We start from the raw sequence: 144179 nt of genomic DNA, 5'->3' as shown, positions 1-144179 counted from the left end.
GGTGTAGGCGGTCAAAATGGTAGTCCTCCCGAGTTTCCTTTTTGTGTTTCAGTGCCTCCCGGTGATGGTCACAAAGGCTTTTTTCAAGAAAATCGAGAAAAGTGTCATGAGTTTTGTGTGGGCTGGGAAGACCCCGAGAGTGAGGAGGGGATTTTTGCAGCGTAGCAGGGATAGAGGGGGACTGGCACTACCGAGCTTAAGTGAGTACTATTGGGCCGCCAATATCTCAATGGTGTGTAGGTGGATGGGAGAAGGGGAGGGAGCGGCGTGGAAGAGATTGGAGATGGCGTCCTGCAAAGGAACCAGCCTACAAGCACTGGCGACGGCGCCGTTGCCGTTCTCCCCGAAGAAATACACCACAAATCCAGTGGTGGTGGCAACACTGAAAATTTGGGGGCAGTGGAGACGGCATAAGGGAATGACGGGAGCCTCGGTGCAGTCCCCGATAAGAAATAATCATAGGTTTGTCCCGGGGAGAATAGATGGGGGATTTAGAGCATGGCAGAGAGCTGGGATTGTGCAACTGAGGGATCTATTCTTAGACGGGGCATTTGCGAGTCTGGGAGCGCTGACGGAAAAATATGGGTTGCCCCAAGGGAATGCATTTCGGTATATGCAACTGAGGGCTTTTGCGAGGCAACAGGGGAGGGAATTCCCGCAGCTCCCGACGCAGGAGATTCAGGATAGAGTGATCTCAGGGACATGGGTGGGGGATGGTAGGGTGTCGGATATATACCGTTAAATGAGAGACGAGGGGGAGATCATGGTGGATGAGCTGAAGGGAAAATGGGAAGAAGAGCTGGGGAAGAGATTGAAGAGGGGCTGTGGGCAGATGCCCTACGTAGGGTAAACTCTTGGTCCTCGTGCGCCAGGCTTAGCCTGATACAATTCAAGGTTTTGCACAGGGCGCATATGACCGGAGCAAGGCTCAGTAAATTTTTTGGGGTGGAGGATAGGTGTGGGAGATGCTCGAGGAGCCCAGCAAACCACACCCACATGTTTTGGTCATGCCCGGCACTGTAGGGGTTCTGGGTGGGGGTGGCGAATGTGCTTTCGAAGGTGGTGGGGGTCCGGGTTGAGCCAAGCTGGGGGTTGGCTATATTTGGGGTTGTAGAAGAGCCGGGAGTGCAGGAGGCGAGAGAGGCTGATGTTTTGGCCTTTGCGTCCCTAGTAGCCCGGCGAAGGATATTGCATATGTGGAAGGAAGCCAAACCCCCGGGCGTGGAGACCTGGATAAACAACATGGCAGGGTTTATAAAACTAGAACGGATAAAGTTTGCACTAAGGGGTTCGGCTCAAGGGTTCACCAGGCGGTGGCGACCGTTCATTAACTACCTCGCAGAACGATAAAGGAAATGGGAAGGTAACAGCAGCAACCCGGGGGGGGGGGGGAGGGCTCGGGTGGGTCCTCAGGGGTGTTTTTGTATAGATATTTGTACTTGGTTATGTATATTGGATTGCTTGATTTTATTATTTGGGCGAGCTATTATTTTTGTTATGGCAGTTGCCATTTAGTTTATATATTATTTATTTATTTGTTAAAAACGGTCACTGTTATTTATATTGTTTTATTGTTGTAAAAAGGGAAAAACCTTTGTACTGTTTTGTTTGGCCGAAAAATTTGAAAAAAGTATATATTTTTTTAAAAAAGATGCGGAGAATTCCGCACCTTTGGGGCGGCGCGATACCGGACTGATTTGCGCCGTTTTTGGCGCCAGTCGGTGGACATCGCGCCGATTGCAGAGAATCCCGCCCCTAATTCCAGATTTTTAGTGCGTTCAAGTTTCACCATGGTGGGATTCGAACCCAGGTCCCCAGGGAATGACTGTGGGTCTCTGGATTACTAGTCCACTGACAATGCCACTATGCCACTGCCTCCCCCATGGCCATGATCCATACATAATGTGTTTCCTGATATTGTTCCAACAACATAATTGTAGAATCATAGAATGACGGAGCACAGAAGGAGGCCATTCAGCCCATTGTGCTCTGTACTGGCTCTTTGGTAGAGTTATTAAATCAGTCCCACATCCCCATGTCTTTCCCCATAAATCCAAGACTTCCGTTTGCATCCAAATATAGCCAAATCATCGATAGCAATGAAGCAATCCACGGCTTCCTGTTGCTGCACTTTATCTCAGGAATCCTTCCCAAGGATTCATCCTTTGATCCTGATCTTTCACCTCATCCACGTGGTGCTCCTTGGATACATCATTCAAAGTTAGGAGGTCAACTTCAACACATTGATGACACTCACTATCCACTCCACCAGCACTTTTGCCTCTGCCCTGTTTGTTGTGAAGAGCTGTAACTCACTCTAGCTTTACACTGGGCAAAGTGCAGTACAAGGGTATTTAGCATAGCAAGGGTTAATGTGGGATTGGAGAACAGTACCACCCGCAGTATGATGTTGAGTTACATGACAAGATAGCCGAGACAGCGTAGCGCATGCAGAGACCTGTGTAGAAGCAAGCATGGAATTAGCTCAGTCTGGGCAATGCCTTGTACAAATGTATGTAGTTATGAGTTAGAATCATAAAATCCCTACAGGAGGGCAGCACGGTGGCGCAGTGGGTTAGCCCTGCTGCCTCATGGTGCCGAGGTCCCAGGTTCGATGCCGGCTCTGGGTCACTGTCCGTGTGGAGTTTGCACATTCTCCCCATGTTTGTGTGGGTTTCGCCCCCACAACCCAAAGATGTGCAGGGTAGGTGGATTGGCCACGCTAAATTGCCCCTTAATTGGAAAAAATAAATTGGGTACTCTAAATTCATAAATAAATTAATAAATAGATAAACTCCCTACAGTGCAGAAGGCGTGCATTCAGCCCATCGAGTCTATGCCGACCCTCCAAAAGAGCCTATCTAGGCCCATTCTCCTGTAACCCCACCTAACCTGCACACCTTTGGACACTGAGGGGCAATTTAGCGTGGCCAAACCACCTAATCTGCACATCTTTGGATTGTAGGAGGAAACCGGAGCACCCGGAGGAAACCCACTCAGACACGGGAAGAACGTGCAAATATTTGGGGCAGCACGGTAGCATTGTGGATAGCACAATCGCTTCACAGCTCCAGGGTCCCAGGTTCGATTCTGGCTTGGGTCACTGTCTGTGCGGAGTCTGCACATCCTCCCTGTGTGTGCGTGGGTTTCCTCCGGGTGCTCCGGTTTCCTCCCACAGTCCAAAGATGTGCGGGTTAGGTGAATTGGTCATGATAAATTGCCCTTACTGTCCAAAATTGCCCTTAGTGTTGGGTGGGGTTACTGGGTTATGGGGATAGGGTGGAGGTGCTGAACTTGGGTGGGGTGCTCTTTCCAAGAGCCGGTGCAGACTCGATGGGCCGAATGGCCTCCTACTGCACTGTAAATTCTATGATGATTACACAGACTGTCACCTAAGGTCGCAATTGAAACTAGGCCCCTGGTGCTGTGAGGTAGCACTGTGCCACCTTGTTGTTAATAAACAATTAAAGTTCAACTTTCCAAGTGTCTGAACTACTTCGTGAGGAGACTGGAATGGGCTTGGACGCAGTGTGGTACGTTTCCATAGTAAAGGGGTTCGCCGCCGGACCTAATTAGGAATTAAATGAAAATAGTCTGAAATTGCCTTGGCCAACATTCCTCCCTCAATCATCAGCCCAAAATGAACAATTACCCGACCGTACATTTCATTGCTTATTGTGGAGCCTTCGAAACATCTGGATCTACACTTCAAAAATGATGAATTAGCTGTGCCGAACTTTCCTTCTTGTACACGGACACCTTTCTGACACTATTGCAAATAAGAGTGGCTGAGTTTTCCCTGGTGAGCTGGCCAACATTAAATCCTCAGCCAACATCAGTACAATTGCTCTTTGTGGGATCTTACTGTGCACACCAGTGACTATTCTTCCACGCCACTTCATTGTCCTGAGGTTGCAACTGTATAAATGTCAGTTCCTTCCTACTTATTGTCGAGGGCGCAGCATTTTAGGGGGGCTTGCATAAGCTTTTGCAAATCTTCCTGTTAGCGTTAGATGAATTATGACAAACACAAAAAGCGGCTGACCCTGATTCAGTCCCTCCGCAGCTCGGGTCATGAGCACGAGCAGAGGTCGGATGTGAAACTGTTTGGGGGAAATGATGATGAACGTTGAGAAATTCCTTGTTAAAGTCACTGATGTCATGCACTAGTTACTAGAGGAAGAGAAACCGTCGGATTCTGGACATCTAAATTCAAACTTTTTGGGGGTAAGAATGGCCCCACCAGTAAAATAAAATACATTTCTGACTGACAGTAGGTAACAAATGTCTCACTCTCAGGCAGGGTAATAAATCAATAGAAATAAGAGCGGAGGGGGGATAGGTCATTCAGCCCCTCGAGCCTGTCCCACTATTCAATAAGGTCGTGGTTGATCTGACTGTGGCCTTCACTTTCCTGTCTGCACCCCATAACCTTTAACTTCCTTGTCAATTAAAAATCTGTCCAACTCAACCTTGCCCTAGGGTTCATTGGCAAAGACTAACAACCCTCTAGGAGAAGAAATTCCTAATCTTTGTCTTAATGGGAGACCTCTTATTTTTAAACTGTGCCCCCTAGTTCTAGATTTCCCCCAAGAGAGTAAACGTCCTCTCAGCAGCTACCCTGTCAAACCCCTTCAGAATCTGTTTCATTACGATCATAGGACCGTAAAACATAGGAGCAGAATTAGGCCGTTCGGCCCATCGAGTCTGCTCCGCCATTCAATCATAGCTGATATGTTTTCTCATCCCCATTCTCCTGCCTCCTCCCCATAACCCCTGAATAAGATCACCTCTCATTCTTCTAAACTCCAATGAGTATAGGCCTAATCTGTCAATCATTGCTCATAAGACAAATCCCTCACCCCAGGATTCAATCACATGAACTTTCCCTGAACAGCTTCTGATGCAAGTGAGGAGACCAAACGTGTACACAGAAATCCCTGTGTGGTCTCACCAATGCCCAGTGCAACTGCAGCAAGTCTTCCCTACAGATATACTTGCCTTGCAATAAAGTTGGACTTTCCATTCGCCTTCCTAATTACTTGCTGTACCTGCATACTAATGTTTTATGATTCATGGACACCCAGTGGCGGGATTCTCTCCTACCCGGCGGGGCGGGAGGTCCCGGCGGGACAGCGTAGCGGGAACCACTCCGCGTCGGGCCGCCCCAAAGGTGCGGAACCCTCTGCACCTTCAGGGGCTAAGCCCGCCCCGGAGTGGTTTGCGCCCTACCGGCTGGCGGGGAAGGGGCTTGGCACCACGCCAACCGGCGCCGAAGGGCCTCCGCCGGCCGGCACGAGTTGGCGCATGCGTGGGAGCGCCAGCGTGTGCTGGCGTCATCCCGGCGCATGCGCGGGAGGCTTCGTCTCCGCATCGGCCATGGCGGAGGACCACAGCGGCCGATGCGGAGGAATAGAGTGTCCCCACGCCACAGGCCCGCCCGCGGATCGGTGGGACCCGATCGCGGGCCAGGCCATCGTGGGGGCACCCCCCGGGGCCAGATCGCCCCACGCCACCCCGAGGACCCCGGAGACCGCCCACCAAGCTGGGTCCCGCCGGTCGGGACCAACCTTGATTTACGCCGGCGGGACCCTCGTTAAACGGGCGGGACTTCGGCCCATCGCGGCCTGGAGAATTCGGGCGGCCCCGGGGCCCATTGCGTCGCGCCGGTCCCCGCCAATCTCCGAGGCAGGTGGCGCGATTCACGCAGGGGTGATTTTTTGGGGGGGCCGGAGAATTCGGAGGACGGCGGGGGCGGGATTCACGCCGACCCCCGGCGATTCTCCGACCCGGCAGGTGGTCGGAGAATCCCGCCCCAGGTCCCTCTGTACTGCCACATTCTGGAGTCTCTTTCTATTTAAATAATATTCTGCTTTGCTACCCTTCCTGCTGAAGTGTCAGTCACATTTTCCCACATTGTACGCCATCTGCCAATGTTTCGCTCACTCACTGAACTTATCAACATCCCTTTGCAGACTCATCGTATTCTCCTCGCACTTTGCTTTTCCAACTCTCTTTCTATCTGCAAATTTGGCTACAATGCAGTTTGTCCTTTCATCCAGGTCATTAATACAGGATCGTAAACAGTTTGGATCCCAACACCAATTCCTGGAACATTCCTCTAGTTACTGTTTAACATCCTGAAAATGCCCCATTCATCCCGTCTCAGTTTTCTGCTGAATTTATGTCTTTCTAGTGCTATAATAAATGGAGTCCAAACACGTAAAGGTGCTCCAATAGCCGGCTGTCAATCTTTTTTCGTGCTCCTCACCTCTCCCAGGATGTTAGATGGCTGGTGGGTGGGAACACACGATTAGGAATGGCCCATTCAACCCCTCATAACTCTTCAGCCATTCAGTTAAGTTGTGGACGATCCGTACTTTAACTGCATCGACTCACTTTGGTTTTCCACCTATTAAACCCTCACCTGACATTTGTTAATCTCAGTTTTTGAGATTTACAAGTGACCTGACCTGACCAGCTCTCTTTTTTGGGGCGGGGAGAGGGGGAGCTCCATATTTCCGCCTTACGTACGTAAAGGTATAATCCCCCTAATGATCTGCCTCTAATTGCATCATACCACCGTGTTTTGAACTCACCCACCAGAGGAAATGATTTCTCTTTATCGACACAATCACATTCTTTTCTTGCAAGGTTATGGTGAGTAGAATTTGCACCATGACAACTCAATGGACCAGCCTGTCTATGACAATATAACTCAATGGACCAGGCTGTTGTTACTACACCCAGGGCAAGTGCGCGGTCAATTACGACCCCACTCGTCCCGGAGTCACAACACAAGTGAATGAACCAATAATTCTTATGAAAATCGCCAAAGTTTTTGGCCCTTGTCTACCCAGCAATTACATTCACCAGGTGTGTAAGTTGAAACACGATTATTGTGTATTTCTATAACGAAGAAATATGCAACTGGATTACAAGCAAGCTAACCTACTGCCCATTTTACTGCCCCACCCTCTGCCTCACACACAAGGTAGACAAACACAGAGGGGGGGAAAGGGGGGAAAATAATAAGGATGGACAAAAGATAAGAGTCTTTGCTTTCAATGGTGGTTCTGTAGCAGGGTTTCCTCACAGAACACTGGTTGATAAAAGTCTTTGGTTTGCGGCCTGCAATGGTCTTCGCTGCAGTTTGGAAATGTATTCCTCACAGCTTTTTCATGAGAGGCCCCTTGGCTTCACATCAAACTCTGCTTTCTGATCATGGTTTATTTCCAGGCCTCTGCACTTTCGGGAAAGTGAGTTGATCGGTTCACATCGTCCTTTTCAGCAGAGAGAGTTGGTCCGTTCTTCCCTGCTTGCAGCCTGTAATGGCTCACCTCTTCATAGATACATCCAGACTCCCAGATGAGGGAGCCTGGACATCCCAAATATCACCACGGTTTGTAAACCATGTAAAAATATTTCCATAGGGGTGGCACGGTGGCGCAGTGGTTAGCACTGCTGCCTCACGGGGCCGAGGACCTGGGCTTGATCCTGGCCCTGAGTCATTGTCCGTGTGGAGTTTGCACATTCTCCCCGTGTCTACGTGGGTCTGACCCCCACAACCCAAAGATGTGCAGGGTAGGTGGATTGGCCGCACTACATGCTGCACGAGGGGCTGGTTTAGCACAGTGGGCTAAACAGCTGGCTTGTCATGCAGAACAAGGCAGCAGTGCGTGTTCAATTCCCGTACCGGCCTCCCCGAACAGGCGCCAGAATGTGGCGACTCGGGGCTTTTCACAGTAACTTCATTGAAGCCTACTTGTGACAATAAGCGATTATTATTAAATTGCCCTTTAATTGGAATTTTTAACAAGAAAATTCCATAAAACGGGCAGCAGGGAATTGTATGGATGTCTCACAAAGTTCACACAATATTAGGCCACTGCCCCCACTGGTGTTGCACAGAAATAGAGTTGGAGTTTAGTTTGAAAACTTCCTTTTTGACATTCATGGAAATTCTGAGCACAAAGCCCTTTTTCTGGAATTATTGACTAGCCAGTGCAGTGAATCATCAATAGTTATCCAATATGTTGCACAGCTGAGTCTGTGTTGAAACATTAATGTGGCAACCATGGTGAATAACACATCACGTCTAACCTCATCTTAAATGCTGACATGGTCTCTGCTTCAAATAACCTCGCTCGCAGCATTCCAACCCTGTGTAAAGAAGGGACTCCTGCATTTCGGTTTTTAACCATTAAATTAGTGACATGCATGCTTTACAAATCACCTTCTACAATCAGGGAGCTGGTTCTCCTCCTGGCACTTCCAGCTGAGGTTTCCTGTGGCTGGAGGATTGGTAACCAGAGGGCAGAGATCTAAGGTGGTTGACAAACGGATTCGAGGAGGGAATGAGGATGTTTCTTTCTGTACACAGTGATTTGATACAATTTGGAATGAGCTTCTTGAAAAGGGTGACGGAAACAGATTCAATAGTAACTTTCAAAAGGGAATTGGATAAGTATTCAAAAGAGCAAACATGACAGCACTGTGAGGAAAGAGCAGGGGAGGAGGATTAATCCGACAGCTCTATGAAAGAGCTAGCACAGGCAAGGTGGGCCAAATAGCCTCTTGCGCTCTCTCATTCTAGGGAAAGAGGAGCTGGGAAAGAAGACAACGTAAATCAGGAAGTTGATTGCTCATCAAGTCTGTGTTTTAAACGTTTGTCGCGTTAAGGAATAGTGAGGGAGTTGCTGCCTGATACGTGCATCTTCGTTTTAGACTTCATGGCCCTGACCTTTTCCACGGATGGTGTAAACTGCAACTCGGTGACAATGGACTGGATTCTCCGGCCCCCGAGCTGCGTGTTTCTCGGCAGCGTGCCGTTCGCTGGCAGCGGGATACCCTGCCCCCACTGCTGGTCGATGGGATTTCCCATTGAAGCCCCACCACATCGCCTGGAAAACTGCGGGCGGGAGTGTGCTGCCGGCGGGAACAGGGATCCCAAACGGCCGAAGAATTCCAGACATTATTTCATTTAGCTGTATTTCACTGGCAATGAGCAATAAAATAAAGCCTCGCATTTATGTAGCACTTTTGCAGCCTATGGAGTATTTTGAAAGTGCAACTACCATTGTAGCGTAGGAAAATCAGCACACTATTTGCATACAGCAAACTCCAAATACAGCAATATGACCAAGAGCGTAGCCAAATCACCTGTTTTTGTGATTTTTGTTTAAGGGGTACATATTAACCAGGACATTGGGAGTAACTCCCTTTGCTCGTCTGTGAAATTGTGCCATGGAACCTTTTTACATCCACCCAAGAAAGAGAAGGTTTAATATCTCATCCAAAAGATGGGGTGTCCAGGAGTATAGCAGTCCCTCAGTATTGCACTGGAGTGTCGGCCTTGATCTTAGGCTTAAGTCCTGGAGAGGGACTTGACCTCATAACCACATGACGTAGAAATTTAAAGTACAGCTTTAAAAAAATATATATGTAGGGGATATCGGCATCGCTGGCTAGGCCAACATTTATTGCCCATCCCATGTTGCCCTTGAGAGGGCGGTGGTGAGCTGCCTTCTTGAACCACGGCAGTCCTTGAGGTGTAGGTACTCCCATAGTGCTGTTAGGGAGGGAGTTCCAGGATTCTGACCCAGCGACAGTGAAGGAACGGCGATATATTTTCAAGACAGGATGGTGTGTGACTTGGAGGGGAACCTCCAGGCGGTGGGGTACCCAAGTATCTGCTGCTCTTGTGCTTCTAGATGGCAGTGGTCGTGGGTTTGGAAGGTGCTGGCTAAGGAAGCTTGGTGAGCTCCTGCAGTGCATCTTGCAGATGGTACACACGGCTGCCACTGTTTTCGGTGGTGGAGGGAGATAATGTTTGCGGAAGGGGTGCCATTCAAATGGGCTGCTTTGCCCTGGATGGTGTTGAGCTTTTTTTTTTGATTGATGTTGGAGCTGCACTTGCCATGTAACATTCAGCACAAGCCTGTAATTGTCCAGGAATTGCAGCATTTGAACATGGATTGCTTCGGTATCTGAGGATGGCGAATGGTGTTGAGCATTGTGCAATCATCACTACCAAGCGAGGCTCAGCTGAACAGTAGACATTAGTCACATCAGCAATAAGATATAGGAGTGGAATTTACTGGAGCAGAGCCCCTCACAACATGGCCAGTTGGTTAGACACCTTCCTGAACTCATCAGCTCAAAAATATGTTGCCCTCTAAATTTCTGGAGATGCAAACCAATAATGAACGGTACAGAGAGTGCAACGGCAAAACGTGTAAACAGCGGGACAAACTATTTTGCTGGTTAACCAATGAGGTGTAAGGGACTGAAAACCAATCAGAGAGATGACCGAGAAGGATGTAGAGAAAATTAACATCAAATTATCTCCAAAAAGAAAAATGAGAGTAGAAAGAGGTATTGAATTGAGAAGGACAGAAAAGTTTTTAAAAAAAACTTTAAAATTAAGTTTGACATTGTTATAATCTCCTGAATGAGACTCCACACTTACGATTGGCATTTTTCTGGGCCAGAGAGTCTGACTAAAATATCACATCACTCGGGTCACTGTCTGTGTGGAGTTTGCACACTCTCCCTGTGTGGGTCTCACCCCCACAGCCCAAAGATGTGCAGGGTAGGTGGATTGGCCACGCATTGCCCCTTAATTGGAAATATGTTTTTCAAAATCACATTGCTAAAAGGATACTGGAGTTGATAGGCAGATACCTGGGAACACCACCACCTAAGGTTTTGTAGCAAATTCAAAGAGTAGTCAATGTGAAAATGCGACATTTCATGAACATCATGGAGAGATGAAGGGTGAGATGCTATGTAAGTGAGGCTAATGGTGAAGATACACAAATTGTCAGAAACTCAGTGATTTACAATTCCAGGATATCGTCTCACCCCGATTTGACAACAAATTTTGCGCCATCCAAAACCCATTGTTTTTTCAGCAGATTTGGTCCCATACCCTCACATAGGCAGCGCGGTAGCACAGTGGTCAGCACGGACGCTTCACAGCGCCAGGGTCCCAGGTTCGATTCCCGGCTTGGGTCACTGTCTGTGCCGAGTCTGCACATTCTCCCCGTGTCTGCTCCGGTTTCCTCCCACAAGACCCAAAAGGCGTGCGGTTAGGTAATTTGGACATTCTGAATCCATCCCCGCCCCCCCCCCCCCCCCCGTGTACCCGGACAGACGCCGGAATGTGGCGACTGGGGGCTTTTCACAGCAACTTCATTGCAGTGTTAATGTAAGCCTACTTGTGACACTAATAAAGATTATCATTTTTATACACATAGTTGAAAGATCTTGAAAATCTTGACATTCAATGTGGATATTCAGACAGATCAAACAAAACACCTTGATGCTCATAAATCTGTGGTTTGTGACTTAATCTCAAAGGGCAATTCCAAGAATTGACATCAATCGCAAGTCCAAAACAAGAAACATAACAAGAAGCTAATTCAATCTTTCAGGAGTTCTGGACCAGGTCCAGCTGGAGTCATCAACGTCTTGGACTGTTTTTCTTTCATGTTGTATTGAGTTAAAAAAAAAAATCAAATCCCCAAAATCACAGATAAAATACACTCAACCTACAAGTGCAGGCATGCATTTCAATTCCTGCTGTTTCCACATTGACCTTTACTTACAGGGTACCTCCCATGACTTCAGGACCACGAGTGTTTTATACCCATTGAAGTGTTTTGGAAGTATAGTCATTATTGTATTGTAGGAAAGCAGCAGCTAAGTTCAAGGTTCCACAATGAAATAATTACCAATTTAAAAAAAAATGTTGTTTGAGGGATAAATAACGACATCAGGAATAACTCCCCTGCTGTTCTGTGAAAGTGACATGGGATCCTTTACATTCACTTGAGAGAGCAAATGGGACCCCAGCTTAAAGCCCCATCCAAAAGAGTGCAGCACCCCCTCCATACTGCACTCGGAAGTGCAAATTGAACACAGAATCTCTTGACTTTAAAAAAAATTCATTTCCGGAATGTGGGCGTTGCCGGTTAGACCCAGCATTTATTACCCACCCCTAGTTGCCCTTCAGAAGGTGGTGGTGCGTTGCCTTCTGGAACCGCTGCAGTCTGAGATGTAGGTACACCCAGAGCGCCGTTAGGGATGGAGATCCAGGATTTTGACCCCGCGACAGTGAAGGAACGGCGATATATTTCCAAGTCAGGGTGGTGAGTGACTTGGAGGGGAACCTGCAGGTGGCGGTGTTCCCAGGTATCTGCTGCCCTTGTTCTTCTAGATGGCAGCGGTCGTGGTTTTGGAAGGTGCTGTCTAAGGAACCCTATCTAAGGAGCTCAGAAGGATGGAAGTGTCATTTATGGCCAACATTTCGCCTGCTCTTGTGATGCTCAGAAGCACTATAAAACACATTCGGTGAGGTCGAATCAAGTCATGCATACTGCGGTTTCCGTCACTTCCCAAGCCCAAGCAATTAACTCCAAATACTCCAGGCAGCTTCAATAAAAAATCCATACCATTCTTCAGAATTTTAAAACAGTGCAAATGAAGAGAGACCCAGTATAAAACAAAGCGCATTTCATTCATTGAAGTACTTTGAAGTGTAGCCACCGTTGTATTGTAGAAAAACTGGTACACAACTTGGGTAGAACAGGTAATCTCTTTGAGTAGTGTTGGGTGAAGGATCGAAATTGACCAGGAAACTGGAGAAAAACTACCTTGTTCTTCTTCAAAAGAATGTTATGGGGTCATTTACATTAACTGAAGGGGCATTTATGAGGGGCATAGACAGAGTGGATAGTCAGAGGCTTTTCCCCAGGGTAGAGGGGTCAATTACTAGGGGGCATAGGTTTAAGGTGAGAGGGGCAAGGTTTAGAGTAGATGTACGAGGCAAGTTTTTTACGCAGAGGGTAGTGGGTGCCTGGAACTCGCTACCGGAGGAGGTAGTGGAAGCAGGGACGATAGGGACATTTAAGGGGCATCTTGACAAATATATGAATAGGATGGGAATAGAAGGATACGGACCCAGGAAGTGTAGAAGATTGTAGTTTAGTCGGGCAGTATGGTCGGCGCGGGCTTGGAGGGCCGAAGGGCCTGTTCCTGTGCTGTACATTTCTTTGTTCTTTGTTCTTTGTTCTTTGGGTGGTCAGTGGTCGGTTTAACATCTCATTCAACCTCCATCAGGTAAAGCAGTCCCTCACTGCTGCACCAACATCAGCTACAGTTTTGTGCTCAAGTCTTTGGATTGGACTTGAACCCACAACCTTCTGAGGCAGTGGTGAAAGAGCTACCCACTAAGCCAAGGATGAGGACAATTGGATTGCTGATGCACTGTATCGGGAAGGGGTTAGGTGCTGATCAAAGGGAGCTCTGCAATGAACTTGTGTGTTTACCCAATTTGTGGGACATGAGCTGCCATTAGGGCGGAGGTGTATCTGCAAGAAATGAGGTGGTGGTGATAAAAGTATGCAATCCAATACTGTCTGTCTGTCTTATGTTTGATGTGGTAATGAACATAAAAATGTATAAAGACCATTTTTTAAAGAGCTTCAAAGTGTGTGCTCACCATGACCTAAGAAACATTGGGTGAGATGTAGTCATGGGGGAGGGAAATAATCACTACCTTGACAAGATGATAGAAAAATGAGGTTGTAACCACAAAGACTATATGCCAAGTGACAGCGAGTGTCACACATCCTTAGTTACAGCTGAAAGGGAGGGTCTTTTTTGAGACCAGGAGAGAACAATCTGATCCTTTGATCCTTTAAAGTCTTGACGTGCAATATATTTGTGGTTCTATTTTTATCAACTGCATTTTTCATTTGATGCTGAAATTAAACTCAAAGGCCTATTGTGTTAAAGCAGAATCTGCTGAATGAAAGAGATTCTTTATGAGAAATTGAAGGCAAACAACGAGCATTATAGATTGATAGCATCCACTGCAATAAGGCTTCTCGACTAATTAACGCAAGATGCCCAAAACCACATTCACAGCAAAACGATCAAATGTTGAAAGACAAGTAGATACATCAACAAACATGAATGCAATGATAAAGTAATGCACTTCTAGGCCTACAATACAGGTGACTTCCATATTACCAACTTCTAACATTCCTGTCTCGGGAAAGCAACCGTAACATATATTCATACTAAATTGAGAAGACACGCTGATCTATTTAGTCACCCCCCACCCCCCCAATCACGGTGGGGAGAATATCATGACTAATCTCTCTCTCTCCCTCCTTCCCCAGCCATGTAATCTCCCAGAAGAGGAAAGCCCAGGGTCAATTAAAAACTCTGAACATATCATGTGAAACTAGTCCAGCAGCTCACCTGGACCGAGTATTGTCTCTTAAGGCATATACTTCAATCTTCAGGAGCTGATCCTTGGCTTCACAGAAGTTCTGTGTTCTATTAAATCATACAAACAATTGGGAGTACAAATATGCTCGGCAAATTCGGAAACACCAGACTTAGTCTGGCCCTAAGATGTTGATCCGTCAATAATTTAGAGGCTGGCACTCCTGTCACAGAACGTGGTGTTGTCCGATGTGACATTGTCCAATATCCTAGAAGACATTGAGACAATCTGGTTTCCAGAGTCATACCTGACTGCTTTTTAAGACCCGCCTTGAAGATTTGGACTGCTCGTTCAGCCAGTCCATTGGTGCAGTCTGGATGTGCTTTATACCATTCGTGGAGGTGAAATTCAGCACTGGTGAAGGCCGTACCATGACTAATCTCTCCCTCTCTCACAATGACTTCAGGTATCCCATGGATGGAAAACCCTGATGCAATTTCTCAACTCTGACATGTGATGCCATAGACTTCATTTCTAATACTTCCACCCACTTTGAAAGGGCATCTATCAGGAGCAAAAACATTGTGCCCAGAAATGTCCCTGCATAATCAATGTGGACTTGCACCCATGGCCGACTAGGCCATTCTCAAGGGTGCAAAAGGCAACTTCTGTTCCAACTGGCACTGATAATAATAATAATCTTTATTGTCACAAGTAGGCTTACATTAACACTGCAATGAAGTTACTGTGAAAAGCCCCTAGTCGCCACATTCTGGCGCCTGTTCGGGCACACCAAGGAAGAATTCAGAATGTCCAATTTACCTAACAGCACATCTTACGGGAATTGTGGGAGGAAACCGGAGCACCCGGAGAAAACCCACGCAGACACAGAGAGAACGTGCAGACTCCGCACAGGCAGTGACCCAAGCCGGGAATCGAATCGGGGTCCCTGGATCTGTGAAGCAAGTGCTACCACTGTGCTGCCCCATGATCGCAGTGCTTAACTAACCTCTCAATGTCGGCATCTATGCCAGGCCACCAAACATACATAACACCTGGCGACTATCTTAATTTTTGACACAATTAAGCCAAGAGCAACCCCCTTCCTGGTACAGGGACGACTACTCTTGCTCCCCAAGTATGATGCCGTCCTCACAACGTAGTCTTTCCGAATACAATATGGCTTCATCTCTTTGGACCTTGGCTCGTTGGTCCATCCTGTTAACGCTCGGTGCTTCACTTTGGACAATAGCAGGTCTCTGCTGGCCCCATATGTAATTCGCTGCTCCGAAAACTGACAATGTATCCAGTAGGTTTAGCGCCATCCCAATTTCCTGTGGTACTGGTGTGGGTGCTACACTCTCAGGCAGGGGCAGGCAGCTCAGTGCATCCGCATTTGTCATGCGTTCCAGGCTGATGTTGGAATGTATACTCGTATGCTGATAAGATTAATGCCCATTGCTGAATTCTTGCTGATGCAAGTGGAAAGATAGCCCTGTCTACCTTAAAAGGATCCAAAAGTGCCTGTGGTCTGTTACAATGGTAAAATGCCTTCCAGGGCTTTTCACAGTAACTTCATTGAAGCCTACTTGTGGCAATAAGCGATTATTATACACACGCTGATGGAACTTCTTTACTCCATACATGACAGTCAGCCCTTCATTTTCAATCTGAGAATAGCCTTTTTCGGCCTGAGAGAGGGTTCTGAAGGCATATCCTATGGGTCTGTCAGATCCATCATAGAAGACAAAACTGCACCAACGCTATAAGGAATATTCCATGTTAACACCCAATTTCTGGACGGGTCGAAGTGCGCCAATAAACAAGGTGAATGTAACAACTGCTTTACCTTGCTGAAAGCTTCTCTCAGAGGCGTCCCCCAAAACCAACTCTGCTGCTTCTTTAGTAATGTATGGGGGCAAACATGCCGCGAATTCAGCAGAAAATGTCCATGATAATTCACCATTCCTAAGGACTTAAGCTCAGATGTGTTTTTGGGGTACCGGTGCCGCCTCTATTGTTCTAACCTTGCCTTCCATGAGGTGCAACCCATGGCATCTATCCAGTAACCCAGGTAAGCCACTTTCATTGGTATGAAAAGTACATTTCTCCTTCTTGAGGCAAACTCCAGACTTTTGATCTTCTTAGCACCTCTTCCAAGTTAACTAGGTGCTCGGCTTCCATCGATCGCATTATCAATACATCATCCAGATATACTATTGCATGCGGCAATCTGTGCAACAATCCATCGTTCTCTGGAATATGGCACAAGCTGAAATTGCGTCGAAAGACAGGCGCGTGCTGAAACAACTTCCTGAGTGTGTTAATTGGAACAGAACTTCAGGAAGCATTGCCCAACTCAAGCTGCTGATAAGCATGGCTCATGTCTAACTTCGTATAAGATTGGCCTCCAGCCAGCGTTACATACAAATCTTCTATCTTTAGATGCGGAACGGTAGCACAGTGGTTAGCACTGTTGCTTCACAGAGCCAGGGTCCCAGGTTCGATTCGCGTCTTGGGTCACTGTGCGGAGTCTGCGTGTTCTCCCTGTGTCTGCGTGGGTTTCCTCCCACAAGACGTGCTTGTTGGGGAATTTGGACATTCTGAATTCTCCCTCTGTGTACCGAACAGGCGGCGGAATGTGGCAACTAGGGTATTTTCACAGTAACTTCATTGCAGTGTTAATGTAAGCCTACTTGTGACAATAAAGATTATAATACCAATGATCTTGCTGGCCTCTCCTGTACAGGTCGCCAATTTTGCAGATGTATCCTTAAACCTAAACTCGCAAGTACCTGTAAACACCTGTGTTCCCCCATTGCAATAGTGGACACTCCAGTGTCTATTACCATCTCTATAGGTTTACCATTAACCAAAGGCGGCACTATGATGGAGCCACCTTGCCCACTTTCACATTGTTCAATGAATGAACAATCAAATCCTTTGTAAGGAAATCTTCTCTACTGTGTATTTGCGATGTACTACTGAATTTGGCGCTGCGCAGGCTCTTGCACAAGTGGCATGAATAGCATTCTGCTCCTTAAATCTGCAAGCTTCTGGGAGTGATTACCTCCGCACCGGTAACACAGCTTTGATCCTTTGTGTTGCGTTCACTCTCCTAAATCTCCTAACTCTGCTTGCTGCTACATCGGCTTCCCATTTTAAACCAGCATCTTCACTTTTGGCACCACTGCTGACCGCAGCTTCCTGTCTTAACCACTGAACTGTGTTGCCATTTTGCCTGCACCAAAACTCCTGAGCGCCCTACTCAGTGCTCTCCATTGCTAGGTAGAGTGCTCTTTCGGAGGTTCAATGCAAACTCGATGGGCCAAATGGCCTCCATCTGTACTGTAGAGATTCTACGAACCAATGTTTATTTACAACATACTATCTCACGCTCTTGCATCTTTGTGGCTGCCAGACAGCGTCCAGAATCGATCGGAGGCAAAATCCCACGCTTGCTAGGTTGAGCTCCCACCCTAGTCCCTTGATTAGATGCGGTCATGTGACCCTTTCGGCCAATCGCCCCTCACTAGGGCCAGGCATCAGTGTCTTTTTCCTAATGGCTCGCAGCACAGAGCCACTCTGCTGCCACCTTCCACCCCAGGTGGTCTCGAGTCCAGTTGGCAGACTTAAGGTCTGCCAACTGCAGCCTTATGCTTCTTGGGAGTCTCTTTCTCTATGGTGTTTTCGCACAGGTGGACTGGGCCCACCCTTGGCCCGAAGAACTACAAAATGTCACATTGCGCACGTACCACTTGTGCCCAGTCCATGCAGGCGAGAAACTCCTGATGTTTGCCAGGACTTGAGGAGTTCCTCACTGGCTTGCTGAAGGGGAACCTCATTACAAAAAAATGGTGTTATGTCTATAACAGTTACCCCCTATTTCTTTGTCTATTAAATATTCTTGATAGAAGAGGCGCAGGAAAGAGTGAAAACTGTGGAGGAACTGGCCCTAATTTATTTTACAGTCTTCCTTAGACTTATGGGAGGTGCCAGAGGACCAGAGGGATTGCAAACATTACACCTCAAAAAGAGGTAAACGATAAGCCTAGCAAAACTTGGGTGCCGGGGAAATTTCTAGAAACAATAAATCAGGACAAATAGTCGTATGGACAAATGTGGGAAAATTGAGCAAAATCAGTTCTAACTAGTTTGCTGGACCTTTTAAAGAGATAACAGTGTTGATGAGGGCAATGCCGCTGGAGGATAATGTAGAACTTCATAAGGACATAGCTGGTGAAACAAGACCGTTACGGTACAACTCTAAAGACGGGGCAAGGGCACAGGGAACTGTCTATGTGTATTGAAGCAGTAGGGCAGGTCGGTGCATGGTTAATAAAACATACAATATCCTCGGCTTTATTAAGAGCGGTATAGAGCATACGAGCAAGTTGAACATGTTGAACATATAATGGACACTAGTCCAGCCGCAGCTAGAACATCGCATCCAGTTCTGGGTGCCACACTCGAGGAAAGATGCAAAGGCACTGGAGAGGGTGCAGAAAAGATTCCTGAGACTGGTTTCAGGGATAAGGAAATTTAGGTGTGAAGATCGATTGGAGGAGTTGCGACAATTTTCCTCGAGAGATGAAGTTTGAGGGGGTGTGGACAGAGCAGGTCGGGAGAAACCGTCCCCATTCATGAAAAGATGGGAGTATGAGAAAGTACAGATTTAAAGTAACTGACAAGAAAAGCAAAAGCGACAGGGGGATAAGCATGTTCACGCAGCGAGTAGTAAAGGTGTGGGAGTGCAGCAGACAGATTCAATTCGACATTTAAAAAGGAATTAGACCTCTCAGAAAAGGGAGAATCTGCAGGTTACAGGGAGAAGGCAGGAAAGTGGGACTAGGTGAACTGATCATTTGGAGCCCCAGTTCAGACACGATGGGTTGAATGGCCTCCTCCTGCACCTAAAAATTCATAAGAACATAAGAACTAGGTGCAAGAGTAGGCTATCTGGCCCTTCGAGTCTGCTCCACCATTCAATGACATTATGGCTGATCTTTTGTGGACTCAGCTCCACTTTGCCGCACAAACACCATAACCTTTTATTCTTCAAAAAACTATCTTTATCTTGAAAACATTTAATGAAGGAGCCTCAACTGCTTCACTGGGCAAGGAATTCCATAGATTCACAACCCTTTGGGTGAAGAAGTTCCTCCTAAACTCAGTCCTAAATCTACTTCCCCTTATTTTGAGGCTATGCCCCCTAGTTCTGCTTTCACCCGCCGGTGGAAACAACTCCCCGCATCTATCCTATCTACTCCCTTCATAATTTTATATGCTTCTACAAGATCCCCCTGCGTCCTTTTAAATTCCAACGAGTACAGTCCCAGTCCACTCAACCTTTCCTCGTAATCCAACTCCTTCAGCTCTGGGATTAACCTGGTGAATCTCCTCTGCACACCCTCCAGTGGCAGTACGTCCTTTCTCAGGTTAAGACCAAAACTGAACACAATACTCCAGGTGTGGCCTCACTAACACCTTATACAGTTGCAGCATGACATCCCTAGTCTTAAACTTCATCCCTCTAGCAATGAAGGACAAACCTCCATTCACCTTCTTAAATCACCTGTAAACCAACTTTGTGGCGACTCATGCACTGGGACATCTAAGTCACCTCACCCATTCCGTGAACAATTGTAGTTAGGAAGCTATTTTCGATGATATCTGCCTGGTTATAATTTCAACTTCTTTCATGAAAGTTTATTCATCAAATAATGATTCTCATCAAATGTAAACCTGCCTTTTCAACGAAAACAGTTCCCAATTAGGCCTTCATATTCCATGACCTTTTTAAAAAATATGTTTTTATTAAGAGTTTTTCAACAATATTTTTGACCATATAAACAAACCCCCCCCCCCCAACCCCGTAACAAAGAAAAGAAATAAAGCTCGTGTGGCAAGACATGAACATGGCCAGTCAATACGATACATAACTTTGTACATAGGATTCCTCCCGTACATGTCAGTTTCCGGATCATTCATGTATTTTCTTGCTCAAATGTCCCTCAAAGAAACCCCCCCTTCCCCCTCCCTCCCTCCTCCACCCCCTGGGTTGCTGCTGCTGCTGTCCGACCCTCATCTAGCTATAGATGATAGCTATGGTCTAGAGATGATAGATGATAGAGATGGTCTAGGAACGGTTGCCACCGCCTGTAGAACCCCTGCACAGACCCTCTCAAGGCAAACTTTATCCTCTCCAACTTGATAAACCCAGCCATATCGTTTATGTGGTGGTCAATAGGACTTTAAACTAAAGATTTGGGGGGGGGGGGGGGGGGAGAGTCAGGGAACCAAGAGGTGAAGTAATCAGTGGGAAGCGTAGCTGCTTAGGAATACAAAAAAGCACAAAAAGACAAAACTCAGGAGAGGTTACGATAGTCCCCATCCCACAAAATATGACACAGTGTATGGAAAGGCTCAGTAAACCAAGGTCCACCACACTAAGAAAACAAAAAGGGACGGTCAATAGAGAATTAAAGGTGCTATATTTAAATGCGCGCAGTGTACGGAACAAGGTAGATGAGCTTGTGGCCCAGATTGTGACTGGCAGGTATGATGTGGTAGGCATCACAGAGACATGGTTGCAGGGGATTCAGGACCGGCATTTAAACATCCAGGGATTCACAACCTATCGGAAAGACAGAGAGGTGGGCAGAGGGGGCGGGGTTGCCTTGTTAATTAGGAATGAAATTAAATCAATAGCACTAAACGACATAGGGTCAGATGATGTGGAGTCTGTGTGGGTAGAGTTGAGGAACCACAAAGGCAAAAAAACCATAATGGGAGTTATGTACAGGCCTCCTAACAGTGGTCAGGACCGGGGGCACAAAATGCACCACAAAATAGAAAGTGCATGTCAGAAAGGCAAGGTCACAGTGATCATGGGGGACTTCAATATGCAGGTGGACTGGGTAAATAATGCTGCCAGTGGACCCAAGGAAAGGGAATTCATTGAATGTTTACAGGAGGGCTTTTTGGAACAGCTTGTGATGGAGCCCACGAGGGAACAGGCCATTCTGGACTTAGTGTTATGTAATGAGCCAGACTTGATTAAAGATCTTAAAGTAAGGGAGCACTTAGGAGGCAGTGATCATAATATGGTAGAATTCAATCTCCAATTTGAAAGAAAGAAGGTAGAATCAGATGTAAAGGTGTTACAGTTAAATAAAGATAACTACAGGGGCATGAGGGAGGAACTGATGAAAATCGACTGGGAGCAGAGCCTAGTGGGAAAGACAGTAGAACAGCAATGGCAGGAGTTTCTGGGAGTAATTGAGGACACAGTACAGAGGTTCATCCCAAAGAAAAAAAAGATTATCAGAGGGGGGGATTAGGCAGCCATGGCTGACAAAGGAAGTTAGGGAATGCATCAAAGCAAAAGAGAAAGCCTATAATGTGGCAAAGAGTAGTGTGAAGTCAGAAGATTGGGAAGGCTACAAAAACAAACAGAGGATAACAAAGAGAGAAATAAGGAAAGAGAGGATCAAATATGAAGGTAGGCTAGCCAGTAACATTAGGAATGATAGTAAAAGTTTATTTAAATACATTAAAAACAAATGGGAGGCAAAAGTTGACATTGGGTCGCTCCAAAATGACGCTGGTAATCTAGTGATGGGAGACAAGGAAATAGCTGAGGAACTAAATAAGTACTTTGCGTCAGTCTTCACAGTAGAAGACATGAGTAATATCCCAACAATTCCGGAGAGACAGGGGGCAGAGTTGAATATGGTAGCCATCACAAAGGAGAAAGTGCTAGAGAAACTAAGAGGTCTAAAAATTGATAAATCTCCGGGCCCAGATGGGCTACATCCTAGAGTTCTAAAGGAGATAGTTGAAGAAATAGTGGAGGCATTAGTTATGATCTTTCAAAAGTCACTGGAGTCAGGGAAAGTCCCAGAGGATTGGAAAATTGCTGTTGTAACCCCCCTGTTCAAGAAGGAAACAAGGAAAAAGATGGAAAATTATCGGCCAATTAGCCTAACCTTGGTTGTTGGCAAGATTCTAGAATCCATTGTTAAGGATGAGATTTCGAAATTCTTGGAAGTGCAGGGCCGGATTAGGACAAGTCAGCATGGATTTAGTAAGGGGAGGTCGTGCCTGAGAAACCTGTTAGAGTTCTTTGAAGAGATAACAAATAGGTTAGACCAAGGAGAGCCAATGGATGTTATCCATCTTGACTTCCAAAAGGCCTTTGATAAGGTGCCTCACGGGAGACTGCTGAGTAAAATAAGGGCCCATGGTATTCGAGGCAAGGTGCTAACATGGATTGACGATTGGCTGTCAGGCAGAAGGCAGAGAGTTGGGATAAAAGGTTCTTTTTCGGAATGGCAACCGGTGGCGAGTGGTGTCCCGCAGGGTTCAGTGTTGGGGCCACAGCTGTTCTCTTTATATATTAACGATCTAGATGACGGGACTGGGGGCATTCTGGCTAAGTTTGCCGATGATACAAAGATAGGTGGAGGGGCAGGTAGTATGGAGGAGGTGGGGAGGCTGCAGAAAGATTTAGACAGTTTAGAAGAGTGGTCCAAGAAATGGCTGATGAAATTCAACGTGGGTAAGTGCGAGGTCTTGTACTTAGGAAAAAAGAATAGAGGCATGGACTATTTTCTAAACGGTGACAAAATTCAGAATGCTGAAGTGCAAAGGGACTTGGGGAGTCCTAGTCCAGGATTCTCTAAAGGTAAACTTGCAGGTTGAGTCCGTAATTAAGAAAGCAAATGCAATGTTGTCATTCATCTCAAGAGGCTTGGAATATAAAAGCAGGGATGTACTTCTGAAGCTTTATAAAGCATTAGTTAGGCCCCATTTAGAATACTGTGAGCAATTTTGGGCCCCACACCTCAGGAAGGACATACTGGCACTGGAGCGGGTCCAGCGGAGATTCACACGGATGATCCCAGGAATGGTAGGCCTAACATACGATGAACGTCTGAGGATCCTGGGATTATATTCATTGGAGTTTAGGAGGTTGAGGGGAGATCTAATAGAAACTTACAAGATAATGAATGGCTTAGATAGGGTGGATGTAGGGAAGTTGTTTCCATTAGCAGGGGAGACTAGGACCCAGGGGCACAGCCTTAGAATAAAAGGGAGTCACTTTAGAACAGAGATAAGGAGAAATTTCTTCAGCCAGAGAGTGGTGGGTCTGTAGAATTCATTGCCACAGAGGGCGGTGGAGGCCGGGACGTTGAGTGTCTTTAAGACAGAAGTTGATAAATTCTTGATTTCTCGAGGAATTAAGGGCTATGGAGAGAGAGCGGGTAAATGGAGTTGAAATCAGCCATGATTGAATGGTGGAGTGGACTAGATGGGCCGAATGGCCTTACTTCCACTCCTATGTCTTATGGTCTTATGGTTTATCCAGGCCTCCATGCTGGGGGGCTTCGCCTCCTTCCACATTAGCAAGATCCTTCGCCGGGCTACTAGGGACGCAAAGGCCAGTATGCCGGCCTCTTTCGCCTCCTGCACTCCCGGCTCGTCCACTACTCCAAATAGTGCTTGCCCCCAGTTTGGCTTGACCCGGACTTTCACCACCTTAGATACTATTCCCGCAACTCTCCTCCAGTGCCGGGCATGACCAAAAGATATAGACATGGTTCGCCGGACTTCCTGAACACCTCCCGCATCTGTCCTCCACCCCAAAGAACCTACTCAGCCTCGCCCCCGTCATATGCGCTCTATGAACCACCTTAAATTGTATCAGGCTAAGCCTGACACACGAGGAAGAGGAATTAACCCTATTTAGGGCATCAGCCCACAGCCCCTCCTCAATCTCCTCTTCCCATTTACCCTTCAACTCCTCTTCTTTTATCTCCTGGTATATCGCCGACACCTTGCCCTCCCCGACCCATACGCCCAAAATCACCCTCTCTTGAATCCCCCGTGCCGGGAGTAGCGGAAATTCCCTCACCTGTCGCCTCACAAACGTCCTCACTTGCATGTATCTGAAAGCGTTTCCCGGGGGTAGCCCAAATTTCTCCTCCAGCGCCCTTAAGCTCGCAAACGTCCCATCAATGAACAGGTCCCCCATTCTTCAGATCCCTGCCCGATGCCAGCTCTGAAACACCCCGTCCATCTTTCCTGGGACAAACCGATGGTTGTCTCTAATCGGGGACCATACCGAGGCTCCCGTCGCACCCCTGTGCCGTCTCCACTGCCCCCAGATCTGTAGCGTTGCCGCCACCACCGGGCTCGTGGTGTACTTTGTCGGCGAGAGCGGTAGCGGTGCCGTCACCAGCGCCCCCAGGCTCGTTCCTTTGCAGGACGCCATCTCCAACCTCTTCCACGCTGCCCCCTCTCCCTCCATCACCCATTTACGGATCATTGCCATGTTGGCTGCCCAATAGTAACCACCCAAATTCGGCAGCGCCAGCCCTCCTCTATCCCTGCTACGCTCCAGGAACCCCCTCCTTACCCTCGGGGTCTTACTCGCCCACACAAATCCCATAATGCTCCTACTTACCCTCTTAAAGAAAGCCTTAGTAATCACAATTGGGAGGCATTGGAATACAAAAAGAAACCTCGGGAGGACCACCATTTTAACCGACTGTACCCTACCCGCCAGCGAGAGTGGCAGCATGTCCCACCTTTTAAAGTCCTCCTCCATCTGTTCCACCAGCCGCGTCAAATTAAGCTTGTGCAGTGCCCCCCCAGCTCCTAGCTACCTGAATCCCCAAGTATCGAAAGCTCCCTTCCGCCGTCCTCAACGGTAGGTCATCTATCCCTCTTCCCTGGTCCCCCGGGTGGATCACAAAGAGCTCGCCCTTTCCCACATTGAGCTTATAGCCCGAAAAGTCTCCAAAGTCCTGTAGGATCTGCATTACCTCAACCATCCCCTCCACTGGATCCACCACGTACAGCAACAGGTCGTCTGCGTACAGCGACACTCGATGTTCCTCTCCCCCTCGAACCACCCCCTTCCATTTCCCCGACTCCCTTAACGCCATGGCCAAAGGTTCAATTGCTAATGCAAACAGCAGAGGGGACAGGGGGCACCCCTGCCTCGTCCCTCGATACAACCGGAAATACTCCGACCTCCGCCGGTTCGTTACCACACTCGCCACCGGGGCTTTATACAGGAGCTTAACCCAACTGATAAACCCTCCCCCGAACCCAAACCTCCTCAACACTTCCCAGAGATACTCCCACTCTATCCGAACAAAGGCCTTCTCCACATCCATGGCTGTCACTATCTCCGCTTCTCCCTCCACCGATGGCATCATTATCACATTTAGGAGCCTTTGCACATTAGTATTTAACTGTCTACCCTTTACGAATCCTGTCTGGTCCTCGTGAATCACCCCCGGGACACAGTCCTTAATCCTCATGGCCAACACTTTTGCCAGCAACTTAGCATCCACGTTAAGGAGCGAGATCGGTCTAAAGGACCCACATTGGGTCCTTATCCCGCTTCAAGATCAAAGAGATCGTCGCCTCCGACATTGTCGGGGGCAGGGTCCCCCCCCTCCCCTGCTTCATTGAAGGTCCTTACCAACAACGGGGCTAACTGGTCTACATATTTCCTCTAAAACTCCACCGGGAACCCATCCGGCCCCGGGGCTTTCCCTGCCTGCATGCTCCCCAGTCCTTTAACCAGCTCCTCCACCCCAATTGGCGCCCCCAAACCAACCACCTCCTGCTCCTCCACCCTTGGGAACCTCAATTGGTCCAGAAATCGCTGCATCCCCTTTTCCCCCTGGGGGTTGGGACCTATACAGCTCCTCGTAAAAGGCCTTAAAAGCCTCATTCACTTTCCCCGCACTCCGCACCGTAGTTCCCCTGCCATCTTTGACTCCGCCTATTTCCCTCGCTGCCGTCCTCTTACGGAGCTGCCAGCACCCGACTCACCTTCTCCCCATATTCATATGTCGTCCCGTGCCTTCCTCCACTGTGCCTCTGCCTTCCCTGTGGTCAACAGGTCGAACTCCGTCTGGAGACTTCGTCTCTCCGAGTAGTCCCTCATCAGGAGTCTCTGCATAGCTCCGATCCACCCTTAAAATCTCCCCTACTAACCTCTCCCTTTCCCTGCCCTCCCTCTTTGCCCTATGAGCCCTGATGGAGATTAACTCTCCCCTAACCACCTTCATATTCCATGACTAGTCAGAAGATCAGACAGGTTTGTATTGATATTCTTATTTTCACAGGCAGCTTTTCGTAACTTGTTCCACTTTTTCCAGAATTGGACGTTCTGTTCAGGTCTCTGCTCAATAGTGTAAAAGTGAAGTCTCCGTAATCCCAGATGACCATGGGCGGCTTTCCCCTTTGAGGGGGGAGAGCTGACTGGTGGCGATTTAACCGGAGGGTCATCACACCTCATGAATAATCTTGGGCGGTATGGGAACTGAAACTGCGCTGTTGACCTCACTTTGCATCACAAACCAACCGCCCAGCCAACTGAGCTAAACAAGTTCCCGGTATTTAAAGTAATGTTGCAATGAAGACACTGGAATCGGGGCGTGAATGTTTGTGGGTTCCGCTAGTTCTATTTAGGTCAGTTCAGCTCTAGGTAAATAAACATTCAGGAAGGTTGAAAAACATCCCATTATAAAATGATTGCATTGAAAATACAGTACAGAAACAGATCATCCAATCTAAACTGCATATCAATACGCCCACATTTTAAAGATAATTCACAATTGCTTTGAACCACTCTTGCCCAAAAATGTTAGTGACCACTGATTAACGTAGAAGTCAGTGACCCAATCTTCCAGTTGTTGTAGACCGGGCATACCTCTTTCTCCCCCCCCCCCCCCCCCCCCCAAAGATACCCATTAGGTCCTCACTGAGATCCTGATGCAGACTCCGTGGGAATTGCCCAAGAAGTGTGACCTTTGTCATGAATTTGCCAAGCAACAGCAGAAAACCGAAGTGAACAAAATACAATAGGATGAGAGATGTCCAGCAACAGGTAGAAATTTGCCTAAAGACAGTATTCAAAGGGCACCATTGATAAATGTCTCTCAATAACGCGATTAGAAGGCCGTTTAGATAAGAATCTGGTGTGAATCTCGAGGAGAAACAACTCCTAGACGATTGGAAAGGTCAATGAGGTATACACAAGTTAGTGTATAATCAAGGAAGTTGATGGGGCAGACAGCTGAATAGGTATAATTGGTCCAAAGATCAGAAAGCAAAGGTAGCTAACATCTAGCAGCCTCAGAAAGCACACAGGCCAGTTTCCAGCCACCAAGCCTGAAGGCCAAAGTTTTTCAGCTAGCAACCTAGATTTCAAGTTTACATGAAATAAGCCTCTAAATCTTGGAGTCAAGACAGTGTAGAAAACCTTTGGAAGGGCAGTTTTAAATATCTTTCCTGGACCAGGTAAGGACGCTTCCCAGACTGGAGTATCATCCCTATAATGTGCAGTAACTATGAGCTGGTGATTTAATTTGGATGTTGATTGGGAAACAGTAAAGTCTTGCAGAGTTCAGGTAGCGTAGATGTATTGGAACAAGGAGTACATTCTATATAACTAAGTGTTTACTAATTCATCCATTGTGTATTGTCCTGTTAAGAATATATTTGTTACAAGGTGGGCAGGCTGTTTCTTCTCCCAGGGGTTTCACTTTCTCCTCACACGGAAATTAAATTATACATCTCCCCCAACTGGTGTCCAAATGGAATGTCCTCGCAGATAAGCGTACGTCATGAAAATTTCTATTGGGCAATTACCCTGCTGCTTGAGATTCTCCAAAAAAAGGTCTCCAACTCTCGAGTTAGAGATGGCCGAACTTACTTACTTGGATCATTATTCAGGAAAAGTTAGACAAAGTCTAATACCTGCAGACTTCTATCCTTCTATCTTGCAGACTAACTATACCCTCCATCACAACCATTCCCCTCAGCACAACATTGGTGTGTGGTAAAAGGCAAGCTTATGGTCGAATAACGCAGGCTCCAGATCCTATCTGAAAGGTCATTAACAGGGGGATCACTTTGTGGTTAACAGCAAGCATCTTTATACTCTAATGAACCTATAACATTTCTGTCAATGAGGGACCATGATCAATGGAATTTATAGATCCAAGTACAGTATGTAGGGGTGGGCAGATATGGGGAAGGAATTAAAAATAAAACTCTCAAATCAAACATTGAACAATAAGCAGCAAATTTTATAATTCAGATAATATTACACATTTTGTACAGTTCAGAGGATGTTACACTGCAATCTCTACAGTGAACATTTTACACATCAATCCTTAATAGCTTGGTCATGAGAATTGTTGCAATTTTTCTTAAATGGGATCTCGGCGAAGTTTTACTGCACTCTTGGAAAAGTGCAAATTCCGGAATCTACCGTTCAAGTTGAGGCCCCACCTCGCTTGGGATGAATATACATATTGTGCACAATGCAAATACTTTGCAAACAGCATCACCTAGGGATGGAAATGATTAGTACAGCATCGCAGAACTGAAATCTATCTACCACGATGCAAATTTTCAAAGCACGTAGCAAGAGGGAAGCAGTTCGCTAATTTCAATGGATTGCAGGCTCAGTTAGCACACATCATTAAAATTGCTATATGAAGTTGTGATTACATTTTCAAAATAAAGTTAAGGGTTTTTTACTGGCAGTTTCTATCCCTGATCACTTTGCAATTGATGTGTTTAAAGCCCATTTCCACCTCACATCCCTGCCACTACCATCCCTGTTAAAACCTGTTTTCCTGAATGAGTTTGCACTCTTCGGAGTAATTTTGGCACATTGTTTGAACGTAGTGTTTATCATGCTGATGTTTTATTTTTAAATAACCAACAGCTTCCAGAAGGAACAGGATGGAGCTGGACGTGAAAGGGCACTGTAACCACATATGGCAAACTTATATAAAGTTACAATTATTATTAGTGATAACATGGTTTTCAATCTAGAATTCAAGGATGGCTATATTTTGGTTGACTGAAATGCCCTCTGGAGCGGCCCTCACAAGCAAATTGGTTGCATCAAACCACTCTGCTGCCTTTTCAGAGAAACCTAGTGGAAAATATACGCCAACATTAAAAACATTAAAGCTGCATTACAGTACAATTTTCCTCTATACTCTGTAAAAAAACAAGCTTCACCCTAATAAGTGGTCAAACCACTACCCAGCAGTGCAACAGAAACCTCAGCAGCTCTGGTCAGCCACAAGCCCAGGATTTCAGTCAAATTACCACTCCTATTAAGATCAAACAAGGCCACCGAACAAAGTGTGAAATTTATTCAAAAAAGTTAGTTTAGAATGTTTGTGCCTCCAAAGACTTTCTCCTTTTCCCACAGCCAAATCCGACTTGCCCATTCAAAAGGATGTGAATTCGGCTTATATTAGTGTAATAGTGAACTATGTATAGACCCACAGAGTATTCAAGACTACATCAGAATTGTCCCTACGTTTAAGTCGACTTTTGAGAGCCACCAGAAGAGATGAATTTATAGACACTCCTTATCCTTGCTTCAATTTAGCTTTAACAGGAAATTGGAACAGTTAATTCAACTGACTCAGCTCAAACTGCCAGGAGTTACAATCCTAAACGGACTGACTGAACAAAATTCCAAATTAGATCACTTCCTTAAAATTTCAACTATGGCAAATTATTGAATAATCCCCTTCGCCTTTATAACCCAGGAGTGTAGATGCCCATGGTTGCATTACACACAGAAATAGAAATACAAACTAGAGGAGTAATAGAACCAACCACAGCATTTTCATCGTCAATTCAGCTGAGAGTATCCAACCCAGCAGACGAGGAGTTAATCTAGGGACATTCATTCTTTGCTTTCTTTCTCTGGACTCAATAACTTAACCAAAGTGGAAAACATCAACAAGCTCTTCAAAAAAATTGAAGGGCACAGATTAGCTCAGGTAATTTGCAAGTTACAGTACAAATCCCAAATCAAAGCTGTATTGGCTGTCAAGGTATTAATTCACTTGTTAACCTCCTCTGACATAAGGAATAAGCTGATGCTAGCAAAGATCGATAGCAAAATGAATCGGCACTCCAATAAATTTATATATATATAATATATATGTATAAAAATAAAGAGGTTAAAGTAACACTAATATTATTTATTAGGGGCTGTTTAGCACAGGGCTAAATCGCTGGCTTTGAAAGCAGACCAAGGCAGGCCAGCAGCACGGTTCAATTCCCGTAACAGCCTCCCCGAACAGGCGCCGGAATGTGGCGACTAGGGGCTTTTCACAGTAACTTCATTTGAAGCCTACTTGTGACAATAAGCGATTTTCATTTTATTTTTCATTCATATTATTAATGCAGATCATGAGTATATAACCCTCTTAATTAAGATAGCAATCCTGTCATTCGTGTTGCCGAGATTTGCACAGCCTCAATATTTATTCTGTAAATTATTAGTTTTTACTAGTTATTACTGGTGAATTAACATGCAGCTCAATCAGAGCCTCTCCAGTCAGCCATGTCAAGGTTACCGGTAGTGGGGTGTGGGAAGAAAGAAAGGACTAAAAAAAAAAAAAAAAAAAAAAAAAAATCCTTTTCCATTGCCCCCAACATTATGCTTCAACTCACCATGAAAAAGGTTTCTCACTGAATGGAGTTGTGACATTGGCCATCTTTTGACAACAGCCATTTTACTGGTACTGTTGGAGACACCTGGTTAAACATTGAGCAGGATCTGTTGGAAGCCAGTTAGCCTTATTTCACATTGTCGCTATTAGGGATGCAGATTGTCTTCATCCAAAGATGATGTTGGGTTTGAAGCCAAGTGTCAGATAGGAAGAGACGGTATCTTAATTCACAGCCACGCAACAGTTGCAAGCTATTCTGTGGTTTGATTGGTGAGCTGTGGCAAAGTGAATTTTTTTAAATGAGTTCTGCTTGGCTAAAAGAGGCTCCATAATGGAGATGTTCTAGGAATCTCAGAATTATAGAAATCAACAAAATCAATATGTGGGACATTTCATTGATGCATAAAAACTTATCTTACCACTAATGCATACACTAAGAAAAAATTCACAGCCCACCAGATACTAAAACAATTATTTCTTTCAATTTAGCCATTATAATAGCTTAATCCATCACAAAATAGATTTGATCAAGAGTCCTCCTTTGAGTGGCTCCAGCTTATTTTATACAGAGCATTGAAATGCCAAGAAGCTGGGAAAACTCTTTTTTAACCCACCTACTCCCAATGTGTTAATGTGGTACGAGTGCCCCCCACTCCTCACCCATACTTAAGAGATGGCATCAGGCTCAAAGCAGTTTGTCATTTTTGGAAGCCTCTGGTCAAGCACAGCTCAGTTGAAACTGTAACATTTGGTCTACATGCTGTAAAAGGTCAAAGGAACATATGTGGCACGGGTGGTAGAAATACTCAAAGAGTTGCTGAAAAACGTGCAAAGTCTTGTGCTATGTTTAGAAAGCTTCGGAGTTTAACCTACTGAAGAAGAGACCCAACTTCTGTAAATAAATTAGAACCAAGCTATACTCATCCCTTACCACCCTTCTCAATTAAGAAAAAACACACACTGCGCAGAGAAGAGTGAAGGCGACAAGGCTTGGGCACCACAACTTAATACTTACAGGAAAATGTGACATCAGAAACGGCTGTCATACAGGCTGTTCTCTCAGGACCACCTAGATTTAAATTATACAGCAATGCAGCTTTAAAGTTCTAAACCAAGGGATTTTAAGATGTTTTCCTGTTAGAGGAAAATGCACACTCAGGCAGTCAGGGAACTTCCCACTACCCATTCCTTTTTTTAAAGTTAAGCAAGTCATCCGCCTGCTATGAATGTTTTGCGTGAATGCAATAAATCTTGCTGATCAAGTTGCTTGCTGACTTTATTATGTAAACAGTTAGCCGTAGACACCTTAAGCTCGTGCCCTTTAAAAAAACACACATTAGTCTAACAGCTTCATGTTTTTACTTGCGTCTTACACAAAACCTCCAAACTACATCAAGGGCCAACAAAAACAGTGAGGGGAGCGGGGGTGCAGAAATATTTTAAAGAATCACCAAATCAAAATTAGGTCTTGCATAATTCCTTTAAGCCAGCATTCCTTTTGCCCGTTCTCATTCCAGTCATATTAGTTTGAAAATAATCAGCCATTGAGTATCAGATCTTTCTCTTAAGTGTACATCATTTCTGCCATGTGTGACATTTTCTTCGGGATGTACAGGTAATATTCCATATATCCCGAAAGGTCTTCGATTGTGATGTCTTCGACAAATGTCCTGGCTTCCTCGGAGCAGGAACGCGGGGAACCAGAGACCCCGGAGCCCGTCTGAGTTCTTCTGCGAGGCGTCGTGTGGCGGCTTGCCTCGGCTGTGGCTATTTCGCACTCCGATATGACGCTGCGGAGCCCAGTGAAGGAGTACACCTCAACGTCTTGCCATCGCTTGCAGCAGCACTCTTTCGCCTTCGGTGAGCAGTGGCATGGGTCGGTCTGGTGAAGCTGCGACAGGGATTGGAAATCGGAGGTGTTCTTGGCCACCTGGCTCGACTCCAGGGCTGCTGCCACCGCTAGTTTCGGAGACTCGTGTGGGGAGTTGCTGCGGGAATCAGTGCTACTGCCACCAGCAGACTCTTCTGATGATTCCAGTGAGAAGACGGTAGGAACTTTAGCACCGAACACAGCTTCCGGCTGTCTGGCTTTGCAGCACTCCTTTGGAGGTTGGACGGACAGGCCCTGGTAAGCCTCTGTTTGGTTGCTGTGTTTCACCTGACAACTGGCTGCAGGAGCTGCAGAACTGCAATAGGTAAATTTAGGAGGATGAAGAATTGGTGATTTTGAGCGTCGTCTTCGCTGTGTTCTGATGGCACCCCGTGCTGGTTTTCTGGTAGAACTGTATATTCGGTTTCCCATGTGCAGATGAGAAGATAAAAAGAAAAGAGAAAAAAGGTATTTTAGAACAGCTGGCTCAATTTGACAGTGGGTGAAAATTGCAAAGTCTTAAAATCTCAAATGTCTGCTCTTACTGGGCTAGGAAACATGAAAAACACAACAGCATAGTGGCAAACCTGCACAAGAAAGCTGTATAGAAGGATAAATGTTTCACTTATTTGATGCTATCACTGTTTTGCTACTTTTAACATATCCTTGAACAGGCAGGTGGTACATCAGCGAATTGTCTCATCTGAAGGGTGACATCTGTAACACAGTGAAAGTCAGCCTCCATTATGTGCTCAAGCTCTGAGCTGAAGATTGAACCTATAAACGGTCATGGGCGACAGGACAAAACGTTCCATCAATTAAGGCAGGCTACATTGATGAAGGCATTACCGGTCATTGTTGCTCTGCATTGGCCCGGAGGGTGGCATACATTTTAGAAGATGACTCACCTTCGGTTTTCTTACTCCTTAAAACTCATTGAAAATATTCATTTTACAACAATAATAATCTTTATTAGTGTCACAAGTAGGCTTACATTGCACGAGTTTCCTCCATGTGCTCCGGTTTCCTCCCACAAGTCCCGAAAGACGTGCAGTTAGGTAATTGGGACATTCCGAATTCTCCTGCTGTATACCCGAACAGGTGCCGGAATGTGGCGAGCAGGGGCTTTTCACAGTAACAGTGTTAATGTAAGCCTACTTGTGACAATAAAGATTATTTTAAAAAAAGAGCACCCAGAGGAAACCAACGCAGACACAGAACGTGCAGAGTCCGCACAGACAGTGACACAATCCGGGAGTCGAACCCTGGTCCCTGGCGCTGTGAGGCAACAGCGCTAACCACTGTGCTATCATGTCGCCCTTTTACAGTTCAAACGCTTTCTCCCCCAAACACTAGCCACCCTTCAGTCGACCATGGGGATTTGAAACATTAAAGAACCACAGGTTAGATTGGCCAGTGTCTAGGGTTTTCAGAAACCTCAGGCAGAATGTAGAAGCACTGATTAAGAAAATAATTATCAGCTGCTTACCCGTGCCAGCTTTCTTTGGAAGCACACGTTGTCCTAGGTTTAGCTCCATCGGGACTGCCTCGCACGCATGTCCTTGAAGTTGTCGTTTCGGTATTTATGCGGACTGATGCAGGTGCAGCGCTGATAAGAAACACAGAAAAAGACAATGTTAAAATTCCAGCACATCCAAATGCTTTCTTTTGTGTTCAACACAAACTTCCAAAGGCAAGTCCTGTTCACCAAACACGGAAATAAATCGAGGATCGTGAACTATTAATCCTTTTACTGCTACTGAAAATGATATCCCTGTAGAGAGGAGACTCCGCTGAACTGAAACGTAGGCAGAGTGTACAGTTGGGAATTCAGTGCACAGGAGCAAAGAGATGCTCTTTTCTCTACTTTTTGTCCAGCCTCCAGGTGTTGTTGAGTTTTCTTCCTAGTTTCCAAGCTAAGTGCAACATTTGCTTACTTTATCGGTACAAATTATTGACTAAGAAGACAAATTAAATAAATAAAGTTGAACAGATACGGCAGGGCTGATGGTGTGCTATGGCTGGCAGCATGTGGAAATCTGTGGAATGCACTGCAATCCTGGAACAATCATAACTCCAGTAAGTGTCAGCAGCTTAGGCAACTTTGGCTCAGAATTGTTGAGCTAGAGTCAGAGTTGCAGACATTGCAGGGCATCAGGGAGGGTTAAGACTTTGTACTAGGAGTCAGTCATGCCCCTTGGGTGTTGCTCAATGGTCAGGAACAAAAGCGGGTGATTGTGAATCAGGTAGGTATGGGGAATCAGCATGTAGCGTTGCAGAAAGTCCACTGCTTGCTATCTTCATGGGTGAGAAGGACTGCAAGATGGATGAACAGATTGGCCATGGCATCATGGTGAAGGACGTCATTCAAAGAGGGCGAGTGTGCAAAGAGGAATGTTGCAGTGATTGGAGACGCATAGTTAAGGGGATAGATATGCTCTCTGCAGCTGTGACCAGGAACCCAAAAGGTTGCATTGCTACCCAGTACCAGGGTTAAGGACATCTCGTTGCAGTAAGGAACCGGTTATCGTGGTAACGTGGGAACCAGTAATATAGCAGAACACCATACCTAGTTCTATTCAAGAGAATTTAAGGATATTAGGGACCAAATTAAAACGTACATCAAAGGCAATCATTTCTGGATTGTTATCTGAGCCATAAGCAAACTAACACAGGGTAAAGCAGTTTAGGGAACTAAACACGTGGTTTAATGCAGGGTTTTTCAAAATGCTGGTCGTGACTCGCGGGTGGGTGTCGGGAGGATCGTGGAGTTCCCTTGGGGGCCCCGATCATGTGGTAAGCACTCAACAGCCGTTACAGTATTTAAATTGAGAATGGGGACCACTACTGGCTTTTAAATGAGAACAAAATGAGGCTGTGTACAGTAATAATAATAATAATAATAATAATCGCGTATTGTCACAAGTAGGCTTCAATGAAGTTACTGTGAAAAGCCCCTAGTCGCCACATTCAGGCGCCTGTTCAGGGAGGCTGATACGGGAATTGAACCCGCGCTGCTGGCATTGTTCTGCATTACAAGTTTAGGCCACTGTGCTAAACCAGCCTCTACTCTTCCAACCATAAATGGCAGCAGTGAGCAGGTCACATGCCTTGTACCTATACCGGACAGCAAGCGTGGTTTTGGTGCCAAATCACAGAGGAGAGCTTCTTCCATTTTCTAGCTGTTAGAAAGCAAGGCAAGAGGACTGTGAAGATGGATCGTTTTGTTACAAGAGACAGCCAGAGACACAAATAGCAGTGTGCCTACTGGCCAGGATCTCACATCTGAATCTGGAGAGCGCTGCTCAGGAAAATTCATGGCAGGCCAGAACAGTGTTAGTGTTAGCTCTGTACAGAGCTCAAGGGCCTCTGGTTAACAGCCTACAAAGAAAAAATTTAGCTTGGGAACAAAACAGTATAAAGATTTCTTGAGGTATTGTTTTGTCAATTGTGCCAATCGCTTATTGTCACAAGTAAGCTTCAATGAAGTTACTGTGAAAAGCCCCTAGTCGCCACATTCCGGCGCCAGTTTGGGGAGGCCGGTTGGGGAATTGAACCCGCGCTGCTGGCCTTGTTCTGCATTACAAGCCAGCTGTTTAGCTCACTGTGCTGAACTAGCCCCTGAACTAGTGGCATAAATAGAGATAAATGATTTAATTGCAATTACAAAGACATGGTTACAAGGCGATTAAGGATAGGAAATAAATACTCCAGGATCCACAATATTTTGGAAAAACAGACAGAATGGTAAAGGAGACCCTGATGGTAAAAGATAATAAGGACATTATTGAGAAAGGATCTGGCCTCAGAAGGTCATGAAATAGAATCAGAATGGATGGAAACCTAGGAATAGCAAAGGTTGGAAAACACAGTAGTTTACAGCACTTCCCCAACAGTTGTTATACTGCTGGGCAGAGCATTAAACAATAAATTATTGAAGCTTGTAACAAAGGAAATCCAATCTTTATATGGACTAGAATGATCAAATTAGTAAGAGTGGTCTAGAAGATGAATTTATGGAATGTTTCTGAGACAGTTCCTTGGAGCAATTTGTTGTGGAACTGAGAGATTAAGCTATCATAGATCTAGTATTGTGTAATGAAGCACGTTATTAATGTTGCAGTAAAAGATCCACTGGGCAATAGTGATCATAATACCACTAAATTCCATGTTACGTTTGTTTAATTTAAGTGACATACTCAATCGCAAACAGGAATCTTTAGAAAAACCAATAACAAAGGTATGAGGGAAGAACTGGCCAAAGTTAACTGAATAAATAGATTATAAAGGGTTTGGAGGTAAGTAAACAGCAGGAAACATGTAAATAAACAATTCAAGATCTTCAACAAGAATAATTTCATTGAAAAGCAAAAACTTGGCAAGATAGAGGCATCCATGGCGCACTCAGAAAGTCAAGGATAGTAGTAGATTTAAAGAATAAGCTAACAATGTTGCAAAGAACAGTAGCAAGTCTGAAGACTGGGAGTGTTTTAGGAACCAGCAAAGGGCCACCAAAGGTTGATAAAAGAGAAAAAAATTAAGTAAACTAGCCAGAAATATAAAAGCTCCTAAAATTTAAGTATATGAAGAGGAAGAAAGCAGCTAAAGTAAACATTGGTTCCTTAGAAGCAGAGACAGGAGAAATTATCAATGGGAATGAAGAATTGGCAGAGGCATTGAACAAATATTTTGTGCCTGTCTTCACAGTAAAATATAAAAGTTTCATACCAAAAATAGAAGGCCAGTTAGCCTCAGTTGTTGGGAAAACGCTGAAATCTATCAATAAGGATGTTTTAACAATGCACTTAGAAAAAACATAGTATTATTATAACAAGTCAACATGGTTTTACTGAAGATGTAACTAATAAGGCAGTTAAAGAAACTGTACTGTACTAAACGCACTATACCTGGATTTCCAAATGGCATTTAATAAGATGCTACACAAATGGCAAGATTGGGCTCATGGAGTTGGAGGTGATATTTTAGCATGAATAGAGGATTGGTTAACAAATATAAAGCAGAACGTGGGCATAAATGGGTTTTTTCCAATTTGGCAGGCAGTGAATAGTGGAGTCCTGCAAAGTTCAGTGCTGGGGCCTCAGCTATTTACAAACTATATTAAACGACTTGGATGAAGAGACAGGGAGTAATGTATTAAAACTAGGTGGGAAAATAAGTTGTGGGAGGACTGAGAGACTACAAAGAGATATAGGCAAGTGAGAGATCAACAAGATGCCAGGAAGAGTAAAATGCGGGGAATTGTGAAGTTATTCAGTTTGGTTGTGAAAATAGAAAAGCAAAATTAATAATAATCTTTATTAGTGTCACAATTAGGCATGCATTAACTGCAATGAAGTTACTGTGAAAATCCCCTAGTCACCACACTCTGGCACCTGTTCGAGTGTTGATGTGCAAAGAGACTTGGGTAAGCTCATACAAGTGATACAGAAAGATAGCCTGCAAGTGCAGCAAGTAATTTGGATGGGAAATAACATGTTTGCTTTTATTGCAAGGACACTGAAATAAAAATATAAAGTCTTGCTGCAATTGGGGAGACCATGGGCGGGATCCTCCACTCCCGCGCCCAAGTGCCCACGCCGGCGTGAACGCCGTCTAAGTTCACGACGGCACGAAACGGTCCCTATCCCGACCGATTCAGGGCCTGATAATGGGCTAGGAGCGGGGCCGCGTCATTTACACGCGCCAGGCCTTGTCGCCACGTAAAGATGGAACCGTATACATGACGTGGCCGGCGCCGCATAACTGGCGTCACCCGCGCATGCGCGGTTGCCGTCCTCTCCGAGTCCGACCCGCAAGAAGATGTTAGACGGATCTTGCGGGCTGCGGAAGAAAGGAGGTCCTCCTTCAGAGAGGATGGCCCGACGATCGGTGGGCACCGAACGCGGGCCAGACCCCATTTGAGGCCCCCCCCCCGGTGCAGAATCCCTCCTCCTCCGCCCCCCCCCCCAGCGTTCCCGCCGGCAGCGACCAGGTGTGGACGGCGCCGGGAGAACCCACCGTTTTGGCCTGGCCGCTCAGCCCAACCGGGCCTGAGAATAGCGGGGGTGCTGGAGAATCGCCATTTTGGGTGTCTCGGGCGATTCTCCGGCCTGTGCAGCGGGGAACTCGGCGGGGCCGTTCTCGCCGCTTGGGAGAATCGCGGGAGGGCGTCCGACCGCAGGAAAATTCGGTAACCCAGGCGATTCTCCCAACTGGCGCGGGAGAATCCCGCCCCAGATGTGGAGAATTGTGCGCAGTTTTGGTCTCGATATTTAAGAAAAGGATATACTGACTTCCGGTTGCGGCAGGGATGAGCTAGCCGCACGTTTCGGCGGCTCCAGCTCCGACGGAACTTCGGGCTCTTTTAAGAGCCCCAACGGGGACTTTGCTGGCCGAAAAACCCGGTGCGAGGCGCGAGTCCCCCCCGAACGACGGAGGGAAAAACCGGTGGCGGCGGCTGCAGCCCGAAGAATCTGCAATCAGAAGGTCAGAGGGAGTGGAACAAAATGGCGGCGGAGGGATCGCAGGTGACATGGGGGTCTGAGCAGGACGAGGTTGTGAGACGGTGCGTGGACCTGCTGAAGGAGGTGGTAATGACCCCGTTGTTACAGGCAATTGAGGGGCTTAAGGAGGCTTTAAAGACCCAGGAGACTGAACTTCGCGTGGTGGAGCAGAAGGTCTCAGGTATTGAGGACGAGGTCCTGGGCCTGGCGGTCAAGACTCAGACGCACGAGGCACTTCATAAAAAGTGTGCTGACAGGATTGAGGCCCTTGAAAATGGAGCGCGAAGGAAGAACCTTAGGATACTAGGTCTCCCGGAGGGTGTGGAAGGAGTGGACTGTGGAGCGTACGCAAGTAAGATGCTGAGCTCACTGATGGGTGCCGAGGCCCCTGCGGGCCCCATGGAGGTGGAGTGGGCAAATCGGATCCCGGCGAGAAGACCAAAAGCGGGAGAACCACCGAGGGCGATAATCGTGTGATTCTACCGCCTTAAGGACAGAGAAGAGGTCCTGAGATGGGCTAAAAAGCTGCGGAGTAGCAGATGGGAGAATGCTGTGGTAAGGATCTACCAGGATTGGAGTGCGGAGGTGGCGAGAAGGAGGGCGAGCTTCAACCGAGCCAAAGAGGTTTTGCACAAAAGGAAGGTGAAGTTTGGGATGCTGCAGCCGGCAAGACTATGGGTCACGCATCAGGAGAGACACTATTATTTCGAGACGGCGGAGGAAGCATGGTCCTTCATCAATGAAGAGAAACTGGACCGGAACTGAGGGACTGATGCTGCAGGGAACTGTTACTGTTGTTATTATTGTTTTTGTTAATGGGATGGTGAAAGTTAATCGAGAAGTAAACAGGGAAGGGGGGGGACACTGGGGAAATGTGGGCGCCGGTGAGGGGGGGGGGGGGGGGGGGGGAAGAGGCGGGACATAGTCGGAGAATGGGGAAGGAGAGGGGGAGGGGAAAGGGAGCTGCGCCATAAGAGGCAGGTCAAGTAAAGGGATGTTCCCGCGCCAGAAAGAATAAGGCGGGAAAACAGGCGCAAGGGAGTTCCCTCACACCGGGGGGGTCGAGGAGCGAGCAGGAGTAGCCGGGGTCAGTTGAAGTCAGCTGACTTACTGAAGTGATATGGGGGGAGCAATCAAGCTAGATAGGGATCTAGCCGGGGGGGGGGGGGGGGGGGGGGGGAGGGGACAACTGGGTTGCTGCTGCGGAAATCCAAAAGGAAATGGCTAAAGAGAGGGTGGTCGGGGGCGGAATGCGACGCTGGGGGAGCGAGCGGGAGCGCGGAGGCGGGATATGGGACTGGCCTAGAGAAGGTAATGGCTAGTCGACACGGGAGGGGGGCAGGTAGCCCCCCAGTGAGGCTGATCACGTGGAAGGGCCCGAGCGCTCGCGCATTTGAAAGGACTAAGGGCAGATGTGGTTATGCTCCAAGAGACGCACCTAAAGGTGGCGGACCAAGTTAGGCTAAGGAAAGGATGGGTGGGACAGGTGTTCCACTCAGGACTGGACGCAAAGAACAGAGGGGTGGCCATTTTGGTGGGGAAACGGGTAGCATTTGAAGCAAAGACCATCGTAGCAGATAGTGGAGGTAGATATGTAATGGTGAGTGTAAGGCTGGAGGGAATGGAGGTCGTGTTGGCTAATGTGTATGCCCCAAATTGGGACGATGTGGGGTTCATGAGACGGATGCTGGGGCGTATTCTGGACATGGAGGCAGGAAATTTGATTTTAGGAGGGGACTTCAATACGGTGCTGGACCCGGGGCTAGATAGATCCAGCTCAAGGACTGGAAGAAGGCCGGCAGCGGCCAAGGTACTTAAGGGGTTTATGGACCAAATGGGGGGAGTGGATCCATGGCGATTTCTTAGACCCAGGGCTAGGGAGTATTCCTTCTTCTCCCACGTCCATAAAGTGTACTCCCGGATAGATTTTTTTGTTTTAGGAAGGTCGTTAATCTCTAGGGTGGAAGAAGCTGAATACTCAGCCATAGCGGTTTCGGATCATGCCCCACATTGGGTGGACCTGGAAGTAGGAGAGGACAGGGAGCAGAGAACACTCTGGCAATTAGATGTGGGACTGATGGCGGATGAGGGAGTGTGTGCAAGAGTGAGGGGGTGTATCGAGAGATACCTGGAGGTCAATGACGACGGCGAGGTCCCTGTGGGAGTGGTCTGGGAAGCACTAAAAGCGGTGGTCAGAGGAGAGCTGATTTCTATTGGGGCCCACAAAAGGAAAACAGAGGCCAAGGAAAGGGATAGATTACTGGGGGAGATTTTAAGGGTGGACAGGGAATTTGCAGAGACCCCGGAGGAGGAGCTGTACAGGGAGAGGAGACGACTCCAGACCGAGTTTGACCTTCTGACCACCAGAAAGGCGGAGGTACAGAGGAGGAAGGCACAGGGGGGGAGGTATGAATATGGGGAAAAGGCTAATCGCCTGTTGGCGCACCAACTGCGAAAGAGGGCAGCAGCAAGGGAGATAGGAGGAATTAGGGATGAAAGGGGAGACACTGTGCGAAGGGCAGGAAAGATAAATGAGGTGTTTAAGACTTTTTATGAAGAACTGTATAGGTCTCAGCCCCAGAGGGAGAGGAGGGGATGCGGCAGTTCCTGGACCAATTCAAGGAAAACCCCAAGGCCTTTTACACATATGAGAGAAATATGAGAATGACTAGAGCGAGGGTAGGTCCGATCAAGGACAGTAGCGGGAGATTGTGTATTGAGTCTGAAGAGATAGGAGAGGTCTTGAATGAGTACTTTTCTTCTGTATTTACAAATGAGAGGGGTGATATTGTTGGAGAGGACAGTGTGAAACAGATTGGTAAGCTCGAGGAAATACTTGTTAGGAAGGAAGATGTGTTGGGCATTTTGAAAAACTTGAGGATAGACAAGTCCCCCGGGCCTGACGGGATATATCCAAGGATTCTATGGGAAGCAAGAGATGAAATTGCAGAGCCGTTGGCAATTATCTTTTCGTCCTCACTGTCAACAGGGGTGGTACCAGGGGATTGGAGAGTGGCGAATGTCGTGCCCCTGTTCAAAAAAGGAACTAGGGATAACCCTGGGAATTATAGGCCAGTTAGTCTTACTTCGGTGGTAGGCAAAGTAATGGAAAGGGTACTGAAGGATAGGATTTCTGAGCATCTGGAAAGACACTGCTTGATTAGGGATAGTCAGCACGGATTTGTGAGGGGTAGGTCTTGCCTTACAAATCTTATTGAATTCTTTGAGGAGGTGACCAAGCATGTGGATGAAGGTAAAGCAGTGGATGTAGTGTACATGGATTTTAGTAAGGCATTTGATAAAGTTCCCCATGGTAGGCTTCTGCACAAAGTAAGGAGGCATGGGATAGTGGGAAATTTGGCCAGTTGGATAACGAACTGGCTAACCGATAGAAGTCAGAGAGTGGTGGTGGATGGCAAATATTCAGCCTGGGTCCCAGTTACCAGTGGTGTACCGCAGGGATCAGTTCTGGGTCCTCTGCTGTTTGTGATTTTCATTAATGACTTGGATGAGGGAGTTGAAGGGTGGGTCAGTAAATTTGCAGACGATACGAAGATTGGTGGAGTTGTGGATAGTAAGGAGGGCTGTTGTCGGCTGCAAAGAGACATAGATAGGATGCAGAGCTGGGCTGAGAAGTGGCAGATGGAGTTTAACCCTGAAAAGTGTGAGGTTGTCCATTTTGGAAGGACAAATATGAATGCGGAATACAGGGTTAACGGTAGAGTTCTTGGCATTGTGGAGGAGCAGAGAGACCTTGGGGTCTATGTTCATACATCTTTGAAAGTTGCCACTCAAGTGGATAGAGCTGTGAAGAAGGCCTATGGTGTGCTCGCGTTCGTTAACAGAGGGATTGAATTTAAAAGCCGTGAGGTGATGATGCAGCTGTACAAAACTTTGGTAAGGCCACATTTGGAGTACTGTGTATAGTTCTGGTCGCCTCATTTTAGGAAGGATGTGGAAGCTCTGGAAAAGGTGCAAAGAAGATTTACCAGGATGTTGCCTGGAATGGAGAGTAGGTCTTACGAGGAAAGGTTGAGGGTGCTAGGCCTTTTCTCATTAGAGCGGAGAAGGATGAGGGGCGACTTGATAGAGGTTTATAAGATGATCAGGGGACTAGATAGAGTAGACAGTCAGAGACTTTTTCCCCAGGTGGAACACACCATTACAAGGGGACATAAATTTAAGGTGAAAGGTGGAAGACATAGGAGGGATATCAGAGGTAGGTTCTTTACCCAGAGAGTAGTGGGGGCATGGAATGCACTGCCTGTGGAAGTAGTTGAGTCGGAAACATTAGGGACCTTCAAGCAGCTGTTGGATAGGTACATGGATTACGGGAAAATGATATAGTGTAGATTTATTTGTTCTTAAGGGCAGCACGGTAGCATTGTGGATAGCACAATTGCTTCACAGATCCATGGTCCCAGGTTCGATTCCGGCTTGGGTCATTGTCTGTGCGGAGTCTGCACGTCCTCCCAGTGTCTGCGTGGGTTTCCTCCGGGTGCTCCGGTTTCCTCCCACAGTCCAAAGATGTGTGGGTTAGGTGAATTGGCCAATGATAAATTGCCCTTAATGTCCAAATTGCCCTTGGTGTTGGGTGGAGGTGTTGAGTTTGGGTAGGGTGCTCTTTCCAAGAGCTGGTGCAGACTCAAAGGGCCGAATGGCCTCTTTCTGCACTGTAAATTCAATGATAATCTATGATTAATCTAGGACAAAGGTTCGGCACAACATCGTGGGCCGAAGGGCCTGTTCTGTGCTGTATTTTCTATGTTCTATGTTCTATGTTCCCGAAAGTGGAGGAGCAGGCGGTGGCAGGCCTGGGGGCGCCGATTGAGGTGGACGAGGTTATTAAGGGACTGGGAAGCATGCAAGCAGGGAAGGTCCCGGGGCCGGACGGGTTCCCGGTGGAATTCTACAGAAAATATGTGGACTTGTTGGCCCCGTTGTTGGCGAGGACGTTCAATGAGGCCAGGGAAGGGGGGACACTACCCCGACAATGTCGGAGGCGACGATATCGCTACTTTTGAAGAGGGACAAAGATCCGATGCAGTGTGGGTCTTATAGACCTATTTCACTATTGAACGTGGACGCCAAACTGCTAGCAAAGGTGCTGGCATCGAGGATAGAGGACTGTGTCCCAGGGGTGGTGCACGAAGACCAGACAGGGTTCGTAAAAGGGAGACAATTGAATGTTAACGTGCGACGGCTATTAGGGGTGATAATGATGCCCTCAGTGGAGGGGGAGGCAGAGATAGTGGCGGCAATGGACGCAGAGAAGGCATTTGATAGGGTGGAGTGGGAGTATTTATGGGAAGTGTTAAGGAGGTTTGGGTTTGGGAACGGGTTTATTCGCTGGATTAGACTACTTTATGGGGCACCAACGGCAAGCGTAGTTACAGGTCGACATAGATCAGAGTATTTCCGATTATATAGGGGAACAGGACAGGGATGCCCGCTGCCTCCATTGTTGTTCGCGTTGGCAATTGAACCTCTGGCCATGGCGTTGAGAGACTCCAGGAAATGGAGAGGGGTGACTAGAGGGGGAGAAGAACACCGAGTCTAGTTATACGCGGATGACCTATTGCTATACGTGTCGGACCCAGCGGGGGGGGATGATAGAGGTTATGCGAATCTTGAGGAGGTTCGGGGAATTTTCGGGGTATAGGTTAAACATGGGGAAGAGTGAATTATATGTGATACATCCAGGGGACCAGAGTAATCCAGGGGACCGGAGTAGAGAGATAGAAGGCTTACCGCTAAGGAAAGTGGAAAGAAACTTCCGATACTTGGGGATTCAGATCGCTAGGAGCTGGGGAACCTTGCACAGATTTAATCTGACACGGCTGGTAGAACAAATGGAGGACGACTTTAAGAGGTGGGACATGCAGCCTTTATCGCTGGCGGGCAGGGTGCAAGCAATTAAGATGATGGTCCTCCCGAGGTTCTTATTTGTATTTCAATGTCTCCCTATTTTAATCACCAGGACCTTCTTTAATAAAATAGATAAGAGCATTACGAGCTTTGTGTGGGCAGGGAAAGTTCCGAGAGTAAGGAGGGGGTTCCTTCAGCGCAGTAGGGACAGAGGAGGACTGGCACTACCGAACTTGGGAGATTATTATTGGGCCGCCAATGTGGCAATAATACGTAGATGGATGACGGAGGGTGAGGGAGCGGCGTGGAAATTGCTGGAGAGAAGGTCCTGTAAAGGGACGAGTCTAGAGGCGCTGGTGACGGCGCCGCTACCGTTCTCACCGAAAAAGTACACCACGAACCCGGTGGTGGCGGCAACACTGAACATATGGGGACAGTGGAGGCGACAGAGAGGGGTGCGGGGAGCCCTGGTGGGGTCCCCTATCAGGAACAACCATAGGTTCGCCCCAGGAAGAATGGATGGAGGATTTCAGAGCTGGTACCAGTTGGGAATTAGGAAGGTGGGAGATTTATTCATAGATGGGACTTTTGCGAGCTTGGGAGCACTGGAGGAAAAGTATAAGTTACCCCGGGGGAATTTCTTGAGATATATGCAGGTGAGGGCGTTTACTAGACAACAGGTGAGGGGATTTCCGCGGCTCCCGACACAGGGGATGCAGGACAGGGTGCTTTCAGGGGTGTGGGTCGGCGAGGGCAAGGTGTCAGAGATTTATAGAGAGATGAGGGAAGAGGGGGAGGAGTTGGTGGGCGAACTAAAAAGAAAGTGGGAAGAAGAATTAGGGGAGGAGATAGAGGAGGGTATGTGGGCTGATGCCCTAAGCAGGGTAAATTCCTCTTCCTCATGTGCCAGGCTTAGCCTGATTCAATTTAAGGTGCTACATAGAGCACACATAACGGGGGCAAGATTGAGCAGGTTCTTTGGAGTGGAGGACAAATGTGGGAGGTGTGGCGGGAGCCCGGCAAACCACGCACATATGTTTTGGGCGTGCCCGGCACTGGAAGGGTATTGGAAGGGAGTGACGGGAGTGATTTCGCAGGTGGTGAAGGCCCGGGTCAAACCAGGCTGGGGGTTAGCTCTATTTGGAGTTGCGGAAGAGCCGGGAGTGCAGGAGGCGAAAGAGGCCGATGTCGTGGCCTTTGCGTCCCTCGTAGCCCGGTGCAGGATCCTACTCATGTGGAAGGAGGCGAAACCCCCGGACTGGAGGCCTGGGTAAACGATATGGCGGGGTTTATTAAACTGGAGCAGATAAAGTTTGCCCTGAGAGGATCGGCTCAAGGGTTCACCAGGCGGTGGCAGCCATTTCTCGACTACCTAGGGGAACGTTAGAGGGAAGACAGATGACCAGCAGCAGCAACCCAGGGGGGGGGGGGGGGGGGGGTGAAGGGGCTTAGTTGAGTATAGGTCAATAGAGTACGAGGTTTTGTTACTTGTATATTATTATTATTATTGTTAAAAAGTTAAAAAATTTCTGTTTTGTTATTGTTATCGTTTCGTTTGTTTTGTAAGCAGGAAAAATGTTGCTCAGGGAAAAAAATTTCAATAAAATATATTTTAAAAAAAAGAAAAGGATATACTTGCACTGGAGGTGACAGAGCAAAGGTCCATTAGATTGGTCCCTGGGTTGAAGAGGTCGTCCTGTAATGAGAGACTAAGTAAATTGGGCTAAAATATGCTCTGGAGAATGAGAGGTGATCTAATTCAAAATTCTGAAGGAACTTGATACGGTGGACAGATTGTTTCTGCTGGCTGTGGAGTTTAAAACATGGAGTCACAGTCTCAGGATCAAGGGTTAATCATTTAGAACTGAGATAGGGAGAAATTAGTTCACTCAAAGGGTTGTAAATCTTTAGAATTCTCTACCAGAGGGTTGTGGATGCTCCATAATTAAAACATACATAGAAAACAGAAGCAGGAGGCCATTCAGCCCTTTGAGCTTGCTCCACCATTCATTATGATCATGGCTGATTATCAAGTTCAATACCTTGATCCCTTGAACCCCAAGAGGTATATCTAATTCCTTCACAACGTTTTGGCCTCTACTAATGGAAAAAGGATGCAAAAGACAGATTTTAGTCTCAAAGGAAATTAAGGGATATGGGGAGTGGGCAGGAAAATGGAGTTGAAGCCCAAGATCAGCCACACTCATATTAAATGGTGAGCAGGCTCAATGGGCCATGCGGTCGACTCCTGCTTGTGTCATGTGCTAATGGAGCTTGGGAAAATCAACCAGCCCATTGTGAATTTCTTTGAGAACTTGAGCACTGATATAGCGCAATGGTAGGGCACAGAGATGGCAGGAAGATGACAATGAAATGGATTGGAGTGAAAGCAATGAAATAGCACAGAGGGATGGTATGGAGAAATGAAGGTTATTGTGAGGATAATAAATGAAGGCTCTCTACAGACATATGGATCGCAAGGAAAAGAGTGGGTAGCTTACCGTGGCTGCTCTGCTGAGGTCATTAAACTTTTATCTTGCACTGTAAAGAACTCTAGGATGGAAGAGGGTGGTCAGGAAGCTAGCATAACTAATATGTCCACCTCCCTCAAGTAGGTCTCCAATTCTTCACCTGAAAATAGTTTATCCTTCAGATCACAATCCATAACATTGCACAACCAAGATAGCAGCTAATTTGACTGCTACCTCCAGTGCTGTCATTTAAGCAGGTCTTGTATCCTACTCCGTCTTGGCCTTTCCTCTAGCAACCTGATGATCCCCAATCTGGCACATTTTTAAGACTCAAGAAGCCAAACTCCCCTCTGGCATATATGAAATGTTACACATCACCTGGGTTATCTTGTGATGGGCAGGGAGCAAAGGAATCCTGAAGGTCAGGGAGGCAGTGGTATTGGTATTGTTTCACAACTGATAATCCAGACACCCAGGGCACGGGTAGCACAGTGGTTAGGAATGTTGCTTCACAGCGCCAAGGTCCCAGGTTCGATTCCCGCTTGGGTCACTGTCTGTGTGGAGTCTGCATGTTCTCACCGTGTCTACGCGGGTTTAGAACATAGAAAAATACAGCACAGAACAGGCCCTTCGGCCCACGATGTTGTGCCGAACCTTTGTCCTAGATTAATCATAGATTATCATAGAATTTACAGTGCAGAAGGAGGCCACCCGGCCCATCGAGTCTGCACCGGCTCTTGGAAAGAGCACCCTACCCAAGGTCAACACCTCCACCCTAACCCCACAACCCAGCAACCCCACCCAACACTAAGGGCAATTTTGGACACTAAGGGCAATTTATCACGGCCAACTCACCTAACCTGCACATCTTTGGACTGTGGGAGGAAACCGGAGGAAACCCACGCACACACGGGGAGGACAGACAGTGACCCAAGCCGGAATCGAACCAGGGACCTTGGAGCTGTGAAGCAATTGTGCTATCCACAATGCTACCGTGCTGCCCTTAAGAACAAATTAATCTACACTATATCATTCTACCGTAATCTATGTACCTATCCAATAGCTGCTTGAAGGTCCCTAATGTTTCCGACTCAACTACTTCCACAGGCAGTGCATTCCATGCCCCCACTACTCTCTGGGTAAAGAACCTACCTCTGACATCCCCCCTATATCTTCCACCATTCACCTTAAATTTATGTCCCCTTGTAATGGTTTGTTTCACCCGGGGAAAAAGTCTCTGACTGTCTACTCTATCTATTCCCCTGATCATCTTATAAACCTCTATCAAGTCGCCCCTCATCCTTCTCCGTTCTAATGAGAAAAGGCCTAGCACCCTCAACCTTTCCTCGTAAGACCTACTCTCCATTCCAGTCAACATCCTGGTAAATCTCCTGTGCACCTTTTCCAAAGCTTCCACATCCTTCCTAAAATGAGGCGACCAGAACTGTACACAGTACTCCAAATGTGGCCTTACCAAAGTTTTGTACAGCTGCATCAGCTGTGAGGTTTCTTCCGGGTGAGGCATTCTGAATTCTCCCTCTGTGTACCCGAACAGGCGCCAGAGTGTGGCGACTAGGGGATTTTCACAGCAACTTCATTGCAGTGTTAATGTAAACCTACTTGTGACAATAATGAACATGATTATTATTATGTGCTGGGGACCTGGGCTCGAATCCCACCATTGCAGTTGGTGAAACGGAATTTAAAAGAAATCTGGAATTTAAAGTCTATTGAGGACCATGAAACCATTGTCGATTGTCAAAAAACTCATCTGGTTTACGAACGTCCTTTAGGAAAGGAAATCTTCCATTCCTACCTGGTCTGGCTTATATGCGACTCCAGATCCCCAGCAATGTGGTTGATGCTCGGTTCAAGGGCAATTAGGGATGGGCAACAAATGCTGGCCCAGCCAGTGACACCCCAAATAAAAAAAGACGGCATTCACTACTACAGCCATCTCCCTCCACATGATTTGACTCTCTACTCCAGATAGTTGATTGCTTCTGTATTGCATCTCCATTTCAGAATCCCTGACATTAGCAGACAATGAGATATCTGGCATCACTGCCATTTGTACTTACCGCTCAGAGTCCACTTTAAGTTTTTTGAATGCCATCTGCAGGCTCTCATCATCCTCACCACCTTTGCTCTCTGATTCCATGTTGGGGAAAACAGCTTGGGAGATGCTATCTGGAACAGAGAACACAAGCACACTTTCAATTTTGGAGCAATTCAGACTTTGCTCGAAAAAGGTGTTTTTCATTTTCAACAGACTGCCACAAAACACTTGAAAAAAATGTTACACGGATTCCAACGGTAAATCTATTAATCCCCCACCTAATTAAATTCAAAACACTGAAAATAAATTAAGCTAGTAAAAGTCGAACTTGGCAAAATAGTTATCTTTTCTGCCAAACACATGGAGAGTATGGATGAAGAAGAAATTGATCTCGCAGCCTCGTCCGTGAACTTAAGATTTATTAATTATTGATTTTCAAACCTGATCTGTATGACTGCCTTTCAGATGTTGTGCTGTGTCCCCTTTCCAGCAGCTCAGATCCTCCCCAGGACATTGTGACACAACTCCAATACTTTACCTAGAGTCTATATCAAGAGTTTGGGAACCACAGTTCCCAGTGGGCTTCGGGACTTCTGCACAATTGTCAGCTGGGAAAGGGCTGCACATGCACAGTTTGTCCATTTTCAACTGGTTCCCTGTGCACATGCACAGAATGGAAAAAAGTGCAAAACTAGTCAGGTGACCTGAAAAGAGAAGCGTCATTGCAGAGTTGGTGTCCCAGGGACTAGGAAATGAAGAGGGGGATAGGGAGGAGGTCACAAAAAAGGGAATGAGACAGAGAACGATCCCAGAAGTTAGCCCCAGGTATAGGACAAGGACAGAGATTAGAAACAGATTCAAGGGGACAGAGAGGAGGAGGAGAGGGTGAGAGCACGAGCACGGGCTATGTGAAGCAAAAGGCAAGACTGAAACCCTAGAGATGGATTCTTGTTGAAACCACTTTAGAGAGCGTTCCAAGGAGAGTCTTTTGAACATGGAGATTAGAAACCCTCATGAGAAAGACAGAGTTCCAGTGAGTTCTAGGAAGTGCCCAGAACAAAGATGTCTAACTCTCGTAGTATTTCACAGCCACGTGTGCAATAAGTTTTTGTTCTCCATCCTAAATCTTTTCCATGCAATTGTATATTTATGACCTTTCGTTCTACACACCTCAATCACCGTAAGCAATCCTATTCTATTTACTCTGTCTGACCCTACATGATTTCATGCAGCTCTATCTGATTGTTCCATTCTAATGAACACCAACATTTTCAAGTCTATCTCTGGATATACATTTCATCATTTCTAGCAGCATCCTAGAGAATCTGTGCTGAAACTTTCCCAAAGTGTTATGATGGGGGAAAAAAAAATCATGGAATATATACACGGAAATATTGGTTTTTAAAAAGAGACCAGGGTTTTATATTTTAAAATGGCCACAAACCCAAAGATGGCTGAGAATGTACAATTAGCCACTGACTGGAATGGCTGCAAGGTTGTTCCCTGTATTTCCAGACAAGGTACTTCTAACAGAATCCAAAGAATGATTACCATCCCTAGTAAAAGGAACTTAACAACCTCATCAATCTCATCTCAAAGACCCCAGGTGTAGTTTCTCAATGGACTGGTGTATTCCGAGTTTCAAGTTGGAATATACAAAAAGAGGGGGTTCAAAGTTAGTTGGAAGTTGCCCAGGGCCCGCCTGTCTGCTTCTGCTGTTGGTCTGTGTGTGCATGATGTGAGAAAAGTAGCTGGAAGTCTTCCCACACTGAATTGTATGATTCAGTACCAGAAGCAGTGCCCCTGCAAAAATATCCAAAAGCTCTCGCTGACTGTGGAAGTCAACCGGCCAGCAAACAGGAACACAGTTGGAAAGAGAACAAATATCTCTACCAAACTGAACACCCAAATTGAAGAATCAACTAATTGCCTAAAGAAGTCAACTAACTATACTGGAATAGATGTGTAACGGTTGCACGCTTTATCATCTACACCTCACAACCAAACGACTGTTCTGTATAACTTTTTATTTATATTTACTTATGATGGGTGGCATGGGAGCACAGTAGTTAGAACTGCTGCCTCACAGCGCCAGGGACCCGGGTTCAATTTCAGTCCTGGGTGACAGTCGGTGTGGTGTTTGTACGTTCTCCCCATGGGTGCTCCAGTTTCTCCCCTCAGTCCAAAGATTTGCAAATTAGGTGGATCGGCCATGCTAAAATTGCCCCTTAGTGTCCAAAAGGTTAGATGGAGTTACTGAGTTACAAGGATAGGGTGGGCCTAGAGAGTCGGTGCAGACTCGATGGGTCAAACGGCCTCCTTTTGCACTGTAGGGATTCTATGATTGGACTTCATTCTTACTTCTAATCTGTATGACTGTAGATTCAGGCGTTTCATCATTTCTCCTCAACCTTTTAGTAGTTGGGCAGCACAGTGGCGCAGTGGGTTAGCCCTGCTGTCTCACGGCGCCGAGGTCCCAGGCTCGATCCCGGCTCTGGGTCACTGCCCGTGTGGAGTTTGCATATTCTCCCCGTGTTTGCGTGGGTTTCGCCCCCACAACCCAAAGATGTGCAGGGTAGGTGGATTGGACATGCTAAATTGCCCATTAATTGAAAAAAATCAATTTGGGTACTCTAAATGTATGTTAAAAAACAAAAAAACAACAACTTTTTAGTAGTTAATAAACTTACTCTACATTAACTCTAGAAAGTCTGGTTACATTGGCTCCTTTTAAAAAAAAAATGAACATTGGGTCTGTAAAAGGTAACCAAAGGAAAGAGGGCCTTGTTAGATTAAACCTTATTGCCACCAGCAGAGGGTGTGTTGAGTAAAGACAGGGAGTCAGTCATCCATTCTCACCCGGGTTTGTCATAATTTGGGGGTATCCCAGTGGAGGTACCTCGCCCAGGTCAATAACCAGAGGCCACAATTTAAGGTGACTGGGAAATAGAGGCAGTAGATAGCTTAAACCCCCCTCCACAGCAAATGGATTTGGTTGCAGTGACTGCCTCATAAGAGATTCAATAATAGTCAATCCTTCAAAAAGGAAATTGGATGAAGAGCGGAGGAAAAACATTTGCAGTAAAATGCCAAAAGAGCAGAGAAACAGAACCAACTGTAATCCTTCTCCCAACCAACTGGTGCAGGCTCAATTGATCAAATGGTCTTTTACAAAATTTGTTCAATCGATGTGATAATTAGTGACAAAGCCAGCATTGATTCCCACCCTAATTGCCTTCAAGAAAGTAGTGGTGAGCTGTCCTCAAACTGTTGCAGTCCCCCTGGTGAAGGTACACCCATGGTGCTGTTAATGGGGTGTCCTAGGATGTTGCCCCTTCTGTGCTGTACTATTCTTTGATTCCATAATTACAAGTTGTGAAAATTTGAAAAGAAGAACCTCTGATAGTCTTTGAAGTGTTGGTGCCATCATGTGGTCAATAAAACGTACCACAGTATTTCAGCAGAGTAAAAGCACCCAAGCTGGCTGTTTGCTTCAATCGCAATCATATAAAAGAATAATTCCAGGGCATCTGAAATATCTGTAACTCCTTCCATAAACTTCAAGTGGCCACCAAAGGAATCACAAATATAACTGCTGACAGGTTAAAAAAAATTAAAAATTCAGGCTTATGGAGAAAGAGCACGCGTAGTAGACTGAATCCTTTTGTGCTGTATGTTTCTATGATTCGATTAGTAACGTTCAGGCAATTAGCCACGCTGCCTCAATGCACAGGTAGATTAGATATGAAAAAAAGAGAGATATTCTTGGAGAAAGTGAAAACAGTAATTTTAATTGAAGGCAGTATTTTGTAAAAACACATTGGGCTCATTTTCACAGTCTGTGGACTTTGAAAGATTGCAGCCACGATCCAATTCCATGATTTCTGACCCTATACCCGGGGTTTCCAATTTTCCCCAGGGCCTAAAGGGAGTGAACTGGTTCAGTTCATGAGCTCACACCCCACATTCGCAACCTGGCTGGCTCCATAACAGGGATAGGCAAGTCCTAGTCCACCCCATTTTTCATAGACAGGCCAGCTTTTCAAAGACTCATGGTTCACTGCACCTCAGAGGTACTGTGAGCCAGAATCTGCATGAGGGAACCTTTTAAATGACAAGTTCAAAAAGTCCCCCGCATGCTAAGGAATGCCCATCCAACCCCCGCTCCTCGCCCCTATGCCACGCTATGGTATTTCCATGCCCATTCACCCGTTGAACACAGTAGGAAACCAATGAACCCTCTGGTGACAATAGGCGGTGTAAAATATAAAGTTTTTAAAAAGTTAATGACTGACAACTTTCTACTTTATTAAAAACATTGTTTCTACTATTGGTCTCAATAGTCCAAACCCATTAAATTTCAATATCTGGCAGAACAGTGCTGCAGTGGGTAGCACTGCTGCCTCACAGTGCCAAGAACTCAGGTTCGATTCCGGCCCCGGGTCACTCTCCATGTGGAGTTTGCACATTCTCCCCGTGTCTGCATGGGTCTCGTACAACCGGAGCACCCGGAGGAAACCCACGCAGACAGACGGAGAAAGTGCAAACTCCACAGTTACCCAAGGACGGAATTGAACTTGGGATCCTGGAACTGTGAGACAGCCGCCCCAGAACTAGTGCCGTTAATCAAGCATCTTTTCCCTGGGGCTCAAGTATATCACCACGGAAATTTCCCGGCAACCTTGCCACTCACCTCAAGGATGACAAGCCAGCCCATTCTTTCCATACATTACGTGGCTGTGTTGCAATGTTCATTTCCCATTAAAAGTTACAATCCTCTTCCTCCATTCATTAAATCTTTAACTGCCATTCCTTAAACATTGCAAAGAGCCCCAAGTTGTGTCACAAAGGTTAGGCAGTAGGGTAGATGAGCATAGGAATAAAAGCAGAAAATGCTGGAAAAAGTCAGCAGATCAGGCAGGATCTGGAAACAGAGGAAGAGTTAATATTTCAAGTTAATGAAGACTCTTCATCCACAGATGTTGCCTGACCTGCTGAGTATTTCCAGCATGTTCCATCTGTAGCACAGTATTTGATATTTGTAGATGAATTATTCCAAAAGCACTGTGGGTGTACCTACACCATACTGTGCAGTTCAGTGCGGTTTACCGTCACCTTCTCAAGGGCAATAAGGCTGGCGCAATAGATGTCCCCTGGATAGATATCCAGCAACATTTACATCCCCATAACAAACACATTTAAGCACAGGGATGCAGACTAGAGCAAGGATGGTGGTAAAGGAGGTGAATTTTAAAGTATAGAATGGTGTTGGCTCCAGACTCTCCCATTGATGGTGAAACAGAGAGGGGAAGCTCAGTCACAAAAATGGAAGATGTGAAGTGGGCTATGAGGCTGGAAGGAGTTTCTAAGATGGTTCAATTGAAGAATTTTGGGATAACAGATAGTTGGTGCAGATCAGTCAGGATGATTAGAATGCTAGACAATAGAACATAGAACATAGAAAATACAGCACAGAACAGGCCCTTCGGCCCACGATGTTGTGCCGAACCTTTGTCCTAGATTAATCATAGATTATCATTGAATTTACAGTGCAGAAGGAGGCCATTCGGCCCTTTGAGTCTGCACCGGCTCTTGGAAAGAGCACCCTACCCAAACTCAACACCTCCACCCAACACCAAGGGCAATTTGGACATTAAGGGCAATTTATCATTGGCCAATTCACCTAACCCGCACATCTTTGGACTGTGGGAGGAAACCGGAGCACCCGGAGGAAACCCACGCAGACACGGGGAGGACGTGCAGACTCCGCACAGACAATGACCCAAGCCGGAATCGAACCTGGGACCATGGAGCTGTGAAGCAATTGTGCTATCCACAATGCTACCGTGCTGCCCTTAAGAACAAATAAATCTACACTATCATTTTACCGTAATCCATGTACCTATCCAATAGCTGCTTGAAGGTCCCTAATGTTTCCGACTCAACTACTTCCACAGGCAGTGTATTCCATGCCCCCACTACTCTCTGGGTAAAGAACCAACCTCTGATATCCCTCCTATATCTTCCACCTTTCACCTTAAATTTATGTCCCTTTGTAATGGTGTGTTCCACCCGGGGAAAAAGTCTCTGACTGTCTACTCTATCTATTCCCCTGATCATCTTATAAACCTCTATCAAGTCGCCCCTCATCCTTCTCCGCTCTAATGAGAGAATACAGGATAAGATGAAGTTGTGAATCTGGAGGCAGTTTCATCAACACTTAGGTTGGGGGCAGGGTCAAGGGAAATGCCGATTCGGGGGAACCACAGATTTGAGCCAGGGAGGTGGGATGGAAGTTTTCGGAAATGGGAAGAGAAGGGGATTAAGACGCTAAAAGATTTGTTTCTTCGGGGTCGGTTTGCAGGATTGAGGGAGCTGGAAGCGGGCTGGAGCAGGGAGAAGTGTTTAGATCCATGCAGGTTCGGGATTTTGCCAGGAAGGAGATACAAAGCTTCCCGGAGGAACCGGCCTCCACATTGCTGGAGGAGGTGCTGACGACAAGGGGCCTGGAGAAGGGGGCAGTGTCAGCGATGTACAGAGCTATTCTGGAAGAGGATAAGGCACCACTGGAAGGGATCAAAGCAAAGTGGGAGGAAGAGCTGGGAGAGGTTATAGAGGAGGGGTTCTGGTGTGAGGTGCTCCGGAGAGTGAATGCCTCCACCTCATGTGCAAGATTGGGGCTGATACAGTTGAAGGTGGTATATAGAGCGCACCTCACGAGGGCAAGGATGAGCCGATTTTTTGAAGGAGTAGAAGATGTGTGAGCGTTGCGGGGGGGGGGGGTCACATTCATATGTTTTGGTCCTGTCCAAAGCTAGGGGAGTACTGGAAGGAGACTTTTAGGGTAATTTCCAAGGTGGTGCGTGTGAAACTGGACCCGGGTCCCCGGGAGGCCATATTCGGGGTGCCGGACTAGCCAGGGTTGGAAACGGGTGCGGAGGCAGATATCATAGCCTTCGCCTCGCTGATCGCCCGAAGGCGGATCCTGGTGGGATGGAGAGCAGCCTCTCCACCCTGGCATGGCGGGGGGACCTGTTGGAATACTTGACCCTTGAGAAGGTTAAGTTCGAACTGAGGGGAAGCTCGGAGGGGTTCTACAAGTTATGGGCACTATTTATTATGCACTTTCAAGAACTGGATAACATCGAATATTAGTGGGGGGGGGGGGGGGGGGGGAAGAGGATGGGTGAGAGGGAAGGGAGCTGTGTATATTAAGGATGACTATGGGTAATCCCGGATTCCTTTTTGTCATTTGTTTATGTAAACATGCAGGCTGATGTTTGGGGGTTGGTGGGAGGATGGGATCGTTGTTATTGTTATGGGGATTGACATATCTGTTGCTGATTATTGTTTATTGTTGGTGGGTGTAAATTCGGGAGAAAATGTGAAAAAGGAGAATAAAAATATATTTTTTAAAAAGATGAAGTTGTGGATGTGGACATCCGGTGGTGGCCATGATCTGAGCTGTCACAGGAAAGGTCGTTCCGCCTGGAAACGTCTTTTTGACCCAATGAACGGGCACCAAACCTGTGAAAAAAACAAACCAATCGGTCCCCTAACTCATCAGATTTGGGATGCCGGTAAACCACCATACAGGGTGCAAGGAGAGTAAAAGCAGAGAGAGAAAGACCCCAGCTTCGGAGCCAGGGGACCCGCTTGGCAACGTGGATCTGAACATGGCGGATCCAGCAGAGTCGCTAACGCCGTCCCAGTCATCAAGGAGAGTCTGATGGAGTTCAGCTCGATCGAACTAGAAGTATAGGGAGGCAGTAAAGGTGGTCCGTCCGCAGTTCAAGACCACACTGGGCCCCATATGTGGAAGGATGGACAGGGTGGAACGACAACTGGAGGTCCAAGTATCGACAAGGAAGTGACAAAAGCAGTCTCCAAGCAAGACGAACAAATCGCCTCGTTCGAGGCCGAAATAACGAGGCTGTCGGGGACCCAAAAGACACTGAAGGCCAAGATAGACGACCAAGAGATCCGGTCTCAGCCCCAAAACCTCCGGATTGTCCGACTACTAGAGGGCACAGAAGATAGGAGCCCAATCGAGTTATGTCAAAGGTGGGTAGCTTCACCAAATCCCCAGAGATAAACCGGGCCCACAGGCCGCTCTGCAACAGCCGAGACCAGGGGAACCACTGCAGGCAGAAATCGTAAGACTCCACAAATCCAGAGTTGGCTGAGGAACAGGTAGTTTTGCAAATGGGAAGGGCATATCATTTGTGTCTGCCAGGACATTAGGGGTGCACTGGCCAAGCGCAGACTGGAGTTCAATGGAGCCAATGTGGCACTCTTTAAAAACAAAGTGCAATTCGGCATGCTATACCCTCTATCTCACTGATCCCAAGAAAGACAAAGACCCAGCAGAGTGTGGGTCATATAGACCCATCTCACTCCTGAACACTGAACATCTTCCAGCGAAGGTTCTGGCGAGACGATAGGAGAGTTGCTTGCCAGAGGTGATCGTGGAAGATCAGACCAGGCTTGTCAAGGGCAGACAGCTGATGGCAAACATCAGATGCCTGCTGAATGTGGTCATGTCCCCACCTAGGGACGAGACACCAGAGTGATCATCTCCCTGGATGCAGAGAAAGCCTGGCCGGGTAGAGGGGAAGAACCTCATTGAGGTACTGGAATGGTTTGGGTTTGGGCCAGTGTTCACCTTGTGGGTAAAACTGCTGTCCAGCTCTCCCAGGGTGAGCATACGGATGAACGCCACCAGCTCAAATGATTTCTAGCTGCAGATGCCCGATGTCCCCGCTATTGCTCACTCTGGCAATTGAACCACTATTGCACTCAGCAGAGGGGTGGAGAGGCATTCAGAGAGGAGACAGGGAGCACAACATCTCTCTCTCTATGCAGATGACCTGCTGCTCTACATCTCGAATCCCCTGGCCAGTATGGAAAAGGTAATGTGGGTCAGCACGATAGCACAGTGGTTAGCACAATTGCTTCACAGCTCCAGCGTCCCAGGTTCGATTCCCGGCTGGGTCACTGGCTGTGTGGAGTCTGCACTTGCTCCCTGTGTCTGCGTGGGTTTCCTCCCACAGTCCAAAGATGTGCGGGTTCGGTGGATTGGGCAGGTTAAAATTACCCTTTGCGTCCAAAAAACGTTAAGTGGGGGTTACGTGGATAGGGTAGATAGGTGGGCTGGAGTAGGGCGGTCTTTGTAAGGGCTGGTGCAGACTTGATGGGCTGAATGGCCTCCTTCTGCACTGTAAATTCTATGAAACTCCCGAGGGAGTTTGGAGCCTTTTTGGGATACAAACTAGATCTGAGCAAGAGCAACATCTTCCTGGTGAAGCCCCAGGGGAGGATAAGCAGAATAGGGAATGCTGCTGTTCAAACAGGCCCAAACCAAGCTCAGATACCTGGGAATCCAGGTAGCCCACAACTAAACCTGGGTCCACAAGTAGAACCTGTCTAGCCTGGTGGAGGAGATCAAGGGGGACATGCGAAGGTGGGACTCACTCCCACTCTCCTTGGCGGGGAGTGCAGATGATAAAAATGGTCCCAGGTTCGATTCCCGGCTTGGGACACTGTCTGCGTGTTCTCCATGACTGCGTAGTGTAGCCATCTGGGATGGCCACGTCCCGATTACAAAATGGACACTTGCAAAGAATGCAGGGAAAATTGGACAATACTAAGAAACGAGCAGGTGCAAGGTCTGTCTGTTGATTAGAACCTTAAACTCTCAGACAGGACAGAAACTACCAAACAATCTACATACTAATGAGCCATCTCTGGGGACAAAAGGGAAACATTTAGATACACAATGTTAAGGCAGACACCCCGGCGCCAGAAGAGACTAAAACAAAGCAGACCAACGGTCACTAGGACACGTCCAATCAGGGTACCACCCCTCTATTGGAGGAAAAGCGATACGAATGATTGGGACAAGACCCAATTAAGTGAGGCCAAGTGCAAGGCCCGCCCAAAACACGCGAAGCCCTTTTTAGTATAAAAGGTATTCCCCAAGGGAGAATCTGTCTCCTTTGGCTCTCAGCGAAGAGAGAGACCAGCCTCGCAGCTGCATCAGACCAAGTAAGTTCCAAGTCAACGCACGCTACGAGATAGACGCTCCTAGTTGCTACCCTGTAAACAGCTCAACCCAGCAGCCTCAGAACCGAGCAACGGCCATTGTTCCTCTGACTGAGTGGGCACCCGAAGCTAAGTATAGGCTTTAGTAATAGTGGTAGTTTAGTTTGTAGAGTTTATGCATGAGTAGATTTGACTGTGTGTAAATAAATGAGCATCGCTTTTGAACTTACTAACTGGTGTATCGAGTCATTGATCAGTATTCGGTTCTGAACCTTGTGGCGGTGTCGAAAGATACCTGGCGACTCTTGAGCAAACGTAATTAAACAAAGCCAAATTAACAAACAGCTAAAGTTAGCAACAGTAGGTTTCCTCCGGGTGCTCCAGTTTCCTCCCACAAGTCCCAAAAGACGTATTGTTAGGTGAATTGGACATTCTGAATTCTCCCTCTGTGTACCCGAACAGGTGCCGGAGTGTGGCGACTAGGGGCCTTTCACAGTAACTTAACGTTAATGTAAACTTACGTCTGACAATAATAAAGATTATTATTATTACTAAGGTAGGCAAACTAATCTTGGCCTTCGTGAGGGAGGGAAAGAACCTCAGGGTCTGAAGAACCGTCCTGCAGGGAGGGTAGCACTGCCAAACCTCCTGTTCTACTACTGGCCAGCAAACATAGAAAGAGTGTAGGGTTGGCTGGGGGAGCCAGGGAATGGATGCAGATGGAAGAGGCTTTGGAAGGTCCCTGCGTGCACTGGTCAACACCACACTCCCACTCCCCCCAACCAAGTATTCGGCGAGCCTGGTGATGGTAGCCTCAGAGACTGAAACCAACTTAGGCACCATTTCAAGCTAAATGGCATGTCCGTCGTCGCAGCTCCTATCTGCAAAAACCACAGATTCATCCCGGCCTAATATAGGTGAATTTCTATGTGAAGATGAAGTGTGAAGTTTCGGTTGGGGCGATGGATAATTACAAGGTAGCGAGGAAGGATCTAAAGAGAGAGCTAAGACGAGCAAGGAGGGGACATGAGAAGTATTTGGCAGGAAGGATCAAGGAAAACCCAAAAGCTTTCTATAGGTATGTCAGGAATAAGCGAATGACTAGGGAAAGAGTAGGACCAGTCAAGGACAGGGATGGGAAATTGTGTGTGGAGTCTGAAGAGATAGGCGAGATACTAAATGAATATTTTTCGTCAGTATTCACTCAGGAAAAAGATAATGTTGTGGAGGAGAATGCTGAGCCCCAGGCTAATAGAATAGATGGCATTGAGGTACGTAGGGAAGAGGTGTTGGCAATTCTGGACAGGCTGAAAATAGATAAGTCCCCGGGACCTGATGGGATTTATCCTAGGATTCTATGGGAGGCCAGGGAAGAGATTGCTGGACCTTTGGCTTTGATTTTTATGTCATCATTGGCTACAGGAATAGTGCCAGAGGACTGGAGGACAGCAAATGTGGTCCCTTTGTTCAAAAAGGGGAGCAGAGACAACCCCGGCAACTATAGACCGGTGAGCCTCACGTCTGTAGTGGGTAAAGTCTTGGAGGGGATTATAAGAGACAAGATTTATAATCATCTAGACAGGAATAATATGATCAGGGATAGTCAGCATGGCTTTGTGAAGGGTAGGTCATGCCTCACAAACCTTATTGAGTTCTTTGAGAAGGTGACTGAACAGGTAGACGAGGGTAGAGCAGTTGATGTGGTGTATATGGATTTCAGCAAAGCGTTTGATAAGGTTCCCCACGGTAGGCTATTGCAAAAAATACGGAGGCTGGGGATTGAGGGTGATTTAGAGATGTGGATCAGAAATTGGCTAGCTGAAAGAAGACAGAGGGTGGTGGTTGATGGGAAATGTTCAGAATGGAGTACAGTCACAAGTGGAGTACCACAAGGATCTGTTCTGGGGCCGTTGCTGTTTGTCATTTTTATCAATGACCTAGAGAAAGGCGCAGAAGGGTGGGTGAGTAAATTTGCAGACGATACTAAAGTCGGTGGTGTTGTCGATAGTGTGGAAGGATGTAGCAGGTTACAGAGGGATATAGATAAGCTGCAGAGCTGGGCTGAGAGGTGGCAAATGGAGTTTAATGTAGAGAAGTGTGAGGTGATTCACTTTGGAAGGAATAACAGGAATGCGGAATATTTGGCTAATGGTAAAGTTCTTGAAAGTGTGGATGAGCAGAGGGATCTAGGTGTCCATGTACATAGATCCCTGAAAGTTGCCACCCAGGTTGATAGGGTTGTGAAGAAGGCCTATGGAGTGTTGGCCTTTATTGGTAGAGGGATTGAGTTCCGGAGTCGGGATGTCATGTTGCAGCTGTACAGAACTCTGGTACGGCCGCATTTGGAGTATTGCGTACAGTTCTGGTCACCGCATTATAGGAAGGACGTGGAGGCTTTGGAGCGGGTGCAGAGGAGATTTACCAGGATGTTGCCTGGTATGGAGGGAAAATCTTATGAGGAAAGGCTGATGGACTTGAGGTTGTTTTCGTTGGAGAGAAGAAGGTTAAGAGGAGACTTAATAGAGGCATACAAAATGATCAGGGGGTTGGATAGGGTGGACAGTGAGAGCCTTCTCCCGCGGATGGATATGGCTGGCACGAGGGGACATAACTTTAAACTGAGGGGTAATAGATATAGGACAGAGGTCAGAGGTAGGTTCTTTACGCAAAGAGTAGTGAGGCCGTGGAATGCCCTACCTGCTACAGTAGTGAACTCGCCAACATTGAGGGCATTTAAAAGTTTATTGGATAAACATATGGATGATAATGGTATAGTGTAGGTTAGATGGCTTTTGTTTCGGTGCAACATCGTGGGCCGAAGGGCCTGTACTGCGCTGTATTGTTCTATGTTCTATGTTCTAATTGACGCTATATATAAAACGTGGAGAAGGGAGGAAGGAATATTGAGGGTCAGAAACCTGTACGTTGACGGCAGAGTGGTAACCCCGGGGGAAACTAACAGAAGGTCCACCTCCCAAAAGGGAATGAGCCCCAGTGCCATCAGATACAGGACTTCCTCCGCAAGGAGATCCCATCATTCCCCCAGTTACCCAGGCATACCCTGCTAGACAGACTGAGTGATAGCAGGACGAGTTCGGGGAGGGAATGTGGACAACTGCTTGTGGAGGTATGGGTTCCACTGGACAAAACGAGAGAGGTGAGAGGAAGAACTAGGCCTCGAGCTAGGAGGATGACTCTGGAACGAGATCTTGCAGTGTCAATTCCACCACCCCATCACCTTGATGCACAGGGCACATCTGACCAGGACATGCATGAGTAGGTTTTTCCTGTGAGCGGAACTCAGATGTGAGCAACGTCAGGGAGGGGCCGGCCAACCATTCCCACATAGTCTGGTCCTGCCCAAGACTGATCAGATTCTGGATCACGTTCTTCAAGGTCACGTCCGAGGTCGAGGGGGATAAGGTGGAGCCATGCCCATTAATGGCGGTCTTCGGGGTGTCAGAACCCTTCGAAGGGAGGGGAGCGACACCTTGGCCTTCGCCTCCCCGATAACGCGACTGACTCGGATGGAGATCGGCAGCGTCGCACAAGGCCTCAAGACTAGCTGGTCGAACTGGTGGAATTCCTGAGGCTAGAAAGAAAATCAAATTTTCCATCGGGGGTTGGAGGAAGGGTTCCATTCCAGGTAGAAGCAGTTTACCGCAATCTTTAAAGCCCTGTTTGTGACCAGCAGCTGGGGTAGCATCTATTCTACGACAAAACAAATTGTTCGTATGGGTGCTCACAAGCTGTTTCAGGTGTCCTGCAACTTGTAGAATAATGTATCTATTTTTTTAAAAGATGGAAGTTGCAATATGTACTACTAAATGAACATTTAGCCTGGCAATGGAGGAGGAGATTTAAACACATTGGGTTTGCGGGGGGCGGTTGGGAAATCCGTAAGGATAAGGATTCAGGTGGTATCAGTAATAATAATAATCTTTATCAGTGTCACAAGTAGGCCTACAGTAACACTGCAATGTGGGTACACAGAGGGAGAATAGATCATTTGTACATTCTGAATTCTCCCTCCATGTACCCGAACAGGTGCCGGAGTGTAGCGACTCGGAGCTTTTCACAGTAACTTCATTGCAGTGTTAATGTCAGCCTACTGGTGACAAAGATTATTATTCAGAATGTCCAATTTACCTAACAAGCACGACTTTCGGGTGGGTGGAAACCGGAACACCTGGAGGAAACCCACGCAGACACGGGGAAAACGTGCAGACTTTGCACAGGCAGTAACCCAAGCCGGGAATCGAACTTGGGCCCATGGTGCTGTGAAGCAACAGTGCTAACCACTGTGCCACTCGTGAAGTGTCAGATGATGAACTAAATGCGGAATTTGAAGTTCAGCTCTTTCACTGGATCAAACAAGGAACTCCTGGAGGTTGTGCAGCTTGGATAGTGGAAGAGTTCAGACAAGAGCTCAACAGGATAACTTGAATTTTGTAAATGGTGAATCGCAACATGATCGCGTTCATCCAAGATGGTGACAGCCAGTTTGACAGGACAACACCAATATGGTTAATGGTTGGCAGAGAAAGGTTTAGCTGATCTAAATCTTCTGGTTATACTGGGGCAATTAGGAACAGAAACAGGCAACGGAAATGCTGTGGAACATAGAGGTAGTGTGATGCATGTGGTTGGCTACGAAAGGGATAATTCATCTGCTCTGCTCTGAGGATCACGTGGTCAAGGCCAACTGGGAGATTTGATCATGGAACAACATAGCAGAGGAGGAGGTGCTTATTTGTCCGTGACTGCAATAGGCAGTTGGCAGGGCAGAAAACCAGACTAAAAAGGAAATGAAGGGAGCAACAGACGGTTATTTATAAAACATTGAGGGGCTGGAACTTTACAAAGAACATGGGTTCAAACAGGAAGATCTTCATAAAATTACTTTGGATTTGGCTTTTGTAAAAGGGCAATGAGGTGAAGGTCAGTGAATCATTTAAGATTTATTGGGAGAAAAGGCAAGCGCATAAGTCCACTCATGATTGGGCAAAATAGATGATCTTGTGTTCCGAGATTAAAAATGCAATTCGTTACAAAGCTCATTTGACTGATGCTTTTCCACCTTAAGGATAAACCACCCCTCTTTAATATACCGTGCAGCTACAGTTAGGGTCATAACTACACTCACCTGACAATTACAGAAAAAAGTTAAACTAAACTGCTACTACATCTCACTGATTTATGAAAGTAAGGAAAATAAGGAAATGATACAACCATCGAAACAAACAGTATTTCTTTCCAACTAAATATTTTCTTGTCAAAGGTTAAACGATTGACAATGGAGACAATTGTGTGCAAAGTTGCTCCTTTTCACTGCACATAATTAGTTACGAGCCTGATGAGGTCAGTCCAGGAGCCTTCAAACAAACAGCTGGGCAGAAACAGCTGTCAATCTTTAAAGATCAGCAGGCACCAGAATTTTTTCATCAACTTTGTAGAAACAGATTCAGGAAAGAGGAAAACAAGACAGTCCTGGTCAGAGAAAGCTCAGTACCGTTAACAGTCATGTTTTATTGGAAGCAGTGATTAGGCCCCCATACATGTCTGAAGTCAAACACCATTCTCTATCCGTGACAGCTCAGAGCTCTCTGCTGATCAGCACTGTCAGTTGAATTTGTAATGATAATAATGGTGTGGGTAGGACAGGCAGCGATTTGCCAACATTAAAATGTAATTTTTTTAAATGTGTGCAAGCTGATTTGCTGAGGCAGCCTTGTATTACTTGACCAAATTCACAGAGTTATCAAATCTGCAACCTCACTCCCCAGCTAATATGCTGATGCAGTATAAAAACCACTTGGACCCATACAAAACAGCAGTACAACTAAACACAATTCCACCTCCCAAAAGTGATGCTCTCCCTCTGCTCAGCAGGTCTCTCTACAACTTATTTGCCAAACTAATGAGTTAATGTAAAAGAAAAGTTCTCAGCAACTCAAACACTATTAAATTGAAATAGAAATGGCAGAGATTTTTTTTAAAATAAAATATTCTATTGAAAGAAATGGCAGAGATACCCAGGAAGTCTGGCACCATCTGTGGAGAGAGGAACAAAGCTAATATTTCAGGTCAATGACCCAAACAACAGACCCAAAATTGTTAATTCAGTTCCTCTCCCTCTACGACGGTGGCAGACCCCAGTATTTTCCAGCATTTCCTCCTTTTAGTTTAGATGTCCAACATCATACAGTGAGAAGTTTCACAACACCAGGTTAAATTCCAACAGGTTTATTTGAAATCACAAGCTTTCGGAGCACTGCTCCTGCATTAGGTGAAGGTGACTTTAACCTGCCGTTGTGAGACTTCTTACTATACCCACTCCAGTCCACGCTAGCATCTCCACATCATGGCCATCATACAAACATACATACATACGAACATTCCAATTACAAGCTTGTCAGCTCCAACATTCGATAAGGTCATGGCTGATCTTATTATGGCCTCAACTCAAATTTCCACCTACACTCAAATCAACCTTTGCCTTAAAAATATTCAATTCCCTGGAAAGCGGTGGAGGCAGGGTCAAAGAGTTCCAAAGACCCACAACAATCAAAAATAAATTCTCCACTCAATCTTAAAATGGGAGGGAGGCCTCTTATTTTTAAACTTTGTCCCTGAATGCTCGTCTCTCCTGTAAGGGGAATGCTAGTCTCTCCGACAAGGGGAAACACCCTAAAGTCCTTCAGGACCCAAGGTGTTTCAACAAGATCGCCTCTCATTCTTTTGAACTTCAATGGATACAGTAGCCCAGCCTGTCCAAGGTAGTCCCGTCATGCCAGGTATCAGTCAAGTGAATCTGCTGAGCTGCTTCAAATGCATCACATCCTTTCTGGAATAAAGGCGACCAAACCGTGCACAATACATCAGATGTGGTCCAATTAACAGTGAACAACTGGAGCAAAACATCCCTACTTTTATATTCAATTCCCCTTGCAATAAATAAACGACAACATTCTATTTGTCTCCCTAATCACTTGCTACACAGCATATTAACTTTTGTGATTCATGTACTAGGGCATCCAGATCCCACTGTACCCGAGTTTTGCAACTTGCCCCCATTTAAATAATATGCTGCTTTCCTATCCTTTCGACCAAGTGAAAGAGTCCATATTTTCCCACCCATCTGCCAAATTTTGCCAACTCACTTAACTTACTATATCCATTGAGACTCACAACCTCCTTTCCTAACTATCCTTGGTCTCATCAGCAAATTTAGTGACAATATGCTCGGTCCCTTCATCCAAGTCATTGATATAAGACCATAAGACATAGGAGCGGAAGTAAGGCCATTCGGCCCATCGAGTCCACTCCACCATTCAATCATGGCTGATTGATTGCACTATATAGATTGCAAATAGCTGAGGCCCCCAGCACTAATCCCTGTGGCACTCCACTAGTTACATCTTGCAAATCCAAAAATGATCAACTTTGCCTACTATTTCCCGTTAGCCAACAAATGGTCAATCCATGTTACCCCAAGCACCAGTGTTTTTCAAACTTTTTTTTGGCGACCCACTTTTACCAAATGGCCATCCCTCGTTACCCACAATTATGTATGATATTTGGGAAAAAAATGTTGATCTGCTAAATACTATTTCCTGGTACAGCAGGCACTGAAATGAAGATAGTTAGGTGGGAAAGGTTGCGCGTGTTCAATTGGAATGTCGTACTGCAGCGTTTATGTTTTAATTAGCAATGGGAATGAATGCAGGATTGTTGGAAACATTGGAAATTCACTTGGAGTTGTTACTGAGAGGCCGGGACTCCTGCTTCCCGCATGGCCACGGGAGGAGTTGCATTGAAATTGAATGACCCAAAATCAGGCGGATCCCTCAACAGAGGGAAGAGAGAGAGAGGAGCAACAAGCTAGCCAGAGTTAATTTACAAATCAGTGAAACCTGTTTCCATTGTTTGAGAGAGAAAATGCAGAGCGTTCTGTAGCCACCTGGGATGGCCACTTTCAGCATATAAAATGGACACTCGCAGAGCATACAGGGAAAATGGACAATGCAAAGTAAACAAGCAGGCACAGAGCCTGAATGTGTATTTGTAAGACAGACTGCAGACGGAACCAAAACTCTTGGCCGATTTGCACATTGATGGCCCATCTCCGATGAACAAAGACTAGTGCTCAGGTGGCCGATACTGTCCCAGACATTCCGGTGCCACTACCCCAGCAAGAAGCACAAACAAAGCAAGGCCAACGGCCACTTAGGACACGCCCAGCCATCAAGGCACCCGCCCCTTTATTGGCTCAGATCGATGGTAGTGAGCGAGAAGCTGCCCAATTAATTGGGACCAAGTTTAAGGCCCGCCTAAAAGCACGCAAAGCCCCCAAGTACAAGAAGGAACCCTCGACATGTGTTCCCTCTCTTGGAATTGGCTCTCAACCGGAGAGACTCTTCCAACTGCACCACCAGAAGCAAGTAAGTTCAAGTTCAACGCTCGCTACCAAACGGATGACCTTAGCTGTACTCCTGTTACCTCTTCGACCCCAACAGCCTCAGATCCGAACAACGGCCATTGTTCCTCTGACCTAAGTGGGCACCCGAAGTTACGTATAGGTGTTAGTGATAGACATAGTTTAGCCTGTAGTGTTATTGTGCATGAGTAAATCATAGTGTGTGTAAATAAAGTAGCATTGACTTTTAACTAACTAACTGGTGTATTGGCTCTTTGATCGGTATTCGGTTGAACCTTGTGGCGGTATCAAGAGGTACCTGGTGACTCTGAAAGCACATTCATAATTAAGATTAAGAAAGGAGACCTTATTAATCGCTATATTTATAGCCATTAAAAGATAGCAACAGTTCCTAGGTGAGTTTAAATTCCACAGATTTTGCCACAGCTTGTTTTAATAGGAGCTGGGGTTGGGGTGGGGACAAGCAAGAGAACAGCGGAGACACTCTGAGCCTATCGCCCTTCATCAATTAGCTGCTTTTGCTTTCACAAGAGTAGGAGGAAGGCAGAGTATTGGGCAGAATGCGATGGCGTGTTCAATCGGAGGTGTTGTGCCAGTGGCGACAGCGCTCAGGAAAGATTTGGTTAGTGCAGTATTTTATCATTTAGGGCCCAGGGAGTGGGGAAACATACATTGCAACCTTAGATGTTCAACTGTGTGGGGCAGATCTAAACAGTGACACACGCTGGGGATCATTTTTGGGGACCCATTTTCAACAGCCGGTGACCAACCCCAGGGTCGCGACCTGCACTTTGATAAACATTGCATATAACATGAGCTCTTATTGTGCTTAATAACCCTTAATGTGGCACCTTGCCACATGTCTTCTGAAAATCTAAGTACAACACATCACAGATTTCCTGTTATCTATATTGCTTGTTATTTCACAAGAATCATAACTGTAAAAAGAGGCCCTTCGGCTCATCAAGCATCCAAAAAATCTACAAGAGAGCCTCTCGGGGCTTGTCTCTACCCTCACTGGGTAAGTGAAAAAACAAATGAATTTCAATAAATTAGTCAATGATCTGTATCCACAGTATTTTGCTGTGTACCAGTGATCTGACACAGACTTGGAATACTACAGGTCTGTCAGGCAGAACTTAGTCCACAAGAACGGATCGAAGGTCATTCACTATATTGGTATTCCACAATTGCAACAGTTGAGCCAATTTCAAATACTTCTGTCTTATTGAGAGTCATTGAATAATACAGCACAAAAGGAGGCTATTTGCCCATTATACCTGTGCTTGGAAAATCCATTAATCCCATTCCGCTGCTTCTTCCCCACAGCCTGCAAATTTTTCTCCTTCAAGATTTCCTTTTGCAAATGATTAAGTCTGCCTCCACCAACACTTTCAGACAGTGCATTCTATCTCATAACTCACTGGGTTGTTTTTAAAATATTGCCTTGGATTCTATTACCAATCAAAATTTGCAGATTGTAATGTCTAACTTAATAACATAATACAAAGCCTACTTGTGACAAAAAACGATTATTATTATTATTATTAATAATTGGTGAATCTCTCACTTCTTTGAATTTTGGTAAAGTTCTCATAACTATTGCTAACCCCTCTTCCCTGCCTTCCAAAGTGCTACCTGACTGGTTAAGCATTGAAGAGAAAGGAAAGAAATTGCTATTGAATGTTGTGTAGAATATGGTTGTGTTATAGTGTTATTATTTTGCATCTTCTTATTTAAATTAATTTGATGTCATCGCTAAGTGCTGTGACATCATTAATTATTGTTGTTACTACCATGTACATTCATGTTTAACTGCCGTTAGTTCAAATCCTACTCAGTTACTGTTAATTCGATGTTTAACTAGCTGCTCCCGTTTTGAGTCCAGACTGTATTTTAAATTTTTTTAATGTTTTTTTTAAGAGTACCTCCAATTATTTTTTCTCCAATTAAAGGGCAATTTAGCATGGCCAATTCATTTGGGTTGTGAGGGTGAAACCAGGGACATTTCATTTGCAGAGAATCACCACAATCCTAAGCCCTCAGTTAATATTGTTATGGACCAGGGTTTAGAGAACCCCAAAGTGTATCATGGAACTCACCTGACCCACAACTTTTACTAGATTGTGGTATGGGGAGCACACGGCCACTCTACAGGTGTGGTACAGCAGAAATTGAAAAGTACTTTTTTTTTTAATGCAAAACAATGTTTATTCTATGAACTCTAAGTTAACCTTTTTAAAACATAGTGAACATCTTAGCAACCATCAATTCAAACACAACCCCAAAGAATACAACACTAAGTAATCTTTAATAACTTCCCAAACAACATCCAGAAGACAAAAGAAATACCTTTTAACATAAGCACATCAGGTTTACATTCACTACTGAGAACATTTATAATTCTGAATTCACCAAATGATTAAGAGATAGTCTTTTCATGGCAGAGAGATCAACAGTACACCTGCTTTGTCTGGCTTCAGTTCCAACACTGAAAACGAAACTAAAACACACCCTCAACATGAAAATGAAAGTAAAAAGCTACAATCCAGCTCCACCCACACTCTGACATCACTGATAAACACCCATTTCTTAAAGGTGCATTTCTTAAACACCCATTTCTTAAAGGTACTCTCACATGACAATATACAATGTTTCACATTCCATACTCATTTTCGGAAGATGTGACAGTCTGCAGCTAATTTTGTCGCTGAATACGCCAGTTCTCTGAACATGGAGAGTTTCGGGCAGTTTTGGAAAATATGCTTCGGGACGGACTAATTTGTGGCGTTAACAAGGACAGCATTTACTGGGAGAAGCCACGTTTACTTTTAAGACGCTAGAAATTTCTCAGGGCATGGAAATAGCTGCCAGTAATGCAAAAAATATTCAGAAGGAATATTTCTGACGCAGGCAGGTGAGCTGCGTCAAGTAAAGAAAGAAGCTACAAGTAAAAAGGTGAAAGTGGAGAATCACACTGTGCAATCATTTTAAGTTTATGGATGCTGTCTGTCACAGGTGTAAAAAGATGGGGCATTTAGCGAAGAGGTGCCGAGGTGCTAAGAGAAAGTCAAAGACTGGGCAGGGAATTTCAAATGCAAGGAAGCCTCAGTCAACAGCACAATCGCTTGGAAAGCTCAGACCAGCAGAGGAGCACCATTATGACATGTTTAATAGGGGTATGGTGTGTGCAGAACCTATTTATAATACAGTAGAGATGAATGGACAGAAAATGAAGACGGAGATGAACACAGGAGCCTCACTATCCATAATCAGTGAGGAGTCCTTCAGGAATACTTGGGGCTCTAAGCAGACACCAGCTCTCAGCCAGACTGGAATGAAGCTTCGGACGTAACTGCAGAGACTATACTAATGCTTGGAGCATTAGAGGTAGATATTGAATCTAACAGCCAAGAAGCAAGGTCACGGCTCCCGGTAGTAAAAAGGGTAGGATAGTTCCACCAGAGAGTGACTGGCTCAGGAAAATTCAGTTAAACTGGGATGAGAAAAAGCACACAAAAGAGAGAGAGGATGTCATTCAGAAATATGCTGAGGTCTTCAAAGACGAACTGGGTACATTGCAGGGTAATTAGAGATAAACTGTTCGTAAATATGCTCCCTGGAGAAGGCCAACTTGGGGGTCGTCATGCCCCTAGGACAGCACAGTGGTTAGCATTGTGGCTTCACAGCACCCAGGTCCCAGGTTCGATTCCTGGCTGGGTCACTGTCTGTGTGGATTCTGCACGTTCTCCCTGTGTCTGCGTGGGTTTCCTCCGGGTGCTCCAGTTTCCTCCCACTAGTCCCGAAAGACATGCTGTTAGGTAATTTGGATATTCTGAATTCTCCCTCTGTGTACCCGAACAGGCGCCAGAATGTGGTGACTAGGGGCTTTTCTCACTAGCCTACTTGTGACAAAGATTATTATAAAGGGTGGTTCAAGTATGATCGTTCGATTGTCCTCCAGGCTGGTTTTCTGCCAAAGGACGATGGACAATCTGTTACAAGGTAATCCTCATGTCTCAGGCTACTTAGATAACAGTTTAAGTTTGGGTAAGACTGAAGAAGAGCACTCCTGCAACCTGGGTCCAGTTTTAAAACGGTTTTCAGAGGTGGGACTGCTTCTGAAGCGGAGCAAGTACATTATTCAGGCACCAAGCATGGAGTATCTAGGCCTCAGAATCACTGCACATGGCTTATCTTCTGTGGAAGGGAAAGTTCAAGTAATTAAGGAAGCTCGGGTGCCCAGGAAATGTGGCCGAGCTCAGGTCATTTGTAAGTTTGACACATGTTTTGCCAGACTGGTCTACATGGTTTGTCCCACTGTACCTATATTTGCACAAAGAAATCAAATGGAAGTGGGAGGCTGCACAGAAGGCTTCAAAGACATGAAAGTGCTGCTGCAATTAAAGAATCTGTGAGCCAATTTTGATCCAGGCAAGGAACTTATTCTATCGTGCGATGTCTCGTCCTATGGTGTGGGGGCAGTACTTCCCATGTAATGGAGGACAGATATGAAAACCCATTGGTTTTGCCTCTGGAACACTGGCAAAGGCTGATAAAGGGTATTCAGGTCTTAAGTTTAGTGGCCTAATATGGACCGGGATTTGGAGAACAAAGCTAAATCCTATTCTTCATGTCAATCTAACCAGAAGGTGTCACCACTAGCACCAATACATCCTTGTGACCTGAACGTCCTTGGTCGAGACTTCATGTGGATTGTGCAGGTCCTTTCATTGGTCACATGTTTTTAGTCATCGTGGATGTACATTCTAAGTGGTTAGAAGTATGCATTATGAGCAACGTCACAGCTCCAACTACGATAGATAAGCTATGCCAAGTCTTTGCAACTCATGGATTCTCTCGTTTATGAGTGAGTTGTTCAAAGAGTTTACGTAAAGGAACGGAGTACGCCTTACCGCGCCTTTTCATCCAGCTCCTAATCTCATAGAATTTACAGTGGAGGCCATTCGGCCCATCAAGTCTGCACCGGCCCTTGGAAGGGCACCATACACAAGCCCACACATCCACCCTATCCCCATAATCCAACCCAACCTTTTTGGACACCCAGGGTAATTTAGCAAATCCAATCCACCTAACCTGCACATCTTTGGACTGTGGGAGGAAACCGGAGCACCCGCAGGAAACCCACGCAGACACGGGGAGAACATGCAGACTCCGGACAGACAGTAACCCAGACCGGGAATCGAACCTGGGACCCTGGAGCTGTGAAGCAACTGTGCTAACCATTATGCTACCTTGCTAAAAATGGCTTGGCAGAGCAAACTGTTCAGACATTGAAAGGTTTGAAGAGGATGGCAGGTGATACTTTAGGGACCAAGTTCTCGAGGTTCTTATTTCAATATTGTACCACACCACAAACTACTGCAGGGCTCTCCGCAGCTGAATTATTGATGGGCAGAAGACCGAAGAATCCCCTGAATGTTCTACATCCAGATGTCAAAGCAAAAATGGGTAGGAAACAAGAAAAGCAGGAGGGGCATGATTATCATGCTAAGGAGAGAAGTTTTAACCCAAGAGATTGCATTTATATCAGGAATGTTGGCAGTAACCAGCATTGGCTGCCTGGTGTTATTCTTAACTGAAGTGGTCCAGTTTCTTTGGTAGTGAAATTGAACAATGGAAGGGTAGTCGCAGGCACCTGGATCATATTCATCTATACCATGACTCGGAGACAGCAAGGTGCTTATGGGATAGGGCTGAAAAATAAGAGTTGATGAAGTTTTTTTTGCAAACACTGGTATCAAGATGAAGGGAGTTCTAGACAATGGCGAACATAGGAACTGGGAAAGCAATTATAGGAGATCAGCTAGTATATTAAAATGAATATGACCTTCCCACAACTCTGAAAGTACAGCAGATAATTATACAGCATTATACAATGGTCAATGAATAGTGATAGGATAACATAACGGGCCTTAGTGTCCCTGAGTGATACTATGATTCTAACGAAGATTTCTTTAAAAGGCTATCATTTAATATATGAATCAGGCCTATAAAAATGAGTAAAATGATTCTTCAAGCAATAGGTTTAAAAGTAGCAGCTATGACAATGGGGAATTACTGTCCTTATTTAATCCCACCTCCCAGTATGTAGATGGTACTAAACTGATAGCAGTGTCATGGGGGTGTGCCTTTAAGAAATGTTTGTCTTATCACGTGGCTTCAGTGATGTCATTGTGGGTGGAGCTGGGCTGTGGCTCTGAGTTCTTACTTTTGTTTTGAGTTTGGAGCTGGTTTGTTGCTCTGTGGGTTTTACTTTCTCTTTGAGTTTTGGACTGGGTTTGAACTGCACAAGTTGAAAGAAGAGTTTCTCTAACTTCATTTTAAAAGCTGTTTCCAGTCTACTTGATAACTTAAAATAGATAATTGTTTTCTATTATATAAATAATAGATAATAGGTGTTTGAGAAGGGGGAACAGAGTATCACTAACAAGTCTTATACCAGTAAGAGTGCCGTGTGCTGGGCCATCCTTTGAAAAGGGGTATCTGGTTTTACTTGGAACAGTTAAAAGGGGAATTAATTCAGGGTTATACATAGATTACTGTAGCTGTGTGGCTTTATGTTTGTAGTTGATAGAAATGCTTACTGTGTGTGGTTATACAAATGTTAACTAAAAATGTATTAAGCTTATTTTTTTGATTAAAAGCACCCAAGAACTCTGTTGAATAACATCTGAAAGGCAGGCTCTTGTACTCATTGTAACCAAAATCAATAAACAGTTATAGGTCAGGTGAACTCCATAATATACTTTGGTGTTTTCTAAACCCTGGCCCATAACAGCAGTGTTCCCCCTACCCACAAACACATCACAACACACCCACCCACCCTTCCCAAAAACGCAACACACCCACCCCCAAATACACACAAAAATGCAACCCCCCCCCCCCCCCCCCCCCCCCACACAAAAAAAAATGCAACCCACCTCCACGCACACACACCAATATAAAGGAAAATATACATAAGCGCATTAAAAAAAAAGAACTTAAGCCTAGGAAATAAGCCAGCAGGTGATAGCCATGTTATTGTCTGATATACCTCGAATCATGTGGAAGAGAGTCATTGGGGAGTCCATTAAACATGGAAAGAACCCATTTAAGATAGAAAGAGTTACGATTGATGCCAGTCTTTCATGCAACAGCCAGCTTTGATGATCTAAGCACTCCAAAATCTTGGTGCCAAGACAAAGCTGATTTTTCATTTTGTTCCTTTATAACAGCATTGTACTTATATTCATTACTACTTAACAAGGTCATACGTTTAATGTAACATGTAAAATATTCCAATCTCTGCTCAACCTTTACTCAAAGCAATGATCAAGATGAAAGACTGCCATTAACGGTAAAATACATAAAATCTAATTTGAAGGTTTACCAACAGACAAGCCTGAATCTCACAAAAAAGGTTTCTGTTCCTGATTAGACTCTAAATACAGAGTTCTACAGAGATTGCTGCATCTTTTCATATACATTTATTATTTAACAAATTAAGCTGACCAACTTTTAGCCTATATTTATCCCTCCAATGGCATATTTACTACCTATGGAAGAAATGGCAAAATTGCTCAGGGCATTGGACATAATGAGTGGAGGTTAATGATCATGCCTGGGTAAACAGCCTGCAATGGAGATGGGGACGGTTTGGGCTGCTAATGGGAATGCCCCGAACAATCGGGGCATAAACAGAAATCAAAAGTGTCAAGGAGTTGTCACTGGAGCGCTTCCAAACCTTTTTTTACAAGCTATTTCACTGCAACTGTTATGACCCACTTCGGAAAAGAGGTTTCATTTTTACAGCTCTTATAAATTGCTGCAAACCAAGAAAAACACAAGGGATATTTTGCCTGTTTTGAACTCACGTGGCTTATTCTTATTGGTTTAGACAGTAAACTGGGAGAGTGGATTGTCTGACTGTTATAGAATGCATATAATTTTCATTTCTCTGGTCCCTATACTACAGTAATTAACAGCACTGTATGAAGCATATGGGTCCAGACGTATTTGCATACTGACCGTAGGTTTCATAGGAAACAGACATGCACAGGGGCACACACACAGGCACACCAGTTGGCTGAATGCATTGTATGACTTATCACATCCACCTGTGCATGATCTAGTTAAGTACTGACTAATGAGTATGAAAATGTTATAAAGGAACTAAATGAGAAATCGGCTTTGTTTTGGCATATTGAATTTGTGACCATTGCAGTAATGTGTTCCTGCAGCCTGGGGTGCAATTTAGTTCCTTGTGTAAATGAAAATCAAGCAATTTCATTGACCAAAGCTATGAAGGTGAATTACCACCAGTTAATTCAAGGTGCACAGAGCCCTCACACTACAACTGTTTGCCAGTAATTCAATGAGCAACTGAACTGCTTGCTGCAGGGACACGTTACAGCAATGGTCATACATGCAACAGCCAGCTTTGATGACCTAACCACTCCAAAGTCTTACACCAAGACAAGGCTGATTTTTCATTTTGTTCCTTTATAATGGTTTCATACTTATATTAGTCATTTGGTCATGCAATGCATTCAACCAAATGGCACGTTTGCGTCCCTGTGCACTTGCCTGTACTCTATGTAACCTGTGGTCAGTATGCAAATTCCAAGCCAGGATTCATGCGCTGCACACAGTGCAGTCATCACATGCTGCACACAGATGTCGCAGAAAGACCCGAGAAGTTAAGAAACTGATATCCTCTGCAGCAAAAGAAGTTTAGGTTTATGCCCACTGGATCTCAAAGAAGTGTCAATATAGAACTGTTACATTTTTCAAATGGTGGAATCTTACATTTCTTCCCTTGACCCAAAAATATTTTGTATAAAACAGATTAGGGACATTCCTTCTCTTGACCAATAAGTATTTTGTTTAAAACAGATTAGGGATGTGTCTTTTTAATATCACAATGACATCAATTTATCTTCAAGTAAATGTCCATTTCTTTTTTTCCTCCTCCCCCAATTTCAGTCCTACCTTTACGCAGACGGACAAGCAACTGGAATTTCCCTCATTTAGTTTCTCGAAGTCCCTGATCTTAATCTTGCTCTCATTTTCATTTTCTATGCAGCCTGGTGAAACATTGACTAGTTATCTTTGCAGGTGAAAGAAGTTTAGGTATGAACAACTTGACATTTTTAAATTGTACTCAACAATTTCAGGCACAAGAAATTCTAGATCTCAAACTTCAGCAAATATATACCACCATGGTGTACTTGACACCAAAATCGGAATCCTCTATCAATACGCTTAAAACATGCAGCTTAGATTATCATGTTTCTACAGATTGACCCACATAAGGTACCAAATTAAACAGTAGAGCTATACAATACCTAATAAGACCAGAAAATATAGAGCAAAATTAGGCCATTCATTCAATCGAGTCTGCTCCGCCATTCAATCATGGCTGATATTTTTCTCATCCCCATTCTCCTGCCTTCTCCCCATAACCCCGGATCCCCTTATTAATCAAGAATCCATTGCTAAGAGGTACTAAATGGGAGACCCTACTTTAATTGGTGTCAAAGTTATTTGGAATGCAGTAATTACCTACAGAATTTCACAGATATGATACCAGGTGACTATGCATGAACACAAGAAAAGTGTAGTGTCTGAAATAAGTAGGTGATCAGAAATACTGCCTACATGCTGTCAAGAAAGATGCATTAAATTTCCATATTGAACACCTCGAAAATAGACTTTGATCACTAAAACATGAACATGCACTCATTTGAAAAAAGCAATTTTCTTGGTGGATTCTAATTTGATCCTTTACAAATCTGGCACTTTTCCTCAAATCCTGTCATAGAACCAATTAAAATAATAACTATGAATCCTGAAAATCAGAGTCACTATTTATCGGAAAAGGGAAAGCAGAAGATTGTTGCTTTGGAAGAAAATCCTTCAGCAAATTCCAAAGGTGTTCCTTCCAAAATCTCAATCTGCTGTCTTCCTTTTCAGATCAACAAACATTATGTCTGGTTCCAGCCATTTCCCTCTTTAATTTTATTATAATTGGATTAAGCTCATAGCTCAAAACCAACATGGAATGCTAAAACGTATTTGGACGCGATAACATGCACTTACATAGCAACTAGTGTCATAGGATTGTTAGCAAGCAAAGTTTGACATTGTGCCATGTGATATATACAAGCACAGATAACCAAACATTGGGTCAAAAGAGGTAGATTTCTAAACAGTCTTTTATAGGAGCTACAGAGGACAGTTGCATGGGAAGGGAATTCTAGAGCTCAGGGCCTCACAGCCAAAGGCACGATCGCAAATAGTGGGAAGATAGAAATTAGAATATGCAAGAGGTCACAATTGGAGGAGTGAGGAGTGTAGCCAGTTAAAATGGCTAACTCCGATTTAAAATGGCGAACGGCAAAGGCTGATGGGAAAATCAGCCAACAGGACTAAAACAAGCAGCTACAGGTAGACTGTGTATTCACCTCTGGGAAGGCCAGACAAGACCGATACCAGGAACCATCAGCACAACAAAACACCAGCCATCTGCATACTAATGAGCAAACCCCGGGAACAATGTGCAACAATTTAGACACACAAAGCCAACCCAGACTTTTCAGCGCCAACAGGAGCCTACACAAAGGGAGGTGAACGATCACCTCAAGACCGCCCATCAATCAAGGAATCGTTCCAGCATTGGAGAATATCGAACCAAGTGATTGGGACAAAGTCCAATCACTTGGAACCAGGTACAGGGTCCGCCCCGAAAGGCAGGAAGCCCCTGGGGACTATAAGAATAGAGTCCAAGTTCAAATCGACCCTTCTGCTACCCCTTCTGCATCCGCCTGCACCCTTCTGCTTCTTCTTCTGACCGGGTCACTCAGCAACGCAGACCAACCCTTGACAGTGACTGGTCCAGCCATCGCGAAACATCTCGTAAGTCTTACTTCAACGCTCGCAACGAGATAGGCGCTCCTAGCTATCAATCTGTACCAGCTTCGAATCCCGCAGGCTCAGAACCCGAACGAAAGGCCATTCGTTTCCCTGACCTGGTGGGCCATTTCCAAGTTAAGTATTGGCCTGTTAGCTGTAGGAAGTAGCTTAGACGTAGAATTTATGCATGAGTATTGATTACTGTATATAATAAATGTGCTTTGATTTAACTCTTACTAAGCGGTGTATTGGATTATTGATCATTACTCGGACTTGAACCACGTGGCGGTATCAGAAAGATACCTGGCAACTCAAGAGCAAAGGTGATAGAACAGAGCAATTAAACTAAGGCTAAAGATAGCGACAACAGGAGTTACAGAGTTACAAAGGTAGGGAAAGGCAAAGTCTTTAAGGCATTTGGAAACGAGGCCAATCACCACATGCGTGATGGATAAACAGAATTTGGGACAGGTGAGGAAAAGAACAATTTTTGATGAGCTCTTATTTATGTACGGTGGAGAAGTCGGCCAAGAAAACTACTTGTCACGACATAAGGGAAGGCATGGATGAGGGTTTCAGCAGAACAGCTGAGGCAGGACGGAGACATGCGACATTACAAAAGTTGGCACAGGTTTAGAGGAGATGTACGAGGCAAGTTTTTTTTTTTTTTTATACACAGAGTGGGTGCCTGCAACTCGCTGCCGGAAGAGGTGGTGGAAGCAGGGACGATAGTGACATTGAAGGGGCATCTTGACAAATACATGAATAGGATGGGAATAGAGGGATACGGACCCAGGAAGTGCAGAAGATTGTAGTTTAGTTGAGCAGCATAGTCGGCACGGGCTTGGAGGGCCTGTTCCCGTGCTGTACTTTTCTTTGTTTTGTTCTTTTGTTCTAACCCCTGATCCCGGTTGTGGCAGTATGCAAATTGAATCAAGGCATTCTGGGAATATGGAGTTCATGTGTTTCGTGACCAACCTCTCAAAGCACTTCATAATGATAGATGTCTAGGCCACCGGGTGGTAGTTGTTGAGGCATGTTGGTTCTTCTTTGGCACCAGTATGATGGTGGTCTTCTTGAAGCTGGTGGGAACCTCGGAACAGAGTAGGGAGAGGTTGAAGATGTCCGCGAACACACCCGCCAGTTGGTCCGTGCAGGATCTGAGTTCACGTCCAGGAACTCTGTCAGGACCTTTTGTTTTCCGAGGGTTCACTTTCAAGAAGGCTGATCTGATTTTGGAGGGTGTGATAGTAGGTATGGGTGTGTCCGAGGCTGTTGGGGAAGTTGACAACGGTTTGATGGTTTCCAGCTCGAATCGAGCATAGAATGCATTGAGTTCATCAGGGAGGGGTGCGCTGCTGCCGGAGATTCTACTTGGCTTTGCAGTCCACTATGTTGCTTAAGCCTTGCCACAGCTGACGAGAGTCCATGTAGTAGTCTACTTATACTGTTGTGGGGGGTAGTGGGGAAGGGGGGTCACAGCGTTGGGGCTGGATAGGGGGCCTTTGTGGACAGAAAGACAAAAGGAATGTAAATGAGGTTATTGAAGGCTAAAAGGGTGCTGATAGTGGCACATAAAGAAATTAGAATGTGTGAATGGCAGAACAAAAGGTGAGCAGTGTGTAAAGGGCAACTAGGAACAGTTGGCCCAAGTGGAGTGGGTGGAGGGGAGGGGAACAGTGTTGAAGGAAAAAACAGATCAATGGATTAAAATAAAAATGGGGTGAAAGAGAGAGTTCACAGTCTGAAGTGGTTGAACTCATGTTAAGTCTGGAAGGCTGTAACGGGACTCATCGGAAGAGGTGATGTTGTTCCTCCAGTTTGCGCTGGGCTTCACTGGAACATCGCAGCAGGCCAAAAACGGACATGTGGACGTGAGAGCAGGAAGGCAAGTTGTAATGGCAAGCGACAGGAAGGTCTGGGTCCTGCTTGCGGACGGACATGTTCTGCAAAGCGGTCACCCAGTCTGCGGTCTCTCCAATGTAGAGTAGGCCACATTGGGAGCAGCAAATGCAACAGACCAGATTGAAGGAGGTGCATGAAACGAATGTTTTGGCCATGGGAGGGTGAGCAGAAAGCCGGTAAAGGGGCAGGTGCTACACTGTCTGCGATTGCATCAGAAGGTGCCGTGGAGAAGAGTGTGAGGTGTTGGGGCTGATGGAGGAGTGGACCATGGTATCTCGGAGGGAACGGTCCTTGCAAAATGTTGACAGGGGGGATGATGGGAAGATATGATTGGTGGTGGATTCATGCTGGAGTTGGCAGAAGATGATTCTTTGAACACAGAGACTGGTGGGGTGAAAAGTGAGGACAAGGGGGAATCTATCCTGATTCTGGGAGGGAGGGAATGGGGCGAAAGCAGAGCTGTGAGAGATGGGTTGGACATGGTTGACAGCCCTATCGACCACAGTGGGTGGGAAACTATTATTAAAGGAAGAATGAAGACACGTCAACAGCACCGTTTTGGAAAGTGGCATCATCGGAATAGACGCGGAAGAGGAGTCCTTACAGGATGTGGGATGTGAAGAGCTGCAGTCGAGGTAGCTGTGGGAGTCAGTGGGTTTGTAATGGATATTACTGGACAGTCTATCCCCAGAAATTGAAATAGAAAGGTCAAGAAAGGGAGGGGAAGTGTCGGAGATGGACCGTATGAAGCTGATAAGAGGGGTAGAAATTGGAACAAAATTAATATATTTTTCAGAGCCCAGACGGGAACATGAAGGGGTACAGAAACAGTCAGTGGATCGATTAAAGCGTTGTGGGATGTGGCCAGGGTAGGACTGCAACCAGGAATGTTCCACATACCCCATAAAGATACTGGGAAAGCTGTGACTCATACGGGTACCCACAATTACACCTTTGGTATTGAGGAAATGAGACATGTTAATAGAGAAATTGTTTCGTGAGTGTGCTCTGGGCCAGTGTTTAGAGAACCCCAAAGTGTATTCTGGAGTTCACCTGACCCACAACTTTTAATAGATTGGGGTATGGGGAGCACATGACTTACTCTACAGGTGTGGTACAGCAGAAAATGCACCAGTGGTTTTTAAAACAAAACAATGTTTATTCTATGAACAAGTTAACCTTTTTAAAACAAAGAGTGAATATCTTAGCAACCATTAATTCAAATTCACCCCCCAAAGAATAAAACACTAAGTAATCTGTATGCTGTTCTTTTAACATCCAAAAACTTAACAAACCTCTAAACAGGAGCACATTAGGGTTTACATTCAATACTGAAATCATTTATAATTCTGAATTCACCAAATGATTAAGATAGTCTTTGGATGGCAGACTTCAGATGCAACTACCTGAAAGACACAGACACACCCAAGCTCTTCTCAAACTGAAACTAAAAAGCAGAGGTGGAGCTCAGCTCCACCCACACTCTGACATCACTCCAGTAACATGAGCAGCTCCATTTCTTAAAGGTACATTTCTTAAACACCCATTTCTTAAAGGGTACTCTCACATGACAAGAGGACAAGGTCAGCCAGACGGAGGCGAGTGGTGGTGAATGAGGATTGTTCGGGCCTCTGTTCAAGGAAGAAGCAGCGAGCCCTCAGACCATGCTGGTGGGGAATAGTGATGTAGAGGGATTAGACATCCATGGTAAAGAAGAGGCAGTTAGGGCCGAGGAACTTAAAGTTGTTGATATGATGGAGGGACATTGGAGGAATCGCGGACGTAGGTGGGAAGGCCCTGGACAAGAGGAGGCAGTATGGAGTCAAGATAGGAAGAAATTAGTTCGGTGGGGCCGGAACAGGCTGACCCGATGGGTCTATCGGGTCAGTCCCATTTGTGGATTTTGGGAGGAGGGCATTCCGGTATTGGGAGATGAAGTTGGAAGCTGTGGAGGGAAGATTTCCAGAGGACATGGAGTCAGTGTCAGTCCTGGAAACCATAACATGGAGTACTTGTTGAGCAAATAATTAATCTATGTCAGTTACCTTTCATAAACAGCCAGTTCAATAACAATCTTTATTGGACGACTTGCGGTGGCGGCCATGGAGTGAGTGGCCACACATTTGGCAGCTCCCACTTGGTGTTTTTTTCGGTCCTTTTCCGCGGTTGCCAGGCGGATGTTTTGGAGGAAAAAGGTGCAGAGAGGATGGAGGAAGGTTACACTCCACTGGTGAGGTCAGTGGATGGATTTGTGGACCGTGGGTTTAGAAGAAAGGAGCTGCAAGAGCAAGAAACGTGGGCAGCACGGTAGTACAAATGGATAGCACTGTGGCTTCACAGCGCCAGGGTCCCAGGTTCGACTCCCCGCTGGGTCTGCACGTTCTCCCCGTGTCTGCGTGGGTTTCCTCCGGGTGCTCCGGTTTCCTCCCACAGTCCAAAGACGTGCAAGTTAGGTGGATTGGCCGTGATAAATTGCCCTTAGTGACCAAAAAGGTTAGGAGGGGTTACTGGGTTACGGGGATAGGGTGGAAGTGAGGGCTTAAGTGGGTCAATGCAGACTCGATGAGCCGAATGGCCTCCTTCTGCACTGTATGTTCTATGTTCTATGAAACTCTTAGTGCGAAACAGGGAAAGATGGCGGAGAGCAAAGGATTGACCCTACCAGCCCAATGGTCGACAGAGCAGTTGGTGGACTTTCTGAACGAAAAGTTCAGTCAGCAGAGGAGGGAGGTTCAGGAGGACCTGGCGAAGGTAGTAGACCAGCTGGAAGCAGGACTCGACCTTGTGGAGTTGAGGCTGGAGACCCAGAGCCAGGCAATCCAAAAGGTGGAGGAGGCGATGGGGGAGCAGCTTACCTTGTTAGCAGCTGAAATTGGGATGCGAGGGAAACGCAGAAGCGGCTCAAGGAGAACTGCTCCCAGAGGCAACATTTGACAATAGTGGGGATGCCAGAGGTCATCGAGAGAGCGGACTCAGGCTCTTATGTAGGCAAAATATTACAGCAACTAATGGGGGAGGGGGCCTTTGACCGGCCCCTATAGGTCAATCGGGTACATAGGGCGCTGATGAGGAAGCCGCAAGTGAATGAGCCGTCGAGGGCGAAGGTGATGAGGCTAAATTGGTTCTTGGATAAAGAGAATATCTCGCGGTGGGCCAGCCGGATGAGGAGATAGACCTGGGAGGGCAATGAGCTCTGGATACACCAGGACCTGCGTGTGGAACTGGCGAAGAGGAATTGGATTCAACTGTGCCAAGGCCGCCGTCTTTAAGAAGGGGGTGAAGTTTGGGGTGTTGTACCCACCCACTTCTGGGTGACCTACAATGGTCTTGAGTATTATTTTGGAACACCGGAGGAGGCAATGGAGTTCTTGAGAGAGAGAAATCCAATGGCGGATAGGATGCTTCACATCTTGGGCTGGGGCTGCCAGGCTAGCTGGGTGAGCTAGTTAACAGGAGCGCAGTGGATGGTGAGCAGGTGGTCAGAGTGTTAGAGGGGGGTGGGATTGTTTTGTTTAGGGGATGGGGGGGGGGGGGGGGGGGGAAAAGAGGAGAAACTGGTGACGAGGATGGAGCTGATGTTGGGCAATAAAGGAGGAGGATGGTGACAGTGGACATCCGAGTCCAAGCCTGGAGGATCGCGTGACACGGGCTGGCCCAAGAAGGCTGCGGTTGATTATGAAGGTGTTCTCAGTCCTCTACTGTACTCCCTATACACACACGACTGAGGCAAGATTGAATTCCTATTTGATCTATAAGTTTGCGGATGGCACGACTGTGGTGGGTTGTATCTCAAACTACAACAAATCAGACTACTGACGGGAGATAGATTATTTGGTTGCATGGTGTACTGAAAACAACCTCTTTCCAAATGTGGGCAAGACCAAGGAACGGATCATTGACATCAGGAAGCGTAGCACTTTAGCCAGTTAAAATGGCTAACTCCCGATTTAGAATAGCTAACCCCGATTTAAAATGGCGAACGGCAAAGGCTGATGGGAAAATCAGCCAACAGGACTAAAACAAGCAGCTACAGGTAAACTGTGTATTCACCTCTGGGAAGGCCAGACAAGATCGATACCAGTAACCATCAGCACAACAAAACACCAGCCATCTGCATACTAATGAGCAACCCACGGGAACAATGTGCAACATTTTAGACACAAAGCTAACCCAGACTCATCGGCGCCAACAGAAGCCTACACAAAGGGAGGTGAACAATCACCTCAAGACCACCCATCGATCAAGGAATCGCTCCAGCATTGGAGAATATCGAACCAAGTGATTGGGACAAAGTCCAATCACTTGGAACCAGGTACAGGTTCCGCCTGTACAACGCTCGCAACGAGATAGGCGCTCCTAGCTATCAATCTGTACCAGCTTCGAATCCCGCAGGCTCAGAACCCAAACGAAAGGCCATTTGTTTCCCTGACCTGGTGGGCCATTTCCAAGTTAAGTATTGGCCTGTTAGCTGTAGGAAGTAGCTTAGACGTAGAATTTATGCATGAGTATTGATTACTGTATATAATAAATGTGCTTTGATTTAACTCTTACTAAGCGGTGTATTGGATTATTGATCATTACTCGGACTTGAACCACATGGCGGTATCAGAAAGATACCTGGCGACTCAAGAGCAAAGGTGATAGAACAGAGCAATTAAACTAAGGCTAAAGTTAGCAACAACATTTGGCAACCCAGATGGGACCCGATCTAGAAGTGGAAAACCAGTCCGGGAGAACCCAGAATTTGAATTAGAGATCCAATTGGAAACAGAAAACCAAAAGTGTTCAAGCAGTTCTGGTCAATAGTCATAATTCGGAAGTGTGTGTATGCATGCGTAACTAACAGGGCGTAAAACTGACAGATTTTTGTTGCGTCAAAGCTGTCGGAAGTTTGTATATCGGAAAGTAGCGAATGCCGTACCTGTATTTACAGCACCGCCTTAGCATCCCTGTTCCAAATTTAAAAGAAGCATTTGGATAGGAAACATGGCAATGCAGCGCCTCATGAACCCGGAGGAATTTGCGGTCGCAGCGACCTGCAGCAGTAGAGTGGGACAATGTCCCATTTGGGAGGAAGAGATGAGGAAGTATCTCAAAGGGAAAGGATGGCCCCTTTGGAATGATTTCTGTGATAACGAGGAATCAGGCCCCGGGAGTATAGGGCATACTTGGTGGGAGAACCTGAGCGAGAGCCACAAAAAAGAGCTTAGGGAAAGCTAGCAAGCCGATGGCAATTGTATCCTGCTTGGCACAATTGTGAGGCACAGAGGAGGTCGTTAGGAACCTCCGGAAAGAAGTTGAAGGCATACATCGGATGAGTAAGGTCGATGTAAGCGAAGTAGAAAGAGAGAATTTAGAATTGAGGAGGGAAAAGATGGAGAGGTGGGCGACGCCAAAAGGGCTCACCAGTCTTGTCTGGCGCATTTCAGCAGCTTCCAGTCTCAATACGAAAAGGCACCGTGCAGTCCTGGTACGTGAGGAAACAGAAAAACAGGTAGAAGCGTTACAGAGACAGTGTAGCGATCTAAAGGCAGCATTAAGAGCACGCCATGCTGCCACCACAAATCAAAGACAAAGCACGCTAGATCACGCAAAGTGCCGGAAGTGGATTGCAGAGCTGCAATCGCTGCTTTCTGGTCAAAAAGGTTTCCAGGAAACCTTTGGGGAAAAATTAGATCAGGAAGACAGCCCTGATTGGGAAGAACTGAATGAAACAGCGCAGAGATATGTTCAGGAAACATGTGCGCAGGGAAAGCCCCAAATGAGAAAAGCACCCCAACCCCCCACACAGCAGATAGTTCACGCTCCATTGAACCCTGTAACCACCCACCGCACAGCCACATCAGATGATGCGGAATTTCTATATTCCACCCCCTTAACAGTGACCCAATTACGGGACGCGTGCGATAAGATCACACCGTTCCTCCCCACCTCAGACCCCCACCATTTCTTTGCCACAGTTAAACATCAGGCGACCATGTACGGCCTGGATGAGAAAGCATGTAAAGCTCACCGTTTTAAGTTTAGACCCGTCGGTAGCAGCACCCCTTCCCGACCCACAGAATGTAGGAGGAAGCACCCTTGCAGAAATGCATACCGCGATCCTGGATGCGATCGGGTATAACCGGGGTGACCCCGTAGATGGCCTCAACAAATGTAGGCAAAAGAAATCTGAGCACCCCACAGCGTTCGCTGGACGCCTGTGGATTCACTTTGCAGCAGTCTTTGGAGACGTAGACCGTGCCCATTTGTCCCCAGACAACATGGCCAAATGGACCCGCACCCTTATCTCCCATGCCACAGAAACAGGACAGAAAGCCTGTACGAGTTATGATCCCTCAGAGGAGGCCCATAACGAGAAGTGGGTAGCGAAAAGATTGTCCCGCGCTTGGGAGCAATCTGTTCAGAGCAAACCCGCAGTTAAGGATAGCGAGGAAAAGCAGGCGGCCGCAGATATGCAGGCAGTAAAAACAACACAGCACAACCCCACATGGGTGAATGAGGGAAAGAACAGCCCCCCACCCAAGTCACTGGAGTGTTACAACTGCAGACAGTTGGGACACTTCGCAAAAGAGTGCAATGCCCCTAAAAAGCCACAGAGAGCCCAGCAGACGGGCACTTTGATTAAGAAAAAGACAAGAGCCCATTCATAGCATTAGCGCCCGTTCAGATCAGACGGACTTGACCGGAACGGACTGACTGTGTACGGGCTCCCCCAGTTGGGTCTGCGACACCCTTTGGGATAGGTCCGGACGACCGGTAGTTGCAGCAAAAATTCGGGGACAGCCCATCGAATTTCTCTGGGTCACAGGAGGGTCCCGCACCACAATAAATTCCTCCACCCTGTTTCAAAAAGACACGTGGCCCACTACAGCCACTATCACCCTCAGCGGCTTTACAGGCCACTCACAGCAGGGACACATCACAGCCCCTGTACCCATTCAAATCGGCACCATCACCACCAAGCACCCCATAGTTTTAGTTGACCTGCCCCACACAGCAGAACACATTCTGGAAATTGATTTCATGAATTCCCATAACCTTTCATTCGATCCAGTCAACCAGTGTGTCTGGAAGATGGCAAAATCCGCAAGAGCCCCCGCAACGCTCAACATAGGAGAGTACATGAACAAAATTAGCGCAGTAGGCAAATTTTGGTTCAACCCGACCACGCTTAGTACGGACAAGCAGGTTAGGGAAGTTCTGCAAAAGAACAGGGCAGCATTCGCGACCCACAAGCACAACTGTGGACGGATGACTGGCTCCGTACAAGTAACAGGACCTAACCCTAGACCCCAGAAACAGTACGGATTTCCCCAAGAGGCAGAGGGAGAAATCTCCAAGGTAATAGAAAGCAAGGTAATAGAGCAGGGCGTACTTAGATCAGTAGCCTTCACTAATAATGCCCCGATTTGGCCAGTGAGAAAGCCCGATGGATCATGGCGACTGACCATCGATTACCGGGAACTCAACAAAGTCACCCCCACAGCAGCCCCCACAGTAGCAACAAGTCTCGAGACCATGCTCAAGCAGGGACCCAATTCCCGATTCTTTACGGTTTTGCACATCAGTAATGGATTCTGGTCCATTCCATTGGCAAAGGCGGCCAGTACAAATTTGCCTTCACCTTTAAAGCACAGCAGTACACGTGGACATGCCTGCCACAAGGCTTCCACTACTCCCCCTCCATTTTCCACCGGCAGCTGGCAAATGGTTTAGCCAAATTCTCTCGCCCCGAATGTCTGGTACAGTATGTAGATGACCGACTACTGCAGACAAACACCAAGGAAGAGCACATTGAGCTTCTGTCCGAACTCCTGGAACTATTACACTCAATTGGTTGTAAAGTCAACCCCAAAAAGGCCCAGATTTTGGAAGATAAAGTGATATATTTGGGAACAATTATCATGCACGGTAAACGCGAGATCGAGCATAAAAGGATTGACTCGATTGCTAAATTGCCCCTTCCCCAGAACGTTTCAGCCCTCCGGTCGTTTTTAGGACTGGTTGGCCACTGCCGAAACCACATTGACGGTTTCGCCAGCAAGGCAGCGCCCCTCTCAGACCTCCTAAAGAAGGGAGCGGCCTGGGAATGGCTTCCGCAGCATCCGGATGCTGTGGGCTCTTTAAAACAGGCACTCATAGCAGCCCCCGCACTACAAGTTCCAGACCCGCTTTCCCCTTACGCCATAGAGGTAGCAACCACAGGCCGCACCCTTTCAGCTGTGTTCCTCCAGGACCGGCATGACCAGTTAAGGCCCATAGCTTACGCCTCCAGACTCTTAGATGCTGTGGAGCAGGGATTTTCAACCTGTGAGAGGCACCTGCTCGCAGTATTCTGGGCAGTCCAGTATTTTTCATACATTACCGAACTGAACCCCATCACAATTCTCACCGAACACACCCCCACCCAACTTTTACTGGACGGACGACTCAAGGACGGTACAGTTAGTCAGATTCGAGCAGAGAGATGGACCCTTCTCTTGCAGGGACGAGACATCACTGTTAAAAGGGCAAAGACACACACCTATTTAGCCGACAATTTACAGTACCCCGGAACCCCCCATGAATGTGAGATTATCTCTCCACACCACAACACAGGCCCCTTTATCGCTAAAACACCCCCCAGAAAGATAGGTAGTTCAAACCAGAACCCCCAGCACATGGACACGTGTGAGCCCATAAAGATCTATGTGGATGGATCTTCCACAGTCTTGGATGGGAAGCGCATAACAGGTTGCAGTATCTATGTCGAGGACGCGCAGGGACGCGCCCTCGAGGAAATATCAATAAAACTACCCGAACACTTAGGCACGCAGGCAGCAGAGCTTGCGGCCATCGCATATATAGTTGAGCACCCAGATTCCTTCCCCAGCCCAGCAGACATATATTCGGACAGCCTCTATGTCTGCAACAGCCTCACGGAATTTCTGCCCCTGTGGAAAGCAAGAGGATTTGTTTCCGCAGACGGAAAACCCCGCCCCTCAGCCCCATTGCTCCGTCATATTTTAGAAAGAGCCCAGAACAGGACCTTTGGGATCATCAAAGTCCGCAGTCACCATCGTTCCTCCCCCCCTGGAAATGTGAAAGCTGACGCACTGGCTAAAGCAGGATGCAGGCATGGATACCTTTGGACACCCCCCGAAAGCGCACCAGTGAGTGCAGTTCAGGTCTCACAGACAAAGATCGAGGATCTAGTGGAGGCCCAGAAACAGGACAGCAATCCCAGGGAGATTGTAAAAGGGAAATATCCAGCACCCTATGAGAGATTTAGAAATGCACTGACCACACATGACGGTGTGGTGTTAAAAGACACCCTTTATGTGGTTCCTGAACAGGACAGGAATCAATTGATTTGCTTGTTCCATGACGGTCATGGACATCAAGGAATCGATCCCACTACAGCCCATCTCAAGCAGCTTTGTTGGTGGCCGAATTTAAAGGAAGATGTAAACCATTACATAGAAAACTGTCTTATCTGTGCCCAGAATAAACCGGACAGATGTGACAAAAAGGCTCAACTCAGCCACACCCGACCCGTTAATGGCCCCTGGACTAACCTCCAGATCGATTTTATAGGACCATTGCCCCCTTGTAGGAGTGGCTATAAATATGTACTTGTGGTAATTGACACATTTACAAAATGGGTGGAAGCATTCCCAGCCCACACAAACACGGCAGAAACCACAGCCAAGACTTTGACCCACCACATCTTTACAAGATGTGGACTCCCCTGCAGCATTGAATCAGACCAAGGTTCCCATTTTACGGGACGCGTCATGCAGAACGTCCTCACGATATTTGGCATCACCCAAAAATTCCACATAGCATACCACCCACAGTCGAGTGGTATCGTGGAGCGCATGAATTGGACCCTAAAATCCACCCTCAGAAAAATGGTCCAGCAAACACGACTTGGGACTCAGTTCTCCCTTTTGCGCTGATGTTTCTGCGTAACACAATTTCTACTTCCACAGGTTACACCCCACACACTCTCATGACCGGACACCCCATGAAAGGCACAGAATATTTATTAGGTTTGGACTTGACCAGCCCCGAAGTGACTGCCCTCACACATGAGAAAGCCGTGGAGCAATTAATTGACAATGTTAAAAGGGCTCAGCTAGCAGCCTCAGTAAAATTGGGCACAAGAAAGAAACAGAGCAAGGCTTGTTTCGACAAGACAGTGCATGCGACGGAGTATAGTATCGGACAGCAAGTGATGCTCTCTGTATATAACCCCAGCACATTCCTGTCACCAAAATACTCGGGTCCGTATTCCATTGCGGATAAAGTAAGCCCTTCCATTTATAAAATAAAGTACCTCAATGATAAGACTGCGTGGTTTCATATAAACCAGCTGAAGGCATATGGAACACAGTTGAACCACGCACACGTCACGCTCGATGCAGCACACCACACCCCGCCCACAGCCACGTAACTCTACCAACCCCCACCACGTCCAGCCCAACCACAGACTCAACCTCGACTCCACCCCCGAAATATACACTCTGCCCCGGAACGCCCACAGACTGCAGCAGCAGGGACAGCGACTGTGACTCGGACGATAGCCACAGCACGCCTCCCTACTATCCCCATGCAACAGGACCCACACCCAGCAATTCGGACTACAATCCAAGTGATCCCTTCATGATCACTTTCCGGAATAAACCCCACCACCGACCACCGAACCACATTGACAACCCCGATTTTGTCCCCGCACAACTAGACACAAATTACTGGCACCGTGACAACTCATACCGACTCGTCCGCAACGACGAGAGCAACCCCAACTCACACCATGCAGCCCTTTCAGCCCTAATCCACTCCAGAGTTTGGCAGCCGGGAGAAGACGACGACCTTGGGTCTGACTCCCAAACCGAGAACCTCTTTGCGACCCTGTTCGCAACCGAGAACTGAGGTGTCCAGATGATGTTTTAAAAGAAACCACTTGGGAGAAGTGTTGTCCTTTCTGATGGAATCTGCAGAATGTTTTATGTTGTTTGTAAGTTTTGTTAAATGTTGTATGTCCGACAGGAGAATTTTTTTTCTCACTGCCCAATGCCTATTCGGCCGAAAGCTCTGAGGACTTGCCTACAGAGACTCACCAGTACAGCAGAAACCTCGGAGAGCTTGTCTGCAGAGACTAGTTACGGAACCAGATGCCCGTTCATAACTGCCCTTTTGGTTCGAAGGATAGAACCACTACGGCAGCCCCACCACGATGACTATGATTTTTTTGCCCGCTCTTGTCGGTTGCTCAGGCAGTGGAGAAACGGCTCGAGACCCGCCCTGCCTGGGAACCCCCCTCTGGTCCTTTACGCAAAGAGTGGTGAGGCCGTGGAATGCCCTACCTGCAACAGTAGTGAACTCACCAACATTGAGGGCATTTATAAGTTTATTGGATAAGCATATGGATGATAATGGCATAGTGTAGGTTAGATGGCTTTTGTTTCGGTGCAACATCGTGGGCCGAAGGGCCTGTACTGCGCTGTATCGTTCTATGTTCTATGGTCAACTACGCTCGGGTAGGAGAGACATGGCATTGGTAGCCGTCCTACCCGGGGACTCCATCCAACTCTTACCCGTCACGGCCCATACGCACCTCATTTTGGCCTTTTTCAGTTCAAAAAGTTGTGTTTTGTTTAGGTAACCTTTAGGTTGCCGTCCATCTGCTATTTACATCCTGGAACATTTGGATGCTAAATCAGCATTGGTTCATTATTGGGAAGTGTGCCGTGTCCTAAAATTTGTTTGAGAAAAAAAAAAATGAGGGAGTCACACATAGTGACCAATTATAAAGGGAATAATTGGCACCAAAAGGACAGACACACTAGCGTACAAGATATTAAACAAAGATAGTTACAGACACTATGCTTGTTTCTACAGAACTCCAGAAGCTCCAGGACCGGAGAAGACAAAGAAAGAAAAGGAAAGAGAAGAGCCATGAGGACTTCCTTCAAGTGGATCACCCGTGTGCTTTTGGACATTTGGTTGCGCGTGACCGCGAACCCCATGACTTCAAGACCCCCCAGCCGCTAATGTTTCACTATCTCGCAGTACTCAGAGCCCAGTCACCAGCGACACTACAGCATCTTGGTGTGCCAGGTTTATAACCGGGTACTCTCTGTCCTATGTAATCAAAACGTTACTAGCATTAGCGATACTCTGCTGCATTGTGCAGACTATGCGTCAACGGAAATGGAGAAGGAGAGCCTACCGCGCTCGAACCCCGGTTTATAGGATCAGATCCCCTATGTTCGGTTACAACCAGACCCCCGACCCCCGCGATCTATAATAAAGTACATTCACTTGTGTTTATTGTTATTGTAAATAAAGAACTGTAAAGAATTTTTTCATGAGCAAATTGTATGACCCTGAGCTTGACTGCCAAGCCAGGAAAGACTGTATGAAATGCTATGATTTTGTTGTATGATTGAGGAAGGTAGGATAATGGAATGTTTAAGTGAGTGTAGTATATTAAGAATAAGTTAGAGGTTCCCAGTTTATTGTTTTGTAATGCATGTCCCTGTCTGACATAGCGCCCTTAGAATTATTAGTTAACATTTTTTTGCATAGCTATGGTCAGTGCAGAGGCCATGAAGGAAGTGTCTCCCCCCCACCAGGTCAGGGAATGGAAAGCAACATAGTGATGTTATCCTTCACGCTTCGCGTTAGGATCACAAGGAGGGAATGTAGCCAGTTAAAATGGCTAACTCCCGATTTAGAATGGCTAACCCCAATTTAAAATGGCCAACGGCAAAGGCTGATGGGAAAATCAGCCAACAGGACTAAAACAAGCAGCTACAGGTAAACTGTGTATTCACCTCTGGGAAGGCCAGACAAGGTCGATACCAGTAACCATCAGCACAACAAAATACCAGCCATCTGCATACTAATGAGCAATCCCCGGGAACAATGTGCAACATTTTGAACACAAAGCCAACCCAGACTCATCAGCACCAACAGAAGCCTACACAAAGGGAGGTGAACGATCACCTCAAGACCGCCCATCGATCAAGGAATCGCTCCAGCATTGGAGAATATCGAACCAAGTGATTGGGACAAAGTCCAATCACTTGGAACCAGGTACAGGTTCCGCCCCGAAAGGCGGGAAGCCCCTGGGGACTATAAGAATAGAGTCCAAGTTCAAATCAGCCCTTCTTCTGCACACCTTCAGCATCCTCCTGCACCCTTCTGCTTCTTCTTCTGACCGGGTCACTCAGCAACACAGACCAACCCTTGACAGTGACCGGTCCAGCCATCGCGAAACATCCCGCAAGTCTTACTTCAACGCCCTCAACGAGATAGGCGCTCCTAGCTATCAATCTGTACCAGCTTCGAATCCCGCAGGCTCAGAACCCGAACGAAAGGCCATTCGTTTCCCTGACCTGGTGGGCCATTTCCAAGTTAAGTATTGGCCTGTTAGCTGTAGGAAGTAGCTTAGACGTAGAATTTATGCATAAGTATTGATTACTGTATATAATAAATGTGCTTTGATTTAACTCTTACTAAGCGGTGTATTGGATTATTGATCATTACTCGGACTTGAACCACGTGGCGGTATCAGAAAGATACCTGGCGACTCAAGAGCAAAGGTGATAGAACAGAGCAATTAAACTAAGGCTAAAGTTAGCAACAACAGCACGACACTCCCGTCTGCATCAATGGCTCCGAAGTGGAGATGGTCAATAGCTTTAAGTTCCTGGGGTCACCATCAGCAACAGTCTGTCCTGGTCCACTCACGTTGATGCAGCAGTCAAGAAAGGCCAACAACGTCTCTTCTTCCGACGGAAGCTAAAGAAATTCAGCATGTCTGCATCGACTCTCACAAACGTCTACAGATGTGCCATTCAGAGCATCCTATCTGGCTGCATGACAGCTTGGTATGGCAACTGCTCGGCCCAAGATCGCAAGAAACTGCAGAGTGTGGTGAACTCACCCCAACCCATCACACAAGCTTGCCACCATCCCATTGATTCTGTTTACACCTTCCGCTGTCTCAGAAAGGCAGGCAGAATTGTCAGACCCCTCCCAACCAGGCTTTGCCCTCTTCCAGACCCTTCCATCAGGCAGAAGATAGAGACGTCTGAAGAGCCGCATAGAAATAGAAATAGCCTTATTCCCACAATGACTCTACTTGTAAGAATACTATTCACAACCCCCTATGCTGCTCTTGCTCATATATTTGCTTTGCTTGGCCCGTGTTCCGCACTGTAACCAATCACTATCTGTCAATGTACTCTGTCGATTATTCTTTTTGTCTATTATATACGTAGTGTACATTCCTTGGCCGCAGAAAAATATTTTTCACTGTATTTCAGTACATGTGACAATCAATCAATCAATAGAACTGTTAATTAGCAGTGAATATAGTCATGGTTAGGAGGTGGGTAGTCGGGATGGAGTCAGTGTGGGAGCAGGTGGAGGCAGCCTCTTGTAAGGGCACAAGTTAGTGGCACTGTTGATGGCGCCTTTGCCGTTCTCGTTGGCCAGGTACTCCACGAGCCTGGTGGTGGTGGCAGCCCTGAGGGTGTGGGGACAGTGGCTGCAGCATCTGCGATTGGAGGGTGCCTCAGTCTAGGCACTGATTTGTGGGAAACATAGATTTGCACCGGGGGGGCCAACATGATACAACACACACATGGTTCCAAGGGTGGCAGCAGGCGGGGACTGAATGGTTTGGGGACAGCTTTACTAGTCTAGACGAATTGGAAGAGGAGTTTGAGCAGCCCAGCTGGAGTGGGTTCCGGTACTTACGGGTGCTGGATTATGTTAGGAAGCAGGTGCCGTTGTTTCCCGAACTACTGCACACGGGGCTGCAGGACAAGGTGGTGTCAAAAACAGGAGTTAGCAAGGGACGGATGTCGGAGATTTATAAGGATGTAACGGATTGGGAGGGAGCCCCAATAGAAGTTAAACAGAAGTGGGAGGAGGTTTTGAGGAGAGTGAATGCATCCTCTTCATGTGCTGAGCTTATACTTATTCAATTAAAGTAGTACATAGGGCACATATGACGGTGGCCAGAATGAGCAGGTTCTTCAAAGGCGTGGCAGATAGGTGTGAGCAGTGCACGGGGAGGCCCGTGAACCATGTCCACATGTTTTGGGCGTGAACGAAGCTGAAAGGGTTCTGGCAGGGGTTCGCTGACGTAATGTCCAAAGTGCTGAAGGTGAAGGTTGCCCAGAGTCCAAAAGTGGCGATTTTCGGAGTGTCGGAAGACCAGGGGGCAGAGAGGCTGATGTTTTGCCGTTTGCCTCCCTTGCAGCGCGGAGACAAGATTTTATTGGAGTGGAGGGACTCAGGGGCGCCGAAGCCAGGAGTGTGGGTGAGTCACCTCGCTGAATTCCTTAGGCTGGAAAAAAAATCAAGTTCACCTTGAGGGGGGGTCAGTGTGTGTGTGTGTGGGGGGGGGGGGGCTAGAGATGAAAGCTGTTTATCGACTTGTTCAAGGAGAGGTAAGACTTCAGCAGGGGTGCTATTTATTTGTTATAAGATTTCATGTTTGTTCTCTTTTTGGTTAAAAAAAATCTTTATTTGTGTCACAAGTAGGCTTACATTAACACTGCAATAAAATTACTGTGAAAATCATAGATTATCATAGAATTTACAGTGCAGAAGGAGGCCATTCAGCCCATCGAGTCTGCACCGGCTCTTGGAAAGAGCACCCTACCTAAGGTCAACACCGCCACCCTACCCCCATAACCCAGTAACCCCACCCAACACGAAGGGCAATTTTGGACACTAAGGGCAATTCATCATGGCCAATCCACCTAACCCGCACATCTTTGGACTGTGGGAGGAAACCCACGCACACACGGGGAGGATGTGCAGACTCCGCACAGACAGTGACCCAAGCCAGAATCGAACCTGGGACCCTGGAGCTGTGAAGCAATTGTGCTATCCACAAGGCTACCGTGCTGCCCCAAGCCAAATCCCCTAGACACCGCACTATGGCACCTGTTCGGGTACACGGAGGGAGAATTCAGAATGTCCAATTCACCGAACAGCACGTCTTTCAGGACTTGTGGGATTAAACGGGAGCACTCGGAGGAAACCCACGCAGACACGGGGAGAACGTGCAGCCGGGAATCGAAGCTAGGTCCGATTAAGTGGCATTTTTGGAAGAATTTTGCCACGGCCACATAAAACTAGCGAGCAATAGAAAGTTGATGTCAATTAATGCAGAAAGACGCAAAGAACTTGCAATTATCTAGCACCTCTGAACATATAAAATGTTCAAGAGCACTTCAAAGGGTTGTTTTAAAACAAATTTGACAGATCAGCACAGAGGCACTAGGGCAGATGATCAAAAGCTTGGTCAATAGGTAGGCTTAAAGTACCATTTAAAAGAAGGAGAGGTGCAGCAAGGCAGAGTAGCTTAGGACAGTCATTTTCAAACTCAGGGTTGCAGGGTCATCGGTCACAGCGTTCCCGATTGTGGGAAGAAATGTCCAATGGCCACGACCGACTTTTTAAAATGCCGAGTGCCCCGTGCACGATTGCCCCCTCAGCAGTGCACAGGCCCGGAGCCCAGTGAGGCGGAATGCCTCCTCCTGACGTCAGCGTGATGACCCAGGAGCAGGTTCTTTTTAGATGGAGTCTTCCTGCCTGGAGCGGCGGCAGAGAGCAGTTCACACTGACATCGTGCGCTCTGGGTACACGTGATATTCCTCCATTGGTAGCTGCCAGCAGTGCTGGGGAGAGCTCTAGGACCTTTAGGGGCAGCACGGTAGCATTGTGGATAGCCCAATTGCTTCACAGCTCCAGGGTCCCAGGTTCGATTCCGGCTTGGGTCACTGTCTGTGCGTGGGTCATCCTCCCCGTGTGTGCGTGGGTTTCCCCCCACAGTCCAAAGATGTGCAGGTTAGGTGGATTGGCCATGATAAATTGCCCTTAGTGTCCAAAATTGCCCTTAGTGTTGGGTGGGGTTACTGGGTTATGGGGATAGGGTGAAGGTGTTGACCTTGGGTAGGGCGCTCTTTCCAAGAGCCGGTGCAGACTCCATGGGCCGAATGGCCTCCTTCTGCACTGTAAATTCTATGATAATCTATGATAATCTATGACCTCTGATGAACAACCCATTAAGAAGCTGAAATCAGGAACAAAGCAATATAAAGATGATTTCTTGAGGCATGGGTTCATTAATTGCTTCACTGCAACGCAAGATGCAAAGGTCATGTGTGTTACATGCAGGGAAGTACTGGCAAATAAAAATTTTAAACCCTCAAACTTTAAAGGCATTTGAAGGCTAAGCATGGCGAGTTCTAGGACATTGCTCTTGAGTTTTTTCAACGGAGGCAATGAGAACTTAAATCAGCATCTGTAGTCCTTAGCAGAAATGTAGCATTAAATGACAAGGCAAATGAGATTGTGAGGACCAAGCAGGCTCAGTGAAAATGGTGGGTCGTGAAGGTTGGTCAGTTGGTAAAAATGGGACCCGGGGAAAACGTTTGAAAAACATTAGCTGAGGAAGGGAATGCCAGAGTGTAGGGCCTAGGCAGCTGAAGGCATGACCGCGAATGATGTAACAATGGAAAACCTCAGTTTAACACTCTCTCAGCTGGTATCTCCATACTGAAGTGACGCACGGTAGTAAATTGGTTAGCACTGTTGCTTCACAGCTCCAGGGTCCCAGGTTCGATTCCCGGCTTGGGTCACTGTCTGTGCGGAGTCTGCACGTTCTCCCAGTGTCTGCGTGGGTTTCCTCCGGGTGCTCCGGTTTCCTCCCACAAGTCCCGAAATATGTGCTATTAGGTGAATTGGACATTCTGAATTCTCCCTCAGTGTAGTACCCAAACAGGCGCCGGAGTGTGGCGACTAGGGACTTGTCACAGTAACTTCATTGCAGTGTTAATGTAAACCTACTTGTGACAATAATAAAGATTATAATAATCTCGTCTCCCCCACCCATTGAAATTAGACCACACAATGATGTTCTAATACCATATATTTTTGAATTAGATCAATAATCCGACAAGCAAGCCACCTCACCCAAAATATTTTTTAAAAGTCACGATGCATTAGAAAATCTACTTTCTAGATTTTTTTAAAAAATTCATGGGATGTGGGCATTGCAGGCTGGCTCAGTTAGCATTTATTGCCCATCCCTGATTGCCTCTGAAAATGAGAAAAATGAAACAAATTGCTTGTTACAAGTCGGCTTCAAATTAAGTTACTGTGAAAAGCCCCTATTCGCCACATTCCGGCGCCTGTTCGGGAAGGCTGGTACGGGAATTGAACCGTGCTGCTGGCCTGCCTTAGTCTGCTTTCAAAGCCAGCGATTTAGCCCTGTGCTAAACAGCCTCTGAGCTGCCTTCTTGAAATTGTGTGAACTGCACAGTGCTACTAGGGAGTGAATTCCAGGATTAGTTTTACCCAGCGACAGTGAGGGAACGGCCAATATATTTCCAAGTCAGGATGGTGAGTAACTTGAAGGGGAAACTCTAGATGGTCTTGTTCCCAGGTGTCTGCTGCCCTTGTCCTTCCAGATGGTAGTAGCCCTGGGTTTGGAAGGTACTGCCTAGGTAGTTCCTGCAGTGCATCTTGTAGATGGCACACACTGTTGCCACTGTTTATCGGTAATGGAGGGATTGGATGTTTGCGGAAGGGTGGCAATCAAGCAGGCTGCTTTGTCCTGGGTGGTGTTGAGCTTCTCGAGTGCTCTTGGAGCTGCATTCATCCAGGCAAGAGAAGAGTATTCCATTACATTCCTGACTTGAGCCTTGTAGATGATGGTCAGGCTTTGTGGAGTCAGGAGGTGAATTACTCACCACAGGATTCCTAGTCTTTGACCTACTCTTGCAGCCACAGTATTTATATGGTTAGCCCAGTTCAGTTTCTGATCAATGACAAGCACAAGGATGTTAACAGTGGGGGATTCAAAAATGGTAATGCCACTGAATGCCATGGGGTGAGGGTTAGATCCTCTCTTGTTGGAGATCGTCATTGCCTGGCACGAGTGGTGCGAACGTTACTTTCTAATCGTCAGCCCAAGCCTGCTAATGTCCAGGTCTTGCTCCACTTGGACATGGACAATCATTTGATTGTTACATGAATACAAACATACACACGAACGTTGGAAATAGGAGAAGTAGGCCATTCAACCCTTCGATCCTGCTCCGCCATTCAATAAGATCACGACTGATCTTTTGTGTTTTGAATTCTGCATTCCCATCTATCCCCAATAAATACTTGTTAGGCAAAGGAATCAAAGGTTTCAAAGGTTATCTACCTCTGCCTTAAAAATAATAATTTTTATTGTCATAAGTAGGCTTACATTATCACTGCAATGAAGTTGCTGTGAAAAGCCCCTAGTCGCCACATTCCGGCGCCTGTTCGGGTACACAGAGGGAGAATTCAGAATGTCCAATTTACCTAACAGTTCGTCTTTCGGGACTTGTGGTAGGAAACCGGAGCACCTGGAAGAAATCCATGCAGACACAGGGAGAACACGCAGGTTCCGCACAGACAGTGACCCAAGCCGGGTATCGAACCTGGGACCCTGGCACTGTGAAACAACATTGCTAACCACTGTGCTTCCTATTCAATAACCCTGCCTTCACCTCCTCCTGAGGCAGTGTGTTTCAAAGTCACACAACCCTCAGAAAATAATTTCTCCTCATCTTGGTCGTAAATGGGAAATTTCAAAACAATATCCCCACAGTTCTGGTCGCAATCACAAGAGGAAATATCCATTCCATGTCTACCTTGTCGAGACCATTCAGGATCTTATATCCGCCAATGAAATCACTCTGCACTCTTATTCCAGCAGATACAAGCCCAGCCTATCCAAACTTTCCGCATAAGGTAACCAGCTCATTCCAGGTATTAATCTAGTAAACCTCCTCTGAACCACCTCCAAATAAGGACATCAAAACTGCAAGTATTTGAGATGTGGTGTCACCAATGCCCTCCATGACTGATGCATAACATCCTAATTTTATGTTCACTTCCTCTCATAACAAAGGGTGGCATTCCATTTGCCTGTACCTGCAGACTTAACTTCTGGTAGCTCAGGCATGAGAACACCTAAATTCCTATTGTACCTCAGAATTCTACAGTCGTTCTTAGTATGGAGAAATCCAGAATAGATATCAGAAAAGGGTGGCCTTTGGCATTTAAACTATTTTAACACAGATCAGGTATAGTTGCTGCCTTTGGATCTCATGAGTTATGCAGATACATGTAGATTACAAAAATACATCACCTTGAACCAAACTTCATTTTAAAAAATCATAAATGTAGATCAAACACATTCTCCCCATGTTTGCGTGGGTTTCGCCCCCACGATCCAAAGATGTGCAAAGTAGGTGGATTGAACACGCTAAATTGCCCCTTAATTGGAAAAAATGAATTGGGTACTCTAAATGTATAAAAAATAAATAAATAAAATAAATGTAGATAAAACAAGTATATATATTGAATGAAAAAATAATCAAGGACCTTCTTTTCAACTGGTGCATTTGCCACATTGCACTACCAATTTAATTAAAATACCACAACAAAAGTCATTATTTCACTGGTGCACAGCTACTCAAAACAGCCAGTATGGATCTCCTGTGAAGTCGAGCACAAGAAGAAATTCAAGACAAAGAGGAGGAAATGATGAGCGTCTTACAGGTGGTGGCACTCCCATGAATCTGTTACCCTTGTTCTTCTCGGTGAAATGTGTAAGTGCATGATAAAATAGGACTGAGCCAGCACAGCTTTGACAAGGGGAGGTCATGTCTGACAAATCTGTTAGTGTTCTTTGAGGAGGTAACAAGGAATTTAGACAAAGGAGAACCAGTGGAAGTGATTTATTTAGATTTCCAGAAGGCCTTTTGATAAAGTGCTGCATAAGAGGCTGTTAAATAAGTTTGAGAGCCCATGGTAAGAGTAAGATTCTAGCATGGATAGAGAATTGGCTGACTGACAGAAGGCAGAGAGTGGGGATAAAGGGGTCTTTTTCAGGGTGGCAGCCGGTGACTAGTGGTGTGCCCCAGGGGTCAGTGCTGGGACCACAACTATTCACAATATACATTAATGATCTGGAGGAAGGAACTGAGGGCACTATTGCTAAGTTTGCAGATGATAGCAGAGGAAGAGGTAGTATTGAGGAAGTAGGGGGGAGGGGCTGCAGGAGGAGAGCGGGCAAAGAAGTGGCAGATGGAATACAACGTGGTAAAGTGTGAGGTTATGCACTTTGGAAGGAGGAATGGAGGTATAGGCTATTTTCTAAATGGGGAAATGCTTAGGAAATCAAAAGCTCAAAGGGACTTGGGAGTCCTTGTTCACGATTCTCTTAAGGTTAATGTGCAGGCTCAGTCAGCAGCTCGGAAAGCAAATGCAATGTTAGCATTCATGTCGAGACGGCAAAAATACAAGAGCAGTGATGTACTGCTGAGGCTGTACAAGGCTCTGTTTAGACCCCATTTGGAGTATCGTAAACAGTTTTGGGCCCCGTACCTAAGGAAGGATGTGCTGGCCTTGGAAAGAGTCCAGAGGAGGTTCACAAGGATGATCCCTAGAATTAAGAGCCTGTAATATGAGGAACGGTTGAGGACTCGGAGTCTGTGCTCGTTGGAGTTTAGAAGGATGAGGGGGGCTCTTATTGAAACTTACAAAATACTGCGAGGCCTGGATAGAGTGGACGTGGAGAGAATGCTTCCACTTGTAGGAGAAGTAGGAGGTCATTCACTTTGCCAGCAGAATATTTTTAAATAGTAAAAAAACAGTATTGGAAATGTCAGTAGTAGATTGTTTCAGGACATCCAAGTTGACATGCAGGTACAGCAGATAATTGGGTGGGCAAAGGGTTTGGAGAAAAGAGTTGTTAATGTACAGAGCTATAGCGAGGCTACAGCTGAATTACTGTGTATAGTTATAGCCTTAATATTCAAGGGAGGATATACTTGCATTGAAGGCAGTGCAGTGAAGGTTCATTAAATTGATTACTAGGATGAGAGAGCTGTTCCAGTGGAGAGAAATTGACTTCTATTCTTTGGAGAGGTGATTTCACTGAAACCTTTCACAATGAAAGCAAGCAACAGGGTAGGTATTGCTGAGAGGCTGTTTCACTGGCAGGGAAGTCTAAAACTTTGGCGTGGGGGGGGGGGGGGGGCTCGCTATCTCAGAATAAGGGGGTCGCCATTTAAGACTGAGATGAGGAGAAATTTATTCACCTGCAGTATAACGAGCCTGCGGAATCTGTTACAGTAGAGAACTGTGTATGCTCAATCATTGAATACCGTATATTCAAGGGTGAGATTGATATATTTTTTGAGTCGAAGGGAATCAAATATGTATTGGTCAGGAAAGGGTCATGGCCAGTGATCTGATTAAAAGGTACAGCAGGTTCAAAAGGACATATTGCCTACTTTTGCTCCTATTCCTTATGTCTTAAATCCTTTAGCTCTTCTTCAATAGTGTAAACAACCAGAAAGGGAAGACAGGGCCTCAGATTAAGATTACATCTAAAAATCAGCACCTCTGATAGCGCCAAGTTGGTTCTGCTTTGGGGCCATTAGTCTGGATTGTGTGCTGATGTCTCAGGGCTGGGGCTTGAGCTCACCGTCTTCTTCTGACAGAGGCAAGAATGCTGTTGATTGTGTCGAAGCAGGAAAATACACCAGGTCCAAAACATTTCCATAAATTAGTCTCTTGTCCAGATTGGTAACTCTCAATCTTTAAGTCAATAATGCACGACATGCCTGGTTATTGATTTTAACTTTTAACCAAATTGAACAACTACACTGCTTAGTATAGTCAGTAAATGTACCTTAAGGTGAGGGTTCTGAGCTAGGCACACCCGAAGGTCAAGGTCAAGGTTCCTCCCCCCCCCCCCCCTCCCCTCCCCTCCATTCTTTAGACATTTTAAGATAGGGAAGAGGAAACAACAAAATAAAATTGCTCAGGTCCCACTCCTGGTTGTTAAGTGACGACTTCTGTGAGAAAATATACAATTGGGTACAGTTGTATGCGGGTTACTTTACATGCCTAACAATCCAGAGGAATGAGTTTAAATCCCACAAGTTAGGGAATTCAGTTAATGACATAAATCAGGAATTGAAAAAGCTCTCAATAGCGATGACCAAATTACTAGCTCTTCCTAAAAACCCAACTTTAAGATCCTTTGGGGAAGGATACCCGTCACCCTTACCCAGCCTGACCTACATGCACCTCCAGACCCACAGGCCTAGCACTGCCCCAAGACTGGAGTGATCCAAGCAAGTCCACTGCCACCTTCTCGAGGACAAATGGAGATGGGACAGTAAATAAATACTGGCTTGTGACATCCAAATCCCGTCGATAAATTAAGATGCCGTACAACATTTCCCACTTACATCCTCCCACAGTCGAACACCAAGGAAGCAAACATTAGGTCCAGTGATGCCCCCACAACCGAACAGCCTGTCAAATACTCAACTACTTTTACAGACAGCAGGGCTCTCTGCTGCGTTGAAAATGATTAAACACAAACATACACAACACACTGCACAGGCCAATTATTATTGCTACTGGCCTGAGAAAGGTCTGGATAAACAATCCCGAGACAAAACTCAGTGAAGTCTTGGTATGACGCTGCACATTTAGACACCGACTCAGTGCGGACGTCCCCGGCGCGGCGAGTCAGGTCACATCTTCCACAGAGAAGTGGAATCATTCACTTGCGCGCCAACATCTTTCCCGAAAAACAGAGATCGCACCAGGCTTTGTTTGGCTGTCGCTTACCTTCCGTCTCCTCGGATCAGGCAGGAGTGGGCGAGCAGCAGCGGGGAGGCCGAGGGGGCTGGCCCGCTGTTTTGTGTGTGTGCGGACGTGCGGGATTGGAGTGAGGAACAGGCCGGAGCCTGAGGCCTAGGCCCCCGCGTTTGCCTCCTCCCTCCTCACGCGGGCACAGACACACACACACAGTCGGAAGCTTTGCTTTGAAAAGACCGGGCGACGAGTTAACGCAGGCGGGGAGGCGGGAAGGAAGAGACAGGTGACAGCGGCCCCGGCTTTTCAAAACAAAAAAGAGGAGTTAGTGGTCCGAGGTTCCTTCCTTTCCTGCCCCCTACCCTCTCTGCGTGCGTACGTGCGTGCGGTTAAACCCGACGTCTGCTGTTTACATTCAATCGTCCAGCCGACGTGTAGCGTGCGCGCGCCGTACGAGGCCACGCACGGATCGGCGCGCGCAGGCGCAGGACTGACTCGCTCGCTTTCCGCCGCAGCCCGCCTCCGCCGCCGCTGTGTGCGAAGAAAGCGCGTGACGTTGGCGGCTGACGTCAGCCGAAATGACGTATCTCTCCCCCCCCCCCCCCCCCACTTCACCCTGGCCGATTTTGAAATTCCCGCCCAACCGCCGCGCTTGACGGGCTTCCGCGCTCGAGCGGGGTGAAGGGACCGGCACAAGTGCCCCCCTCCCCCCGGGCTTCGTTTATTAACCCAAGTGTATTTTCGTGTCAGGGATTGTGATAATGAGGGGAAGTAATTCCCTTTTTTTGTTTTTGCGCACTAGCATTAGACAGGAAATCAGAGATGAGTCTGATTTGCATACAGATTGGGTGAGTCAAATTAGTCAGTGCAACAGAGGAGGAATTTCTGGAGGGTATACAGGATGGTTTTCTGGACCATTACGTTGGAGAATCAACTAGAAAACGGGACATCTTGGACAGGGTGTTGTGCAACGAGAAAGGATTAGTCAGCGGTGAGAGAACCCTTGGGGATGAGTGACCATAACATGTTGGAATTCTTTATCAAGGTGAATAGTGAGGAAGGTGATTCAGAGACCAAGGTCCTCAACCTCAATAAAGGCAACAATGATGGAATGAAGTATGAATTGGCTATGACAGACTGGGAAACATTGCTGAACGGAAGGATTGTGGACCGGCAATGGTAGGCATTCAAGGAATGAATGGGCGAACTCCAAAAGTTGTTTATTCCTCTTTGGTGCAAGAGGCCAAACCATGGCTTACCAGGGAAATTAGAGGTAATATTAGATTCAAAGAAGGATACAAATTGGTAAGAAAAAGCAAAAGACCCGAGGACTGGGAAATAGATTAAAATTCAGGAAAGGTGGACCAAGGGATTGATTAAGAAGGGGGAAATACAATTTGAAAGTAAATTTGTGGGGAACATAAAAAGTGACTGAAAGTTTCTATAGTTATGTAAAGAGAAAAAGATTGATGAAAACTAATGTGGGCCCCTTACAGTCAGAAACGAGGGAATTCATAATGAGGAACAAAGAAATGGCTGAGGAACTAAAGTCGTACTTCACAAGGAAGACGTGAATAATGTATCGGAAGTTCTGAGAAGCACAAGTTTTAGTAAGGAGCTGAAGGAATTCAATATGAGTGAAGACTGAAGGCGGACAATTCTCCAGGGCCGGATAATCTGCACCACAGAGTGCTTAAGGAAGTGGCCCTAGAAATAGTAGATCTATTGGTGGTCATTCTCCAAACCTCTTTGGACTCTGGATTGGTTCCTACAGATTGGAGCGTCGTGAATGTAACCCGCTATTCAAAAGGGAAGTAGAGAGAAAACAAGGCACTACAGTGTTAGATATTGTCTGTCTGTCCTGTGTTCCCTTTTAATGCCCGCCATGCTGCCTGTTCTGATCTATATTCTTTGGGATAGCTGCTACAAAGTTACTCCACCCTTTGGGATTTCTGTTCTGATGGGCTGGTTCAAAAACCTTTCGGTTCTATGGCAGAATCCGTGATGTCGTTTGATCAACTTGGCAAGCAGCCAGTTGGTATTGGTGAAACTTTGAGCCTTCTATCAGGGCCTGTGGTTGGTGAAGCCAGTCAGAAGCTTTCTGGAAAGAAGGCAAGTCTTCTGGAGAGTGCCATCTTTTGTCTAGTTCTAAGTGGAAAACCAGCGAGTAAGGAACCTGAAGACTCTCCTCTCTCTTTGCTGGACGATTTTAAGAGGCATTCTAGCCAAATCTGTGAAGACTTTCTTGCTTAAAGGAGCACGGACAGCCATCAGAACTTGGGGAAAGATCTTTGGTGTGAAAGGGCAAGTTTTCCCAAAGGTCAGTAACCTTCGAACTGTGTGTCATGGGCTGTGAAGAGCTGAAGAATTGAAGCATTTGTGGTAAAGTCGGCAAAGTCTTGTACCGCAGTCATTTTCAAAGTCGGGGTCGCGACGTGTGAGTGGGTCGCAGGCGGGTGTTGGGAGGATCGCGGAGCATTCCATGGCAGCGTTCTAGCGGGAATTAATGTCCAATGGCCACAGCAACCGGCTATTAAAAGTGACAGCCGCAACAGGCTTTCACAATGTTGGCTATGCTGCACATGCGTACCGGTAATCAGTGCGTAGGCCCGGAGCCCAGTGAGAAACACCGCCTCCTGACATCAGTACGCTTACCCAGGAGAAGATTTTTTAAAAATTCGATGCAGTCTTCCTACCTGAAGCGACTGCACAGAGGTGGTCACGCGCCTCGAACGCTGATGTCACATGCTCTGGGTGTGATTGCGATTCCTCCATTTTGTGAGCAGCAAACAAGCAATCGGACTGAAAAATTAAAATGGATTGTTTCATAATAAGGAAGAGAGGGCCAGAGACACAAACAGGCCAGGATCTCGCAATTAAATCTGCTGGAGAGGGTGGCTCAGGAGAATCCACAGTAGGACAAAGCAATGGTGATGTGAGCTGTCAGGAGAGTCCACAACAGGACAAAACAGTGTTCTTGTGAACTCCAGGGCCTCTGGTGAACAGCCCATTAACAAGAGGCTGAAATCAGGCACAAAGCAGTATAAAGATGATTTTTTTAAATTTTAAGGTATGGCTTTATTAATTGTGCCAATGCAAATCAGGATGCAAAGCCCAAGTGTGTTATATGCAGGAAAATACTGGCAAATGAAAGTTTAGAACATAGAACATTACAGCGCAGTACAGGCCCTTCAGCCCTCGATGTTGCGCTGACCTGTGAAACCACTCTAAAGCCCATTTACACTATTCCCTTATCGTCCATATGTCTATCCAATGACCATTTGAATACCCTTAGTGTTGGCGAGTCCACTACTGTTGCAGGCAGGGCATTCCACACCCTTACTACTCTCTGAGTAAAGAACCTACCTCTGATGTCTGTCTTATATCTATCTCCCCTCAATTTAAAGCTATGTCCCCTCGTGCTAGACATCACCATCCGAGGAAAAAGGCTCTCACTGTCCACCCTATCCAATCCTCTGATCATCTTGTATGCCTCAATTAAGTCACCTCTTAACCTTCTTCTCTCTAACGAAAACAGCCTCAAGTCCCTCAGCCTTTCCTCATAAGATCTTCCCTCCATACCAGGCAACATTCTGGTAAATCTCCTCTGCACCCTTTCCAATGCTTCCACATCCTCTCTATAATGCGGTGACCAGAATTGCACGCAATACTCTAAATGCGGCCGCACCAGAGTTTTGTATAGCTGCAACATGACCTCATGGCTCCGAAACTCAATCCCTCTACCAATAAAAGCTAACACACCGTACGCCTTCTTAACAACCCTCTCAACCTGAGTGGCAACTTTCAGGGATCTATGTACATGGACACCGAGATCTCTGCTCATCCACACTGCCAAGAATCTTACCATGAGCCCAGTACTCTTGTCTTCCTGTTATTCTTTCCAAAATGAATCACCTCACATTTTTCTGCATTAAACTCCATTTGCCACCTCTCAGCCCAGCGCTGCAGCTTATCTATGTCCCTCTGTAACTTGTAACATCCTTCCGCACTGTCCACAACTCCACCGACTTTAGTGTCATCTGCAAATTTACTCACCCATCCTCCTACGCCCTCCTCCAGGTCATTTATAAAAATGACAAACAGCAGTGGCCCCAAAACAGATCCTTATGGTACACCACTAGTAACTGGACTCCAGTCTGAACACTTCCCATCAACCACCACCCTTTGTCTTCTTCCAGCTAGCCAATTTCTGATCCAAACTGCTAAATCTCCCTGAATCCCATGCTTCCATATTTTCTGCAGTAGCCTACCGTGGGGAACCTTATCAAACGCTTTACTGAAATCCACATACACCACATCAACTGCTTTACCCTCATCCACCTGTTTGGTCAACTTCTCAAAGAACTCAATAAGGTTTGTGAGGCACGACCTACCCTTCACAAAACCGTGTTGACTGTCTAATCAAATTATTCCTTTCCAGATGATTATACACCCTATCTCTTATAAACCTTTCCAAGATTTTGCCCACAACAGAAGTAAGGCTCACTGGTCTATAGTTACCGGGGTTGTCTCTACTCCCCTTCTTGAACAAGGGGACAACATTTGCTATCCTCCAGTCTTCTGGCACTATTCCTGTTGACAAAGATGACTTAAAGATCAAAGCCAAAGGCTCAGCAATCTCCTCCCTAGCTTCCCAAAGAATCCTAGGATAAATCCCATCCGGCCCAGGGGATTTATCTATTTTCACCCTTTCCAGAATTGTTAACACCTCCTCCTTATGAACCTCAAGCCCTTCTAGTCTTGTAGCCTGAATCTCAGCATTCTCCTCGACAACATTGTCTTTTTCCTGTGTGAATACTGACGAAAAATATTCATTTAGCACCTCTCCTATCTCCTCGGACTCCAAGCACAACTTCCCACTACTGTCCTTGACTAGCCCTACTCTTACCCTAGTCATTCTTTTATTCCTGACATATCTGTAGAAAGCTTTAGGGTTATCCTTGATCCTACCTGCCAAAGACTTCTCATGTCCCCTCCTGGCTCTTCTTAGCTCTCTCTTTTGGTCCTTCCTAGCTATGTTGTAACTCTCGAGCGCCCTAACTGAACCTTCATGTCTCATCTTTACATAAGCCTCCTTCTTCCTCTTGACAAGTGTTTCGACTGCCTTAGTAAACCACGGTTCCCTTGCTCGACCACTTCCTCCCTGCCTGACAGGTACATACTTATCAAGGACACGCAGTAGCTGTTCCTTGAACAAGCTCCACATTTCCATTGTGCCCATCCCCTGCAGTTTTCCTCTCCATCCGATGCATCCTAAGTCTTGCCTTATCGCATCATAATTGCCTTTCCCCCAGATATAACTCTTGCCCTGCGGTATATACCTATCCCTTTCCATCACTAAAGTAAACGTAATCGAATTGTGGTCACTATCACCAAAGTGCTCACCTACCTCCAAATCTAACACCTGTCCTGGTTCATTACCCAGTACCAAATCCAATATGGCCTCGCTTCTCGTTGGCCTATCTACATACTGTGTCAGGAAACCCTCCTGCACACATTGGACAAAAACGGACCCATCTAAAGTACTCGAACTATAGCATTTCCAGTCAATATTTGGAACGTTAAAGTCCCCCATAACAACTACCCTGTTGCTTTTGCTCCTATCCAGAATCATCTTTGCAATCCTTTCCTTTACATCTCTGGAACTTTTCGGAAGCCTATAGAAAACCCCTAACAGGGTGACCTCTCCTTTCCTGTTTCTAACCTCAGCCCATACTACCTCAATTGACGAGTCCTCATCAAACGTCCTTTCTGCCACCGTAATACTGTCCTTGACTAACAATGCCACCCCTCCCCCTCTTTTACAACCTTCCCTGAGCTTACTGAAATATCTAAACCTCGGCACCTGCAACAACCATTCCTGTCCCTGCTCTATCCATGTCTCCGAAATGACCACAACATCGAAGTCCCAGGTACCAACCCATGCCGCAAGTTCACCCACCTTATTCCGGATGCTCCTGGCATTGAAGAAGACACACTTTAAATCACCTTCCTGACTGCCGGTACACTCCTGCAACTTTAAAACCTTACTCATGACCTCACTACTCTCAACCTCCTGTATACTGGAGCTACAATTCAGGTTCCCAAGCCCCTGCTGAACTAGTTTAAACCCTCCCGAAGAGCATTAGCAAATTTCCCCCCCAGGATATTGGTACCTGGGGTCGGTGGGACTTCTACAAACGGGATGGTCTACACCTGGACCAGAGGTGTAGACCATCCCGTTTGTAGAGGTCCCACCGACCCCAGAATGAGCCCCAGTTATCCAGAAACCTGAAACCCTCCCTCCTGCACCATCCCTGTAGCCACGCGTTCAACTCCTCTCTTTCCCTATTCCTCATCTCGCTATCACGTGGCACGGGTAACAACCCAGAGATAATAATTCTGTTTGTCCTAGATCTAAGTTTCCACCCTAGCTCCCTGAATTCCTGCCTTACATCCCTATCCTTTTTCCTACCTATGTCGTTGGTACCTATGTGGACCACGACTTGGGGCTGCTCCCCCTCCCCCTTAAGGATCCCGAAAACACGATCCGAGACATCACGCACCCTGGCACCTGGGAGGCAACACACCAACCGCGAGTCTCTCTCGCTCCCACAGAATCTCCTATCTATCCCCCTAACTATGGAGTCTCCAATGACTAATGCTCTACTGCTCTCCCCCCTTCCCTTCTGAGCAACAGGGACAGACTCTGCCAAAGACCTGCACTCCATGGCTTTCCCCTGGTAAGTCGTCCCCCCCCCCCCCCCCCCCCCCCAACAGTATCCAAAGCGGTATACTTGTTACTAAGGGGAACGACCACAGGGAATCCCTGTACTGACTGCTTCCTCCCAGCCCCTCACCGTCACCCATCTATCTTTACTCTTCGGAGTAACTACATCCCTGAAGCTTCTATCTATGACCACCTCTGCCTCCCGAATGATCCGAAGTTCATCCAGCTCCAGTTCCCTAAAATCCTCAAAACTTCAAAGGCATTTGAAGACTCAGCATGGCAGGTTCGAATACAAACCTCTTGATTCTTTTCAAAGGATGCGGAGAGGATGTTTCTATTTGTAGGAAAAACTAGAACCAGAGGACACAATCTCAGGCTAAAGGGACGATCCTTCAAAACAGACGAGGAGGAATGTCTTCAGCAGAGGGTGGTGAATCCGTGGAACTCTTTGCTTCAGAAGGCTGAGGAGGCCAAATCACTGAGTGTCTTTAAGACAGGGATAGATAGGTTCTTGATTAATAAGGGGACCAGGGGTTATGGGGAGAAAGCAGTGACCTAATTCTGCTCCTATGTCTTATGTTCTTATGATACAGTGAGATCTTAAATCATCAGCTGAAGTCCTCAGCGGAAATGTTACATTGATCAACAAAGTACAATTAGCCTCTTACATGGTAGCTTACCATGTAGTTAAAGAGAAAATGCCCCACACTGTAGCAGAGAGATTATTATTTCCTGCAGCATAGACATAGTTTGTACGGTCCTAGATGAGAGGTTAGCTGAAAAAGTGAAATGCATCTCAGTTAGTGGCTCACCAAATTTGTGATACTGCTGAGAATTTAGAAACCCAGCTTATTTCTCGTTTGAAATCAGCACAGGAGTTCTCAATACAACTGGATGAAAGTACAAACATTTCAGATTGTGCAAACTTGCTAGTTTCCGTTAGGTATGTTTGGCACAAAGAATTTGTTGAGGATTTGCTGTGGTACCTGACATTACCAACCCACATGACTGGCGCAGAGATTTTTGAAACATTGAATAATTACGTGGTTGGAAAGTGCGGGCTCGACTGGGTTCGTTACAGAGGAATCACAAGCGATGGAGCAGCCAACAAACAGCGGAGTTATAATACGGGTTAAGCTGGTCAGGACATTGTTTGGAATCGTTTTATTCACCGTGAGGCACTGGCACCGAAAGGAATTCCATCCAATCTTGAAGTGGTGTTTGAAGGAATTGTGAAAGTTGTGAATCTCATTAAACACAGCGCACTCAATACCAGACTTTTTGAGACTCCGATAGGAGGCCGAGCACTCACATTTTTCCACACAGAAGTACGTTGGCTGTCAAGGGGTCAGGTGCTAATCAGAGTTCATGAACTGTGTTATCAAATCCATGCTTTCCTCCTCGAGAAATCGTCCCCTCTGGCTGATTAATTTGCTGATGAAACTTGGATGCTAACTATGTCTTACCTTGCAGACATCTTTTCAATTCTAAATGAACTGAACTCAAATTGTAAGGGAAGGATGATGATTGCTTTCGGCACGGTGAAGAAATCGAAGCTTTCCAAAAATCATTGAAAGTTTGGCAATTGTTAGTACAAAACCAAAATTACTACATGTTCCCCACACTGCTACGACACATCGAGGAAAACAGCATTAGAAAAGAATCTGTCAATGGACTTATTCAGTCGCATCTGGCTGTGCTGATCAACAGTTTTTGTCACTAATTTCCAGAGGAGAAGTTTAAGATTTTGAGAGAGAAGAGGTGGGTGAAAAATTCCTTTGCGTTTGAGACCCCAGAATCAATTATTAACTTGCAGCTGACTCCAAATGAAGAAACTGACCTGCGCTTCAGCAGTGACAGCACATTAAAAACACGGCACAAGTCAATGAGGCTGTCAGATTTCTGGAGTAGAGTCTCCAAGGAGTATCCAGAGCTGAGTAAAACAAGCATTTTGTTGCTTTTTGCCCTTCACAATGATCTCCATGTGCGCGCTTGGATTTTCCATCTTTACAAAGATGAAGACAGCACAAGGGAACCGGGCTGAATCCTGCACCCGATAAGCGCATAGCCCTCTCCTCCTGTGAACCTGATTGGAGTGAGATCATGAGGACCAAGTAGGCTCACCTCTCACATTTAAAGGTAAGAGAAAATGGTGGGTCATGAAGGTCAGCCGCCGTGGGTCGCGAAGTCCAGCCGGCGTGGGCCGCGAAGGTCAGCTGGCGTGGGTCATGAAGGTCGGCCAGCGTGGGAACGAAAGATGGCTGGTTGGTAAAAATGGGTCCCGGGCAAAAAGGTTTGAAAAACACCGATTGTACAGGAATCAGGCAAGGAAAACTGCTAAGTTCCAGGATCAAAGCTGTGTTGTTCTCATGGAGGTGAAAGCTTCCTCTGGTGGTAGAAAGGCAGAAGTTCACCAACCTGAGCAGCACCATCTGGTGGCTGGCAACATGAACTGAATTGATCTGAACTCCCTGGACCTAGCTCCATCTGGTGGTCAAAGAGTGGAATCCCACTGACCTGGAATTCTTAGGTGAATCACCATCTAGTGGTCGACGGATAAAATTGTGCCAACCTGAACTTCTCGAGTAAATGTATTTCCCTGTGGCTGCAACCACAGCAGTGAAGATTCATCTCAAACCTACCCTTTAATCCCCATTTTCTTTTTATCCCTGCTGAACCTTACCGTGTGTCTGTCTTGTGTGTGTCTGGTTAGAGGGTGGGACGAGGTCTTGGGCTTTGGTAGTCTGATAGACGATTATCCTGTTATTTCCTTCTGATCATCTTTCTTCCTTTCTATTAATATTAATGCTTTATTTATAAATATGGTGTCTAACTCATTGGAAAATTCAAGGATTAAAGATCTTTGGAAAACGTGAATTATTGGTTAATTCAGTTATGTTGGGATTCTGGAATCTGGGGCTGGAATTGACCGCGCACTCACCCAGGGTGTCTTAACAACAGGTTAGGCATCCCTTATCCAAAAAATTCCAAAATCGACACTTTCATTTTGAGCACCGACGTGACGTCACGAATGGGAAACCCCACAAGATTCCTGGCCGATGCGCAGTTCCCAACGTGCGGCGGACATGCACAGTTCCCAACTTGCACTGCACATGCGCAGTTCCCAGTGTTCTGTACATGCGCAGTTCCCAACACGCACTGCACATGCGCAATTCCCAACATGCACCTGCGCAGTATATTCCAAAATCCCCAAAATTCCGAAATCCAATACACACTCAGCCCCAAGCATTTAGGATAAGGGATAGTCAAACCTGCATAGACCACTGAGCCCAACATCAGTAGTTGGGAAGTTGCTAGAGTCCATTATCAAGGATTTCATAGCACAGCATTTGGAAAACAGTAGAAATCAGACAAAGTCAGCATGGATTTACGAAAGGGAAATCATGCTTGCCAAATCTAGTAGAATTCTTTGAAGATGTAACTAGTAGAGTTGACCAGGGAGAACCAGTGGATGTGGTATATTTAGACTTTCAGAAAGTTTCTACAAGGTCTCACATAGCAGATTACTATGTAAAGCGCAGGGAATGAGGGGTAGTGTCTTGAGATGGATAGAAAGCTGGTTAGCAGACAGAAAGCAAAGAGTTGGAATAAATGGGCCTTTTTCCAATTGGCAGACAGTGACTAGTGGGGTACTGCAGGAATCTGTGCTCAGACCCCAACTGTTCACATTATATAGTAATGATTTGGGCGGGGGAACCAAATGTATTATCTCCAAATTTGTAGATGATACAAAGTTCAGTGGGAGTATGAGCTGTGAGGAGGATGCAGAGATGCTTCAGTGTGATTTGGATAGGCTGATGAGTGGGCAAATGCAGGATAATGTGGGTAAATGTGAGGTTATCCGCTTGGGTAGCAAAAATAGAAGGCAGATTATTAATTGAAAGAGTTTAAATTGAGAGAGGTGGATACTCAACGAGACCTTGGTGTCCTCGTGCATCAGTTGCTGAAAGTAAGCGCCAGGTCCAGAATGCAGTAAAGAAGGCAAATGGTAAGTTGACCTTCATAGCGAGAGGACTCTTTACAAGAGTGAGAGGGGATCTCATAGAAACTTATAAAATGTTAACAGGTTTAGACAGAGTAGATTCAGAAAGAATGCCCCCGATGGTGAGGGAGTCAAGAACTGGGGGTCATTGAATTATCATCCCAGACCAGACCCCAACAGTGGGCAGGATACTGGACAGAAACCCCAATATTGTTTTTTAATTTTGTAAGACTGAGGAAAGGTTAGTTTGCTCCAGGATTGATTGCACAAAGAAATTAGCGGTATGGTATATTAAAACAAACTGTATTGCTAACACAGTATTAAAATCTTTATTATCACACACAAAAATAGATTACAATTACCCTTTAAACAATACTACTCAATACACTGAATACAATATGCTTAATTGCTACCTTTATTCCCACTTAAACAACAAGAAAAAAAACCAGGCGAGATCAGGGTATTGAATTTGATGATCAACCATGATCATAATAAATGGCAGAACAAGCTTTTGGAGGGCTGAATGGCCTACTCCTGCTTCAATTTTCTTATGTTGTGATCGGGAATGTGTTACCTGAAAGGCCAATGGAAGGAGATTCAATGGCGACTTTCAAAAGGAAAAGACATTTGCAGGACTACGGATGAGAAACAGCAGGTTTGAGATGAATTGGATAACACTTACAAAGAGCCAGCAAAGGCACGAAGGACCAAATGGCTTCTCCATATTGCTGTGTTATTCAACCTTTGATATGTGCTGACCCGGGTATAAAGCAAGTGATTAGGAAGGCAAATGGAATATTGGTATTTATTGCAAGGGGAATAGGGTATAAAGTTTCATTGCAGCTGTACAGGGCTGGGGCCACATCTGAAATACCATGTACAGTTTTGGTTTCCTTATTTAAGAAAGGATATAAATGAACTAGAAACAGTTCAGAAAAGATTTCACAACTGATAACTGGGATGAATGACTAGAGAGTCATCGAGTTTTACAGCACAAAAAGAAGCTCTTCGGCCCATCATGGCTACACTGGCCATCAAGCGACTATCTATTCCAAATCTATTTTTCAGTACTTGGTGCATCGCCTTGTATGCTCTGACATTTCAAGTGCTCATCTACATACTTATCTAATGAAGGAAGTTTGAATAGATTGGACCTATACCCATTGGAATTTAGAAGAATGAAAGTAGATCTTATTGGAATATCTGGTTCCTCTTGTGGAAACTAGAACTGGGGGACACTCTCTGCTGGTTGGAGTCATAGCTAGCACAAAGGAGGATGATTGTGGTTGATGGTAGTGATGTAGTGGGAAATTATGACTCCAATGCGCCAGTGCAGCCTTTGGGTGCCTGAGAAGCAAGAGTATTCAGAGACCGAGATCTCAAACCCAGCATCAAGCTCATGGTCTACAGAGCAACTGTGGTCCTCGCCATCCTGTATGCACCAGAAACAAGGACAATGCACAGCAGACGCCTCAAATTCTTGAAGAGATATCACCAACACTGCCTCCGCAAAATCCTGCAACTGGCAAGACAGCCATACTAACATGAGCGTCCTCTCCCAAGCCAATATCCCCAGTATCGAGGCAATGGTCATGCTCGACGAACTGTGATGGGCAGGCCCCATTGTCCGCATGCTCGACACCAGACCCCCAAAACAAGTGTTCTACTCCAAGCTCCGTAATGGCAAGCGATCACTAGGAGGGCAGAGGAAATGCTACAAGGATACTCTGAAAGCCTCCTTAAATAAATGCAACATCCCTACCCGACATGTGGGAATCACTTCCCTTAGAACACACAAACTGGAGAGAAAGCATCTGCGATGGCGCCAATCATCTCGAACGTCGTAGGGTGGAGCACGTGGAAGCCAAGCGGAAAGAGAGTGTAGAACCCAGAGCGTCTCACCCACCTCATTAAGCACCACCTGCCAAACCTGTGGCAGAGTCTGGATTCAGGATCAGACTATTCAGTCACCGTAGAACCCACCACCCGGAGTGGAAGCAAGTCATCCCCAACGCTGAGGTCCCTTCACCTTACCATTCCTTCCTTGTTTCAGTGGGACAAAACTATCCAGCATTCGCAGCAAGTGCTCCTTAAACAACCCCCACATTACTGTGAACATCCGTTCCCAATTTATGCTCCTCAGCTCCTGTCTAATAGCAGTATAATTTCACCTCCCCCAATTAAATAGCTTCCCATACTGTCTGTTCCTATCCCTCTCCATGACGATGGTAAAGGAGTTGTGGTCACTGTCACAGAAATGCTCTCCCACCGAGACATCTGACACCTGGCTTGGTTTGTTGCCAAGCACCAAATCCAATATGGCCTCCTAGTCGGCCTATCTACATCTTGAGTCAGGAATCCTTCCTGGACACACCTGACAAAATCTGCTTCATCCAAACGATTTGCAAAAATATCAACCATAATTTAACTGAATGGTAGATCAAGTTCAAGGGGCTGAATGGCCTACCCTTGTTTCTGTGTTCCTATCTAGATAGCAATGAATGTGGCTTGGCACATGTGTACAAGCATTCTTGCATCAAACAATTTCTCGTCAATTCAAACTAGTCCAGACCTCAAAGTACTATTAGTCAGATAAATTAATGGCTTGTATAGTAGCTCTCCAATTTTCTACAGCAGTCAAGGTTATATCTTGTCAGGTCCAGCAACCTGATCAATCTTTAGTGTGTCAAACCAAGCTAAGGCAATTTTTGCATTTACATTTGAATCAATATCTAAATACAGCATTTGTACCTACCACTGTGCCATATTCAGTAATGAAAATGCATACAAAATATATATTTAACATTTCAGCCATATCCTACTCCTCAATCCTAATCACTGTGCTAAATTTTTCAAAAGACCAACGTGAATTTTATGGTCTCTAACAGAACTTACAAGCTTTGCCGTGGGAATGCCACCTTATCAGTTGTTTTTTTTCCAATGTATTTTTGAGATTCAATTGTGGCTTTATTTAACTCCAGCTGTATCTGAAACTTATACATGCAATCTTGCCATTGTTTAATACTTAGTTAAATATTTATTTCCAGCAGGGTGCAGCCAGTAGATTGCACACTATATCTCCCCCCACCCCCCCCCCTCCAAGTCTTTGACCAAATATGTTTTACATTTATATTTATACACTACCCCATTTCCCCCAAGTCTCTGATTTCATAAATTAAAGCTTTCTGGAAGTTTCACAACAGTCCCTGATCACGGTTGTCAGACTTAGAAGGTTGGTAGTCTCCTTTTAGACTTCTTTGTCTTTAATTGGTTGGTCTTCGGTAGGAGTTGCAGTGTCTGGTGCATTGTCAGTTTGTGGCTCAACATCTGTTCTAAATGTGTTATGGATGGATCTGTTATCTGGATCTAGACTTATCCTCTTTTTCCCCTCCTTTCTGTTATACATCTCATATTTTCATACCCCCTCTCTCTTCCTCAGCAGCCACCACGCCAGTTTCACGATTTTCACAATGTCGGGAACTTGACCCATCGGAAGTGGAGCATCGCGGAGGCCCCGGAGAATACCGGGTCGGGCCTGCTAATGATTTGCAAACGGTGCCCACTGTATGGGTGCTCCGGTACGCATTGACGCCACTGTCGAGGTGACGGAGAATCGTGATTTGGCATCAAAACGGCACCCACTGTGATTTTGGTACCAGAACCCATTCTCTGCCCAAACGTATTTCGCGATTTTGGCGTCGGCAATCAGAGAATCCTGCCCAGGGTCTTTGATCTCACCCAGGAAACATTTTTGTTCCTTTTGATGTTTAAATTTCTCTATTTCATTAAAGAACTTCTGAGAAGATTCTTTCGTTATCCTCTGTGTATCTAAAGGCTTTAGCTCTGCACATCTTCCCAAAGTGTCTGAACCTTTTACAATGAAGCATTCTGCATTGCTTGCAAGACACTGTTCGTGCCTGTGGGTGTTTTGGTGCCACAACGCTGACATGGTTTGATGGTATCTTGAACTTTTGTTCCATAATGTGTTTTCTTCACTGAAATGTCTTTGATATTCTGTTGTTTAATAAGTTGTACCATCATTGGTGGTTTTCTGACCAATGGATTTTCTTCTCCGCTGAGTATGGCTCCATTTTGTTTATGGAGCACTGTTTGTCTCACCAACTGTTTTGCCTTCTACAAAGTTAAGTCTTAGGTTAGATTATAGTAAGTCAAATGGGGTGTCATCAGTAACACTTAACTACAATGTGGTCTAGTATCAGCTCAATGTTAAGATCACCATATTCACAACATTCAGCCAGTCAATTCAGGTCGTTGATAAAGGCATCAACTGGTTCATCTTGTTTTCAGAACCCTTTCAATGAACTTGGCTCTTTCAAATATCTTGATACTCTGCAAATTAAAATAATTATCAAAGCTTTTAAGACATTCAAATTTGCCTGATATTTCGTTAATGCCTTTTCTGCTGTAATATCATCCTCAATTGCTCCAATAAAGTACAATAATGTGTTGACTTATTCAGTCTCTGACTTATTTTCTAATCGGGCCCAGGATTCTCTGGCAGCGGAAGCCCTGCGACCTGAGAATCCCGCCCGAGGTCAATGGACTTCTCCATTGTCTGCATCTCGCCCATCGTGTTCTTGCAGCTGGCGGGGCGGAATAATCCATCCCCAGAAAAATTCTAAATCATAAAAATCTCTTCCTCATGCTCAATTCTGTGTTTGATCTGGCACTTCCATCTGTCCAAATGACTCAGGCAATGCAAATTTGGAATCTTTAGCTGCTTTGAGCTTTTAGGAGGTTTGCCTTGATTTAAAAAAACTTCTGTTGCAGTAATAGAGTTTTCCCGCACTGACCAACCTTTCACTGATACCTGCTCCAGTTGCCCATCCTTTTTGGTAATCGTTTAACTTCACAGAGTCTTTAAACTAATCACAGGATGCTAGTATTAAGCTCTGTTCACTTTCCTGCCACTGGGGAATCGAGTTTAAGCAGCCAAATGTTTTTTCAATTTCTGTCTTGCAGTTGGCACGTGTAATGGTGCTGACTTCAGACCCAGACAGTGGGGTATATCAAAACTTGTATGCATTAGAAATGGAATTTGCCCAGCACTGCCTGCTTTTTGCACCATTAAATTGAGGATGTTGAGAATTTTTCGAGGTTTTCTCACCCATCTTCCAAAATCGCTAGGTTCTCTGACTCTGCTGCCGGATTGGGTAATTTCTTGGACCACCATGTGCAATGGCGCAGCACGTAGTAAACAAAAGAGTATTTTTTCCTCTGCCTCTCACTAATCTGCTTTCGAGATTATCTCTGGTATTCTGGTTGATATTTATTCCTCAACCAACATCAAAAAAACAAATTATCTGGTCACTATTACATTACTGTTGGCAAGAGCTTGCAGTTTTTAAAGTGACTGCAACATTTCCTACACTACAATAGTGATTACACCTCAAAAGTGCTTCATGAACTGTAAAGCCCTTTGGCATTTCCAGCAGTCACGAATGGTGCTATAGCATGCAAGTCCTTTTTTTCTTAGGCTGGTTTCCTGCTGTACAAAAGGAAAAGTACTGCAGATGCTGGAAATCTGAACTAAAAACAGAAAATGCTGGAAATACTCAGCAGATCAAGAATCTGCGTGGAGAGAGAAACAATGTGGTTTCACTTGTGACAGGATTTAAGAAGAATAGAATTTCTTCAAGGTGTGTATACCTGGAAAAGAAGTAATACTTCGCTCACTGCAAATGCTGTCTGACCTGCTAAATGTTTCCAATCTTTTCTGTTCATAGTTTGCTGTTTCAGTTTCTTGTGGCAAACTTTTCCAGTCATCAATTTCTTCTGCCAGATGAAGGAGGCAACATTGGTAGCACTCAATCAGAGGGTGTGGGAGGGGGAGGTGATGGTGCAGTGGTATTGTCACTGGACTAGTAAGCCAGAGATCCATAGTCATGCTCTTTGGGGTTCCAGGTTCAAATCCCACCATGGCATGTTGCTCTTTTATAACCACAATGTGTGTTTTAATCCGTATGGTGGACAAATGATCACACAAGTATTTTAGTTCAATCAGAGTTTATTCATTAGACACAAGATTATTTACTTAAGTAATCACACATTCATGCACACTAGGACTATAACTAACACACCTTAAGCGACCTTAACTTAACTTGATTTTGATTTGATTTGATTTATTGTCACATGTACCGAAGTACAGTGAAAAGTATTTTTCTGCGGCCGAGGGAACATACACAGTACGTGCAGAGTAGACAAAAAGAATAATCAACAGAGAACATTGACAAATGGTACATCGACAAACAGTGATTAGTTACAGCCAAACAGTAATAGGTTACTCTATATCTACCGGTCACTTCCAGGGGGCAGCACGGTAGCCTTGTGGATAGCACAATTGCTATCACAGCTCCAGGGTCCCACGTTTGATTCCGGCTTGGGTCACTGTCTGTGCGGAGTGAGCACATCCTCCCCGTGTGTGCGTGGGTTTCCTCCGGGTGCTCCGGTTTCCTCCCACAGTCCAAAGATGTGCAGGTTAGGTGGATTGGCCATGATAAATTGCCCTTAGTGTCCAAAATTGCCCTCAGTGTTGGGTGGGGTTACTGGGTTATGGGGATAGGGTGGAGGTGTTGACCTTGGGTAGGGTGCTCTTTCCAAGAGCCGGTGTAGACCCGATGGGCCGAATGGCCTCCTTCTGCACTGTAAATTCTTTGATATGGCCTTATCTGTTTCCTAACTTCTGGCGGCCGGAGTTCTTGTAGGTCATCTGTGTTCAATTGTCGTCCTTCGATGGATGTCACAGGCCCTTGAACTTGGCTGATGTTGGTAGCTGTGCTGCAGTCGGAGATCAGTCGAAAGAGAAAAAATGTAAGTCTGCACTGCCTTTTTAACCGACTTGAGTTTTCCCTGCCCCTTTTGTGGGTGGTCTCTAGGTCACTGTCAATCAATTGATCAAGGCTCCACCCCCTGATTGGTTATGTCCAATCAAGGGCTGCCACATCAATTTTGGGATGGGCACTCAGTGGCCAATCCTGGGAGGACTCCGAGCAAGGGTTGGTGCCGTTTAGTCTGGGAGATGATATGATGGACAAGATTGTCCTATTGTTCCTTTAATTGCCTTTTATTGGCCCTTTTGCAGGTGTGAGTTTCTGCATAAAGTCTGGGCTGTAGCTTGTACATTTGCAAACCGCAGCTTGTCTGTGTCCCAGCTTGACCAAATTTCCCATCACTCTTTGCGGGAGCCCATTTTAGATGGCCATAGGCATTATGGGTCAAACAAGACAATAAATGTGAGGATACTGAGAAGTGTAGAGGAAATGAGAGATTTTGGAGTGAATGTCCACAGATCCCTGAAGGAAACAGGACAGGTTGATAAGGTGTTTTTGAAGGCATATAGAATCCTTTCATTTATTAGCCAAGGCATGGGGTATAACAGCAGGGAGGTTATGCCGGAACTATATAAAACATTAGTGAGGCCACAATTTAAATACTGGGTGCAATTCTAGTCACTTCATTACAGAAAGGTTATAATTGCATTAGAGGGGGCACGAAGAAGAATTGCAAGAATGTTGTCAGCACAGGGAAATTGCAGCTATGAGAAGAGATTGGATAGGATGGGGATGTTCTTGGATTAGAGGATTAAATGAGCTCTGCCAGGATCTCATTGAATGGCGGAGCAAACTCAATGGGCAGAATGGTCTACTTCTGCTCCTACGTTTTATGGTCTATTTACCCCCAAGGATTGTGTCAGTCTGGAACTCACTGTCTGAAATAGTGGTACAGGCAGAAACCTTCAACTCGTTGAAAAAGTGCTTGGAACACTTGGAGTACAGTGTTCAATTCTGGTCACCACACTACCAGAAGGATGTGGAGGCTTTAGAGAGGGTGCAGAAGAGATTTACCAGAATGTTGCCTGCTATGGCGGGCATTAGCTATGAGGAGCGGTTGAATAAACTCGGTTTGTTCTCACTGGAACGACGGAGGTGGAGGGGCGACCTGATAGAGGTCTTCAAAATTGTGAGGGGCATAGACAGTGTTGATAGTCAGAGGCTTTTCCCCAGGGTAGAGGGGCCAATTACTAGGGGGCATAGGTTTAAGGTGCGAGGGACAAGGTTTAGAGTAGATGTACGAGGCAAGTTTTTTACACAGAGGGTAGTGGGTGCCTGGAACTCGCTACCGGAGGAGGTGGTGGAAGCAGGGATGATAGTGACATTTAAGGGGCATCTTGACAAATACATGAATAGGATGAGAATCGATGGATACGGACCCAGGAAGTGTAGAAGATTGTAGTTTAGTCGGGCAGCATGGTCGGCACGGGCTTGGAGGGCCGAAGGGCCTGTTCCTGTGCTGTACTTTTCTTTGTTCTTTGTTAAGTGCTGTAACCTTCAGGGCTATGGACCAAATGCTGAAAACTGGGATTAGACTGCGGCGCTCATTTATTGACTGGTGCAGACACGATGGGCCAAGCGACCTCCTTCTGTGCCATGAAACTTTTATGACTTGATGATGCAGGATTTACCACTCAGGGAAGCAGGAATAGTTGGATTGTAAGGATCCTCTTGTTAATCCCTGACTATCCCTTATTTCTTCCTTTTATCACAGATTATCATAGAATTTACAGTGCAGAAGGAGGCCATTCGGCCCATCGAGTCTGCACCGGCTCTTGGAAAGAGCATCCTATCCAAGGTCAACACCTCCACCCTATCCCCATACCCCAGTAACCCCGCCCAACACTAAGGGCAATTTATCATAGCCAATCCACCTAACCTGCACATCTTTGGACTGTGGGAGGAAACCGGAGCACCCGGAGGAAACCCACGCACACACGGGGAGGATGTGCAGACTCCGCACAGACAGTGACCCAAGCCGGAATCAAACCTGGGACCCTGGAGCTGTGAAGCAATTGTGCTATCCACAATGCTACCGTGCTGCCCAGAAATCATTTTAATTTCTGTTATTCTGCTATTTCAATTTTTGTATCTGGATAATTCATGAGACCTTGGGACGGAATTCTCTGAGCCTCCACGCTGCAATCGCGCTCAGCGCGGAGGCGGAGAATGGGCGTCAGACCCGCGATCGGGTCCGACGCCGCTCCCGCGATTCTCTTGGGAACAGAGAATCGCCGCCAATTGCGCGCGTGGTCGACGCGGCTCCGGCCGGGGGCAATTGAAAGAAGCCCCCGCTGCAATTCTCCGCCTACAACTGGCCCAGTTCCCGCCGGCGTGGTTCACTCATGGTTCCACCTGGCAGGAGCTCGGAGTGGCAGCTGCGGACTCAGTCCGCGACGCCCTGGTGTGGGGCGTGGGGATCCGTCACCGGGGGTGTCTCCAGGACGGCCCGGCTCGCGATCGGGTGCCACCGATCAGCGGGTGTGCGCGATCTTGGGGGGACTACATTGTCGGGGCCGGCCCGTGGTGCGGGTCCGCCTTGTTGTGCAGGGCGGCTGCCGCGCGCATGCACGGACCCGCGGCCGGAAGTCCAGAGCTCCATATCGGCAGCCGGAGCAGCGAGGAGCACTCCGGGGCCCAGCTAGCCCCCTGCAAAATTGAATCACTCTGGACTCTCTCCAGAAAATCCAGAGTGATTCGTGCTCGTTTTCTCGCGGGCGTGGGGACTTAGCCCCATTATCAGAGAATTCCACCCTATGTCTTTAAGATGAACTGCACTTTTAATTTTAAATCAGGAAACTCCAGCAGGATGTGCTGTTTGATCTGACATAAGTGATGATACCTCTTGATGGACTTGGCTGGCAACCAATAAGCTGTTTTAAAATTGTAGTGGCTGGGCGGCAAGGTGGCGCAGTGGTTAGTACTGCCTCATGGCACTGAGGACCCGGGTTCAATCCCAGCCCCGGGTCACTATCCGTGTGGAGTTTGCACCTTTTCCCCGTGTCTGCGCGGGTCTCACCCCCACAACCCAAAGATCTGCAGGGTAGTTTGATTGACCATGATGCATGTGGCACGGTCGCACAGTGGTTAGCAGTGTTGTTTCACAGCACCAGGGACGCTGGTTCAATTCCTGGCTTGGGTCACTGGCTGTGAGGAGTCTGCCCGTTCTCCCCGTGTCTGTGTGGGTTTCCATGGGTGCTCCGGTTTCCTCCCACAAGCCCCAAAAGATGTGCTTGTTAGGTGAATTGGACATTCTGAATTTTCCCTCTGTGTACCTGAACAGGCGCCGGAGTGTGGCGACCAGGGGCTTTTCACAGTAACTTCATTGCAGTGTTAATGTAAACCTACTTGTAACACTAATAACAATTATTATGATTATTATAAATTGCCCCTTCATTGGAAATTTATTTTTAAATTACCGGGCCTTAGCTGATACTCAATGCCGCTTGGTGCTGACCATTCTGGAATGCTCTGCAGGGCAAGGAGGGTTTCATCTTGCTTTTAGTTTCATTTTGATCAGAAGCTTGGAAGGTCACAGCTCTGATTTCTTTCTCTCACCTGATGGACTCCGTCTAAAAATCCAAAGTAAAGACGTTTCTCTCTGCACAGCCAAATCAAACTGTAGGAAAATCCAATCCAGCAACAGCTGAACACAATGCTAGTTGTTAAAAAAAACAACCTGTGTGGTGAACTCTGTCTTATCTCAGAAAGGCTGTTATTCATTCTGGTGGAGTGGAAACAAATAAGAATTAAACAGGCTGGAGGCAGATCCTCCAAGAGAATGCCCAGGTTAATACAAGTTAAAGTGACTCCCCAGTGGGAATCCTACAGCCTGGGTGTTCTGAAGGAATGTTTCTCCCAGATGATCCTCGTTAGCAATCCAACCGGTGGTTTCAATCACTCCGCGTCCTGGGAGGACAGCCTGCTGCTACAACAACTTCAACATCCGAAGCAAGGGCACTCATCATTAATTACATATTAATCCTTAGTATTTTTACCCCTACCCTTCCCTCTGCATGTGTCTGTCTTGTGTGTGTTTGGGTAGAGGGTGGGACGGTAAAAGGGGGAATAGTAGATTAGCTGGCCATTATTCTATTATAAGTATTGCATGTCTTTTCTCTATTTTTGTCATAAATAAATAAAAGTTATTGTGTTTCACTTACAAATCTGGTGCCTTTAAGTCATTGGAGCAGTCAAGAGCCAAAGATCTCAGAAACGTTATACAAATTATTGGTTAACTCACTTGTGTTGGAACTCCGGGGCATGTGGGGCTGGAATTGACCGTCCACTTGCCCAGGGTGTCGTAACAGGATAAGAATAGATTAAGGTCCACCAGTTCTCTTTCTACCATCCTGGTTGACAATGGTTTTATTGACTGATCATAATAATCAATCTCTATCAACTGATTTACAACAGTTCGGAAAAGAGACAAGCTTCTGAACCATCAGTCTGATTCGCCTGTTTTTCCCAAGCACACTACACTCACAACACATCATGTCTCAACTTATTCACATACAGTATTCCAAAAGGTTATTTCTCAGAAAGAAATCTGCCTAGATTGTTCGAATAGTTCAGATCTGGAAACAGAATTCAGTTCAGACTGAGGTGAATAGAGTTTACTCTATTGCTATCTTTTCAGTATCTGTAGCATCTGATGTGAAATTAGATTTCAGGTTGCTAGAAGGGCTACCACCTACTGTATATAAACTATCCCTGATTCAGCAGGGAATAGACATTCATAACTTCAGCTTGATACAGGATTCAAACTCAAGTACCAGAGTTAAAGGCAGCACGGTAGCACAGTGGTTAGCGCTGCTTCACAGAGCCAGGGACCCAAGTTTGATTCCCGGCTTGGTCACTGTCTGTGTGGAGTCTGCACGTTTCTCCCTGTGTTTGCGTTGGTTTTCTCCGGGTGCTCTGGTTTCCTCCCACAAGTACCAAAAGACTTGCTTGATAGGTGAATTGGACATTCTGAATTCTAGCTCTGTGTACCTGAACAGACGCCAGAATGTGGCAACTGGAGGATTTTCACAGTAACTTCATTGCAGTTTTAATGTATGCCTACTTGTGACACTAATGAAGACTGATTGAAAGATTAGCATGCCAACCTTGCATTATCATCCCAATGTTTGGTCATGGTAGAATAGTGGTTAGCAAACCAGTAAGGCAGAGCTCTGGACTAATGACCCCGAACTGCAAATTTAAATCTCTTCATAGCACCTGGGGAATTTAAATACAGTTAATTATATACAAATGGAATTTTAAAATCTATCACTGGTACTGGCGACTATGAAACAACCACAAAACACCCCTCATCAATGAAAGAAACCTCAATCCAGCCTATATGTGACTCCAGATGCACAGATTCTTAGCTACCCTCTGAAATAGCTTAACAAGCCACTAAAGTGTCAAGAGAGTAGCTCACCACCATCTTCTCAAAGGTAATTAGGGTTGGGCAATAAATACACCCTTGTGAGTGATGCACAGGTCATGTGAATGAATTTTTAAAAACTCAGATTATTTTTAAATAATTAAACGTTTATGAAGAACTATGCAATGGGCGCGATTCTCCACTCCCACGCCGGTTGGGAGAATCGCCTGGGCCGCCAAAATTTCTGGGGACGCCAGTCCGACGCCCTCCCGCGATTCTCCCAAGCGGCGGGAACGGCCCGGTCGAGTTTCGCGGGCCGCAGGCCGGAGAATCGCCGGAGACACCCAAAATGGCGTTTCTCCGGCACCCCCGCTATTCTCAGGCCCGGATGGGCCGAGCGGCCAGGTCAAAGCGGCGGGTTCACCCCGGCGCCGTCCACACCTGGTCGCTGCAGTCGTGGGCCGTGCGTGAACGCTGGGGGGGGGGGGGGGGGGGGGGGGGGGGGAGGATCCTGCAACGGGCTTCACCTGGAATGTGGGGTGGCCCGCGATCGGTGCCCACCGATCGTCGGGCCGTCCTCTCTGAAGGAGGACCGCCTTCCTTCCGCAGCCCCGCAAGATCCGTCCCCCATCTTCTTGCGGGGCGGATTTAGACAGGACGACAACCACGCATGCGCGGGTTGGCGCCGGCCAACCCGCACATGCGCGGATGATGCCCGTTATGCGGCGCCGGCCGCGTCATCTATGCGGCGCCGCTTTTACGCGGGTGACTAGGCCTGGCGCGTGTAGATGACGCGGCCCTGATCCTGGCCCATTGTCAGGGCTGAATCGGTCGGGACCGGGGCCGTTCCGCGCCGTCGTGAACCTCGACGGCGTTCACGACGGCGCGGCCACTTCAGCGTGGGAGTGGAGAATCCCGCCCAATGCTTTTCATTTTAGTCAACTGTTATTGTACTTCCCAGGATGTAAGCCGTGTTGGTGAAATCGTACTTACTGATCATCCCCAGTTGCCCCTTGAAAAGATACTAGTGAGTGTTCTGCTTGAACCACTGCAGGCCGTGTGATGAAGGTCACCCCACATTTGTCAAAGAAGGAATCTCAGGATCTTTTTTTCCAGCTTTTAAAGGCCAGTACATGCCCAAATTGGGATGGTGTGCAATTTAGAGAAGATGAAATTCGGCAACGACGGTGATCCTTTTATTTTAGACAACAGTTACTAACAACAATGGAGGTATGGTATGTAGCACTGAGAAATGGTGCAGTTATGCAGCACTTATTGGACCTCAGATAGGTCTGAGTTTGTGCATCAGTTCCATTGTTCACTGCCGGGTTCCAGTTTATCCAAGAGAGAGTTCTGTACAAGTAAGTTTACATGCATACACCAACTTTCCCCTGCCCCACAATTAAACTCTTAATTGTCCGGTGGAAGAGGTACAGTAGTGACATGCACTAGCCATTTAAACTAATTGCAGGTGGATTTTAGAAAGTATTCAGAAAGTTCCAGGGCCCTCTTGCTATAATCAGCTAGGTACAACTGGAACCAGGGGAGGGCAGTCTCACACAGCTTTTAAAAAAAAGTAGAAACTTATATTTTGTACATGGAGCATACTGCTCCAATTTTGAGTTCCAGCATTGATTTATTTCTTTAAATAATATGTCCAATAAAACAGCTTTTACAACTGTTCCACTTTTAGTGACAGTCATCGATTTCTGTGGAAAGTAGTTGTCATTATACAATGATACCTTGCTTGTGCTGAAATTATATAGACACCTTCACTTATTTCTGGTTAGATTTACTTTCTAAAGAGTTGCCTTGACATCAAAGTTCCTTTTGGCTCACTGCGGTAAGGATCCCGAGTAAGATTGAAGTCAATGTGAGTCAGGGGAAAATGTTTCCACTGGTTGGATTCATACCAGATGGTTGTAGTTGTTGGAAAACAATCATCTTAACCCCAGAGCATCACTGTAGGAGTTCCTCACAAATGTGCCCTGGGCCCAATCTACTTCAGGGGCGAGATTCTCCGGCCCCCCGCCGGGTCGGAGAAACGCCGGGGGCTGCCGTGAATCCCGCCCCCACCGGTTGCCGAATTCTCCACCACCGGATATTCGGCGGGGGCGGGAATCGCGCCGGCTGGCGGGGCCCCCCCCGCGATTCTCCAGCCCGGATGGGCCGAAGTCCCGCCGCTAAAATGCCTGTCCCGCCGGCGTAAATTAAACCACCTACCTTACCGGCGGGACAAGGCAGCGCGGGCGGGCTCCGGGGTCCTGGGGGGGGGGGGGCGCGGGGCGATCTGGCCCTGGGGGGTGCCCCCACGGTGGCCTGGCCCGCCGCGCCGGCTGGCGGGGCCCCCCCCGCGATTCTCCAGCCCGGATGGGCCGAAGTCCCGCCGCTAAAATGCCTGTCCCGCCGGCGTAAATTAAACCACCTACCTTACCGGCGGGACAAGGCAGCGCGGGCTGGCTCCGGGGTCCTGGGGGGGGGCGCGGGGCGATCTGGCCCTGGGGGGTGCCCCCACGGTGGCCTGGCCCGCGATCGGGGCCCACCGATCCGCGGGCGGGACTGTGCCGTGGGGGCATTCTTTCCCTTCCGCCTTTGCCACGGTCTCCACCATGGTGATGCGTCGAAGATTTCTCAACAGGGATGGATAATAAAATCCTTCATATTTCCATGGTTTCTCCATGTGTGCAAGTGTCCTTCTGCCTCTCCAGTTGAATCATCAGTTGACTCCTCGTCCACATACAACACGTGTACAGTTTCTCCTCGCTGTGAATGATGTGATGGACTGCAATGATTCAAGAAGTTAGCTCACTGCCATCTTCTCAAGGGCAATTAGGAATGGGAAATCTATGTCTTGCCAGCTATTCCCACATCCAATAAATGAATAAATAAAAGAAAGGGAAGCAATTCCATTTCCGTTAACTCATGGCAGGACCCGGCTTCCACATAGCAACTTTCTTGTACTTTATCCATTGGCGTAGATTGGAAGATTTAGCACAGTGGGCTAAATAGCTGGCTTGTAATGTGAACAATGCCAGCAGCGTGGGTTCAATTCCCGTACTGGCCTCCCCGAATAGGCGCTGGAATGTGGCGACTAGGGGCTTTTCACAGTAACTTCATTGAAGCCTACTTGTGACAATGAACAATTATTATTATTATTAAATAGTTAGTCTTGATTCCAATATCACAGCTAAAACTGATAGTCCTACTGTCTATATATGCCCATGATTTTATTTCCAGTTAAGAGTATAGTAGCATGGTACTCATGTTAGACCAGTAATACAGAGGCCTTGACGAATAATCCAAAGGACATGAAATCCCACCAAAGTAGTTAAAAGAGTTAGGAATTTTAAAAATTGTATCAATAAAAGTGGCCGTGAAGCTTTTGGATATGTCATAAAAGTTCAAGTGGTTCAGTTTTTTAGGGAAGGGGACCTGCCAAACTGACCTAGTCTGGTCTACATGTGACATCGGTCACACACAAAAATGATTGATGATCAACCACCCTCTGGAGCAGTCAACCAAGCTATTCAGTTATACCAACCAGCAGTCAGTACTCGGGACAAAGGCTCACCACCATCACGTCCTCAGGGCAACTAAGGATGGTCAATAAATGCTGGTCTTATTTGAAACTTCGACATCCCAAGAATGAATGAAAAAAAAGGAACGGGATAGTCACTGAATAATTATCAGGAACCTTGAACGGGATTCTCCGTCGGCCGACGCCGAAATTGCAAAACGCAATTGGACGGAGAATCAGTTGTGATGCCAAAAAATGGGCAGGCACCGGGCACATGCCAGAATGCCATGCTGCCTCGACAGCGGCATCAATGCGTTCTACTCCGCACATACAGTAAACGTCATTCATACATCATTATTGGGCCTGACCCGGTATTCTCCAGGGCTTCCGCAATGCTCCACCTCTGCTGGGAGGAATTACCGATGGTGAGTTTCACATGTGCTTTGAAAAATCGAGAAACAGGCGTCATGGCTGAGAGAGATAGAGAGGAGGTAGGATGTGCAGAGGCACGACCGTGGGATCGGCAAGGCCGCTTGGGGTGGTCTCCGCCAGGCAAGGGGGACAGCGTTAGGTGACAGGGGTGACCAGGTTGGGATGACCCACCACGGGATCGGGGTGTCCAAGCACGGACCACCATTGCCGCGGACTACAAAGCAGCCATCTTGCTGCGCATCTCATTGACTGTCCACCGTGGCCCTGGTTGTGCAGAGTGCCACTGCCCCCCCCCCACCCAACCCCCCCACCCCCCCAACCCCCCACCCACCCACCCACCGGCTGCCAGCTGCCGGTGGGGCAGCACACGGCCCACCCAAGAGCAGCGGACACAGTAACCCCTGCAGGAGGGCGGCGGTGGTGGGCTGCGGAGCGTACCGCTGGTATGCGTATTGCCAGCCAATGGTACTCCTGGCAGCAGGTATGGGTGCCCGGGCCAGAGGTCTCCACGGTGCCAGGCGCCAATGGGGCCAGGAGGGCGTACTGCCCAGGGAACAGCCGGGTGTGGAAATGGGGGAGGGGGTCATGCGGGGGCAGGCTTTGCAGTGCAGACCAGGGCACCGTGTAGTCCAGCGGACATGGCCGGGCATGGGCGTACCTTGCTAACATGTCTAACTTTCATCCCCTGCAGACAATGGACTTCGGAATTCAACCAGGAATTGTGGCCTGGAGGATGCACTGAGGCTGCACGAGCTGGAGCTGCTCAGGGACGACCCTGCAACGGCGGAGCCTGCCCTAGAGGAACAGGAGCTAGCCGGTGAGGATGAAGAGTTGGCCGCCCAACACGTCGAGGAGGAGGAGGTGGGAAGGAGGCGCTACATGAGACCTCGTGTGTACTGGCAGCGCCTGTCATTCGAGGACCTGCTGGACCGGGCATGCTGTCGAAGACTCCAGCTGAGCAGGGTGACAGTGCAACATTTCTGCCAGATCATGGCGCACCTGACATCGCAGGGGTATGGGGGAGGACATCTGCTCCCACCGTCAACGTGACAGTCACCTGAACAGCCACGGGGTCCTTCCAGGTGCCAGGTTGGGAATCTCACAGACCTGGATGCACAGGTGTACCGGCACCGTCACGGATGCCCCATATGCCTGGTCGCCACAGAACATCAAATTCATTGTGGACCGAGTCCATCAGGATGCCCGGGCAGCAGGGTTCACCGTTATCATGGAGATGCCTCAGGTCCAGGGGTGAACGACGGGATGCAAGTCACCCTTCGAGAACTGGCCTATGATAGGCCGGTCTTCACAAACCGAAAGGGGTTCCACTCGATGAATGTGCAGCTGTTGTGTCATCTTGAGCTCTGCATCTTGCACTTCTGCGCTTGATACCTGGGCAGTCTGCACGAAGCTTTCGTCCTGGCAAAACCCGGCGGTTCCTGACCTCTTTAAAGCGCACCCCCGGCCGAGGGGTTGGCTCCTGGGCAACAGGGGTTTTCCACTGCGGCCGTGGCTGGAGGCCACATACCGACGCAGAGACCCGCTACAATGACGCCCATGTGGTAGCCACTGTATTAATATAGCTGGTTCAGCTCAGTTTCTGATCAATGGTAACCCCCAGGATGTTGATTGTGGGGGATTCAGCAATGATAATGCCATTGAATGTCAAGGGGTGGTGGTTAGATCCTCTCTTGTAGGTGGTGGAGGGGTCAGTTTGGGAGGGATGGGTGGTGGGGGTGGTGACACGTGCCATGGGGAACCGCAATTCAGCGGTGTCGCACTTGCTTTGGTGACTGCCCTTTCCCCAGGCCCACTGATCAGGTTCAATTCCTACTGCTCAGCTGTAGTGAGGGGCTGCAGGTCTGGCGGTTCACCCGTGGTGTTTTCCCTCTACCCGCGGCTGTGGGCCGACTTCTCTTTGCGGGAGTGGGGGGATAGTGCACAGAAAGCACACAGTGTTAGACAGTCGGACGCATGCAGCACGGGGTGGGTAGCTGGTGGCCTTCATGGTCAGGGCACCCAACCATGGCACCCTGGATGGGTGTTGGCAGGTGGTGCAGGGTTATGCTCGGTCTGCGTGGGTTTCCTCCGGGTGCTCCGGTTTCCTCCCACAGTCCAAAGATGTGCGGGTTAGGTGGATTGGCCATGCTAAATTACACTTAATGTCCAAAATTGCCCTTAGTGTTGAGTGGGGTTACTGGGTTATGGGGATAGGGTGGAGGTGTTGACCTTGGGTAGGGTGCTCTTTCCAAGAGCCGGTGCAGACTCGATGGGCCGAATGGCCTCCTTCTGCACTGTAAATTCTATGAATTCCCCCAGGTGGTGGTGGGGGGGGGAGGGATAGGATTACAGGTGTGTGGCTCGGCAGGGGGGGGGGGGGGGGGGGAGTGCCAGGGCACAGTGCTGTCTATTCACCCTGGAAGCCCTGAGGAGGTCATGCAGTTTCTTGCGGCACGTCTGACCGGTCCTGGTGGTGTTGCCCAAGGCTCTCAGGGCCTCTCCCACCTGTGCCCAGGTCCAGTGCACGGCGGAGGCTGATAACCTCCTCCCCACCCCGGGGTAGGGTGGCTCGCCTCTCATTCACTGCGTCTAGTAGAATCTCCAGTTCCGTGTTTGTGAACAGCTCTCCTTGCTGCCATCTTGTTGGCTGTGATGATTGTGTGTGGCGAGTGGAGTGCTTATATGCGGCTGCAGCTTCTCGAGTGTCAATTCCAATTCTGCCGAATCAGTCAACGTTTTTCATTGAAATCGGTCATGTTCCGCGTAGCGCCAGTGCGATCCCATTAATGGTTGTTGAATTGGCCCAGCGTCAGCACTTAATCTCCGAAACAGAGAATCCCGCTGCATGACTTTCCTGCATTCCACTTCACCCTCCCACCTCCACTCCACCTGCACTGTGCGAAACCTGCAGATGCTAAAGACCTGCCCTGTTCAATCGCATGATGGAACAATCTTACAGGATCCCCTAACTTTATATTTCTGAGTTCTATCAGACTCATGTAACATCTGTTCAGCTTTGTCTGTACAACATTAGTGTGTCTCTAAAGAAAGAAAATTTAGAATAATTAGTTATTCATTTGCTGCACAGATGGATTATATATCTTGGTACTGTCACTGAATTATGTGGTGCGGCTGATCAAGAATTATAATTTCAACAGTATTCACAAATATTATAAGATAAACTTGAACATGGGGCTGGATATGAACATGAGACATGGGGCTGGATACTTCATTCAATGGTTATCGCATTTCAGGGTCATTTTATTGCATTTCCCAAGTATCTCTGAGGTCAAATCAGTGGTGATTTAGTACACAGAAAAATTTCACAAATAGATTTGAGATGAATGAGCAGTTCATCTATTTTGCATAAGTATTGGGTGCAGAAGAAATAATGGCCAGAAAACAGCATGGGCGAGATTCTCCGACCCCCCGCCGGGTTGAAGAATCGCCAGGGGCTGGCGTGAATCCCGCCCCCGCCGGTTGCCGGATTCTCCGGCACTGGAGATTCAGCGGGGGCGGGAATCGGCCGCGCCGGTTGGCGGCCCCCCCCCCTGCGATTCTCCGGTCCGGATGGGCTGAAGTCCCGCTGCTAGAATGCCTGTCCCGCCGGCGTGAATTAAACCACCTACCGTACCGGCGGGACAAGGCGGCGCGGGCGGGCTCCGGGGTCCTGGGGGGGGTGTGGGGCGATCTGGCCCCGGGGGGTGCCCCCACGGTGGCCTGGCCTGCGATCGGGGCCCACCGATCCGCGGGCGGGCCTGTGCCGTGGGGGCACTCTTTTCCTTCCGCCTACGCCACGGTCTCCACCATGACGGAGGCAGAAGAGACGCCCTCCACTGCGCATGCGCGGGAATGCCATCAGCGGCCACTAACGCTCCCACGCATGCGCCGCCCGGAGATGTCATTTCCGCGCCAGCTGGCGGGGCACCAAAGGCCTTTTCCACCAGCTGGCGGGGCGGAAATTCGTCCGGCGCCGGCCTAGCCCCTTAAGGTTGGGGCTCGGCCCCCCAAGATGCGGAGCATTCCGCACCTTTGGGGCGGCGCGATGCCCGACTGATTTGCGCCGTTTTGGGCGCCAGTCGGCGGACATCGCGCCGATACCGGAGAATTTTGCCCCATGTTCTTCAAATCGTACCATATGATTTAACATATGCCTCAACTACTGAGATGGCCTCAGTTTAATGTCTTGTGGTCATATGTTCTTGTCATAAGGGCTGCACTCACCTGGTACTGCATTGGAGAGTCAGTCCAGGTTGTGTGCTAAATTTTAAAGTTGGGTGAACTCATCAAAAGCTTCTGAGTCAGAGGTGCTAGAAACCAAACCAATTAACTTTCGGGAGCATTTGTAAACCTACAATGTTAATATTTAACCACGAGTGAAATGAACACAGTTCTGTTCTCCATATCATAAAAAGCTTCACAAAGGCACCAGAGGAAGTGTAACAAATATATTCACAAGGATGATTCAAGAACTGAGAGAATATACATATCAGGAAAGGCTTTTTTTTCTGGAAAAAACTGTGCATGGCCTGGTAAAAACCTTTGAAATTATGAAGTGGTTTGGTAGTGTTGTCAGAGGGGAGCTGTTTCCACATGTCACGGAAACCAAAATCAGGGGGCATATATATATACAATATTCACCAATTCAATAGAGAATTCATAAGAATCATCTTTACACAGAGTGCTAAGAATGTGGACCTCAGTACCACAAGGGGTAGTTGAAGTTATACATTTGAGGGAAAACTCTGCTGGTTGAGTTATACCTGGCACAAAGATGGTTGTGGTGGTTGGAGGTCAATCATCTCAGCTCCAGACATCACTGCAGGAATTCCTCAGGTTGGTGTCCTTGAACCATATTCAGCTGCTTCATCAATGACCTCCCTTCCATCATAAGGTCAGAAGTTGGAATGTTTATGGATGACTGTACAATGTTCAGCACCACTCGCGACTCCTCAGATAATGAAGCAGGTTCCATGTCCAAATTCAGCAAAACCTGGGCAATATCCAGGCTCGGGCTGACAAGTAGCAAGTTACATTCGCGCCACACGTACCAGGCAATGGCCATCTCCTACAAGAAAGAATCTAATCATTGCCCCTTGACATTCAATGGCATTACCATCGCTGAATCCCCCACAATCAACATCCTGGGGGTTACCATTGATCAGAAACTGAACTGGACTAGCCATATTAATACTGTGCCTACCAGGGCAGGTCAAAGACTAGGAATCCTACGGCAGCTAATTCACCTGACCCCTCCAAAGCTTGTTACTAGTGCCACTCACATCCCATAAATGAATTAAAAAAAGAGAAGCACATGAGGGAGAAAGGAATAGGTCATTACGCTGAAAGGTTTGTAGGAGGCGCTTCATGTGGGGCATTAGTTGAGCTCAGTTGGCTAGAAAGCTCGTTGGTGATGCAAAGCAAAGTCGGCAGCGCAGGTTCAATTCCCGTACCAGCTGCAGTTATTCATGAAGGCCCCACCTTCTCAACTTTGCCCCTCACTTGAAGTGTGGTGATCCTCAGGTTAAATCACCACCAGTCAGCCCTCCTCTCAAAGGGGAAAGCAACCTATGGTCATCTGGGACTATGGCGACTTTACCTTTAAATGGCTGCATAGACTAGATGGGCTGAATGATCCGTTTTGTTCTGTCAATCCTACATAACATAAATATATCTCCTGCATTGTAATAGTTTTGGCATATTTAGCTTTTTATCTGCCTCCAAAATATAGACGACCCTCCCCTTTCTCTTTCAAAATACCAAGTAAGCTTATATTATCCAAATTAACAAGTGTGTGTGGCCAGTTGAGAATGAAGTAGTATTCATTTGAATTCCTTGGCAGTATGCATTGAGTATCTGCTGATTGTAAAGTCTAGTAGAAAAAAAACAGTGCAGTGCTGAGGGTGGATTTTCCCATATTGTTCAGTGACTGACTGAAACCCGACGTGTAGCTCTTCAGTTGCACAGCTGAGTTTTTAGTCCACATTTTGGGCCACTCTGAAAATAAATTCAGAGGGTGTGGTTTACACCCTCACTGTGGTGGGGGTGGGGTCTGATAGAGCTGGCAAGATCAGTTCCATCGAGATTGGGGTTTTTGAAGGGCTTGTAATGTATGTAAATATATTAACATGCAGGTTCTTGCCCTTTGTGGGTGTGAACTTCGTTACGCCACTGACGAGAGACTGAAAAATCAGGAAAGGAGATTATGCCAGTGAGATACTCGTTTCCTGATTCTAGTGAGATTTTGCTCTTGCATCGTCGTTCTCACTGACGGCAGAAGCAGGTGAAAAATCGTCCCCTATGTATCCTCCGAAGCTCCCAAATATTGCTGGCTCATACTGCAGGCTCATTACAACCAAGTGGTTTCCTGTCTACTGCATTGAGGTACACAAAACAGGGACCTCGCCTGAAATAAACATTCGACACTTTGCATATTCAAATGGCATAACTCCCACTTTGTGGCCCCTATTTTATTATCAGGCTGCCCTGAACAAACTTTCTGGTGAACCATCTTTGACTATTTAGAGACTGGGGGTTCTGAGGCAAGAAACTCACCTCCAAGGGCAGCACGGTGGTGCAGTGGTAGCACCACAGTCTCACGGCGCCGAGGTCCCAGGTTCGATCCCGGCTCTGGGTATCTGTCCGTGTGGAGTTTGCACATTCTCCTTTTGGCACAACATCGTGGGCCGAAGGGCCTGTTCTGTGCTGTATTTTTCTATGTTCTATGTTTGCGTGGGTTTTGCCCCCACAACCCAAAGATGTGCAGGGTAGGTGGATTGAACATGCTAAATTGCCCCTTAATTGGAAAAAATTAATTGGGTATTCTAAATTTTAAAAAAAAGAAACTCACCTCCTGACAGCTCAAGTCTGTTCACCACCGACAAGACTAAAAGTCAGTGGTGTGATGGAATACTGTTCACTTGCCTGGATGAATCCGGTTCCAACATTCAAGAAGCTCAGCACCCTCCAGAAAATAACAGTCCAGTTGATCAGCGCTCCATCCACCAACTTAAACATTCACTCCCTCTATCACTGACACACAGTCAGTAATGTACCCGAACAGGCGCCGGAATGTGGCGACTAGGGGACTTTCACAGTAACTTCATTGCAGTATTAATGTAAGCCTACTTGCGACAATAATAAAGATTATTATTATTAGAAGATACCCTGCAGCGACTTCCCAAGGCTCCTTTGACAGCGTATTCCAAACCTCTACCACCTGGAAGGACATGAGCAAATGGACCGGAACACCACCACCTATAATTTCCTCTCCAAGGCACATGCCATCCTGACTTGGAACTACATCGTTGTTACTTTACTGGATCAAATCCTGGGACTCCCTCCCTAACTGCAACGTGAGATCAGATGGACTGCAGCAGCTCAAAAAGGCACCTTCTCAAGGGCAATTAGGAATTGGCAACAATGCTGGCCTCGCCAAGGATGTCCACACCCCATGAACGGGGAGGAGGGCCCTCTCACAAATAAGAAAATAGGGAAGCGGTACAGCCTACCCACCCTCGAAAACGAAGGGCTCAACATGACTCTCCCCATCTCTATAAATGTAAATACAACATCGTTTGTCTGTATACCAACTGTAAATAAAGAAACGCAACCTCGGGGACTAGGGTCACAGACTTTGTGACAACCTGTAAATAATAGGCCTTTCCATTGTTTTTCTTTTTTTTCTCTGCTTCTGTCTTGTGTAAAGTGTGATATTGTGTTAAAATAAAAATATTTTTCAAAAAGATAAAAGAAAAATATGAATAACGATTTTCTTTGATGCTGAATGTTCAAGGCAAGTAAACCACAGATGGCCAATCTCTGTTTTGTTCGTAAATTAGACATTAACATTAAAAAAAAACCTCACTGAATACTTTTACATGAAGGATCAAGTTACCGTCACAGACCGTGAGTGTGGACTTGCAGCAAAGATTCAAAAGGAAGCTGGACAAAATCTACAGTGTGAATGCAAATGTAGAAAAGGTAAAGGTGGCTGGTGGTGGATGACCCTCATGGCCACAATGGCCTGCTGGAACCTATCTGATCAACTTTCAGGGTGTGAAAGAATGGAAGAGAAATTCTCCAGGCATTTCTTCCCTAATTTTGGCAAAACATTATTTTCACGTCTCCCAGAAGATGGTATGGCAGCTTGACACTGCGGGAAGGTGAAATGGGTGTTGCAGGGGTGGGAGGGAATGGAACGTGGGATAGGAATCATTGTGACCAAAAGTTGTCTTGGTAGTATAGGACAGGCTGAATGGGATCAGCTTTTTATTTCTAGGTTTCATTTTTGTATGTTTTGTATCATCTTTTTCAATAGACAATTGGGGGAGAAATTCATTTAGGTCCCTTTCCACACACAAAATGGTGTGAATTCTTGAAGTATGTGGCACAGGCCAGAGGTGTGCACATCACTAACAATCTGTCCTGGTCCTCCGACGCTACAGGCAAGAAAGCACAACAGCTTCCTCAGGAAACTACGGACATTTGGTAGTCCACATTGACTCTTACCAATTTTTACAAATGCACCATAGAAAGCATCCTATCTGACTGCATCACAACTTGTTATAGCAACTGCTCGGCCCAAGACCCTAGGAAATGACATAGAGTCGTGAACACAACTCAGTCCATCACGCAAAACCCTCCTCCCATCCATTGACTCTGTCTACACCTCCCGCTGCCTTGGGAAAGCGGACAGCATAATCAAAGACCCCTTCCACCCAGGTTATTCTCTCTTCCAACCTCTTCCATAGGGCAGAAGATCCAAAAGTCTGAGAACATGCACTAACAGATTCAAAAACAGCTTCTTCCCCGCTGTTACCAGATTCCTGAATGACCCTCTTATAGACTGAACTGATCCCTCCATTTTCTCTACTAAGTAGCGCTACACTCCGTATTCTTCACCCAATGCCTGTGCCTATGTACTTACATTGTGTATTTATGAATGTTGTGTGTTTTTCATGTATGGAACAATCTGTCTGGACTGTACGCAGAACAATACTTTTCACTGTACCTCGGTACACGTGTCAATAAATCTAAATCTAATCTAAACCTGAGGCCCATTTATAATTGGGCGTGCTCCTCATTATTATTCCAGAGGTCTGCCGATGTTAATCAATGTCCTGATGCAGCTTTTTGGTTTTGAGGCCACAAATTTGGGCTGGCAGAACTGAGTCCAACAACAGCACACAAATAGGTGCTGATGAGAAGGAATCCTAAATGAGCACATATAATCCTACATTAGCATCCAGCACATGGGCTCTTATATATCACACTTGCTATTATGACATCAAACGCACTTGGAGACATATCCTCACAAAATTGCCACCTTTTTCACCCATTCTGCAATCAGAATTTGTGCATCAGGGCCCAATTTTACCTGTATTACTATTTCAAACAAAGAACTAACCCCTCTTGGAACTTTTGCTTGCCTTTAACGTATAAGGTGAGTATTTAATTATATAATTAATAAAAATTATACGGTTTGCTTTTACAAAAGTTTATTCAGGAAAATATAATTTGAACTGTAGGTCTCATTTTCAATGACTCCCCAAAGTGTCAACCCACTGGCAAATCTCCTTACTTCCCTCAACGCTGCACAACTAAATGAAGCTAGTGTCTGATCTGCCTAAATATAGCTTCTTGCAACCCTGGGGATTTCCAGTAAAACCTCCACACAGTCCAACCTTGTTACTACAAAATGAATGGGAAGCTAATAAAGCAGTTGTTTCATTTCACGGTTTAATTTTACATTCCTTTTGGGCTCTTAAGGCCCATTGCAGTTCTGAGGCTTCTATCAATGCTATTCCTCAGCCAGCCACTGAGGGACAGGCAGAGATCTCAACCACCAATTCTTTTCCCAAATACCTGCACCTTTAATGTAGTAAAGGCACTCCAAGAGCAATTATGGAACAAACTTTGACACTGAGCCACATTTTCAAATATTAGGACACGAGTACAGAAGCTTGGACAAAAAGATAGGTGTTAAGGAGCACCGTAAAGGAAGGCAGAGTGAGAGAGACGAAGAGGTTTAGAGCTTGAGCCTCGGCAACTGAAAGCACAGCTGGCATTGGTGGAGTGATTAATGCACAAGATGCAGAGGAGACCAGAATTCGAGGAGAGCAGAGAGCCCATAGGGTTGTAGGGGGAGGGATTTAGATTGTTTGGAGACTTCGGCCGAGAGATGGCAGATGGAGTTTAATTCGGACAAATGTGAGTTGATGCATTTTGGAAGGTCTAATACAGATAGGGAATATACAGAACCCTCAAGAGTATTGACAGTCAGAGAGATCTTGGTGTACAGGTCCACAGGTCACTGAAAGGGGCAACACGGGTGAAGAAGGTAGTCAAGAAGGCATACGGTATGCTTGCCTTCATTGGTCGGGGCACTGAGCATAAAAATTGGCAAGTCATGGTGCAGCTGTATAGAACCTTAGTTAGGCCACACTTGGAGTACAGTGTTCAATTCTGGTCGCCACACTACCAGAAGGATGTGGAGGCTTTAGAGAGGGTGCAGAAGAGATTTACCAGGATGTTGCCTGGTATGGAGCGCATTAACTATGAGGAGAGGTTGAATAAACTTGGTTTGTTCTCACTGGAATGAAGAAGGTTAAGGGGCGACCTGATAGAGGTCTACAAAATTATGAGGGGCATTGACAGAGTGGATAGTCAGAGACTTTTTCCCAGGGTAAAGGGATCAATTACTAGGGGACATAGGTTTAAGATGCGAGGGGCAAGGTTTAGTGTAGATGTGCGAGGCAAGTTTTTTTACAGAGGGTAGTGGGTGCCTGGAACTCGCTGCAGGAGGAGGTGGTGGAAGCAGGGACGATAGTGATGTTTCAGGGGCATCTTGACAAATACATGAATAGGATGGGAATAGAGGGATACGGACCCCGGAAGTGTAGAAGATTTTAGTTTAGATGGGCAGCATGGTCGGCGCAGGCTTGGAGGGCCGAAGGGCCTGTTCTTGAGCTGTACTTTTCTTTGTTCGTTGTTCTTTGAGGGGAGGTCACGCAGAAACGATGGAATAAGCCACAGAAGGATTTGAAAAGCCCAATTGCCTCCTTCCCATAAGGTCATAGTAGATAGTGAGTTCTCATTACACAGGTTAATAGGACCCACTTGAAGGGAGGAGCAAAGGCAACAAGACAGAATGCTTTTGGGATAAATGCACCGAAGGGGTAAAATGACTAAAACATTGATGAAACAAAGTGAGTAGGGATGAGAGAGTATCCAGAGAAATGATGAGTAATACTGTACACCACTAAGTGCACCTTTATCAAACCACTCTTGGTTGCTCTTCTAACAGGACCTGGTGTCCTTTGTAAAACCACAATAGGCAACGCTTTCAGCATCGCTGCTGGAGGAAGGTTGTGGTGAAACCTTTGCCTACCCACCAGACCCTGGAGGGCACTCTTATGGTATCTCGGGCAAGGGGAGCAGCCCAAATAAATTTTATTTAAATGATAAATATAGAATTTTCGTGAGTCAGTCTCACTCTGACCTTCCCACAATAACAGACTATCCTCAAAAGAAATCCATGTTTTACACCGCAGTTCATCGTTCCAGCTCTGCTAAAGAACAGAGCGAAGAATTTTGTTCATTTAGGATCCACGCTGATACCATAGGTGTTGAGTGAATCTAGTAGCAAATATTCTGATTTCCTTTGAATTTTGCATAAAGTATTTTTTATTTGTTCATGGGATGTGAGCACCACTAGCAAGGCCAGCATTTGATGTTCAAATCTAATTAGACCTGAGAAGGTGGTGGTGAGCTACCTTCTTGAACCACTGTATTCCTATGGTGTTGGTTCATCCACTGTACTGTTAGGAAGTGAGTTCCAGGATTTTGACCCAATGATAGAGAAGGAACGGTGATATATTTCCAGGATTGTGAGTGGCTTGGAAGGAAACTTGCAAGTGGTGGTGTTCCCATATGTGAGTTGAAAATGAATGAAAATGAAAATCACCTATTATCACAAGTAGGCTTCAAACAAAGTTACTGTGAAAAGCCCCTAGTCGCCACATTCCGGCGCCTGTTCGTGGGAGGCTGGTACTTGCCTTGTTCAAGTTGGCCTTGTTCTTTAGGTGGTAGAGGTCATGGGGTTGGAGGGTGTGGCCAAATGCTTGGGGAGTCACTGCAATGAATCACACAATAATAATCTTTATTAGTGTCACAAGTAGGCTTACATTAACACTGCAATGAAGGAAAAGGCTGGAGAGAAGGTCCTGTAAAGGGACGAGTCTAGAGGCACTGGTGACGGCGCCGCTACCGTTCTCACCGAAAAAGTACACCACGAACCCGGTGGTGGCGGCAACACTGAACATATGGGGACAGTGGAGGCGACAGAGAGGGGTGCGGGGAGCCCTGGTGGGGTCCCCTATCAGGAACAACCATAGGTTCGCCCCAGGAAGAATGGATGGAGGATTTCAGAGCTGGTACCAGTTGGGAATTAGGAAAGTGGGAGATTTATTCATAGATGGGACTTTTGCGAACTTGGGAGCACTGGAGGAAAAGTATAAGTTACCCCGGGGGAATTTCTTGAGATATATGCAGGTGAGGGCGTTTACTGGACAACAGGTGAGGGAATTTCCACGGCTCCCGACACAGGGGATACAGGACAGGGTGCTTTCAGGGGTGTGGGTCGGAGAGGGCAAGGTGTCAGAGATTTATAGAGAGATGAGGGACGAGGGGGAGGAGTCGGTGGACGAACTAAAAAGAAAGTGGGAAGAAGAATTAGGGAGGAGAT

At 46.5% G+C, this 144179-nt stretch overlaps 1 protein-coding gene across 2 annotated transcripts; it reads right to left on the bottom strand.

Moving 5' to 3' along the window:
• Window positions 1-28341: 28341 nt before the first annotated feature.
• Window positions 28342-104995, bottom strand: oser1 (oxidative stress responsive serine-rich 1). 2 transcript variants are annotated; one of them, XM_072515277.1, is made up of 5 exons: window positions 104561-104995; window positions 77018-77112; window positions 49562-49670; window positions 34128-34247; window positions 28342-33050 (listed from the first exon to the last, which is right to left on the bottom strand). In XM_072515277.1, the coding sequence occupies exons 3-5, from the start codon at window positions 49639-49641 to the stop codon at window positions 32333-32335; spliced, it is 918 nt and encodes a 305-aa protein (XP_072371378.1). In that variant the 5' UTR covers window positions 49642-49670; window positions 77018-77112; window positions 104561-104995; the 3' UTR covers window positions 28342-32332. The 2 variants fall into 2 exon arrangements, with proteins under 2 accessions (XP_072371378.1, XP_072371379.1); XM_072515278.1 differs by lacking the exon at window positions 77018-77112.
• Window positions 104996-144179: the final 39184 nt, after the last annotated feature.

Source organism: Scyliorhinus torazame, chromosome 8 (assembly GCF_047496885.1).
Source record: "Scyliorhinus torazame isolate Kashiwa2021f chromosome 8, sScyTor2.1, whole genome shotgun sequence".
Classification (NCBI taxonomy): Eukaryota; Metazoa; Chordata; class Chondrichthyes; order Carcharhiniformes; family Scyliorhinidae; genus Scyliorhinus; species Scyliorhinus torazame.
This window is presented reverse-complemented; position numbering and strand designations above follow the sequence as displayed.

What these genes read in the sequence shown, in the direction of transcription:
- oser1 (XM_072515277.1), bottom strand. Translation starts at nt 49,641, where the DNA reads ATGGAATCAGAGAGCAAAGGTGGTGAGGATGATGAGAGCCTGCAGATG. An exon ending in CTTAAAGTGGACTCTGAGCG is followed by an intron (nt 34,248 to 49,561) that starts GTAAGTACAAAT and finishes GTTTCTTATCAG; the next exon opens with CGCTGCACCTGCATCAGTCC. An exon ending in TCCAAAGAAAGCTGGCACGG is followed by an intron (nt 33,051 to 34,127) that starts GTAAGCAGCTGA and finishes CCGAATATACAG; the next exon opens with TTCTACCAGAAAACCAGCAC.